We start from the raw sequence: 138,839 nt of genomic DNA on the forward strand, positions 1-138,839 counted from the left end.
GTTGCCTCCATCTAGGCAAAGAGAACTCTCCTTTCACCCCTTTAAGAAAAGAGCATTCCACAATGAATGGATTGAGGACGTGATGGACGAGATAGCGCACCACATTGAGACATTGCATTTACAGCTCAAAGGTAAGACCCAATAATACATGCTTTGATAAGGCTAAGGTAAGCTCTTGACTTGAATATATTTGGCACCACTGCTAGGGAGCAAAGCATGGAATTTTGTGTGACTTTTGCTAGTTGTCAACTTAATGACACTGAATGCAACTACACAACCACTAAAAGAGAGGGGTTAGCCATGGTATATGCCATGAAGAATTACATGCATTACTACCAAATTAGTTTTCTTTGTCGATCATCAAGCATTGGTGTATTTGGTGAATAACCCTTACATCATAGGGTGCATCGCCAGATAGTTGCTTATTCCTTTGGAGTTTGATTTTACCATTATTGTGCAAAAGGGGTCTGTGCATGTCCATGACGACTACCTCTCCAGAATTCTAAATGGAGAACCCCCTCTAGGAGTGAAAGATGATCTTTCCTGACGCTCCACTATTCCACATCGACCATGTAACAAAATGGAGTGAAGACATCACCCACTTCTTAGAACACCATATTGGGGAATATGGGAATTTCCCACAAGTTTGGGACACGTGGTCAAAGTTTGGATTAACCATAACTTGAACACCACTAATCCAAAATGAGCGCTTTATAGCTCTTTAGATTCCATTTTTCAAGCGCTTTCCAATGATAGGTCATATAATAGGGTTTTGAGAAACTTACAAACATGTTATCCATGTCCCCCTTTTTTAAGTATTCAAAAATGGGAATTGGGAAATTCCCAAATTCACTAATATGGTGTTTTAGCCAATGGATTTTCCATTGACCATCCCATTAAAAAGGATAGAGCCCACGGGCGCGTAGTTGAGTTGGTAAAAGAGTTGGGTTCCATTGCGAGGACCTAGGTTCGATGCCATCAAGCTGCGTGACAGGGGTGTGTGTTGTGAGCCGATGGATAATCCACCTTCCCACTAACACAAAAAGGATAGAGCCACATGCCTTATTAGGAAGGTTACCCCCTATAACTGATAGTGATGAGAATGCTTTACAAGGATGGCATCATGAGGATATGCATTCATAAAGATGACTTTTTTGTCGTTCTTGAGCAAGCCCATTCTGGCGTTTGTGGAGGACTCTTTGCTGGGGACATGACTAGCCGCAAAAGGTTCTCTAGGTTGGACTTGGTGGCCTACACTCTTTGGAGATGCAATTGAGTTTAAAACACTGTGATGAATGCTAAAGGTTTTCCATAGTCTATAATTTCAAAACAACCATTGAAAATATGGGATTAAAACTTTGTGGATCCCATTAGCCAAGCCACTAAGGGAACTTATGCATGTTTCATCATAGTCACCTAGATTATTTCACAAAATGGGTTGAGGCCAAAACTATGCAAAAAGCTAACATGAGAGCGTCCTCTATGAGAATGCGATTACCCATTTTAGTTACCCACCACTAGAAATAGTGAGCGATCATGGTACACATTTTATAAATGAAATGGTGGAGTTCGTGCTCAAAAAGTTTCTTGTGGTGCAAAGAAATTTGACACCTTACTACCCACAAACGAATGGCTAGGTTGAAAGCACAAACAAGACATTGTGCACTATTCTCACTAAGACGATGGAAGCATCGAGGAACGATTGGGAGCACAAGTTGCACCCTGCTCTATGGGCCTACCACATGGTATTCAAGGTGGTTGTCAACATCACATCTTTTCAACTTGCATTCGGGATTGATGCAGTCATGCCAATTAAACACTTGGTTCCAAACGACTTTGAATTATGGCTAGACATAACCTCAAGGAAAACCTTCTCATGGAGAGGTTAGTTTCCCTAGAGAAACTTAGTGTGAAAAGTGACTGCGATTCACTTTTACAAAATCCACTTGCAGAGAGGCTTCAAGCAAGAGTGAGTATTGCCAAAGAAGCTCTATTCATGCTTTTTCCACCTTCATAATGTTTCAATCTCATAACCATAGATGCAAATCTCTCACAAAACCTCGAAATAGTCAAGAGCATACCATAATAGAGAGTAGCAAGGATCAACAACAAGAGAAAAAACACCATATAAGTTCTCAATGTAAACTTAAGCATGTAAAATATTAGAAATTGGATTTAAAACAAAGTTACAAATGTCAGCCTATCACACACTTGAACCTTAGTCTTCACTACATCATATTTTTAACTGACAATAAAAAGGTATTAAGCCTAGGCACATCAATGGGCATGCCTCTTGGAAATTAGTGGGAGTGTTGGTAGCCTCGTGTGTTGCCCTGCGAGGGTAGTGTTACACTCCTTTGCAAATGGTTCCCTGAGGGTGGCACTATGCTCCTTTGTAAATGATTCTGTCCGAACTGCTTAGGCATCATGTTGGTGGTCTCGTGTGTTGCCCTAGGAGGGTAGTGTCAGTCTCCTTTTCAAATGGTTCCCTGAGGGAAGCGCTACAGAACACTCCTTAGTAAATGATTCTTCCTAGACTGCTTGGGCCTTTTTGGCTTTAGCTTGCTTGAGTGCATCTAGGAGTTGGTCTATTTAGGCTTTGTGTGCCTAGGGTTGCCACAATCTTAGTGGTCACATAAGAGGGCTTGGTATTGAAGGCAGAGGGCATCTATATCCTACTCGTGAGTGTGGGCTATATCCTCCTAGGTGGATTTGGCTGCCCATGAGCTCATTTTGAAGCTGATGAACTTCATGGTGGCTTTCTTGAGCTCAGCTTTAAGTTTGACATTCTTCTTATGGGCAGCTTGAAGCAGTTGGGAATGGCTTAGCTTCTTCCAACCTTCTTCTTGGTTGTATGCATCCTAGAGATTGAGCTCTTGTTATTGTTAGCAAGAGGATGTGGTGCTTGTTGTAAGTTTTGGTGACATGATCAATAAGCTCAACCCTGTCAGTATCAAAAGCATTGGGGGGTTGTAAAATCATGGGCCAGTTTTGGTAGAAAGAAATGGTCCATTAGAGACCAATCTATAGCATCCTTGAGGGTGTCATGGAGATGGGTATACGGGATGCTCCCAAGGGTAGAAGGTTGATCGCCAAAGTATATGTGGTGGAGGTTGGGATAAAGTTAGAGTTGGTTATCGATTTGGGGAGGCTAGTGTGGGAGCCATCTTGTGGGTCACTTGGTGACTCTCTTGATGGGAATCTTGGGCATCTTTAGCTTGGGCTCCACATGTCTCTCCCGGATGTGGGTCAAGGTTGTGAAGAAGTCATGACGCTCAAACATATCACTGGAACCAAGAGGAGATTCTCCTTGAGTGCACTGGTGGGGAATGTGGATGGTGGTGGAAGGAGGTTGAGGTTGAGTTAGGATGGAGCTCGGGCACTTGAAAGTTCCTCCATCATAGGCCTTGGGGAAGAAACAAATGGATTACGAGATGGCTCCCATTATTTTTTCTTTGGAAGAGGTTGTGCATTGGCAGTGTTGGTGGAACACGGTACCACAAGGCACGAATGGGCTAGGTGAAGGGCATAGTGGTGGGATGCTATTTGTTGATGGCATGACAAAGGATCTTTATGAGCATATATATGTAATTTACCTTTCTTGCTAGGTCCTTGCAAAATATTTGGAGCTCAGGAGGCTTCGGCCCAAATTTTTAGTTGTGGTTAGAAAAGAGCACCTAAGGTTAACAAACCACATACATGCATCAGAAAGGACTTCTTCATCATAATGGATGTGTGCATTGCCCATGAGTGAAGAGGGGCCATCTACAAACGAGCTAAGAACATGCATAAACCAAAGGACTATAAACATAATGAGCATTATCACATAAAATATCTTTGTCTTTCCTCAAGAATGTGTTGTCCGACTAAGTGGGAACTAATAATTCTTTCCAATCATTGTAATTACCATGTGATTTCACTTAATGAATGTGTTGTCCAACTTAGTGGGAACTAATAATTCTTTCCAATCATTGTAATTACCATGTGATTTCACTTAATGATGTCCTCAAGGGATGATTGGGCCAAGTAAAAGAGTCGGCATCCACCCAAAGTGTGTTTAGACTAGCCTAGATATAGTTAGGCAATAAATTGAGCACTTAATTAGTTATTAGGTATGGAAACCCAAGATTATAACTATCTTGCATATAAGTCAATTTCTCTAATGAGAAAGAGAGAATCTCTTGAGTGTTGAATGAGAGTTTTCTCTTGCTTTCTTGTGCCCAAGTTCTCTTGCCCTCTTGCCTCTTTGTGTGCAGTCTATTTCTTATGTGTGAGAGTGTGTGAGTGTGTGTGTGTGATCCACTTGCCTTCTTGTCCTTCTTTGGCTTTTATATGAGTGGACATGTGAGAGAGTGCTAGAGAAGATTGGTGTCTTGAGAGGATAGCATGGTATCTTCTATCTTGAGGCTCCCAAAGCTCTACATATGTGAGTGTGATCCACTTGCCTTCTTGCCCTTCTTTGTCTGTATATGAGTGAATGTGTGAGAGAGTGTGAGAGAGTGTGAGAGAGGATTGGTGTCTTGAGAAGCTAGCATTGTCTCTTCTCTTTTGAGGCTCCTAAAAGCTCTACAGGGTGCGTCTATGGAGTGAGCTAGCAAGCAGATTGGGTTATTGACAACTTACTAGTGCGTGAGCAAGCAAGAGTGAGCCAAAAGATGTATGTATATGTGCAAATGTAGTAATTAATCATAAAGGAATACTAAACTACCTATATTTACTAACATCAAATAACAAGTTGATCATGAATTAACAAGCAATTTACAAATAATATAACATAGAAAATATACTAGTGGTAATACTGAGGAAGAACAAGTAACATTATAGTGCTAGTTTTTAGGAGAATCTGAGACACATGGCATTTCATGATAAATTTGAAAAGTTAAAATTTCTACCACACATGGAGATGCCTATGCTGATATTTCTACCATCACAAAATAGTGCTATACTAGGTATTCCCGGTCTACCAAAAAGGAGTACAAAGGAACTCTGGCCTAGTGTGAAGTGGAATGGTAGCTCCTTATAGCTTTTGTGAGCATGTCCCTCAAAACATGTTGAGTTATTTTTGCTTGATGGATGTGCGTATTGTTTTTCACATCTTGCCCAAGCACCATTTAAAACACAAAATATATATGCTTGGAAGCAAGATAAGCCTTCTCGTTGTTTACCCTTTCTATAAATGCACCACATGAACATGAGGGTTGCTTATGTATTATCACGTCAAATAGTGGCATCCCCTACTCATAAGCATCCTTTGTTTTCACATCGAACATTTCTTTGAAACTAGTCTTGTATACGAATTCGCCAACAATCTCTGCTTTCATGTCTAATGCTTGTTGAATCTGTTCAAATGTAGCTTTAGATATACCTCTTCTATAGGGAAACTTATGGCCTCTTTCCCCCAAGAAGGTCACTATCACCATGTGAAGTTGTGGTTGGGAGATGCTAAAGTGAAATACCAATATCAAAACCTGCACGAATAAGCTTTTGTGCTTCCCCAATTTTCAAGGAGGCCCTTTGCAATGGGCCATACATCAGGAACACTAGCGGGTGGATGTAAAACTAGTGTTTGAAACTTATGGCCTCTTTCCCCCAAGAAGGTCACTATCACCATGTGAAGTTGTGGATGTTGGGAGATGCTAAAGTGAAATACCAATATCAAAACCTGCCACGAATAAGCTTTTGTGCTTCCCCAATTTTCAAGGAGGCCCTTTGCAATGGGCCATACATCAGGAACACTAGCGGGTGGATGTAAAACTAGTGTTTGAATCTTCCATGTATGTCTCACATCAGCATTACAGAAATAACACATCTTATCTTTTGTCCATTGTGACAACTAAAAGTCACTTGAAAAACAAGGAGTAACATCCCCACCTCGCAACACTGCACATCATATTTACAACCCTTTGCCCAATGATGGCACTTTACCCTGCTTGTGTTTGGAACTCTCCTAATAGTCCACTTTGTATCATGAATTTCCTTTTCCATTTCTACTAGTTGTTTGGCTATATCATGCTCCAAGTCTATCGTTGCATCCTTTGCCTTTACAGAGTCCACTTGGTCTACTGTCCATAGAGATAAATTTTGGTCTATGACCACAATTAGCAGCATTTTCCTCTACTCCTTAGTGTGAAGAGATTCATAAATAGAATTTTTAACACAAAGCTTGGGTAGATTAGTCACTTTACCCTTGTATTCACATTCTTCCACCAACTTTTTGAGGAGATCAGTATGGGGAAGAGTTCGAATTATTTGGAATGCTGACACTGGTTCTTGAAATATAGTCTCTGCTTCAATATCCAAGACAATGTTTTCATCGCATGATCCTTCTTATTTGACTTCCTCATTAATTACTATGTGAAATAATATCACTCTATCAAAATTTCTATGGCATAAAAAGTCAAAAGTTTCACTTTATTACAGAAAGAAAAGGGAGTACTACTCACATTGGAGAGTTTAAACCCCCACTTTGTTGTGTTACATTGGCATTGTAGTTTGAACTTGATGGAAACAATCGCCACAAAGCATTCATGGATTGCATCAAAAGAGGTGAGTATTATATTATAATTGTTTATGTTGATGGTCAAATCTTGTCTTTTACTTATTTATAATTGTGTTCTTGATGATGTAGAATACCAAAATGATTTGTCGATGCACTTCAGTGTTGTTTGTGATTTTTTTAATTCATTTGAGAACAGTGATGTTGGGGAACTCTTGTATTTTCTCACTTGATTGAACAAGTATGAAATTTCTCTCTTCAGTTGAGCTTATCTATTCTCTCATCTGATTGGCCAATGTGCATTTTGGGTTGTTTATTGAAATGTTGCCTTGTGTGGTAGGATCAATGAGTTTGGGTATGTTTCCAACACATTTGGAGATAAGCTTTTTCAGATTAGGAAACTTGGGGAATGAGACCTTACTACTCTTATTGTTGAATTTTATGAAGAAGATAGGAAATGAATTGAAGTAGAGTTGAGAAAGGTAGTTGATGCAAGAGGAAAAAAGGGCTGGTATCCAATTCAATACTCACACGACTTTTTTTCAAGGTAATTTCCTACTTGTAACTTGCATTTCTAAAAATCTCAGATTACACATATGTCTTTCATTTGTAAACTCAAAACATGAACTTACGTTAATTTTTCTTGTTTTATTATATTATATTTTCTATCAAAGGATGAAATGGAACAAAAAGTGGATGAAAAGACAAAGGGCATGGATGATGAGGCCAGACAAAAGGTCATAAAATATATGGAGGTGTTGTATAGAGAAAAATGTATAGAGGAAAAGCATGGAAGTATGCGAGGCTTGCAGATCCTCGCAATGGTGAGTGTTGCCGGCCTACTATCCTTTCTTTGCCTTGGCATGAGCCAAGCAAACACATTGCCACAAAGGAGAAATTGAACATGATTGTTGCTCCCTGCATTAAAGATGAAGAAAAATCCTTTCTTATGGTGGGGATACTTGAAAATTCCCAATCTCTTATACGCACCTTGGAGTACTTACCTAGTGATAAGAGAAATATATGAGATTGGTTACACATGTTTTGTTTATTGTCTTTAAATTTACAAATTGGGAGTATCTTTATCGTATGACATACGTAATGCAGATAGAGTGCGGCTTCCTAATGACAATGTGTACACAAAGTATGTCATGACAAATTGAAGAAAGTACTTTAAAAAGGCTTTCAAGACTCATCAAGGAAGCATTAGATTCAACAATGACATTGAGCATCAGCCCAGTCTTCTCGAGGCTACAAATTAATCATTAATGACACCTATTGTTTGAAATCGGCTTATGTAATAAGTAGGTGGCTTCTTAAGCTTGTGAGTGTGGGTTCACTTGAGAGCATACCCCCGCTCTAGCAACCATATGGGCTTGCAATGATACACCAACATATATGTATGAAGACTTGTAATTGTGAAGAGTAAGTGTGTATCCTTTGAGTTCCTGTAATACCATAGTCAACTGTAACTTTTTCTTATTCTTGTTACACCTATACACAAGCTTTTTGTAGTATTGAGAGATATCATTGTCCATGGTGGTTGGACATGGAAAAAAATATAGCATCAGATGAAGAGATGGATCTATATCAACAACATAAGTCTGTATTACTTCTATGAGCATAGCCTAAATTACAGATGAGATAATTGAGAATCGTTTGTTTTTCATGTGTTATAATATAATTACATAAGGTAGCATGTGTTTTGCATGTGTGTCATATGTTTAGAATAATCCCATTACATCCCATGCCTAGTCTAATGCATTGGCAACCACATTCCTCACGCCACGTGTGAACCTAGGAAGACAACTTGTAGAACAGGCCTTGCAGGCAAACAAGAGGCAAGTAACACAAGCATGGAGTATTAGCATTGGTGGAGAGGAAACTGAGAACGTTGGAGATCCACCAATAGACATTTTGGAATCAAAAGGTGAGTTGACTCTCCATACATATCACAATGAAGGTCCCTACTTGACCTATCCATGCTAGCATTTAAAACTCTTATAGGAATTATATTTGCCTTTAATGCAAGCATTGTAGATCTTGCTTTGGATGTTCAGAATTGGAAGCAACCCTCCCACCATCATGAGTGGAATTATGGAGGTGTTGGGTATAATTTGTACTAAAGGCAAGGTGAAAGGGAAGATGGTGGATCATTGTGTTGAGATAATATTTGGTGACTTCCCATTTGACATTGTTGTAGAGGGTTGTTCCATAAATAAGATTTCATCTTGGAATAGGGTTGATGATAATCTATATTCCTCGGCCTTTAAATTTACCGACTTTTGTCTCTCTGATGCTGGATTCTTTGCATGTATATACACAATGGAGGAGGCTACAAAGGTGGAGCATTGTGCCTAAATTCAAGGTTTTGTAGTGGTGCATCTCTAGGTTGTGAAGTGTACACCATCGATGGGAAGAAAAAAGGGACTAATGGAAAAAAAGGCAACCTTTCTCCGTAGAAGTCTACATAGAAGCTAATTTCATATAATGATTTATTTCATTATCTTAATAAATGTGTAACACAGGTGACATGCCTTATTTTATCTACATTTGTACGCTCTTCTTCACCAAAAAACGTATTCTCAATTCATAGTGTTCAAGTTAAAGACTTGAATCTTGGAGAGGAACTTGATGTGAAAGAAGCATGAACTCATTCATGATATGTATGTATTTAGTTTCAATTATCTTTGTTTCTATCAAGAATTTGTTTAATTTTGAATTCGTTTCAACATGTATGTACTTAGTTATATTTATCTTTATGTTTGTCATGTAGTTTGATTTTGAATGATAATTATCATTATCTTTATGTTTGTCATGTAGTTTGATTCTAAACGATAGTTTATTGAGAATCACCAGAATTCCTCTTGAAGTTTTGGTCAGAAGAAGGGCTCTTCTTGGAGAGGTGGTTGCCAAAGAGGCCAGAAGTTCTACAAGTATATCGTTTCATTGTTTAGCAAGCCTGGGGATACTGTTGTAGATTTGTCCTCTAGAACCGAGACACTTGGTATTGTAGCAGCATATATGAATTACAATGTGATATTGTTAGAGAAGGATGAACACATTTATGAGCGCCTACTAGAACCCTACTCTACTAAGGTCATAAGTATTTCCAAGCTTAAGTAAAGTTATTTCCACTAATGTGCATTGAAATATAATTTTCTATAATAACTAACATATATATTTATTTTACAGATTTAGAACAAAGCCAAACAACCTAGAATACCATTGATTCCTTCTTGTTTGGAACATCATTCCATGTTTTGATTCTTGTTTTTGTTTATTTAGATTCAGAAGCTCCTCTTACACTTAGAGCTTTGAACGTTATGGACATTATCTCAGTTTCACTATTGTAGACATTTGTTATGAGACATTATCTCAGTTTCACTATTGTAGACATTTGTTATGGACATTATCTCAGTTTCACTATTGTAGACATTTGTTATGAGATTAATCCAGGTTTCTTGCCTTTGTTTATCATGGCTAAGAAGCTCCTTTTACTATTACATCTTCAAACATTATGGACATTATTTCGGTTTTGCTATTATGGACATTTGCTATGATTTAAGTAGATTTACAATCTTAAACATTGCTTATTTGTGAAGCTATTGTCAATATTATTACATTTTATAACTTCATTTAATTTTATGTTATGCCATACATTTTTCACATTGATGAGAAAAAAGTGGTACATGGTTTGTGAAATAATTTGTTATTTCACTATTGACTTTGGAATGTTGCTTAAGGTTAATAGGATTTTAATCATTAGTTTTTTTAACCTTAAAGGGATAAGGGAAAGGGATTGAGAGAGATGGTGAATTTAAATTGAAAAAGAGAGAGGAAGTGAACCCTGATTTTTGGTTGAGAGAGTGTTTTCTAATTAAGATTGAGATAGAGAGTAACCTTTGCATGAAATTGAGAGTAATTTGTGATTGCTCCGATATCCACATCTCTAATGGCTTCACATGTCTGATCGCTCCACATCTCTGATCACTTCCTTATATCTAGTCTCTGATCGCTCCACATCTCTGATCACTTCCTTATATCTAGTCTCTGATCACTTCCTTATATCTAGTCTCTGATTGCTCCCGATCCACATCTCCAATTTCTCTCTCTGATTGCTTCAAATCTTCGATCGCTCCATCTTTGATCACTCCATCTCTGATCGCTCTAATTGCTCCGATCACTCCACATCTTTGATCGTTCCATGTAAGGTTGCTTCATATATTTGATCAATCCTATGTTATCAAGCATAATACATGACCCAAGCCAATAAGAAACATAATCTTACGACTTTTAAAGAAGGAGATTATGTATGTCTTAGGATTAAAAAAGAGATGAATGAATGCTACAAAGAAAAATCTAACAATTAAAACTGGCTTTGAAATTTTATGGACCATTTAAGATTCTCAATAAGATTAATGACACTCCTTTTTGTTTTTGTTTGGATATCCCATCACATTGATGTATTCATAGCTCCTTTAACATTAGTCTATTGTTGTGACCATTTCGAGGTACTCTTCCAGCACACCTAGTTTATGATGATGATCCTCCTTTACTAGAAGAAGACTTTGAGGTAGTAGGAGGAAAACTAAAGACTGAGCAATTGAAACCGAGCAAGAGATAAAACTGAGTGACTCCTCCTGTTGTTGAAAACGTAAATTTTGAACTCAGCAACTATTTCTCTACATGTATCTTTGATAACCCTATAAATACAAAATTGAATGTTAATATACTAATATTTTAATACTTTATAATTTATTTTTAAAAAATATATAATATTTTTATAATTGATTTTTTAACAAAAAACATGTGAGCCTGTGCAAGAAGGTAGCACTATTCAAGTTTTGAAATATACACACTTAATTTGCTTAAACATTTGTTATAATTGTTCAACTTAATTTTTAGTATTCCCTCTTTCAATGACAAACCACAACAACAACGTATACGCAGATGTGATCACTTCCAACAACAATAACATTGGTTCTTCTAGTAAGCCAAGCATTTCATACAAAAGTAGTTCCCCAAAATGAAGCATCTTGGTAGATATCAATAGTTGTCCAAAATGAAGCTACCACACATATCTTAATGGCAACAAAATTACGGGACCCAGCATGGAACTTGTAAATTTATCCCTAACCCACCATAGTATGCTCCCTCCTACCACACTCAAAGCTTGGAACAACTCCACCTTTGTCAGAGTTGCTCGTGTATAAACTCATATACCTTGTTACTCAAACCCAGGACCACAGTGAATATAAAGTAAATGTGTTTGCATGGCATATAGACTCCCTTTTTGGAATCTCTTTGACTGAAATCTAGACATGAGCATCAAGAGGGAGCTCGGAAATTGTAATTACACAGAGTATGTCAATCCCTTCTCTATTGTTCATGCAGTGTGCAAGTTAAAGACATGCACCTCATCCCTCAACCTCACCTTGCAATTCTTTAGATCTTTGAATCCTTTTATGAAAATCTTTGTTAAGTTTTGATCGCTATCTTACCAAATTTCCATCCCTTCTTGCAAGCCGTACATGACTGGGTGTTGTTGTGTTATAACTCTCTGGCTTGGTGGCTCTAATGAACCTACACTTGCATTACTAAAGACAAATCTGATAGCTAATAGGGCTGCGTGCTCTTCCTTTTCATAGAGGTCATTTTGCAATCTTCCATACCCTAAGTGCATTACTAGGAATACCAAGTATTGATCGATCAAAATTCTAAGTGTGTGAGACATTGTTATTATAGAACCAAACAAATTGTTCATGAATCCCATTTGGGTGCTACCTTCTACCTCTAAAGCATGGAGCCAGCACTCCTTTTATGGCACTTTTTCCAACTCCAAATCTCCACAACATGATCTTATTGATGATATGAAAACAAAGCATGTCACCACACTGTCTGGCCCCTATAACTCTCGTTGTCTAAAATAACACGTGGATTCATTGGACCTCTTTTTCATCTCACACTTCTCTCTTGAATTGATGGCCTATTCATTTTAGGTGATTATATACCTGCCTCTTCAATAACTGTATGTGTCAAGTCAACTAACTTCTTCTTCACGGTTGTGTAGTTGATTCTCGTGCAGGAATTCTCTCTCCAAGCTTGGGCCTATTCCAAGGTGTTTCCCTGTTTAGAAATGCATTGTAGTATGGGAACTTTGCAGGACTAGCATTGCCAGATCTTTGGTGCTAATGCTTCATACAATGAGATGTACTTTAAATGACCATGAGCTGCTCTCATGCTAGAGTGCTTGTTTTTAGAGAAAGATTCACCGAAGGGAACAAAACCTACATACTCTACTTATTCTTCCACTTTATGCAAAAAGCACTTTATGGTCCTCTTGAATCCCAAGATTTGTTGGAATTAGGGTTGCAGGAAAGCACACAAAGCTTGGAGAAGAAGAAGCAAGAATGCACACAACACACAGTGTATTAGATTGTGTTAATGTACAAAGATAAGTTAGCCCTAGAATGATGGGCGTATATACAAGCCGGGAAAAAAAACCTCCTAAGGAGGGAAAAAGTGCCCCGACAGTCCTAAGTGTGTTCACACACATCATTGCCTATATATATGGCAACAAATCCCCCCTGGGAGGAGTGATGGTGTGAATGAGAGCTAGCACTCATGTATAGGGAAGTGCCATGCCTGAAGTAGATCCGTCCACAAAGGGGAGCAAGCCCAAAGCTTTGCGGCGGAAAGATTCAAACTTCTCACGAGGAAGCGCCTTTGTGAAAAGATCGGCGAGGTTGTCCTGTGTTGGCACATATGCCAAGCTGATCTCTCCTGCTAAAAGTCTCTCCCTGACATAGTGATAATGCACCTTAATGTGCTTTGTGCGAGCATGAAAAACTGGGTTTCTTGCAACTGCCAATGTGCTCTGACTGTCAGTGTAGATAGAGGTGGCAGACTCATGTCCAACACCCAAGTCAGCCATAAGCTGTCTGAGCCACACACACTCAACCTGCCCTGTACTCAGCTTCACAACTAGAAGTGGTGGCCACAGTAGGTTGCTTCTTGCTCAACCAAGATATGCATGAGCTACCGAGCATGAAACAAAAACCACTTGTGGACACTCTTGTGTCATAGCAACTAGCCCAATCTGAGTCCGAAAAAGCATGTAAGTCTGGCGGCAACGATCCCCCCTTGGGATAAAACAACCCAAGATGTATGGTACCACTCAAGTAGCGAAAGATGCATTTAACTGCCTTCCAATGCTGAGACCCTCGGCTATGCATAAACCTGCTCACCTGTGAGACTGCAAACTGAATGTCCGACCTCGTAATGCATACATAAATGAGGCAACCAACAGCTGTCTGATAGAGTGTGACATCAAAGTGATCTCCAGCATCATGAAGACTCAACTTCAAACCTGTCTCCATTGGAGTAGCAATTGGCTTGCAGTCTTCAAGGCCAAATCTCTGCAACAATGTCTTAATATACTTTGTCTGATACAAAGCAATACCTCCATCACACTGCTTAAATTGTATCCCCAAATAATGATGCAAATGCCCCAAATCTGACATCTCAAAAGAGGCATTCAAATCAGCCTTAAAATTAGCAATATGACTCTCATTTGGTCCTGTGAGCAGCATGTCATCGACATAGAGAGCAATGATTAGATGTACATCATCCACACGTCTAGCATACAAAGTGCTTTCTGTTGGACTGTTCTGAAAACCATGTGCAGTCAAATATGCATGTATCTTTTCATACCAAGCTCGTGGAGCTTGCTTTAAACCATACAAAGCCTTTTTCAACCTGCACACTTTGTTTTCCTGCCCTCTTTGAACAAAACCACGAGGCTGCGATACATACACCTCCTCATGCAAATCTCCATTCAAGAACGCAATCTTTATGTCCAACTGATGTACATTCCAACCATTATGAGCTACCAATGCACAAATGCTACGAAGGGTAGTCATACGACAAGTGGGAGCAAAGGTCTCATCAAAATCAATGCCCTTTTCTTGAGCATAACCCTTTGCAACAAGTCTAGCCTTATAGCGATCAACACTGCCATCTGGCTTTTGTTTCAACTTAAAAACCCACTTACATCCAATGACCTTTTTACCAATAGGCAAATCACACAAAGACCATGTACCATTCTTCTTCATTATAGCATCATATTCACTTTGCATTGCAGCCAACCAATTTTTTGATTTTTGTGCCTCATCAAATGAAAGAGGTTCTTCCTCTTCACACATACTAGACACAGCCAAAGCATAACAATCTGATGCATAAGAGGCATGCTGAAAACCTGAACGATTATGACTAGAAATAGGTGCATCAATTTTACTATCACGCAAGGTTTGCACCAGCCATTTAGGCATACCTCTAGCCTGCTCATTTTCAGTCCTATCCTCATAAATTACATCCTGTAAATCTGCATTAGAAATAGGCTGATCTATGATGTCGTTTGAAATCTGCATAGGCTGAATATTTACCTCATTAGGACTTACATTTGAATTCCCACCTGTAAATAGAGGCAACAACATATCAAATACATCCCGTGAGCTCACACCTGTCTCTTTGGTACATGATAACAAAGGCTGCATAGCATCTTCCACAAAAACAACATCTCGACTAATCAAGATACGCTTTGACTGCGGATGATACAATCTGTAACCCTTGCTCTCAGCACTGTAACCAACAGAAATGCATTTGACAGTCTTATCATCCAATTTTCTACGTTGTTGCACAGGCACTAAAGCATAGGCCAAGCAACCAAAGACACACAAGTGACCAATAGAAGGCTTCGTGCCATGCCAAGCTTCATATGGAGTAATAGACTGCAAGGCCTTAGTGGGAAACCTGTTGAGTACATATGCAACACACATGACAGCCTCAAGCCAAAACGCATGTGGCAAAGCTTGGCTCTTGACCATACATCGTGCCATCTCCATAAGTGACCTGTTTTTCCTCTTAGCAACACCATTTTGCTGAGGGGTATATGGCACTGTACATTGGTGTTTTATCTCACGAGACTAGCCAGAAATGCATCAAACTCTTTAGACATGTACTCCCCCCCTTGATCAGAACGGAGGGTGCCCATAGTACAATTGGATACATTTTCAACCATAAGCAAAAATTGTTTGAAGCACAAAAATACTTCGGACTTTGCCTTCAGTGGATATACCCATGCATGCCTTGAGTAATCATCAATGAAAGTCACGAAGTACAAGTGTTTACCAAATGACGGAGTTTGCATAGGCCCACATACATCACTATGTACAAGTTGCAATTTGCGAGTGGCCCACACAAAACCATCCTTTGGAAACGCAGAACGCTGCATTTTGCCCAAAATATAGCCTTCACAAACATGTTTTAATGGTGCCTCAAGAGGGGGCAATGAAGCAACCATATCAAATTTCTGCAAACGTAGCAAACTAGCAAAGTTCAGATGACCAAAACGAGCATGCCATAGTTTTGCATCTGAAACTGTCTTTTTATCAGAAACTGCATTTGCTGAATCTTCCACACACTTGTCATAAGAATTAAGCCTATACAACCCACGAAACAAGGTGACAGATGCAATAATCGTATCGCCAGAAGTCAAATCATGAACAGTACATCTATCATCCACAAATTTGACTACAAGTCCAAGTCTAGCAAGCGCAAAGACAGACAATAGATTCTTCTTTATCCCTGGCACCACATACAAAGCATCTGAAAGTGTGAAAGCGCTGCCATTTGTAGCAGTAAGCATAATTTTACCAACGCCCTTCACTGGGTAAGAAGCATTATTGGCACATGTGACAGTATTCCCATTAGGGACAGCCTCAAGACAAGTGAACATATCACGATGCGAGGTAATGTGCTTTGTAGCACCACTGTCAAAATACCATACATCAGAGTCAACAGAAACTGCCAAACATGCATCATGTAGATGGGTCATACTGGCAATACACGCTAAACGCCCATTCTGTATCCTGCACAACATTTGCAGAATCTGCATTTGTAGAAGCATCCGCTATTGTGGGTGCATTTGACTCTTTCTTCTTTGCCTCTTTAGCCTTTAGCTTAGGGTAATTCTTAATGACATGATCAGTTGCCTTACAATAGTTGCACCTGATTTTTTTCTTGCCTTTATCAAGAGCCTTCTCAGACCTATTGTTGCTACCTGTGGAAGGAGAAGAAGTTGCAGACCTACTAATAGGAGAAGAAACAGTGGAAGGGGGTGCCTTACCACTTCTTCTCTGCTGGCAGCAAACAAATGCCTGATCAACTGCACGCTGCCTAGCCCTATTTCGCCTGGACTGTGCTTCTTGCAAGAGCTTGTTGACTAAAGTATCATACTTGACAACATCAGTAACAAGTCTCCACGTGGAAGCAAAAGTCTAATATGACTCAGGTAAAGCATCAAGAACAGTCTGCACAAGAGAATGATCAGGAATAATCTCACTTGTAGAAATCAACAGTTCCTTGAGATCTTTAATCTCAGTAAGAAAAACATTCATGTCATCATCTTCTTGCATAATCTTCGATTCTCTCTCTTTACGCAGGTAAGAGATTTTTGCCTCGTTACGACCTGCATACAAACCAACTAGAATATCCCAAGCCTGTTTTGCTATTTTAGCTGAATGAATATGTGGAGTGATGTTACATTTGATAGAAAGTGCAATCAAGGCATGAGCCTGCGCATCTTTACCATCCCAACGAGCTTGTTCAGCAGTGGGTAAAACAGCAGCAACAATAGAGCTGCTAGAACCTGTAACATCCTCAGCAGATCTTACATCCAGAACCTGGACGTACATCCATACCCTGCACAATGTTCCATACTTCTTTTGCAACCAAAACATGCTGCATCATGTATGCCCAAAGTGGGTAGTTACTGTCTCCATCCAATTTGTCATCAACATGCGGAATACATCATTGCTATTATCAGCCATGGCCACTGATTGAAACTGATGCAAAAGCTACCTGTAATGAAGCAAAGACTGAACAGAAAACAACTCGTGCTATGTAGCACGGTCCACAATAGAATATGTATGCTTGTTTTGCACAGAAAACTGCACTGTCGAAATTTTTGCACAAAATGATGAAAATACCTGTACAGAACTTGTAATGCAAAAATGGAGTCCGAAACGACCTCAGATGCAATTTTTGAAAGCGCTCATGAAAGCTCACCTCAATCGGAGAACGTGAGTCGGGGGGTGCTAGCAGCGTAGCCCTGGGAGCCGATGCCTGCTCTGATACCAATTGTTAGAATTAGGGTTGCAGGAAAGCACACAAAGCTTGGGGGGGAAGAAGAAGCAAGAATGCACACAACACATAGTGTATTAGATTGTGTCAATGTACAAAGATAAGTTAGCCCTAGAATGATGGGCGTATATACAAGCCGGGGAAAAAAACCTCCTAAGGAGGAAAAAAGTGCCCCGGTGGTCCTAAGTGTGTTCACACATATCACTGCCTATATATATGGCAACAAGATTGATGCATCTTTTTGTATGATCCACCATGTTCATTTCCTAATGAAAACCACATGATCCCTCTTTGTCAGTCATTTTTTTCCTAGGGTAACCATTACACACAGTTCTGAGTGAAAGACAGTTTTAGCACTGGCCTCTGAATTCTGGTATTGGATAAACGTGGGCTCCCATTGTTGACCAACCTTTGACATGATGCACATGATCAAAATGTATCCACCATTGATCTCCCATGCTTCCTTTTAGACGCATCCTATTAACTAGATCAAATCCAAAACTGGGTCCAATACAAGATGTCTTAAAATGTACATGATCAAAATGTATCCACCATTGATCTCCCATGCTTCCTTTAGACGCATCCTATTAACTAGATCAAATCCAAAACTGGGTCCAATACAAGACGTCTTAAAAACGTGGGGCTAGGTGGTGTCATCCCCCAATTTCCCAGGGAATAGTATGCTTTGTAAGAAAGGATACATCTTCTTTTTAACTCAAGAAATGATTCCAAACCTATGTCACCCCTCTGTATATCTCTTCTTGAAAATTGCATAGCCCTTTGAAGTCTTATTCTTTGAGCCAAAGGCATAATTGATTCAAGTACCTCTTGAAAAGGTGAGTTTTAATTCCTCCAATGTTTCATCATTATTTTGCCAGCAACATACCCATCACCAAGTCCTTTTTTGTAACATCAACCTCAATGTTTATTATAGTACCTCTTAAAGGTAAGTTTGAATTCCTCTAATGTTTCATTATTTTCTAGCAGCATCCCCATCACCAAGTCCTTTAACATCAACCTCTATGTTTTTTGTAGTAGCATATGGGTTTAGTTTAGCATGTGTTAACACCATATTATTTACTTTCTTCCCTCATGCCCTTGAAAGTCTTGTGTTGATGATAAGGTGGTCATGGAATCCCAAATGTATAGCACACCTTGTTGTGTGGAGTGTCTCATTAGGAATACAGTAATATATTAATGCAGGGCATGACATAACACACTAAGGCATTTCACCACAATGAAAACACACAAGAGAACTATTCTCATATGTAATTGGTCCTGGTGGGCACGTTCTTCTTAACTTTCCCTTTTAATGAGTTTCATTTACTATCCCTCTTAGTTCAAGGAAGGAACAATCAACATTGATACACCTCAGGTAACCACCACATCTACTCATTTTAACCACCCCATTGAATGCATCTATTGAACATGTGTATCCTATCCACACATCACCGCCGTTAGATTTTTGGTCCATTTCCAGCATGGGAGACCACTTTGGTTAGGGAGGTAGCTCAAAAATAATGCAATCATTGTAACTCATAGATAAGGAGAGCGAGAGAGAGAGAGAGACCCCACAACCCAATGTAACCTGCCCCAACAACAAAGTAAAACCACCTCTGAGCCACCGATGATGTAGGCCACGTGGTAGATGTATGTGTGAGCACTTTAGTCAAGGTCGCGGGCAACTATAGTAAGCCTTGGACACATAGAGAGAGAGAGTGTCAAGGACTATGAGTTTAGGGACTCGAGGCACTGGTCGGCAGGCCCATCAAGTAAGAGAGAAACTTGATATAGGGTCCAGGTGTGCTAAGATAACTTGAGGGGAGGTGTGCTAGACACTAGTCGCAAACTATCAAGTAAGGGGAGGCAAACTTGGTATAGGGTCTAGGTGTACTAGGAGTATTCACTTGAGGGGAGGTGTTGAAAATACAAAGAATAGGGTGTGTGCGGGAACAAGCCCTTGGTTAGAGGTTGTAAAAGAGAATGAGTAAATGTGAAAGAACCTGTGAAAAGGTGAGAAGAATCTACTAGGAGAGAATAAAGGGTAGCATGAGAAGATTTAGGAAGTGTGGAGATATTTTGGGAAAAGTGAAGAGGTGGAGAGAATCAGGGAAAAGAGGTGGAGTGAATCATGGAGAAATCAGTGGGATTAGATGCTTGATGTAAACTCTATAAATTGAGGCATTGCCCTAATGAGAATTTGCTGGTTTTTGAGTATCCATGCCTACATTAATCTATTTGTTAATTACCCACTAATTATATCTTAATTATTTGCTAATTACATTTTAATTATTTGCTAATCACTTTGTTAATTACCCACTAATTACATCTTAATTATTTGCTAATCACTTTGTTAATGATGTTGATTCTAGTGTTTGATCCGCCATAGCTCATCACAATTCCTCTAATTTCAACATATGTGATGTGATAAGATGTGAATGTGATGTGAGGAGATGTGAGTGGATGTGATGAGATGTGATGCGATGTAAATGGATGTGGATGTGAATGTGATGAGATGTGAATGAGATGTGATGATATGTGAATGGTGTGATGTGATGTAAATGGATGAGAATGTGATGTGAGGAGATGTGATGCGATGTAAATGGATGTGGATGTGAATGTGATGAGATGTGATGATATGTGAATGGTGTGATATGATGTAAATGGATGAGAATGAGATGTGAAGTGATAGATGTGCATGTGAATGAATGGATGGATGTGGATAGATGTGAACGTGAATGAATGGATGGATGTGGATAGATGTGCATGTGAATGAATGGATAGATGTGAATGAGAATGAATGGATGGATGTGGATGGATGTGAATGTGAATGAATGGATGGATGTGGATGAATGAGATGAGATGTGAATGTATGTGATGAAATATGGATAGATGTGGATGTGATGTAATGTGGATGGAATGAATGAGATGTGATGTGGATAGATGTGGACGTGATGTAATGTGGATGGAATGAATGTGACGTGATATGGATGGAATGAATGTGATGTGATAAGGATAGATGTGGATGGAATGTATGTGATGTGATGTGGATGCAATGAATGTGATGGATGTGAATGGGTATGATGAGATATGAATGAATGTGATGAGATGTGAGTGGATGTGATGAGATGTGAATGGGTGTGATGAGATATGAATGGATGTGATGAGATGTGAGTGGATGTAATGAGATGTGAATGGATGCAATGAGATGTGAATAGATGTGATGATATCTGAATGGATGTGATGTGATATGAATATGATATGATGAGATGTAAATGGATGTGAATATGATATGATGAGACGTGAATGGATGAGATATGATGTGAACGGATATGATGAGATGTGATATGAATCGGGATAGATGTGAATGGATGAGATGTGATGTGAATGGATGTGATGTGATGTGATGTGGATATGGGTAGATGTGAATGGATGAGATGTGATGAGGATAGATGTGGATAGATGTGGATAGATGAGGATAGATGAGGATAGATGTGATGAGATGTAATATGATGTGATTAGATGAGAATGGATGAAGACGATGGGAATACATATGACTAGATGTGGAATAAGCAACGTAAATTGATGTAGAAGAATGTGGAATAATGAGAAATGATGTGGAACAATGTGGAAAGATGAAAGTTCATTAAAAACTGTATTTATGAAACATGTTTTTAAATGATTGTTTTATGTTAAGAATGCTGGGGAAGCATTTTGACCATCTTGTGAATGAGGTCATGGAGACCTAAGTGATAAAGTTGGAACAGCTCACGGAGAGTCAATGGAGGATGTCTCGCGTAGCAAGGTCGGCCGAGGTCTTGACCAACCTCGGTTTGATTAAAATGGTGAGCTTCCAGTACGGTGGATGAGGGACCAAGGAAGCGGCCTATGAGTGAAGCGCTAGGTGACCTGTGCGACGAAGGAGCCTAGAGGGTGTTGACCATACGGTGCTTGGGCTCTGGGTCGCTGAAGATACCCACACGTGCATCGAGAAAGAAAATGGAACAAGGTGTTAGAGTTGTTTTCTGAACTCGGGCATGGATCTGGCTGATTGTCCTTGGTGCGGAGGATGAGTCCATGGCTCTTTTATATGGATCTGTTGGTTGATCTTGCTGATCTTCAATGGAGAGTCCATCTGGATTTTCTTATGTGATTATACTGCCAGGTACTATGAGCTAGGAACTATTGAAAAGGCCCCCGAGTGAACAGGTGGTGAGCGTTCTGGTTGCCAATGATGCCATAGGTACACCGATGTGAAGGAATGATTGGAAATTAGAATTCAATCTGGATATTTTGGAGGATTATGATCAGTGATACTATGGTTTCATTAAAAGATTGTTTTAAAGAGAGCTAAATCTGTGAAACAGGCAATTTCATATTGGGTGTGTAAGTAGTGCGACTATCTTGAAGTTTGCTTGAAGCGCCGGCTAGGGGACCTGGGAAATCTTTTCCCTAGTACCCAGGACAAAACATAACCAAATTTCTAAATGGATCCTATCACTACAGTGGTTGGGCGGTTGGCTAACCCATGGGATTGGATAGGGTTAGGCTGGATTGATGGATCCCTAAAATGAGACTCAATTCTGTTATGTTATGATAGATGAAGTAAATCCCGGATAGTCTTTGTTCTATGGAAAAGAATCAATGGCTGTGCCTCTTGATGAGGAAAAAAGCATTGGTCTCTATGATCCGAGTGCAAGTCTCTTCCTTGATCTGACCATGTGACTTACGGGTTCGGTCGGATCAGTTTGGTGGTTAGTTAAGGCTCTTGATAATGTTAGAATAAAAATATCCTGGAGAAACGCCTATGTCTGTTGGGGCGAGGGAAGTTTTTCCGGTTCGGTTTTGGAAGAACCGAGGGATTAGTCTCTTGTCCGGATATCCGTGGTGGGCGAGGCCCCGTGTGAGAGGTTCTGCCCTGCGCAAGAAGTGCTACTTCCGCTGCTAGCACCCCGAAATTCGTTGCGCGGAGAGGGCAGGGATCTTTGAAAAAATCTCATGCATACAAACTGCAAAATTAGTTTTATTTTTACATACGAGTCTATGAGGCTAATTAAACAGATTTCCAAGGCAAATCTCTTTCTAGATTTTGACTTAGCAATTGAAGAGACTCTGGTCAAACTAATTTAGGGTCTTTAATTAGGGATCTTACATAATCACGTAAAATCTAACTAATCAAGATAATGCAACCAATACTATCATTGTATATACAAGGTCATGCATATGTTCAAAGTACACTATAACCGCTCGAATTTGGAAAGGCATCCCAATCTAAACTCGTTTAGAATAATTATAATTAATGGAAAACACATGAATATAAATTCCATGAAGTACTCCCTAGCATAACATGCCCTAGGTGCAAGAAGCAACTATCCTCAATTTTATCACAAAAGAATGTGAAATGATCATGGGCGAGTGTTGGTGTAAGATGTAGTCAAGGATGGATAGCAGTAGGAGAGTCATTGATCCTCTTTCATGGGGTGGCCTTTATACTTCACCAAATATTTGTGATAAATATTACCTCTTCCTCTTATTGTCTGTTGCTCATGGATAGCAGTAGGAGAGTCATTGATCCTCTTTCATGGGGTGGCCTTTATACTTCACCAAATATTTGTGATAAATATTACCTCTTCCTCTTATTGTCTGTTGCTCATGGAGGCATTCGATAAACTGAGTGACCCCAAAAACCAAGCAAAAACCATTGGAATTTCACTTCATAAAGCTAGCAAGACTATGTTTAGTGTTATAAATATTGAGATTATTTATCCATTTCATTTTCCTTAGTATTATCTTATTAGAATTAGCCTACTCAAGGATTAATAGAATTACTTAATATCGCATATATTATGACATATTGAAACCTTATTGCCATGTCTTAAACCCATTTTAGGGTTGACAAGGTTTTACACACCCAATTATATGCTAAAGCATGAGTAATCTACATCAAATGTTAAGGATGGACACACCAAACTCATGTACAAACAAGCCATGGATCAATAGTGTCCAAATCTCAAACTTGGACGGGTGCTCAAGGACCGATGGTGTTTGACCATGCTAACCCATTCCTAGGGTTAACAAGAACTACTACCCTTATCTTATATCAAGGAGTCAAGATGGATACACCAAAAGGTCATACATTCAAGATATGAAGCAATGGTGTCCAAATCTACAACTAATGGTCCTATGGAATACTTATGGCAATTTCCGCTTTAAGAGTGTGTGGTAGTAAGTTATGATGAAGTCCCAAGTGATATACTTCATGGAAATATTATGAGAGTGGTCATTGTAATAGAATTAGGTCTCTTATGAGCCTCAAGTGCCCGGCCGACCACAGTTTAAGTGAGTGTGAACACCTATGGCCATGTATATAAGTGAATATATCTCATAATACAAAGGAATCTCCCATTGTGCAATAGATTCTTGCTCTTACTAATCCTCTTTCTAATGTATCTCTCTAATGCATGCTAGTGAGTGTGTGTGAGTGAAGTGAGGTGAGAGGAGGGACAAGTACAGGAAGTAGTGCAACGCAGCAGTGTGACAACACTCGCAGACGTGGTGGAATCTCTTCTCAAGGAGTTGTAGAACTTGGAGACCTCAAGGATTACGAGCTCGGCCATTGGAAAGATCCTCACAACAGTTGCAATTCACCAGGTAATATCTTGTTGGTGATGTGTTTCAAGGGGGGTTTGGGTGAGCCATAACATTTTTGGCGCCGTTGTGTGTCAGGGAATCATCCCTTGGATTTTTCCATCATTTTTCTCTAAATCTATGCATTACCCATTGCCCATTGTCTTGATTAGTGGTTTTTCATGAAAAAGAGGTGGTTTTGATGGAGATTTGTGTGTGTGATTTGGTGTAGAATAGCTCTCTTTTTTGTTTTTTTACAAAGAATGACTTTTTGCTTAATTTTTAACTTAAATAATTTTTTGTTGTTGTTGTTAATTTAGTTTTTAATATTCTTAGGGCTTGCACATAGAGTGTATTAGGCTTTGTTTTCTTCCATTGGATTAAAAAATGCAATAGAATGCAAATTTTAGAGGTTTTTAGCTTTCTTTAGAGTTAAAAATAGAGCTAAAATCATTAATTTTTGTTTGATTTGTATGTTTTTTGTTTGATTTGTATGCATTAGAGTTTTGGCAAGCATTAGGAGTAGCTTAATCATTGAAAACATTTCTAAAAAACTCTTGAAATGGACCAATCTTCCTTAATTGATTGATTTTTATCATTAAGGGGGGTGACAATTTAAGAGAGAAAGAGATTAGAAAATGTATTTTTTGGGATCAAAATTGATCATGTAAGAGGTCGAAATTAGTGTTTTTAGTGTTTTGAGAGCATCTAGATGCATCAAAACACCTAATTATATCAATTTCTTCATCGATTGGAGGAATTTCCCTCTCTTTTACTTAATTTTGTATAAAGAGAAGAGACCAAAATTAAAAGTTTAATTAATCTCTAATTATAGATTAATTTACACATTAGTTGATGCACATAGGTTGGCAATTTCATGCTCTATCCAATGATGTGCTCAATGGTGTGAATTAATTAGAGCTCTTGATTAGTCTAAAGGAAGAAAGATTAGTGGAAGGATTAATCTTTGATTAATTCTTAAGCACCTTTTTTCATAACTCAATAAGGTTAATGAGCATTGAATGAAAAGATGAAAATGAGTTATCAAATTGTCCATTTTGGGGGTCGTTTATGAAGGGATAAGGGGGTGTCATAAAAGTGGTCTTTTTTGATTCCCACTTGCCTTTTTGGGAAACTTCCCATATCTCCCTAATTTAAAATAACTAAACACCCCTTGGAAGTGTTTTAAGAGTATAAAAGGAACTTAAGGACAACCTAAAAGTGCTTTAGGAACATCAAAAGCTATACATAAAATACTTTTAGAAGAATTCAAAGTGTTGTAAACTAAGTCAGGTACCACATGGAAGTGTTTTAGGTGTGCTAAGAGCACTTGTAAACTCCTATACACGGATTGAAGGTGCTTTGTAAATAGCTTAAGAAATATCAAAAAATTTAACACCGCCTAGAAGTGTTTTAGGAGTATAAAAGGAACTTAAGGACAACCTGAAAGTGCTTTAGGAGTTTCAAAAGCACTTTAATACCACTAGGAATTGAGGTTAGAACTAGGGTTGCAATTTATATATTTACTATAGGATGCATAAGATTACAAGGTTACAGGCTGTGAGAGAGAGAGAGAGAGAGAGAGAGAGAGAGAGAGAGAGAGTGATGAATCTTTTAAGGTCAGAGACAAAGGCATTGGAAAAACATATGAGTATGCTTAGGCTTAAGATTACAAGGTTACATGGGCATGTGTGTGTGTGTGTGTGTGTGTGAGAGAGAGAGAGAGAGAGAGAGAGAGAGAAAGATGAATCTTGTAACGTCATCGACAAAGACATTGGACTAAGTATGATCTACACTATGGCAATAATGTACAAGAAATGGATTTGAACTTGGGGGGATCACTCACTTAAGAGGGAAATGTGTAGATCGCTCTCTCTCCGTCTCTTTCTCTCTCCACCCTTGACAAAAATTTGTCTTGCAAAAATATTAAAGTTTGTAAAATGTTTGAGGTTATACTATCTATGTTCATAAAAAGTTTATCAACCTCCCAAATTTTGAAGTTAAAAAAGTTGCACATTACTTTTGAGGCCAAATGCTTTTGTCACATAAATGACTAAACGTGAATCTCTCTAAAGAACCCATTTGATCAGCCTTTGAAGATCCATGGACCTTGCCCATGTTTAGTATCACTTTTCTAACTTTGGAATTGCTTAAAAATAAGCAAAATAAAAGTTTTATTGAGCAAGTGCACCATATTACTTCTTGAAAAAGTTAATTATGAGTGTGTTTAACACAAGAACAAAGTTCTCTTTAAACAAGATAAAGGGTGTCAATATGCTTGCCAAGATGGTTACCAAAAAAAAGGCACCGTTAATGTTTTTTATTATACATAACTGAAATAAAAATAAACCAATCCCATCTCACACACACACACACACACACACACAGAGAGAGAGAGAGAGAGAGAGAACTGCATTAACGTCTTCAAAAGACTCCAAGGATCTATGAAAGCAAAACATCTCCACGAGAACCCTGAGTCATATTGTGTGTGTGTGAGAGAGTCATATTGTGTGTGCGTGTGTGTGTGTGTGTGTGTGTGTGTGTGAGAGAGAGAGAGAGAGACCCTTCACCTCAATAAGGGATGATTCCAAACGCGTTGAGAGATCATGTTCTAAAAAATGCATCCACCTTGCACACCTTGTCACTGCCACTAAGACATGGAATTCCTTCTGGCAATAATCATTACCATCATTGTGATACAAATGTTCATATAGCTTATACAAGCATGTATCACCGACATGCCGGATCTTGTTGTCAGACATGGCATGGCTAGGATCATGTAAATGCCAAATGAACTTGTCACACATCACACAAGCACCACAATGGCTGACAATCTTGTTTGTATTTAACTGTTCTTCCTTTTCTACATAGGATATGCACACATACAAAAAGTGGCTATTGCTATTAGCACGTGCTTTCATAATTGTCTAACCTGTTGCACAAAATACAGCATGAAGGTGTAGCCTAGTCAGTTTCTGCTTTGAAGTATCTCCTATGCTAGAGGTGCTGGGTTCAAATCGGGCTGGCTACAGTCGAATGTCCAGTATACTTGTCATGGTCTGCTACCCAATTCAAATGGTGGCAAGCAGGCCTGATATTGAGGGCTGCACTGGGCTTCAAAGCCCATTTTAGCCTTCAAGATAAACCCACATGGAACACTAAAGAAAAGGAGCTTGCTTCAAAAGCCCATTTTAGCCTTCAAAATAAACCTGCATGGAACACTAAAGAAAAGAGAACTCAGAAGAAGAGGGCATGTTTCAATCATAAGTTTTGAAGTCGTCTTTAAACTTTTCAGCCGCCGCTCTCTCTTCATCTTTGCTGAGTTTGCATACTCTCCAGTCACTTCGCTCTGGCATTCCCAGAAGCTTTGTGCAAACCTGCATACCACTTTTGAGTACATCTGAAAGCATACTTTGCAAAATCATAAGATTGAAGCAAATATAGAAAACAGAAATCAAAATGTTGGGACCTTTTTTCAGATTGGTATTTATAGCTTCTGACATGAACAGGATGTTTGTTTTTTCCTATTTTTTCCTTGGGTAGATCCTTCTGTAGTAGCAACTTGAGTGCCCACCTGACGAAAGGCGGCTTAATCTCCCACCCAAAAGCCCGTGGCCCCGATGCCGCCAGGGAGCCTGCGGGGATTCGAACTCGGGACCTCCCCCGTCCGGTAACAAACCCACACCACTAAGTCTACACACCCATTGGCCAGGATGTCTGTTTACATAGCAGCTTGAGGATATACGCCTAAGGTAACCTAACCGAAACCAATCTGCCACATCGAGTCTGTTGCATACATGTAAGTTAAGAAATGTTTGTCCACAATACGTATAGCTACTCAAAGCACAGTAGTCAAGTTTGTTCAATCCTGGACATGTTTTATGCTGCCTCAGTACTACTTGGGCAAACACAACCAGCATAGCACCTCTACTTTCATGGACTTGGCTTTTAACACATGCCCTTCAAGTGATTTGTCACCTCTTCGCGTCTTTCAAAAATGCATGAATATATACTGCAGCATATGGCAATGCCCCCACTTTGCCATATGGAGTATGAATACAGATGCCTGTAAGGGGCATCCTTGCAACCACACACACATGTGAACTTAATCACTTTTTGAGCTTGAACCTGACATATGCAACATCTTTGAGCACCATGATAATCCTGAGATGGAAGTAGTGTGGTCACTACCCATCCTACCTTGTGAGATCAATAGGCCCCCTCTCTAGAATCTAATATGTTCATCTCATGTCTCTATTTTTTACTCATTGAAGGATCTGTCTCTCTTAAGAAAATGAGAGTGGACATGGCAGCAGGGCTGAGAGATGTCACTGCTAGGCTTTAGATAAAGGTCAGCTCATAGAGCTTAGTTTTACTGACTCAACATCGTAGTGCAGTGTAGAGAGTCACCTAGCTTACCTGTGGGCCAATTTGCTCGCATTAATCTTTTTTAACAACATTTAGAGACCCATAGGGCTAAGAAAACTTCACTGTTGAGAAATCAATGAATTAAAACAGTCCTTGACATTAAAAATTGTTTAATAGCCTTGGAAATCTGTATATGTGCCAAGCCTTGCAAATGTTAGCTGCTTTCCTTTCTGTATTCAGAAAATTCACATAGACCCAGCCTAGTTGGTTATTTTTCAAAGCATTACACAGACATACCTCACGCCCAAACTGCATAGGTATGCTCTCCCCCAACTCGAGAACATGTGCTAGCACTGTGCCTTCAGGAAGCTCCACAAAGAAATAGTTTCTCCCACCTTGTAGATGATTTTGCAGAGCTTCCTGTGTACCTCGATTGTCCTCTTTTGTCCAAAAGACAATTTAAAAAGTCAAGAGACATAGCCCATGACATATAACAAAGCATACATAAACCTGCCTTGAAACATCAATCACCTGCAATGACACAGTCCACTCACCAGGTCGAATAACATGGAAGGTAAAGCCCAGTTCTTTGGCTGCAGACACAAAGCCACTCCTCAATTGAGACGCCTTGGCCAAAGGAATCGGGATGATCTGTTCCGTAAATCAAAAAATAAAGTACAAGTATTAAATTCTTCATTGCATTCTCAGATTGTAATCAATTATGCTTTGTCACCACCTGCTCCAGGAAAAAAAACAGAACAAAACAAAAACCCAAACCATCAATCTACAATGCCTAGCTCCATATAGTCTAGCAAAAATAGGCATTTGGATTGCGAACATGCTTTAACGACAGTACCTGTAAATGAGCATGAGTTCCTGCCTTCAATTGAAGGTATCGCTCGAAAACCACCATTGTTTTCCCCTGGCTTTTGTACAATCTCCGTAAGGCTCCTTTATATCTATGTAGCTCAGCTACAGCATGTTCAGGTAAGGAGATTGTGGAAGGGAAATGCTCAATAGGAAGTATTAGCACATGGCCATCAACAAGACCACCTTTTGCCATGGCACAATAGCAATGATCACCAATACTGATCACTAAATGTGTGTCAACATTCGGGCTTGCTAAACAGAACCAACAAGGTGCTGAAGACTGAATTCTCGAGTCATTAACACTGTGAGCAAACCTGTGATTGAAAACAATTGCCAATTATCACTTCCAAATGTCTCACACAAAGTTGCAACAATGGAGGAAAAAAAAACCTCTGTTGTTTTTGTTTTTCGAGCCGGGTCAGAAACGAGCAAGCTCGTTCTGAGAAAAAAAATCCTCTATGTATGCTCTCCTTGTCTTTATCTCAAAAAAGGGGTAATATTATTGTAGTGAAGTTTCAAGTTGTGAAAAACACATGCAACAGTTTGAAAAATTACCTGCACTTGTCACCATGGTCACATTTACCCCTTCTCTGAAAATCAAAACAAACACCTCCACCTGCATCGGTGCTTGCTTTGTCTTCATCTAAACTATGACGAAATTTGCATTCAGATCCCTTTTCACACTTCCCTTTTGTAACAAAATCAAAACAGGCCCCCTTGGATAATAATGTGTTATTACTCGTGTCATGCTTAAAGTTGCAGGCATCACCCCGAGAACAGGAACCCTTGAACATGAACTCATAGCAGACCTTCTCAGTGCCTCCATCACCTGTCTTTTGCCTCTTATTGTGTGGTGCAGCGAATCTCCAATACTGACCTTCCGAATCATGTGCAGGGGCTGACGGCTTCCGGGTTGTATGAACCTTACTAATGTCTTTGCCTTTAGAAGCTGTATAAGGAGATCGGGTAGTGTTGGTTGGTCGATGACCAAGTTCTCCAGAATTCATAGATGATGCAGGAGTAAGAGAGAGAGCATGCAGAAATTTCTGGAAGTGGCCATAACAAGAAAAAAAAATTTGGATCCTTTTCTTGAAGTTGAAATGAAGTTTGTTTTAAAGTGTTCACAATGCCATAAGAAACCCTTTGAACTCACTGAAACTTATGCTTAGTTTTGAAACAGGCACGAGTTTAGACCTGCTTCTTCTCATTTCCAACAGCTGCAAGTCCCACAAACCGAGTAACATGTGAGGAGCCTTCATTCAGGTATGGATCACGGGTGTAGAAGGACCCCTCAGAACCAGCAACGTGGTACCTGTTGTATGCATAATACGCCTCTCAAATTTACTTGCCATCCATTTTACAAATCAAAATGCATGGTTCGGTGAAGAAGAAAACAAAAGCAAACACCCCAAAAGGAAACACATACAATTGTGGTACTGACAAATTTTGTAAATGCACCATCACACTTCCACAAAAACTTGGAAGCCAACATTTAGCCGAGTTCAATCAAGATCTACAAAAGGACCCATAAAGAACACTCATATGGGATCCCTGAAGGGATGTTCTATCTAATAAACTACAAATTCTCTCTCTCACATATAAGGGCTGAACTAATGCCTACGGAGATGCCTGTGTTGGGGCCGCCTGTGTGTGGGCGATTGAAAATAATAATTTGTAAGATGGGAGATCTATGTTTGTGCATGTACGAGTGGGAGATATATGTTTGTGCATGTACGAGAGTTCTTCATTGTGACTGAATCATGTATGATAGTGTGTCATGTGAACACCTGAATTGATTTCTATGCATGAACCTTGGGTGGATTTTATTTTATTTTTTCCAAGAAAAGATCCTTCAATTAGTTAAGAAAAATGCAGCTGAATCGGCTAAGTTCATGACCCAATCTCAATCATGGGAGACAAGAAAAACAACAGGGACAGAGAGGGGCTCTTCCTTGCTGGCTGGCCGCTCACGGAGGAAGGCCATCTCATACAATAAGCGGACAGAAGGAACAGCCAAACAGGTGGCCTGTAGTGCCAAGTAACCTCATTGTCTCTGACCCTGAGGGAAGAACCACTGCTCCAAATCTGCAGAACAGCCTCACGGCACTTCTACATACACACAGAGCCGTCTCGAAGCTTCTCCCATGGCCATGGAGGGTGTGTATGATGTCCGTCCATATGCTCAATGATGGACTCAGCAGGTGGCATGGTAGTGCCCTCTAAGGCCTCACTGCAACAAGCACACCAAATGTGCCATGCTGCAATACTGTTGATGATCTGCCACCTCTGACAAAGAACAAGAGGCCTCAGCTGAGAGTTTACCTCACACAATGGTGGCACCAAACCTCTCCACTATCTCCTCCCGGCGATTGGGAGTGCTGTCACGAGGTAGCACTGGAGGAACCCTGTTGAGATATCGAGCTCCACTAGAGCTACGGCCGACATTGATGACCCGCCTGGGTGATAGCTTCTGCACTTATGCCAATAGCATGGTTGGTGAGATTATGGTTGATATGCCACTTTGGAGTACTAGAGTTATGGCATAGTTATAGCGCCAGCTCATATAGTCGAGTTCACACTATGGACCAACCATTGCATGTTATCATGGGAGAGTACTTTCCCTTTGTGTCACGTGCACACCCATCAGGTATACAAGTGGCATGGCATCATCAAGCATTAAATAGGACATCTAAGTATTATTTAGGCATATATCAACATAAGCATGTATATGGGGGTGTTTCAGCACCAACATCAGCACCTTAATCTTCATGAGCATGTAAGGCATTTAGTTGCATCAGGTCGGGGCTGTTAGCACCAGCCGACAGCACATTATGGGCAGCCGACAGCAGTTAGGTATTTATGGCAAGTCGTGAGCATCTGGGGGGCTGGCCGACTGCAGCACACTGGCCGACCAGCAGCCAGGTTCACATATATATAGAAGCGCATCCATTCAGTCCATCAGATCTCAGATCAGCAACGCATTGATCATCCTCACCTCAGCGTTTCCTTCTTAGGCAACAAGGAGAGCATCAGTTCGTCATCTGTTCATTAGTTCAGCATCAGTACATCAGCGTTTCAGCATACAGATAGCATCGCATCAGTTCCAAGCATTCCCTTCAGCGTTTCCTTCCCAGGAGACAAGGGAAAGTCAGTGGGACAGCAGTTCATCCAGCATATAGTCTTCAAATCAGCATATTCAGCACCATAGGCAGCATATTCAGCATATAAGTCATCATTCCTACCTCCTACATAGAGGGAAGCCGGCATCGAAGGGTGGACCTCAGCATTGGAGCAAGGAACAGTCCTCATCTTCAGCATTCAGCCCATCCATCTCATCCCGAGAAGGATCTTCATCTAGGACAGCATCATAGATCTATTTAGATCTCATTGTAAACCCATTCATTTAATATAGTTGCATTGCATTGCATTGACACTATTTGTCTATCTCTTAAGCATCATTAAGTGAAGTTTAGTTAGCCTAAGGTTGTGTTTACGACGGTCAATCTCCCCACATGTCACACTTTGTGTATGTACTCTTATCTTTTAGATATATGGTTGTAGAGAAGAGAAAAAGATAGAAGAAAATTCAGCCATCCATCTCTCTCTTGTGTCTTGGACTCTCTTGTGTGTGTGTGTATTTGCTTGCAAGGAACTCGAGCTCTCCCTCTCCCCCGCAATCTCTTTATGGTATCAGAGCTCCGGTTCATGTGAGAGCTAAGGAGGCAAGCAAGAGGCAAGAACAAGCAAGCAAGAAAGCCGTACACGGATAAGAGCATCATCATCTCTTCCCCTTCTTGTTTAGGTATAACACTCCTCGGTAGCTCCAAGAGCTACACATCTTCTATTGAGGAGCTCTCTTTGCAGGCTTGGAGGTGCCTGTGTGGTACGTAGTAATTTGTATTGAAGTTTTGCAGCCGGATTAGCGTTTCGGGCTCCGCTAAGTCACTGCAAGGTGTTTTCAACAGTTTCGGGAAGTTCTACTAGAGAACTACCTCTAGTCGAAATCTGGTTATTGCAATGCAACATTGCATTTTGGGAGTGCAGACAAAGTTTGTGACATGTAAAGGTCTTCGACCGTAGTAATCACAACCTTAGTCTAACTAAACTGCACTTAATGATGTTTAAGAGATAGACAAATATGTGTCAATGCAATGCAGCTATATTAGATGATGAATGCGGTTACAATGAGATCTGAATAGATCTATGATGCTGAATATGCTGCCTATATGCTGAATATTCTGATATGCTGAATGAACTGCTGTCCCACTGTCTTTCCCTTGTCTCCTGGGAAGGAAACGCTGAAGGGATGGCTTCGGGACTGAAGCAATGCTGATGGGATGCTGAAACGCAGATGTACTCCTATTACCTGGGAAGGAAACGCCGAGGAGAATAGATGCGTTTGCTGAAGATGATGTACTGAATGCTGATGATGATGGATGCGCTGCTGTTCTCAGCCCTTCTGGAGTAGAAACGCTGAGGGACACTGGGCTGAATGCTGAAAATGGACTTGAAGTGCTGAATGGAGAGGCGCCTATATATATATGTAGGAATGCTGCTGGTCGGCCAGCATAACTGCTGTCGGCCAGATGCAATGTCCATGACTGCTGGTCGGCTGCCCCATAAATGAGCCTAAAAATTGCATAAATATACCATGTGATGCAGATGAGGTGTACACTGTTGTTGCAGGTGCCATTCCAGCCCCATACAAGGATGTACAAGCTGAATTAAATGCTTTTAATGCCTGTAAAATGCCTGATAACTCAGGATGATGTTTATGATGCTAAAATGATGCCATGTCACTGTACACCTGAATGGTGTGCATGTGACATTCCCCGTTGCTAAACTGTTGCTGGGTGGTATACCTGGCAACCTTCGACTCCTCTGTGATCCTTCTCCTCCGAACCACTGCCCCCTTCTGTCTTCTGCTGTGCCGGGACTGAGGTCGTCTGCAGGAGTGAAATCCTTTGAGCCGAGACTCTATGTACTGCGGGAACTGAACGCAAATGGTGCTAAAACTGCTTGGAAATACCTGAGTCACCCCAGACCTGCCTGTGGAAACCTTTCACCTACCATCTCCGTCGTTCCTGAAGCTCTGAACCTCCTAAGGCGATGTTGGAGCAAACTTCCGTCTTCTGTGGAAGAGAAACCCCCTGCTGCTGCCAGTTGAAGCCCAAAACTTATGTCCTCCTTTGATGATGGATGTCATTCTTCCCCAGAGAGTTCATGGGTAAACATGTATGCCTTGCAGATGCAAGATGGACTGCTAAGATGACTGCTAAGATGTCTGCTATGCAAGCCATGTGCAACCCTATATGCTGTGCAAGAATGCAGATGGATGGGTTACTGATGCATACCTAAGGGAAAATCCGTAAGGGTGGCCTGCAAGATTTTGAGAACTGGGTTTAACTGTGCGGAAGCGATTAACATGATGTCTGACTGAATGACTGATGAACTGAACATGATCTAAGGCTGGTTACCCTGTAACGCTCTGATACCAATGTTACATGTAAAGGTCTTCGACCGTAGTAATCACAACCTTAGTCTAACTAAACTGCACTTAATGATGTTTAAGAGATAGACAAATATGTGTCAATGCAATGCAGCTATATTAGATGATGAATGCGGTTACAATGAGATCTGAATAGATCTATGATGCTGAATATGCTGCCTATATGCTGAATATTCTGATATGCTGAATGAACTGCTGTCCCACTGTCTTTCCCTTGTCTCCTGGGAAGGAAACGCTGAAGGGATGGCTTCGGGACTGAAGCAATGCTGATGGGATGCTGAAACGCAGATGTTCTCCTATTACCTGGGAAGGAAACGCTGAGGAGAATAGATGCGTTTGCTGAAGATGATGTACTGAATGCTGATGATGATGGATGCGCTGCTGTTCTCAGCCCTTCTGGAGTAGAAACGCTGAGGGACACTGGGCTGAATGCTGAAAATGGACTTGAAGTGCTGAATGGAGAGGCGCCTGTATATATATGTAGGAATGCTGTTGGTCGGCCAGCATAACTGCTGTCGGCCAGATGCAATGTCCACGACTGCTGGTCGGCTGCCCCATAAATGAGCCTAAAAATTGCATAAATATACCATGTGATGCAGATGAGGTGTACACTGTTGCAGGTGCCATTCCAGCCCCATACAAGGATGTACAAGCTGAATTAAATGCTTTTAATGCCTGTAAAATGCCTGATAACTCCTGATGATGTTTATGATGCTAAAATGATGCCATGTCATTGTACACCTGAATGGTGTGCACGTGACAAAGTTTGCACATGTATTGTTGATATTAGGTGTATGTACATGTACCCTGATCAGATCTGGTGACATACAGGTTGTGCTGAAGTACCGTTGCAACAGTCACAGAAGATATTGTTGTGTTATAGGTTACATACAGATTTTGTCTGTTTGCAGGTTTCTGATTGTTGCAAGCAAAGATGTCTGACGGACTCAATCACATTGTCTGGACAAGAATAACTTCCATGCCTGGAAGTTTAGAATGACCAATTTCCTAATGGGTAAAAAGATTTTGGGACTATGTCGAAGGAGACAACGAGGAGCCTCCGGAGTTGTCCGAAGAGTGCCACTCCAGTGGATATAAAGGCATTCAAGGACTGGAATCAGGGTGCAAGAAAAGTCATATATTGGCTTTCGATCAGTGTCATAGACACAATGATAGGACACATACAGGATGCCAACACTCCAACAGGTGCAGATGCTCCAAACCAATACAAAGGCAAAGAAACTGTAGCTAAAACAAGAGTTGCATACTCTGAAAAAGAAAAGCATGTCTATCAATGAGTATGCTTTAAAGATCAAGAGCATTGTACCAATGAGGTGATAGCTCAAGTGGTGAAGGTGTTTGTCTAGAACCAAGAGATCGTGGGTTCAAAACCCCTCTTGGTGCTTCCTCGGCAGCATCGCCTATGGGCGGATAATTAAGCGCCTACGGACGATTGAAAAATTAGTTACTCCGGAAGGATCTTGGGCCTAAGGCCAGTCAGGAAAGATCAAGAGCATTGTTGAATCCCTTAGGTCTATCAATATATCGGTGGAAGATGATGATTTGGTGAGTGTCTATTTGAATGGGCTTCGCAAAGAGTACAAGCCATTTAAGACTTCCATTGTAGTTAGAGAGAATATTCCCAACTTTCGGGACTTGATGTCTATCCTGATTATAGAAGAAAAGTCTCTAGGTGAGGACTCTTTTTCACAAAGCAAGAACACATAAGAACAGGCCTTCTATTCTAATTCATGTAGAGACAAAGGCAGAGAAATGCATCTTTATTAGTTATGCTATGCAGAAAGATTATAGATGTTATAACCCTACCACTCGTGAGATGCGAGTAAGCAGAGATGTTGTCTTTGATGAGATGAGTAGCTGGTATGCACCAATGGTGAAGGTAACAGAAGATGCAGATGTAAGAAGTGTTGATGTTGCACCACATGTAGAGCAGCAGTCACAAGTGCTTAGTGGACCTAGAGAGTCCTCTAGCAGTGGATCCAATGTTAGTCCATGGTCAGGCAGGTTGAGGATAAATATAGATACGCATGTATCACGAAAAGGGAAGGAAAAGGTAGATCGATTTTTTGTGCCTGATCTGTCAACAGGTCACTCATATGTGGATGGTGACTCTACTAGAATATATATCATCTCCAGAGGATCTACATGTGTCTTTTCATCCTTGTACTGGTCATTTTTATGAGGCCTTGCATTGGCATATTTAGCAGATATTATTTAGGATTTTTCTGTCATTTTTTATGCTTTTTATAGCATTTTTATGCTACATGACAGCTGTCGGCCTCTTACAACTGGCCGACCAGCTCATAGAAGGGATATATAAGAGTGCGCACCCTTTTAGGCATTGTGCATCTCAGTGTATTTAGGGAATGCCTATTTATTGGGTATTTGTCTATTTTTCTCCTATTTAGTAGGTCATAGGGCAGTCAACCAACTCCCTTACATCACTATAAAAGGGGCCCTCCCATATTCACTTGTTATCCATCTAACCTATTGATAGGCACATGTTCTACACCATTTGCTGGCTGATATTGCCATTGTAAAAGCCTCTTGCTACATAACATGATGTTCATTGTCTGATGTCTCTCTCTCCTTTGCTCTCCCTCTCTCCTATGTTTTGCTTCCGCATTGTGCAACTTTATCATGGTATCGGTCGCTTCGGTGCTAGCATCCACATCTCGTTCCCTCGTCTGCAAGATTGGTTGGAAGAGGAGGCCTATGTTTTCTTGCATCTACAGCAACAGGAGGCTGCGTTTTTGCTTCTTCATGCATTTCTTAATCTACTGGTGGCTGCCTTTTACTGCTGTGTTTCCATCCAAGTGGCTGCGTTTTCAGATCTGTGGCTGCGTTTTTCCCTGGGTGCTGCGTTTTCAGCATTGCAGCTGTGTTTTGGTGGGTGGCAGCGTTTTTCTCTCCTTTTGCTATCTTCTTCATCAACGTTTTCAGTTGGTGGTGGTGTGTGGGCTGCGTTTTCAGTCCTAGTCAGCAGTTGGTGGTCTTCTTCGGGTGTGGAGCACCCACGACTAGTGACATCTTCAGCCTGCCTCTTCTTCGATGGATCTACCTACTTTGTGGATGCTTTCCGGCAAGATTTGTGGGTTTGTTTGCTGCAGTCCAGTCCCACTCTACCTCAGTTCTCAGAGGGGGCTAATCAGTCCTTTCATTATGTGGCATTGGAGTTTGTTGGAGAAGTGTGTTGAAGATTGGTTGTGGAGTGTTCACATCATTAGTGGCACAAAGGCTTGCTTGCAGAGGTGTGCTATTGTCGTGAATATGGGTTCCCTCTCATATATCCTTGAGCATGTAAGGTTCCCTCCTAGTGGACAGGATCAGGCACTTGCTGCAGTGCAACAAACAGGACGGTGTCAATGCTACTCTTCTAGAAAGTAGGTTCATTTGCCCAAGGATTGCAAGGCCAAAGGTACAGCCCATGCTAGGACCAAGTTTTCAAAGACGGGCAATGATCATATACAGGATGATGACTGATACTTCTAGTGTCCCCAAGGCTACAAAAGCTAGGGAGGACCTGGATGGTCTGCTTCTATAGTTATACAGATAGTTCTCCCTCATGTGCTTCCAGCCAGAGGAGGCTTGTGGGCGGGAGAGGAGGCTGTTAGTAGCTCCATTTATGGTGCATGGCATCCGTGAGTCGGAGTTCCAAGCATTAAAAATATTTGGCGAGACAAGTTCATTTTGGAGCTATGGACTGGATGTGTTCCATGTCTATTGCTTGGTGTAGGAGAGATTATGGACTGGTTGAGTTTCAAGTTCATTGTTCGAGGTTTCTTTTTTGGGACGTGATGTGTTCACAGTCCATTGTTGGGGATTATGGACGCGGTGTGTCCAACTGCTCATCATTTTATTCTTGGAGTTCACAGCACACTTATGTGGGAATTCGGAACCAAGCAAAGTTCCTTGCTATTCGTGGTGGCGTTTTGTTTCAAGGAAACAGGTTGGCGGGTGCTCTTTCCGAGGTGTATCTGGTACTGCGCAATACTGGAGTGTCCATGGTTGCATCTTCATTAGCTTATCTTCTTCAGACTCTTACACACTATGAGCTGCAGAGGGAGTGTTAGAAATTGTGCATCTCAATGTATTTGGGAAATGCCTATTTATTGGGTATTTATCCATTTTTCTCCTATTTAGTAAGTCGTGGTGCACTCGGCCAGTTCCTAGGGATAGTCGGCCAACTCCCTTGCACCACTATAAAAGGGGCCCTCCCATATTCACTTGTTATCCATCTAACCTATTGACGGGCACATATTCTACACCATTTGTTGGCTAATATTGCCATTGTGAAAGCCTCTTGCTACATAACATGATGTTCATTGTCTGATGTCTCTCTCTCTCTCCTATGTTTTGCTTCCGTATTGTGCAACTTTCTAACATGCAGCGGTATTATGCGTAATGAAGGATCCTGTCACACAAGTCTCACACCACCTTCTTTATCCTGAGTTTCACGAGTCTTTAGCAATCCACTTTTAGCACTTCAAACTTTAAGAGATGAGAGAGAGAGATAGATCTATACACCTTATTGGGTCCCAAATTACCCACTGAAGGGCCCCCTCCTATTGCTAGGAGTATTTGCTTTATTACCTTTGAATAGAATGAATGAGGATTGACTTTGGACTGTAGATAAGCCAAACGTAAGACCTTTGAGAGACCAAGAATCGGGCTGAACTGTACACGGCTGTAGAAGCACCAATGATGACCGATCCAAGCCTATGCACTCTTCCAATGGAATGTAGGAAGGCTGCAAATCTGAGGCTGAGAAAAGGGGCTGATTGGGACTGTTCTAGGCTGTGAATATATGCGGAAAATGAATGAATGAATGCATTTTACCTTCACCGGTAGGGCTGTAGCAAAACGTTGATGTAAGTGAATGCGGAAATCTGTATGTATGCTGAAAACGCAAGGTACTAATGTGCTTCTACTGGCTGAATGCTGCGGATGCTGCGTTTTGTTGATGTAGGGCTGAATGCTTCATGTGTAGATGCTCCTTGTGCTGAAGGGAAATGCTTGACTCCAATGATTATGATATGAATGAATGAATGCAAGGTGGAGCTATTTATATGTCTCTCATAAGCTGGTCGACTGGCTGAAAGCATCATGTCTTGCATAAAATGGATAATGTTGCTAATAATATGGTAAAAATGCCAATTAAATGCTATAAAATATGGGGAAAATAGTGGATGATATTCTGAGTCTTCTACAATGATCTAGATGGTCTATATGCATATGGGATGAATGATATGCAAAATGCAAATATGTTCTTATGCAAACCCTAAGGCTTTTGTAACTTCTAAATGCATGAATGATTCTCTCCAAGTGGGTTAAGGGACTGGACTAACTGACTGACTGACTCTCAAAGGCTAAGGAATGACCTACGTAGCTCGTGCTTGGCATATCCTGGACTGAGGATTACAATGGGGTCACGGCATACGACAAATATCAAATCCTAAAGGGTTCTACTGTTGTACAGTGTTGCACTGATGATGAGCCATCTTGCCACCATGCACTACAGCGCAGAGTGCATGTGACAAACTTTATCATTGGTTGAGGTGGTAATTCACGTAGCTACTCTCGGGTTGTCGCATGACTAGTTGTGGTGGATTATCCCATATTCAAGGGCATGGGAAGTCGAAGAGCCATATATAGGGTGTGGTGGCACCTTGTCATAGATATCTCCTCTAGCCAGGTTTTTGGGGGGAGCAACGGTTGGGAGATGGGAGCCCAGCCACCAACGTTGCTCAGTGCCCTAGGGTGGCGTGCGTGCTGCTGCATGACTTTGACATGGTATCAGAGCTCGACATGTGTGGTCCTCGGCGGTCCTAACCTTCGTTGATCAAGGTGCTCGAATTGAAGGAGGATGGTTGAGGTGGCAATTCACGTAGCTACTCTTGGGTTGTCGCATGACTAGTTGTGGTGGATTATCCCGTATGCAAGAGCATGGGAAGTCAAAGAGCCATACATAGGGTGTGGTGGCACCTTGTCATAGATATCTCCTCCGGCCAGGTTTTTGGGGGGAGCAACGGTTGGGAGATGGGAGCCCAGCCACCGATGTTGCTCTATGCCCTAGGGTGGTGTGTGTGCTGTTGCTGCGTGACTTTGACACACCCTTCCCCTCATATTCTATCTCATTCTTGCATATCTGCTGGGGGTCATCGGCTGTTGCAACAGTCTCTTATGCTTGTAAGCACCTACGGGCTTCCCTCATGCTCATTTTCAGCAATAATCAACTGTTCTCAGCCTTCTACAGTTTGTGCTTTGGGCCTACAACCTGTGTTTGCTCTTTCTTCCATGGTATCAGAGCCAAACGCTAATCTACAGTCAAGAAACTACTGCGTTTTTCTGATTGGAGCAGAGGCTTCATCAATTTGCTGCGTTTTCTACATCTGTATTGTTGGACTGCTGCGTTTTTGTTGTTGGTGGCTGAAGCTCTCTTCTAGGTGTTGACGACAAGTTCCTGAGAGATTTGCTTTGCTTTCTCTATTTCTCTTTTCCCACCCTCTCTCCCTTTCTTCTTTCTCTCCTCTTGTTGTGCATAGCTTGAGAGGAGGCTATTTGCTGTTTTTTTTACAGCCCTCTTCCTTCAGAGAAGATTTCTTGTCAGAGGACATGGCTTCAGGAGATTTCTCTACTGTTGCTCCTTCTCCACTTGATACTCTAGCACCATCACAACCTAGATCCCTTGCTCCCACTCCACAAGTGGTTCCTCTACCTAATCTTTCTTCTCTGAGTTTCTCTCATCCACGTCTTGCTCCCACCCCTACCCATATACCATCCTACAATCCTCCCCAAGTAAGTGACTCCATGAAGCTTACAGCAACCAACTATCATACATGGTCTTTCTACACTCAGTTATTGTTGGAAGGACCTGGTGTGTGGATGGCAGGCAAAGGCGGAAAAGGGAACTCCAACAACAAAAACAAAGGCAAAGGCAAGGGTAAACATGATTCAAAGGAGTCCAACAACAAAAGCAATGAATGTGATTACTGTGGCATGACAAGTCATACTGAGGCTAGCTGCTTTGCTCGTTGTGATGACTCTCGAGCAGCCAAAGCCAAGTATAAAGCCTAGGATGCTTCTAAAGCATCTGACAAGCACAACACCAAAGATAAGGGCAAGGACAGTTTTAGAGGAGGGATCTACCAAAGTTGCATACATGGCAGTCACAAATTCATCCACTTCTTCACATGATTCACTCCTCGTGATCTCAGAGATGACTTCTCTAGAAGAGGTCAGTGACACACCTGAAGCGTTGGAATGGGTTGGTGATAGTGGTGCTTTTGCCCACATGACCAATCAAGCCCATATCTTGGAGGACTACCAGACCCTCTCTTTTTTAGTTCGTATCGGCAACAACTCCTCGCTTCCTGTCACCGGTGTTGGTAATGTTTCTTTGGGTTCCTCTGCCACCTTACATGATGTTTTACATGTACCACGGATTTCCAAAAATCTGTTTTCAGTGTACAAAGCTTCTCAGAAGGGACTTGGTGTGTACTTTGATGAGGAGGTCATTGAAGTGATCGGCAGGAAGACTCTCAGTTGTTGGAGTCTCTACAAGATCACCAACTTTTCTTCCCAGATCCCTCACACTGAGTCACAGCTTTGGTTTCTGAGGCACATACTTCTCTGTGGCATTCTCGCTTCGGTCATGTACCCATTGCTGCCTTACAAAAGTTCCATTCTCAACAGGTTGTCAGCGGACTACCTCCGCTCAGGTCTCTTTCACACATCTACTCATAAGGCATGATGGGCAAGCATCATCGAGCTGCATTTCCAGAGGAGGCCACTCATCAAGCAACCCAAAGACTGGAGCTTATACATGCAGATCTTGTTGAACCTATGGAGGTTGAGTCCCTTGGAGGGGCTCTATATTTTCTTATTCTTGTGGATGATTTCACTCGCAAAGTCTCAGTATGTTTTCTGGCTCGCAATTACCAGTTTCAAGACTTGGATCGCGCTGGTGGAAAATCAGTTTGGGGGTACAATTTCTTTCCTCCGGACTGATAATGGTGGTGAGTTTGTACCGTTTGATGACTTCCTTGTGTCGAAGGGCATTCACCGACAAACCACAGTTCCTTACACTCCTCAACAGAATGGAGTTGTGGAACGGAAACTGGACCATAAAAGAGATGGCTCGTTCTTTGTTGCATCATGCAAGTCTTCCTCCTGCTTTCTGGGGTGAAGCTGTGGCTACCCCAATTTATCTCATTAACCACTCTCTCACAAAAGTAGTTGAGGGGATGACTCCAGAGGAGGCTTTTACAGGACATAGTTCTTCTGTTTCTCATCTGTGTGTTTTCAGTTGTGTTGCTTATGTGCATCAGAAGAGGACCACACTCGCACCAAAGTCAAAGAGGATGATCTTTATAGGGTACAATTTGAGATCCAAACGGTGCCGCTTCTGGGATCCGGAGGTTTGATCATTTCCCGTGATGCTCGGTTTGATGAGAGCTTATTTGGCATGGACTCCTCTCCACCTGATGCATCTTCCGACTTTCTGGATGATCCATTCCCAGCCGATGTTAGTGATCTTATACCTCTTCCACGTCCAGCTCTTCCTCCTCCTCTTGTTGCAACTCCGGTGACCATTGCTACTTTACAGCCACCAGCTATTGAGAGGAATCACACTTGGTCTTTGGTGCCACGGCCTTTACATCGTCGTGTGATTGGTGTGAAATGGATTTTCAAAGTCAAGTTACATGCAGATGGTACTTTGGATAAGTACAAAGCATGCCTTGTTACTCGAGGATATGCTCAAAAGGCAGGTGAAGACTTTGATGAGACATTTGCTCCTAAAGCCACGTATACCACCATCTGGATTGTTTTGGCTCTAGCTGCACACTTCAGATGGCCCGTGTTCAAGATGGAGGACGTTTATGTTGAGCAGCCTCCTGATTTTGTGATTCACAAACAGGACACCCATGTGTATCTTCTGAAGAAGGCTCTTTATGGTCTCAAACAGGCACCCCGTGCCTGGTATCAGAAGATAGATGCCTTCTTGTTATCTCTTGGCTTTGAGAAAGCATACGCAGATAGCAATCTCTATGTGCTTCTTTCTAATGGGGATATTTGTGTCATTGTTTTGTATGTTGATGACCTCATCCTTTCTGGCTCAGATACTGAGTTGGTCACATAGGTTCAGTCCAAGATTTCAGCAACATTTGAGATGACTGATCTTGGCCTTCTTCATTATTTTCTTTGGCTGGAGGTTTGGCACAAAGCTAATTGTATCTTCATTTCTCAACAAAAGTATGTGAAGAAGCTGTACACCTCTCTCTTGTCCCATGGATCCCAATGCCAAGTTAAGGAGGATGATACACCCTTGGTGGATTCCATAGCATACCGGCAGATTGTTGGTTCATTGCTTTACCTAGACAACACCTGTCCAGATATATCCTACGCTATGAGTGTTCTTAGCTAGTTCTCATCAGCTGCTCGAAGGTCTCATTGACAAGAAGCCTTGAGAGTTCTTCACTATCTTCGACGTACTTTAGATTATGGCATCACCTATTCCAGTGGTGCTGATTTGGTTGGTTTCATAGATTCTGATTGGGCAGGCTGCATTGATACTCGGAGGTCTACATCTGGATATTGCTTCATGCTTGGTATTGGATTGGTTTCTTGGAAGTCTCAAAAGCAGAGGATTGTTTCTGCTTCTTCCACTAAGGCTAAGTACAAATCCTACCTTCTCTCCTCCATTGAGGCGCTCTGGATTCATCAGATTCTGGAGCATTTGTGCTTTTCGACACTTCCCCGGTTACCATCTTCTTGGATTCTCAGAGTGTTATTGCTCTAGCTCAGAATCCTGTGATACGGGGACGATCCAAGCATATTGAGGTGCATTATCATTTTGTACGCAACTCATAGGAGGGATATATAAGGGTGCACACCCTTCCCCTCGTATTCTATCTCATTCTTGCATATCTGCTGGAGATCATTGACTGTTGCAACAGTCTCTTATACTTGTAAGCACCTACAAGCTTCCCTCGTGCTCATTTTCAGCAATGATCAACTCTTCTCGGCCTTCCACAGTTTGAGCTTTGAGCCTACAACCTGTGTTTGCTCTTTCTTTCAGACTCTAGCGGCTCTAAGCAGAGCCTTGATGAGGAGCTTGGCATTCCGTCTGTGAGGTGTAAGGAGAACCAAGGCTGTTTTGAAGACACCTAGCAGTGATCCAGGTATATGCAAGTCTACGAGGATTAAGTACCCTATTGACAGGTTGAGATATGATGGATATATAGCCCATCATTATGCTTACATGGTTAAAGCAATACAAGAGTTGGAGCCCACTTGTTTTGAGTTGGCACTTGGAAATAAGAAATGGAAAGATGCCATGAATGAGGAGATGGCAGCACTGCATGCAAATGCAACATGGGAGTTAGTGCCTTTGCCCAAGGAAAAGAAATCAATTGAATGTAAGTGGGTGTATAAGATCAAGCATAATGCTGATGGTTCAATGCGCAGGTATAAGGCAAGATTGGTTGCCAAGGACTATGCATAGACTTATGGCATGGACTACGAAGAGATATTCAGCCTGGTTGCAAGAATGGCAACCGTGAGAGCCGTTATTGTTATGGCTGCAGCAAAGGGTTGGTCTTTACATCAAATGGATGTAAAGAATGCCTTCTTGCATGGTGATTTGCAAGAAGAAGTATATATGATGCAACCACTAGGTTATGACAGTAATGCACACCCAAATTTTGTATACAGGTTACGCAAAGCCTTGTAGGGCTTGAAGCAGGCACGCAGAGCATGGTCAAACAAGATCAGAAAGTATCTTGTTACCATTGGATTTTAGATATCCAATGCAGATTTTTCACAAAGACAGACAGAGAGATCATGCTATTAGTCATCTATGTGGATGACTTGATTATCACTGGTGATAGTGATGTTGACATACATGATATCAGGAGGCTTTTGAAGCAGAAGTTTGAGATAAAGGATTTGGGTGAGCTGCGGTATTTCTTGGGCATAGAGGTGGTGAGATCACCTCATGGCATTTCGTTATTGCAGAGACAATATGGCTTGGACATGTTGTCCAAGTATAGTATGACAAGCTGCAAGCCTATTTCACTACCATTGGTGCAGAACACAGCTTTCCATAGATGCAGGTGAGCTTTTGGAGGACCCCACTACGTACAGGCGCATAGTGGGTAGCTTGATCTACATGACCATTACTAGGCCAGACTTGAGCTATGTTGTTAGACTTGTGAGTCAGTTTATGCAGGCCCCTCGGAAGCCACACTTGGATGCGGCTAGACGGATTCTCAGGTACATAAAGTCCACAGTTGATTATGGACTTTTCAATGAGGCTGGTACATAGATACAGCTACATGGGTACACAGATGTTGATTGGGCTGGTAGTGTTACAGACAGGAGATCTACCAGTGGTTTTATGTTCTCATTTGGGAGTGCTGTTGTGAGTTGGAGCAATAAGAAGCAGTCAACAATTGCCTTGTCAAGTACACAGGCAGAGTACAGGAATGCTGCTATGGCAGCTTGTGAGGTAGCTTGGTACATAGATACAGCTACATGGGTACACAGATGTTGATTGGGCTGGTAGTGTTACAGACAGGAGATCTACCAGTGGTTTTATGTTCTCATTTGGGAGTGCTGTTGTGAGTTGGAGCAATAAGAAGCAGTCAACAATTGCCTTGTCAAGTACACAGGCAGAGTACAGGAATGCTGCTATGGCAGCTTGTGAGGTAGCTTGGTTTCAAAAGTTACTTGATGATATGGGTGAGCCCGTGGATAGGACAATTGTCATTTATTGTGACAGCATGAGTAGCCTACACTTGGCCAGAGTATACCATGTTAGAACGAAGCACATTGAGATGCATTATCACTTTGTGAGAGAAGATTCTAGCAGGTGAAGTAGATCTGGTATATGTCAGCGCTAAGGATCAAATGGCTGACATCTTCAGAAAGGCATTGGGCACAAAGAAGCTCCATAGGTTTAGGAGCTTACTTGGAGTGCAGTGTGTGGAGTTGAGCTCAAGGGGGAGTGTTGAGATATCGAGCTCCACTAGTGCTACAGCGGACATTAATGACCCAGTTGGGTGATAGCTTCCACACTTATGCCACTGGCATGGTTGGTGAGATTATGATTGATATGCCGCTAGTGGATGACGGGCTGTGTGACAGCCACTTTAGAGTACTAGAACTATGGCATACTTATAGCACCAGCTCATATAGTTGGGGTTCACACTATCGACCGACCATTGTATGTTATTGTAGGAGAGTACTTTCTATTGGCTAGTGCCTAGAGTGCACCCACACAATAGTGGGGAGAAGAGGGAGAGATGATAATCAACAAGAGAATCAGCACAAGATTAAAGAAATTGTGAGAGTACAAGATATAGTGGAAAGCATAAATTCATTATAAAAGTAGGTCCTTTTTATAGGAGAGACCTTATTACATATTCTAAGCATATGCTAGATGTGATGTCACCACATATGCTAAATATGATTCCACCACATATGCTTAGTATGATACCACCATGTATGCCAAATATAATGCCACCACATATTCCTTTTAAGAGGTTGTTACTACATAAGAGACTTATACATACTAGCGGTTGTTTACACACATTCGAACAACTTTATTTAAGGCTTACATTTAGTGCTAGTTTACTCAACCACCTAGCACTTGTTTATTCCCACATTAATCACTATTAATATTTACCATTCCCTCCCATAGTGATAATGTGGCTAGAAAGCCTAGTCATCTTGGACTAGGTTTACTTTATCTTATGACTACTGCTATTTTTTTTTGCCCACGAACCCTTTTCACGATCATGAAAGTGTAGGGACCTTTCACGCCGTGAAATAGATATCACGGACTTAATTAAATTTCATTTAATATTTATTTTTCTTTGGCCCACGGATCCTTTTCACGATAATGAAAGTGCAAGGACCTTTCCCGCGCCGTGAAATGGATCTCACGGACTTAATTTAATTTAATTTAATTTACTTTTTTTAAAAACCCACGGTCCCTTTTTTTATTTTTTGGCCCACGGACCCTTTTCACAATCGTGAAAGTGCAAGGACCTTTCACGCCGTGAAATGGATCTCATGGACTTAATTAAATTAAATTTAATTTTTTTTGCCCACGGATCCTTTTCACGATCATGAAAGTACAGGGATCTTTTACACTGTGAAATGGATCTCACGGACTTAATTAAATTTAATTTATTTTTATTTTTTTGGCCCTTGGACCCTTTTCATGATCGTGAAAGTGCAGGAACCTTTCACGCCGTGAAATGGATCTCACGGACTTAATTAAATTTTTTATTTTTATTTTTATTTTTTTAACCCACGGAAATTGTGGAACTTCTTGAGCCTCCACCAGCTCGTTCTCTCTCTCCCATAGCCTCATCCTTGACCACCATTCCCCAAGATCCCCCCCACGTCCAGCTCCTGCCTCTTCGCCCTCCCATAGCACCAGATCCACCTAAAACCCGTTTCAGGTCCTGGCAAGAGTTTTCAGATCTTGTGGAAACAACCATTTGTTCCTCACCGGTCTCCACCCTCTCCCCCACCCCCCCCACCCCCCATCTCCCTCAAAAAAAAATAAAAAAATCCATGGGACACCTCGTGGGCTATTCTGTCTTCAGATCTGTAACAATGGAGACTAGCTCTCTGGAGGAGGCGGTGGCCGAGTGTGTGGTTCTTCATTATTTATGTCCATCTCACTCCAACGTTAGTGCAGCCGTCTTCTCCTTCCCCCTGACCATGGTCCCCGAGCAGGGTTGGGACAGCGATTTAGTGAAGGGCATTACTCGGGGCCAGGTCATGGGCCCCGAGCAGGGTTGGGACAGCAATTTAGTGAAGGGCATTAATCGGGGCCAGGTCATCGCTCTCTCACTCCTTGGGAGATCTCAGGTCCCGGAGGCCATTGAGACACTTTGGTTGACACGCCACATGGAGATAAGCCCTATACGGCTGAGGCTAGAGAGGTCCACTTCTTCATCTTTTTCCACATCAGCTTTGCTGCTGAGAGGGAAGTTTTCAGGTACATACACAACAATAGGATTCACCCTATAGCAGCTCGAGTTAAGACGTACGCACAGTGGAATTCCTGTTCGCCCACATCCAGGCATACTTGGAGCGATTGCCCCCAGGACAAATTGCGACTACTCTCCGTCCAAACCAGCCATGAAATCATCGCAAGCTGATGAGAGACCCTCGAACACCTGCAACCTCTTCCCCTAGCCATGCAGATCGTCTCTAGGAACATCCGCGGCCTCGAGGGCGCCCATTGCATGCAGCACAAAAGGAACTTCAACGAGCCCTGTTTGGGGGGGAGTGAGGGGGAGTTGGATGTCCTAATGATTCAGGAACATCACTTGACCGCAGGCACATCTACTCGTTGCCAAACGATGCTTCTGGTTGGGCGCCAGTCACCTCCTAACCCCAGCTTTTGGTCCTCAGGGGAACCAGGGAAGGGTGTGCATTTCTGTTAGCAGTCGGCTCCTTTCATAGGTGGTTTCTTCCGGCACCATCGTCCTAGGCCATGCACAGTGGATTTTTCTTTCCCTTGGGAAGGACCGTGTGGGCCTTCTCAACGTTTACACCCCCAATGGGCCACGTGACAAAGCTGATATATGGATCTTAGCTGGGATCAAGAGCTCTGCCTGGGAGGAGCTTTTTTTTGCACTGAGAGGATAGGATGCACGGCACCTTCCAAGATAGTCTTCTCTTTTCCAGGTCGGATCGCCACGCCAGCACTCTGAACTTGGCCTAGCTAGACAGGTTTTATGTTGATGAGTGGGCATGCAATAGGGGTGGCACACTGGGCATTCTTGCCGGCACCCCTCTCTTGGATCATGTGCCGGTTGTGCTTCGTGTCCATGACCCATGGCAGCAGGATCTCTATGTGCGCCCGTTTCCACGCCATCGTCATTTTCTCTTAAGGCAGCACACTTGCGGGCTACTACCAGCCGGCCAGTAGTGCCACACGCCTCCTCTTTGCTGCAAGCAGGCCGACCTCTGCTGACCTTGACTTCAACCAACGGTCACCCCTCTACTTGTGCCACTTGTCCTCCACGTCAACACCTACAACTCGCCACCATACAACATACAATTTGGGGATTTCTCAAATACATGGTAAAATCATCTAATTGAAGGTGTCTGCATCACAAAAAAATTAGGGCTTTTTTTACTTAGCATGAATTGAAGCCTCTCCAACACTCATAATTTGGGAGTTTTCAAAATCACGGCAAAAATTACCTATTTAACCACTCCAGCACTAATAAAATTTGGGACATTTCAAAAATTGGGCAAAAATAGTTTAATTGAAGTTCCTGTAATCCATAATATTTGGGGCTTTTTGTAAAATTAAACTATTAGCTTCAAATTGAATCATCTGTAACCTACAAATTGGGGTTTCTTTCCCAATTTGACTTTCTTTAGTCAAAATTGAGGGCTCTAGCCTTGCCGTTTTGAGAGTCATGGGCTAAACACCCTAAGCGGCTGTTCCCATGGGCTACATTGACATTATTTTCTGGCGCATACTTACCAAAGGCTTCACCGACAACATCGACAGAAGAGAAGGAGTGTACACACGTGCAACAACTGTGCGGGGAGCATCTCCCAACTAGGGAGATTTACATTTTTTCCCTAAATATTTATGTTTTTATGTGTGTTCAGTCATGGATCCTTTGCCCGAGATGTGCCCTAAAAAAAGATATGTAATAAATGTTCGTTCTATGTGCCTTGTTTTATAAAAGGCTTCACGTTTCCTTTATCCAAGTTAGAAGCCAGGGGAGTGACTAAAGCGTTGGCCTTGCTACCTCGGTTGCATTATGTGATTGAAGGAATATCATGACACGGGAGGTGTGTATGATAAAATACACCTTGTTGTAACTAAGCAATAACTAGGTTAAAATTGTGGCCTACAAAAGAGCAGGAGGTAGTAAAAAGTGTTTTGCGTTAACAATAAGAATAAAGAGGAATTTAGTCAATCTAGCTCACAAAAAATATAGTACTTGCATGCACATGCAAAAGAGGAAGAGATGGTAAAAAGGTGTTTTGCTTTAACAACAAGAATAAAAAGGAATTTTGCCAATCTAGCTCACAAAATATATAGTACATGCATGTGCACACACAAAAAGCATGCACTTCACTCATAGAGGCAAATGTGTACTGCAAGTACCTTGTCCATTTTGCAGCACATTAACAAACTTACCGAGGTTTAAGCTCTGCAACTAGTTCCGCCACAATTTCAGTACCCACAGTTGAAGAATCTAAATCTGGAGGTCCAGAAACCCCGTTAAGAACCCCAAGCGGCCATTCATTTGTAACAAAAGTCAAGGATCTCAGAACCAGAATGGTTGTTTTTGGCATGGTCCCAATCAACAAGTTAGCTAATACAGAATGGTTGTTTTTGGCATGGTCCCAATCAACAAGTTAGCTAATACAGCACAAAGAACTGTTCAAAAAAGATTGTTTTATGGATTCGTGATGTCATGACACTCAATATAACCAATTGGACCAAAAACATTTCTCCATAGAGCCTGAAGAAAAGGATATGAAAGAAATAAATCAACTATTTCGGGTTCGTCTGCAAAAGCTCGGAGTGCATCCACGTCATCCTCATGGTAGGTTCCATTAGATTGAGCCCCTGCAGCATCTTGATAAGTTGAAGCCACATATTTTCCAGCAAGGTATGCCACACGAAGACCTACAAAAACCCACGTCTTTAGGACAGCTGACGTGTGGACGTCCCATAGCCAGCCCAGCTTTTAGTGCTTGCAGTGTTTTTTATAAGACCATTTAACTCTCTCTCTCTCTCTCTCTCTCTCTCTCTCTCTCTCTCTCTCTCTCTCATATCCATGACTTGGTATATCCATGGTACCATTGTGTCGCTTTTGATCTCATAGACCCTCAGGGTCTTTCGTAGACGTTAATATTACTTTCTTTCTTTCTTTTCTCTCATAGAACCTTGGGTTCAAGCATGCTTCAAAAGGAAATTTGTACGAATACCTCAGAGTTACTTGTATGGATCCGCGCTTTTGCATGACCATGGCCGCCACTGATCGACTAGCAAGAGGTCATGCCTCCCTAGTGTATCTAGAGAGACAATGTTTCCAAGCCCACTTCCAGGAGCCTCGTACAAAATGTCGGCTTTTTGACACTTTGGTACGCCCAGCAGATATGTATGGTGCAGTTTTTGGGGACGAAGGCTAGGTAAAGCTACTTGAAAGAGCATAGAGATGCTACAAGTGATGATGTTATCACGCATGAGCCATCAGTGACATAAGGTTGTCCTAGCAAAGTTTGGGGTAGCCACCACTGGTCATAGACGCCCTCTTTTGGACCATCACCTATATCCAGTATGTATATACAGCTGATAGGAATCGCCTCCCGAGGCTAGCACTAGAGTCTTCTATGCAGTTACAAAGGGAGAGGGAGCGGGTTAGGCTGGCTGGACTAGCCTCCTTCTCAACAGCACCATCATTATCATTGTCCTCGACAGCATGGTACTCCGAGGTAGATGAGTGGTTTGATGCACATGGCCTCCAAATGGATCGTCTCCCCCAGATCCTCTTGGATTTACTAGGGCTTCACATCATCGAACAAGGGTGTCTCCTTCCCCGAAGCTTGGCATGAAATCCCAGTTTTACAGAGACCATTTCTTGGGAGTTTCAGGGGATGGTCCCAAATGATACCTCACAAGAGGATCAGATATGCAGAGTATGCACCACATGACAGAGATGAGGCACATTGCATGCTTAGCTGCCCAGCCTATTATGAGATACAGGGGAGATTCCATTGCCTCTTCCGAGGGGTTTGGTCCACATATGGTGCTCAGAGATGCCTCAGCATGTACTTGCTTGGGCTCAGATGTCATAGAGATATAGTACTGAGACAGCATAATGAGAGGCAGACCTGACATGATACTTCTCAGAGGGAACTTACAGATTTCTTTAGTCTACATGCATCCACATCAGAGCCCACCACCCACACTCGCGGTTCGACCCTGCGTCCAAGAGAGGTCATATGCTGATATCACATGTATATACACTCGTGTAGTTATTTTTCATGTTCTTTCAGTTACTTTTCCTGGTCAGTATACACATGGTATCACTGTATCACTAACAGTCTCATCGACACTTAAGGTCTTTTGTAGTTATTTTTCATGTTCTTTCAGTTACTTTTCCTGGTCAGTATACACATGGTATCACTGTATCACTAACAGTCTCATCGACACTTGGGGTCTTTTGTAGTTATTTTTTATTTTCTTTCGGTTACTTTTCCTTGTCAGTATACACACTGTATCACTAACGGTCTCACTGACACTTAATATATCTTTCTTTCTTTCTCTCTCATACACACACACATTGCAAGTCGTGACGTTTTCACGGATGATTCAAAAGTAAGCCTCCAGTGTCCCCTCCATTATTCTTGCAGAGTTTGGAGTACCCCCCTTGGTAGTTGATGCCCTCTTCCAGAGACAGTGACCTTTATATATTACATCTATACCTTGGATAGAGACAGGCTCACTCGGCTGGCACTAGAGTCGTCTAGGCGACTAGCCAAGACAGGACAAGTTAGGGTTTGGTTACACATTGGTTCCTCACACATGGGCTTCATACGGATCATATGCCCCCATTACACTACAGTTTGGATGCACCACTATGACCTCTCATGCACCAGGACATTAACGGACTTATCCAAGCCGACCTTTTCAGACTGAAGACCCATGTCACATGGCTGGATCCACTCCAGCTTCCTACAAAGATGCAGTTTTACCAGGATCACGTTATGAAGCTTACAGAGGATGGCTTCATTCAGAAGCGTGGCTATCTTTATACACAGATGCCACATGCAATGAGGATTGTGATCAGCCAGATCAGAGTCTAATCACATCGCCTGAGGGTGGAGACTGGACAAGCACAAGGCATTAACAGAGAGAACAGGATCTGCGGATTCTGCTCGCTAGAGGTCGAGACAGAGAAGCACTATCTTTTCAGATGCGCACCATACTATTGAGTTACGAGGGAGGCTTCAATGCCTCTTCAGGGAGGGATTCGGGTCACTGTCTCAAGTCATTGATTTCCCAAACCAGCGACGCCTAGGACTCTACCTGATTGAGTTGTGCCACCACACAAATCCACCATGCAAAGAGGCACAGTGGCAGACCCTTAGATAGTGCATGTGCCACAGGTGCCATCCCACCTCTTGGGCATCTCCAAAAACAGTGATCCAAAGCGACCTAGATGCCCTAGACCCACTGGTACAAGGAGATGCTCTCCCTAACAGCTTCAGATCTGACAGATCCTCCACAGATACAGGTGTGCCCCTGCACAGGCAGTGGATGTGGAGAGTCTCTATACAGTCGTAGATGTCAAGGACATAGTACCCGGAAACGACCATTTCGTAGCCAAAAATTGTGGAAACTCTGTTTCTATTCCCCTGTTTTCTCTATTAGCTTATGATCTATCGCAATGTCTCTCCTCATTTCTCTGGACTTTTTTCATCATTTCTATTCACATCTTTCATATAATGTTCAAAGACATGCCATTTCCAATTCCTAGTTTCAAGCTGTTTCCACTGCCAATACATCATCTGTCTCCATTGCATGCAACTATGGTTAAGGACCCACTTTGATCCTCACATTGAAACATTGCAGAATTGTAGGAGTGGCACGTACAGGGTTCTTGTTTCTTCTCTCAGCTGTCGTCGTGTTTTTTTTAATCATGTTTTTCCATGATTCTGTCACTTCATCGACACATTGTAACACTTTTGGTCTCATAGACCCTTTGGTCTTTTGTAGACGTGAATAGAACTCTCTCTCTCTCTCTCTCTCTCTCTCTCTCTCTCTCTCTCTCTCCATTAAAATTGCATCTTTAGAATGTCATTGACATCACTTCCTTTCAGTTCCCTACCATATATAATCATTCAGACTAATGCATGGCCAAAACGTGGAAACTTTGAAATATCTCACCTTTAAGATAAAAAATGTTACTGCCCTCGAGCCAATAAAGATTTTTGCAGATAGAAACCCCCTCCATTGTGAGTCCAGCATTTGCCACCTTTGATTTTGCAGATGATAACACCATCCTAGCAGCCTCCCCATAGTCACCTATAAAGTAAGTGGGCAAAGGAATTTCCTGCTTACCCTCGACAAACTCCATGACTTCAGCAATGTCCTTTGCATCATCTGGGAAAAATTGTCCCACGCATAGTAAAGCATCAAATGGGCCATTTGCCTTGCTGACCTGATGCAACACAATGAATACAAATTACCATTATTCAATATAAGGACTAAAAGCCACACTAAACAAATCGAGTCTTCAAAACAGAATGAAGATAATGGTGGATTCACATTAACATGCTTGCCATAAGAGGGTGAACATATGATTTCAATTTCTTTACCCTTGCCCAATATATCTAATTTATCCTTGCTTACATACATCCTTTCCATGAAAAGAACACAAACAGAATTTGGCATAGAAAAAGAGTTTTTGAAAGACAAATTTGTTGCTTCATTAATGGAAGTGTTTGGCTCTTCTTGTTCAATGGCAACAAATCCCTGAGTTTTGAAACCACGGGTATCTTGTCTTTGACCGGTGGGACATGGTATTATCCATGTCAGGTGCTTTGTATCTGACAATTTTGTAATGAAGTAACCATTTTGCTACAGCCATGAAACATGTGATGCTTGGGACTTTTTTTGAGCACCGTTTTAGGCATTCTGCAAATGCTTTATGGTCAAAGGCATGCTATACTTAAGGCAGACAAGGCTGTAAAAACAGTATGGATAGCATGTATGTTTGCAGGAATGTCCACTATGTGTAAGCAGGTATCTTGCAAGGATAAGCAAACAGTTGTCAGCCTTCTATCATCAAACTAAACTTCAGCCTAGTATGCCAGCTGTGGAAACTCTCCCCATTGAATTTTTCAATGAACATGAAGCCATTATATGCTACGAAATTGAGAAGGTCTTAATAGAGGAATGTATCGGAAGCGGCCATCTCTGATATACACACAACCTTCGAGCAGCACACCCTTGCTGATGTTGCTGTAAGCAATGAGCTGGTGGAGTCGATGTCCAGATGAACAGCTGATGACGTGGCCTTTAGTAACATTATTGAAACCTTTGATAATGATACACTGCTAATGAAGTTGCCGTTTGTTGAAGTTGCCGAACTGAAGATGGGTGAAAGCGTCAAACTGAAGATGGGTGAAGGCGGGCAGCGTTGGCTGGGCAGCTCATGGCAGCACTTACTGGGCGCGTGCCCCGGGGTGGCGGCTACAAGCGGCTAGTACTGGCCGGGCAGTGGCTGCAACAGGAAGAACCTCACTCTGATATCAAATGATGAAATAAGCTAGGGTTAGTGTGTTGGAGGAGAATGACTCAAGCACAAGAGCTTGCAGCCAAGGAAGTGCAGAGGAGATAGATAAGAGTGAGAGAGAGAGAGAACTCACACAATGCTCAAGAATATCTTGATGTCTTATTGAGGCTCAAGGGAGACCTCGTATTTATAGAGATACAAGGGTAAAGTTAGGGTTAGGTCTAATATGGGCGGGCGCCCAACTTATGGGGCGCCCGGCGGACCAAATACAAAGAATGCCGTTACAAAGCCCAAATGGGGGCCAAATGTACAAGTAAATATATGGCCGCGAAGCTCTCGAAAAGAGCTACGCGATGATCAAGGTCCGGAGGCGAAACTGGGACTTTATACCCAACAACCTCCCACTTAAAGGGCCAGTGAAGCTCCTCTAAGTGAAGCTATGTAACTCCCACCCGCTGTAGACACATATCAAGCTGTGCTTTTGGCAAACTTTTGGTGAGAGCATCTGCAGGGTTCTCATGAGTGCCAATCTTGACCAAACTGACCAAACCATCATCTAGCACCTGTCTGATGAAGTGGTACCGTACATCAATGTGTTTGGTACGAGCATGAAACATGGCATTCTTAGCCAAGTATATGGCACTCTGGCTATCACAACCAAGGACCGGAGCCCTCTCTGGCAATCCAAACTTTGTGACAAGGCGTGCTAACCAAATGGCCTCCTTAGAAGCCTCTGTGAGTGACGGAGATGTACTCGGCCTCAGTAGTAGAAAGTGCTACTATTCTCTGGAGTCTAGAGCACCAAGAAACAGCACCACCTGCAAGAGTATAGATGTACCCACTAGTAGACTTGCGGGTATCAGAATCACCTGCCATGTCTGAATCACAATAACCCTGCACCTCAAGTGGACCTTTACCATACATAAGGCATTTCTTCTGTGTCCCCTTCAAGTACCTCAAAATAGACTTTATAGCATCCCAATGTGCTTTGCCCGGGTTGGACATAAAACGACTGACTACTCCCACTGAATGAGCAATGTCTGGCCGTGTAGCAACCATAGCATACATAAGAGATCCACAAGCAGAAGCATAAGGGATCCCACGCATAGTACTGGCTGCATCATCATCTTTTGGGCAATCATCCTTGGATAGTTTAACATAGGGCTGCAATGGAGCACCCAAAGGCTTAGAATCAGCCATGTTAAATCTATCAAGGACTTTCTGGATATACTTCTCCTGCGAGAGGAAAAGCAACTTCTGTGCTCTGTCCCGTCTAATCCGAAGACCCAAAATATGTTCAGCTGAACCCAAGTCCTTCATAGCAAAGGCTGACTTCAGCTGGTCCTTAAGAGCTTCCAAAACGCTCTTATTCTTCCCGGCAAGGAGCATGTCATCAACATACAGCACAAGTATCACTGGGCTGCCATCTGCATCAGTTTTAGTATACAAGCAATGATCTGCATGGCTACGATTAAACTTCTGGTTAAGCATGAAAGCATCAAACTTTTTGTACCACTGCCTCGGGGCTTGTTTCAGCCCATAGAGACTACGCTTCAGCTTACAAACCAGATGTTCTTTGCCAGGAATGACAAAGCCTTCAGGCTGCTTCATATACAGCTCTTCATCTAAATCACCATGTAAGAAAGCTGTCTTTACATCCATCTGATACAGTTCTAAATCCAAAACAGCAGTGAGAGCAAACAAAACACGAAGGGTGGTCATTTTGACCACAGGAGAGAAGACCTCCTGAAAATCAATCCCTTCCTTCTGAGCATAGCCCTTAGCAACAAGGCGGGCTTTATACTTAGGCTGGCCGTCAACTGTCTTGACTTTGTACACCCACTTGTTAGGAATAGCCTTCCTTCCTTTGGGCAACTCAACCAAGTCCCAAGTGTCATTTGCATGTAGAGACTTAATCTCCTCCTGCATAGCATGCTCCCACTTGTTTCGGAGTTCACAAGACTTAGCCTCTTTGAAAGTAAGAGGCTCACCCTCATCTGTAAGCAAAACATGTTGCAAAGAGGGATCAAAACGCTGAGGTTCCCTCCGAAAACGAGTAGACCTCCGTACTCATTGGCTGGTTGGGGGTCAATATCGGGAGGAATCATAATTTCAGCATCAAAAGGCTGCGGGTTTTCACGAACAGCCTGATTTTCAGCATATAGGGGTTGCTGCCCTACACCTCCAGGCATAGTTGTTTCTCGTACGCGTACGAACCTATTCGTACGTACGAGTCGTACGGTACGATACCGTACGAATTCGTACGATATCGTACGGTACGAGTTAGGTTTTTTTTTTTTTTTTTTTCCCCCCAAGAAATTTTTTTTTCCTTGAAAAAAAAAATTCCAAATGCTTAAAAAAAATAGAAACCCTGCTTTACGAAGATCCCAAATGCTCGCAATACTTCGCAACTTTCGTGTCCACTCAGTATTCCATATGGGGTTGTGGAGAGACCTAAAAAATCTGGCGAGGTAGACTGGTAGTGTACACTGGATTGGTAGGATGAGAGAATCTTGCTACATCACTTGGGGATCCCTGGTATAGGTAGGCTAGACAATTAGATTCTCAAGTTATGCACAAGGGAGAACATTTGGACATGGCCATTTTGATCTAGAGAGGAGTCCCTAAACTTATCACCCTAGATGCACTCCTCGTATTTGTGCAAGGACGGTCCCTTAGTCATAAACGCTACACTGGGAGACCTTTGGTATTGCATTACCCATCCAGGTTCTTTTTTGGAGACAATCGGGAGATCCAACCGGGAGAGACACATATCCATGTACTGGTTTCTCAAGCACTGTAGACTCCTCCCCTCCCAACCTTCCCTCACATTCAAGCTTGAAGCTCCATAGCTTGTAAGTGTAAAAAATAAAAACCGTATTTTATCGTACCGTATCCCAAAATTTCATATCGTACCGAATATTCCCGTACGGTATCGTACCGTACGGTATCGTATTTTCGTATCGTGACAACTATGCCTCCAGGAGCATGAAGCGGCTGTCCAACCTCTTCTGGCTCAAATATCACGGACTGATTATGTTCAGCCCTTTGTGAAGCATCCTGGGGCTCATTTTCAGCATCAATGGGTGGCTGCCCTTGCTGAAATTTGACCTTTTTCTGATCACCATGAGAGGCACAAACATTACGGAGCAGCTTTGCCTCATAAAATACAACATCCCGGCTGTGAACCACTTTGTTGGTTGATGGCAACCACACACGGTAGCCCATCTCACCTTCATCACCGTAGCCAACGAAGGTGCCCTTCTCGGACTTAGCATCAAGCTTGTTCCGGTCTTCTTTGCGGATATGCACATATGCATCACAACCAAAGATGCGTAAGTGGTCATATGAGGACGGTTTGCCAGACCAAACCTCCTCAGGGATTCCACCTTTCAAAGCTGTGTGTGGAGATCGATTGCAAACATGAACTGCAGTTTTCAAGGCTTCTCCCCAAAAATCCTGAGAGAGATTAGCTGTGGACAGCATGCATCGAACTCTTTCACACAGTGTACGATTATACCTTTCAGCCACACCATTTGAAGAGGGGCTATAGGGGGGTGTAAGTTCCCTCTTAATGACATTATCATCACAAAATTTCTGAAATTTAGTACTAACAAACTCACCCCCATTGTCAGTGCGTAAGCATTTAATCTTCACTCCAGTTTGAGTATGAACAAATGCATAAAACTTTTGAAATGCAATTTACAAAGTGATCCATACTTTTCGTGAGTGATCATCCACAAAAGACACAAAGTACTTTGAACCACCTTTAGATTTAATGGGCATGCTGCACACATCAGAGTGGACCAAGTCCAACTTTTCAGCCTTGCGAGAGGCACGAGAGGAGTAAGAACTCCTATTCTGTTTCCCATACAAGCAATCATTACAAAAATCAAGCTTGCTTCCTTTTGCATCAAACTTGTTCAAGGAGGACAAAATGGAGAGACCCTTTTGGCTCATGTGGCCAAGTCTCTTATGCCAAAGCTCCATGTGGGAGCGTACCTCTGCAAAAGCAATAAACTTACCAGACAAAGCCTGACCATGAAGGCTATATAATGTTCCTTTCTTGCATCCTTTTGTAATCAGCCTTGTGCAATTGGTCAATTTCCATGTGCCATTTCCAAATATGGCCGTGTATCCCAAGGCATCAAGCTGGCCCACAGACAGGAGACTGGTTTTCAAACCAGGCACATACCTCACATTTGGCAGCACAAACTCACTACCATCCTGCAAAGTCAAATTCACGGTGCCCATGCCTTCAATATTGCAAGCATGATCATTCCCCAAGAACACCTTTCCTCGGGAGCCTGCAGTGAAAGTTGCAAAACACTCCTTGATAGGAGTTACATGAAAAGAGGCACCCGTGTCAATAATCCAAGTCTGTGAAAGCACATCAGATTCATACATCAAGGCATCAATAACATCTGGTTCTGTGACATGCAAGTTATGAATATCAAGAGCATTAGCAGAAAAAACACATAGCACATCATCTGAGACAGACAGTTCCTCTATGACAACACCAGAGGCCACATTGGCCTTGCTCTTGTCCTTTTCGAACTCTTCTGCTTTGCTGGAATTACTCCCTTTTTCCTTCTTTTTGTCATTTGAATGACTGGTTTTCTTCTTCCGGTCTTGCTCCATCTTGTAAAACTTGCAATCTGGCTTCTTGTGGCCTTTACGACCACACTGATAGCATGTAACATCAGACTGCTGGCCCTTGCTCTTGCTTCTACCCTTTGAATTGGTAGTAGTATTTCCCCGCTTGGTCGTCCTCCCTCGTGAGACATTTGCAGAACCGCTAGTCTCTGAGGTCTTCTTCCGGATATCTTCATTGAGAATAGCACCCCTGACTCCATCAAAAGTTAGGTTGGGATTTGTCCCAAGTGACACCACAAGTGTCTCCCAAGAGTCAGGCAAAGTAGTGAGCAAAAAGATAGCTTTCAACTTATCATCAAAAGCAGGCAATCCAGAATCCTGCATCTGATTAAGCACCCCTGTGAAAGCAGTAATATGCTCTACTGCATTCTTAGAATCATCAAGTTGCATATTCATGAGTTTCCTGATGAGATGTACCTGGTTCACTGGCGTGGTGATCTCATAGGTGCTTCTCAGCTTCTCCCAGACGGCATAGGCTGTTGTCAGCCCTTTGAGGTCAACAAGAACCTCATCAGCAACAGCCATATGGAGATAGGCAACGGTCTTTCTGTTCACGACTCCCCATTCATCATCTGTCATAGCAGCGGGTTTGAACTGCTCAAGTGCAATATCACATTCCCGCAGATAGAGGATATTCTGAATCCTCACCTTCCAAAGATCAAACCCAGTGCCTGCAAACTTCTTAATCTCTAGTAGACCCTTAAGATCACTTGTAGACGCCATGACTTATCAAACTGACACTTCAGAAGTAAGCAATAGCAAGATGTTATGTACCAGATACGGGTTGACAGTAGGATGCTCGTAGATTGATGAAACAACTTCAAGTGAAGAAGACGGCGGAAGAGAATCACCGGATGTCGATGTAAACTCGAGGGGCAGCCGGAGATACTGCAAAAGAGGACCGGGGCAGCTCTATATTGATGCTGAAGTGAATCCGGGGCAGTATGTTGCTGTCTTTGGGGCTGCTGGCAGCAGCGTTGGCTGCTGCTGATGGCAGCCGTACAGGAGGCAGCCGTACAGAAGGGAGAGGAAAAACAGCAAACGCTGCTGATTGCAGCAGCACAGCAGCAGAAACGCAGCAAAGGGGGCAGCAGGGGAGAGGAAAACGCAGCAGAAGGGCAGCGTAGAGTGGAGCAGAAAACGTAGGAGAGGGGAAGAGCAAGAAAAACGCAAAACAGGCTCCTGCGTTTTAAAAAAAAAACAGAGCAGCACTCTGAAAGAAAAAAAACGCACCAAATTGATGATAGAAGGGAGGTGTTTGACGCGAAAAACGCAGACAATCCCGTAGTCAAGTGGTGGAAGACACCTCTAACTCCATAGCTTCTGCATACAGCTTCCCTCCATAGCTCTGATACCAGTTGTTGGAGGAGAATGACTCAAACACAAGAGCTTGCAGCCAAGGAAGTGCAGAGGAGATAGAGAAGAGTGAGAGAGAGAGAGAAATCACACAATGCTCAAGAATATCTTGATGTCTTATTGAGGCTCAAGGGAGACCTCGTATTTATAGAGATACAAGGGTAAAGTTAGGGTCTAATATGGGCGGGCGCCCAACTTATGGGGCGCCCGGCGGACCAAATACAAAGAAAGCCGTTACAAGGCCCAAATGGGGGCCAAATGTACAAGTAAATATATGGCCGCGAAGCTCTCGAAAAGAGCTACGCGATGATCAAGGTCCGGAGGCGAAACTGGGACTTTATACCCAACATAGTGTTGGTAGGTACAGTGCTCAGCTGTGGTGGCTGAAAGATCTTCATGTCATATGTGTGTGCGCAAAAGGATAGAGAAAGAAAGAAAGAAAGAAAGTTGTATTAACGTCTACAAAAGGCGAAAATGACCTATGAGACCAAAAGGTTACATCATGTCCATGAAGATAGAGAGAGAGATAGAGAGAGAACAATGCTCTTAAAGAGAGTATTTGCACGACTAAATGATGTGATAGTTGCTTCATTGGTTCAATGAAGTACAAGTACCTTTATAGGTTACAAAGGTTCACCTCCTGACATCATTGCTTGTGTCATAGCACAGACAAATATCCAGATATTATTCTTACCCCCCTAGGAGGTGGTTCACACACTACCACACTCATAAGAGTGGGTTCACACACAGGTAACACCTTGATTCCCAACAGTGTGGTCTTCCACCACACCTGGGGCAATGGAGCAGTGGCCCTCTCTTTCCCTCTCAATGTCGCTCCACACAGCAAATGGGACTACGAGTCCGCCTCCGCCACAATCCACTCTCATGCAGTCTCCCTTGCTCGGCACCCGGGAGATAGCCGTCTTGTCGACATCGTTGTGAGAATCTGTGAATATGAAGTGGAAGCAAATAGAGATCACACAAGAGAGAGTAGACAGCCAAGAGAGATCCAACACTCGAGCCAAGAACTGAAAAGTATTGAGTGATTTATGAATGAACAATGTCCATGCTCATATACATATTTGTAGAGCTTGTCAGCCTGTAGGACTGGAGGACAAATGTCCAAAACTGATAAAAATGCCCAAAATAGCCTTAAAAATATGGGAAAAATCCCTGATGGCATCAGATAAGTATCTGAATAAAAAGGGGCATAAAATGGAGTAAAAGAGAGCTGGAGATGACATGTCCAACACCTCCTCTCAGCTCCAGCACGGGGGTCCGACTCCCATATGGGTAAGGACCTGATCAATAGTATCTCGAAGAAGAGGTTTGGTGAAGAGATCAGCAAAGTAGTCCTAAGAAGAACAATACTCTAGTGTAATGATGCCATCAGCGACCAACTCACGAACGAAGTGAAAGTGGACCTCAATATGTTTAGTCCTGCCATGGAAGGATGAAGTTAGAGCCAATGCCAAGGCGCTCTGGCTATCCGTAAGAATACGGATCAGAGAATCCAAGAGTACATCAAGATTTCTCAACATCTGGGAACAACCATAACAGCTCACAACAAGTATCCAAATAAGCAAGTAGAAGATAATGAAACTGTATTCTGCTTCTTGGATCTCCAGGAAATAAGACCGAAACCAAGAGTGAAGAATTAACCAGAAAAGGATCGTCGAGTATCCTGATCACCCTACCCAATCAGCATTAGAGTATCCAATACGCTCAGTGCCTCCTCTGAAAGAGAGACCATAGTCCAAGGTACCGGATAAGTATCGGAGAACCCTCAAAGTGGCCTACCAATGAGAATGTTGAAGAGCGGAAGAAAACTGATTGAGAACACTGACATTGTAAGAAATGTCGGGCCTGGTGTAAGTCAAATAAATAAGAGAACCAACAAGCCTTCGGTACCCTGTACTATCCTCAAAGAGGGGAGAGGGATCATTACGGGAGAGCTTGGAGTTAGGATCCATTGGACAAGAAATTGGATGGCACTCAGTCATCCCAAATGTCTCCAGGAGCTACTGCAAATTTCTGTACTGGCTAAGAAACACTCTGTCACATGCACTCTGCACTATAGTGCATGGTGACAAAATGGCTCATCATCATTAGTGTAACATTGTACAGTATTAGAACCCTTTAGGATTGATATTTGTCGTACGTCGTGACCCCATTGTAATCCTCAGTCCATGATATGTCAGGCACGAGCTACGTAGGTCATTCCTCAGCCATAGTAAGTAAGTCAGTTAAAGTCCCTAAACCCACTTGGAGAGAATCATTCGTGCATATAGATGTCATAGAAGTAGAGTTTGCATTAGAACATGTGTGCATTTCTACATAGCATTCATCCCATATGCATGTAGGCCATCTAGACCATTGCAGAAGTATCAGATCTTTATCTGGTAATTTTTCCATATTTCATAGTATTTTTTTTTTATCATTTTTCAGCATTTAAATACCATCATTAACAATTTATCTCATCATATCCAGTCGTGTAGCTTTAGGGATCCAATTGGCCAGCCCTTCCTTTTTTTTTCCCGGGAAAAAGATCCTTCAATTAGTTAAAGAAAAACAGCCGCAAAAGGCTAAGTACAACCACGACAGGCTAAATACAGCCTCACCTCATATTAGGGTGGGAGACAAATGATCAAAGGGAAAGAGATGCTTCTCCTCCGGTTGGCCGCTCTATGAGGAGAAGGCTATCTCATAGAGGGGGAAGGGGGGGAAAACAACCATTCAGGTAGTTTGTAATGCCAAATGGGGTCACCGCCTCTATCCGTGAGGAAAGGGCCAAGCCTCCAAAGTCTCAAGAAGGCTTCCCGCCACTTCCGCATGTGGTCAAAACCTCCCTGCGGCTTCTCCCACTGACCGCAAAGGGTGTGAATGATGTCGAGCCATATGCTCCTAATGGTCTCAGCCGGCGGAGTGTGGGTGTCCTCAATGGCCTCGCCACATCTAGCACGTCACATGTGCCTAGGCGGCTATGCTACTACGAGTCTCCCATCGCTGGCATGAGCCTGGTCGCCAGACACCTGCCGGTGGGGCTGTGACTAGTGCTACAGCAATACGATGGTGGGAGACCTGAAGGGCAAGTCCTCCCTCGTCCTCCTCGTACGTCCTGACCACTCTAGCCTCGGTGGCCCAAGCAACAGTACCCCAAGTGATGATCCGGGTCGATGCCCTATCCATAGCGAACTTGCACAGAATCCGCTGCCAAATCTGCTGAGCCTTCAAGCAATCCCAAAGGCAATGTCGCTAAGACTCCTGGGGGTGGCCGCACCTCGAGCAAGCTGCTAACCGACCTCCGACTACCAACCAAGTACCAACTGCCAGACTCGTGTGCTGTCAGCCAAAGGAAGAGAGTGATCTCCTCGGCCGAAAGCTGTCCCAAAGCCTCTTCCAGAAATCTGAAAGGAAGCGCTGTGATAGGCCCTAAGACTGCCAGTGTGCTGCTGCTGTTGCTGGTGTGCCATCTATCTCGGGCATCTGGATCTGTGGCCGAGCCACGCTGTATATGCAAAGAAAGGGGCATCCAAAGTCTCCACCCGATATGTGGGATCATGCCAAGTCCACTCTCCAGCATCCCACTGCAACCACGTGAGAGGTCGGCACTCCCAAACCCTCACCCTCTGCAAGGTGCAACCTCTGAAATCCTCCAAGGGGTGCTCTGATCTCTCTAATTTGCCATGTAATCAAACAGAAAAAGTGAGTAGACCATTGTCCTCATCTGCTCCATGGACCGCCACAAGGATATCGTGTCTAGTGAACATGCCTAGCTACATTGGGGGGGTCAGCTCTGGAATAGGAGTCAACCACTCCTGAGGAATAGCTGAGTCAATGTCGATGCTAAGCCTGTCTCTACCCCGGATCCCTGTCATGCCTCTCTCCTGCTCCTCCTGAGGTAATTGCCTGTGTGCAATCCAATCTCCAAGAGACCTAGCTGGTCTCATGCTCAAGGCGCCCCAGGAGATGTGCAGTCGGTCCCCCAGCATGTGGCCACTGGGTAAACGGATTAAGGGGTTCCAGATCAAAGGCTGCTGAAGTTGCTCCTCTAAGGCCACTAAAACAATCTGTCTGAGGGCTGGCCTAAGATGAGCCCAAGCACAAAGTAGACTGGCTGCGAATTTGTCCTCAAAGGCTGGACTGAAACCACGAGCTCGCATCTTTGTGAAGATCCATCTAGTACTCTGTGGCCACGGGCCAAAAGGCTCGGAGTGCGGGCTGAAATCCGGGCCAAGACAAAATCCTTCCAAGGCTCACCACCGGGTAGGAGTCCTCTGACAATCAACTTGCTTAGCAGGGCACGGCTCTGTATAGCTGGATCAATGAGGCCAAGCCCCCCCCTGCTACCTGGCTGAATGATCACTCTTCATGCCACCTTGGCCCTGGATGGCCTCCCATCACTTCCAGCCCACAAGAAGTTCCCGAGAAAAGGCCCAACACGAGGTGATGTACCACATGGTGGCAAGCAGTACCTAGTTCGCCACCACCACTCTGCCACCTAGGGATAGCCTCGCCAAGCTCCAGTATAAAAGCTTCTTTCGTCTACTCAAAAGAAGCGGAGCGAGCTGCTACTCGGGAGAGATATCAATGCCAACTTGGCAACCGAGGTATCGGACTGGAGTGCCCCTCGGGATCCACTGGATAGCCTCAACTGGTCGCTAAGTCAGGGTGGGTGTTGAGCCTACCCAAAAACCACACGACTTGTACCAATTGATCTATGTTCCTAAAGCACTGCAAAAAATCTCTATCGCCTCCGCGAATCTCTGGGGATTCCCAAATCTCCAGCAAGGTGGGTTGCTGTGTCATCTGCAAACTCTGAGTCCAGTAGCTCCTCCTACGTGCGGAGGGGAAGGCGCAATCCCTGAAGTCCAGTCTCCTAGGCCAAAGGACAGCCCTGTCGAACCAAGCGGGAAAGGGGGAATCTGTCGCTTCAAGCTCCCTAAATGAGAACCTGGCTATGGGATGCTGAATAAAGTCTTGAGACTCCACGAATCCACTCCATGGGGAATCCCATCCGGCTCATAGTGCCCTCCAAAAAGCTCCAATCCACCCTGTCATAAGCTTTCTCAAAGTCTAGGAGTAGCACAATGAGGTCCTGTTGTCGCATCCTAGCCGAAGCTGTCGCCTCCCAGAAGGTAAAGATGTTGATCCTGAACAAAACCAACCTGAGTGTCGTGGATCAAATCTGGGAGAGAAGGGTGAAGTCACCTGCTGATGGTCTTTGGCCAAAATCTTATAGGCCATCCCTAGAAGGGTGATGGGTCTCCACTGTCGGATCTCCAATCTATCACCACCCTCCTTGGGAATCAAATGTATCAAGCCCTCTGTGAGCCTCTCTGGCATGGCCCCTATGAGCATAATCTCATTGAAGGCAGCACGAAGGCCACCTTCCATGAGGTCCCAATGTCGAAGAAAGAAAGAAACAAGAAGCCCATCCGCCCCCGGGCATTTGCCCCTGGGTAATGCCTTCACCGCCTCTGCTAGCTCCTCTGAAGTGAAAGGGGTCAATAAGAAAGACCAAAGGGAGGGGGGAACCACCTCCCTCGTGTGCCTCCAACCTCTCTCGCGCACATCCATTACCTGGGGGGATAATGGGGCACCAATGAGAAGAGATCGGAAGAAAACCGTGCAATGGCCCTCACATGCGGGGGATCAGAAACAATAGCTCCATCCTGGCCACGTAGCCTACGAATACCGTCTCTCCTGTGTGGGCCGGCTTTCTCAAAGAAGTCTCCAGTAACTCTGTCACCGGCCTGAGTCCAGAATGAAGCCCTGCCATGGTATCTATACTCCACCCTCCTCTCCTCAATGGACCGAATCTCCATGCAGGCGGTAGCGATTTGACTCTCAATCCACGGGCTGTCTAGAGAACTCTCCTGAAGACGCTGTAAAGAGGCTAGGCCCCTCCTCAGACTCCTCTCCTGCTCCCGAAATCCCTCCAATCTACTCTAGGCTGCCTCCTGTAAGAAAATACTAATCTCCCCAAGGCCATCATCCAAAGTGCACGCTGGAGAGCTTGAGGAAAAATCCAGTCCCGCCCATATCTGCTCAATCTGGCTACAAGTCTCGGGGTCCTGAATAAGGCTGTCTGGAAACCTGGAGCTCGCATGTCTGTCGTGCCTCCATGGGTTCTCTAGGGACAGAATAACTGGGGTATGATCTGAAAATGTAGTGCCTGCCAGAATACCAACCATGCCTCCACGGTTGCAAGCCCACTCGTCAACATAAAACCAGTCCAGTCGAGAGAGGTTGGGGTCAGTGCTCCGCCTATCCGATCGAGAGAAGCCAAGACTCCCAGGGCTACGCCCAAACTCTGGGAGATGCCAAGGGTCATGTCCCCTAAGAATCAGTATCATCTCCTCCCATACAGAGTACTCCGCGCCTGAGACTGTGGCCATTCCGCCTCCAAGTCTATCCGCTATTGCCTCTATCATGTTTAAGTCACCGCCCATGCACCAAAAATCAGCCTGGGGCAGGGCCTATCGGACAGTGCTCCAAAAGATAGCTCTACCTGCACCCGCATTTGGGGCATAAATGTTGAGGAAGCCAACGCTATCCTCTCCAATCAAAATGGCAACCCACTGAGCACATCCTCAAACCATGACTCTTGATCCTGTCACAGACGGCAAAAGCTGCTCACTAACAGATAGAGACACTCCTCCATGCGTCCCTGAAGGGCCGAAGCATGGAGACCAAAAGGTATGACTCCTACCTGGTAGAATCTTCCCGCAGCGCCGGGTACACCCCTCAGTAAGATGGTGCTCCTGGAGGAAGAGAATGTCGATAGGTCCCCCCACCATAGCTCGCTGCAGCTCTCCTCTAAGGATGCCTCGTCCCTAAAAGCACTGAGGCCCCCCTAAGCCCTGAATGTTCCATGAGACAATCCTCATATCAATCTCTGTGTGAGGCGGAACTGCCCTCCACTTGAAGAGTCTTGGACACGGGAACAGTCACAATCTGTCCTGGTGCGAAGTCGCGCCAAGTGGGCGTGGATCTTGCCCTCCATGTACTACCACTCAGCCTGAGCGCGAGAGTATGCATACTCCGTGCTCCATCGATCACAATGGAGATAACTGTAAGAAGAGGGGAGAGGTACTTCGAGAGAGGTATGCATGAACACAAAAAGTAGCACCTCTAGGCTAGAGGTCACCATCTCCCCTCCCTGGTCTCTATGGGCTGATCCACCAAGCTCCATCCTGGCCAGAGGCCATAAATGAGTAAGAACGTTGGTGATGCGAAGATCCTGCAGATGATGTGATAGCTCAACTGCCTAATCCTGAATGGTAGCGGTCACCGACTCTGGATCCCACTCTATCTCGGGGGCTCCGCTCAAGGAGAAAGAGAAGATCATCACACCATTCTCTGGCGTAGAGGGTCTAGAGTGGTGGAAGACCACACATACCCGAATAGGGGCTACGGTCTTCTCGAACCTGTTTGTCCCTTCCGTCGGAAGACACCGGAAGAAACTATAATCCACAGGCTGCCCCAAGATCCTGGGGGGCCCGCCTAGAGACTCAGGTGGGAGAGCCCTCACTGATGAGGCCGCAATGGTCATCTCCACCGGGTCTGAGAAACAATGAATCAGGCGACGAACGGAACTCGCCGGTTGTCTCCTCTATGGATCAGGGGCTGCAAGGGGCCGACGGGAATGCTATGGAGAGCCGCGGGGGGGGAGGGGGGGGGGATGATGGTAGGCACGGAGTAAGAGGAAGGGGAAAATGGAGCGACTGCGGGTATAATCGGCAGCGAGGGTGGGGGACAGGGAGGAGGAGGCGGAGGGGGAACGGAAAGGCGGAGAGGCTGGAGAGCGATGCTGCTGAGAGGTATCCATTGGAGAGGAAGGCTGCTGGGGAAGGCTCGACGAAGAGAGGGTGGGGTCAACCTGCCCCAAGGCACTGAGGTCCAGAGGAGAAGTCGCAACAAGGAATCAGCCGCCACATCGTGGGGGGGAACCCTCTCCGTGACTGGAGGGGCCCGCTTTCTATGGGCGGGTGCTGTGATGATAAGTGCTCAAAACAGTTCTCTAACAGAACCGAATCCTCCTTCATGCTGCTAGCCTCGCGCGCACGGCGTCGACGCTCAGCTCTGGTGCTCAGCCACGGCGATTGAGGCGGGGGCCAACCGTCCGCCACTCTCCGACTGATGGGTCATCCGGTCGGAACCTGGTGCTCTGCGGCCAGGGAACTTGCTCCTCCCTCGGCCCCTTGGTGAGGATCTGAGTGGGAAGTAGGAGGGGGAACCACCGAGGGCGCTCTCCTAGTTTGACGCCGAGGGCAAGCTCTGGCCAGATGGCCCATCTGTCTGCAAATGAAGCATTGGCCGGGGAGGCCAGAATACTCTACGTGCTACTCTATGGGATCTGGAGGCGGGGTTCTCGGCCATGGGTATGCAAGCTTTGCCCGTACCGGCGAACGGGTGGCACCGACAAAGTGCGAGCCCACCTCTTGCATGAGAGTGGGCATGAGGTGAGGTTTTGCACGAATGTCACGCCCGAGAAGAGACGGGAACTTCTTGACAAGCTTAGCGTCTACGAGGCGGTCGAAGCGACAAGAAGGACACCACGAGTGGCCGTGGATCCCGCGACGATGGGTAGAGGAACTCAAGCCTCTACAATGGAGTCATGTGGTGGATCGGGATCATGCACACCATCAAGTTCACCATCAAGTCGGAATGTTACTCCATCCACGACGCCGGCACCCTCCATCTCCACGGCCTCTCAACCATTACGTGGCCCACGACGACAATCTACACTTGGGGAGAATTGGAACCCCAAGTTGAAGGAGGAGGTGGATATGGCGGTGGCCCGCTTCTTCTTCCACGACCACATTGCCTTTCAAACGGCTAGGTAAGTGCAATCAATCATTGCCAATTCATCATTCATGTTTTCTTCATCCTAGTCCCCTTCTCATTAGTAAATTACTTTCTTGAATAGGTCGGAATACTTCAAGGTCATGGTTAAGAAGATTGGGGAGTATGGCTCAACCTATACGCCCCCCTCATCCGAGAGCTTGCGCACTACGGAGAAGCGCATTGTAGAGCAAGCGGCCGACAACACAAAGCGGCAATGGGAGAGGAACGGAGTCTCCCTCATTGTGGATGGATGGAGTGACACCCGCAAGAGGAGTATTCACGGCGTGGTTGCATATTCCCGTGGAGAGATGTACTTCATCTCATCTCATGATGCATCCGGCACTGGGAAGAGCGCAGATGTGCTTGCGGCGGAGTGGGCTACCACCATGGAGATCGTTGGCCCCGAGCATGTAGTGGGCTTTGTTGCGGATGGGGAGCCTTCCAATAGGGCAGCGGGAGCTATTCTCCAAGGTATGTATGGACATGTCACGGTGTCCTTTTGTATGGCTCATTGCCTAAACAACTTCCTCAAGGACATCGGGGCATTACCATGGATCAGCTTGCTCATTGAGGAGGCCAACACCATGGTCTCCTTTGTCCTCAACCACCAAAGACTTCGGTATGAGTTCAACAAGAGGTCCTGTCTCTCTCTCCTCAAATATTCCGACACCCGGTTTGCCTACAACTTTCTCATGTTGGACCGGTTGAAGGATTGTAGCGGTGCTTTGAGGGGGCTTTTCCTTAGCGATGAGTTTGTCGCCATGCAAGAGTCCCATACAAACACTGGCCAAGAGTATAGGCTACGGGCGGATGACGCCTCTTGGTGGGAGCGTGTGAAGACCACAGATGCTATGGTGAGGCCCATAGTCCACCTATTGAGGATTGTAGACGCTATGCAACCATGCATAGGCAAGGTCTACGAGCCTCGAGGCCATGGATCGCATGATAGAGAAGTTGAAAGACTTCGTGCCTGACGAAGACAGATACGAGGAGATCCATGCCTTGTGTCTAGGAAGGTGGAATTCCTACTACTCTCCATTGCATGCAACAGCTTATGTGGTGGACCCAAAATTCCAAGGCAACAAGCAGGAGAGCGACCGGGAGGCTCCTATGGCTGTCATGATGCACAGGTTGACCGCTCAAAAGTTGGTGCTGCTCTATGGTGGGAGGACTTTGGTTCGGATGGACCGGAGCTGCAACAGCTTGCCATCCGCATACTTAGCCAGGCCGTCAGCTCCTCTTGCTTGGAGCAACTTTGGAGTACCTACAGCCACATTGCCTCTAGGAAGAGGAACCGACTCGGGGTAGAGCGTGCCAATGACCTTGTCTTCGTCAGCGCGAACTTGCGAATGCTTTGCACGAGCGTGACCAAGAAGGCAGATTCCTTCACCGAGTGGGAGATGAGTCAACAAGAAGAGAAACAAGAGGATGAGGTGCAGGAGCAGCATGCCAGTGAGGATGAGACTGAGGATGAGCTTGATGCTTCTTTGGCACAAGCAACCCATGACCATGAGGCGAGCACTTCACGTGGATGATCATTCATGGATCATGATTCAAATTTCATGGGCCTTACTACTTAGCTCTAGCCTCTAGAGTCTAGCCTCTAGTCTTCAGCACTTTTTTGTCATTGACTCATTTGAGTCCGTCCATGTATTCTGCCTCCTTAAGGCTTAGTCCCGAGTCCGTCCATGTATTCTGCGTCCTTAAGGCTTAGTCCTAACTCTTGAGTCATGACTCATTTTGTATCTACTTAATTAATAATATGACTCAAAAGCTTACCATTTTAGTGTAGATTTGTGCTCATTTTGATGTACTTCCAAAGAAAAATAAGTGTAGAGTAGAAAATTTTTTGTATCTACTTAATTAATAATATGACTCAAAAGCTTACCATTTTAGTGTAAATTTGTGCTCATTTTGATGTACTTCCAAAGTAGAATAAGTGTAGAGTAGAAATTTTTTTATAAAAAAAAGTATTTTTTGAGTGCCGTTCCCGCCCCCGTCCTTGTTCCCTACTTATGGCCGTCCCCCGTCCCGTCCCTGTCCCCGTCCCCCGTCCCTTGTGACTATGAATGCAGTACTGACTTCGGTGAGGCCCCACAGATACGGATGGATGGGATCCCAGGTGCCCTTGCTAGAGCCGGGGCAACGGGGGAGGGGGGGGGGGGTGGGGGGGGGGGGGGGGGACTCCATCACTCTCCCGATGGCACCACCAATCACCGGGAGAAAAGGAAGGTACTCCTTCCTAAGGCCTAGGAAGCAAACTATCACTGGGAAGCCCAAAAAGCCAGCCAATGGGTCAGACGCAAGATCGAACTGTGCTGCCACCAAGCAAAGAGGGCATGCGCCATTCACAGTGCAAGGGGGCTCAACTGCATGACTCGGTCTGACGTCGATGGCGAGTCAAACTCCACCTAGTAGTGTCCGCGTCCCAAAGGGTGGATATCGGTAATCTTTGCAGGTTCGCCAATGGGGCTGGCCTGAAAAAGAAACCTAAGCTGTCCGCACGGGGCTACCAACAATTTTGCAAACGAGGGTGGAGGCCTCAAGTGAGGCAACAATCGTCGCAAGAACCTGAAGATCAATTCATTCGTGGATTAGATCCTAACATCCGGTTCACAGTTCGCAACTTTGAACCCAGCACATATGACCGAGCTTTGACTCTCGCTCAAAATGAAGAAATGAGAATGAATGGAGGCAAGCCTAAACAACCGCAGTCTAGTACCAAATCCCAACCGGGGAAAGGTACTCCGTCTTCTAAAGACGCTAAGACAGACAACAGTCCTAGCTCTAGTTCAGAGGGTAAGGAACCCAAGCCTAAGAAAACCCCCGAGGGAAAGACTAAAGCAGGCATCACTGGAGGATATCTTCCTCCCAAGGAGTAAAGGAAGTACCAGTCAGACAACATATGTTTTTTGTCATACCATTGGGCATAGTAAGAAGGATTGTCAAAAATGGCAAGCGGAGCAAGCCTCCAAACAGCCTTCTACCACAGTTGCCGCAATATTCCCCGCTCCTCCAAACCCGCCTGCTACCACCAATGCGATTCAGATCTTACCTTCTATGCATCCCATGCCATCCGTGGTGCTTGATGCTAAGCAGGAGGGTGAGGCTACAACCACACAGAAAAGCCTGATCTGAGCTTATGGCTCTACCAAGGGCCGCCAGTTCATAATCCTTTTGACATGGGCAGTTCTGAGGACGCCATCTCTCCCCAGTTGGCTACCAGCATGAGCTGTACCTTAGTGCCCTATCATTTGGAGGCGGACGGGTTTACACCTGGTCTCCACACCCATATATCTCAACAGACAACAGTTTTCTTTTCAAGTTCAAAAGGCCTCATTCCAACGAGATTTCATTCTCTTCTCTTTTGGGGTGTGACATGATCTTAGAAATCCAATGGTTTCGTCAGTATAAACCTATTCCCAATTGGGAGCAAGACACCTTTATTATCTCTAAAGGTTTTCCCGAGCCTGTCATGATTTGGGGAGATAGGAGCATTCTTGAAATTCCTATGATTTCTCATCCCCAGGCCCGACAAGCTATCCTCAAGGGAGCAGAAGGAGCATTGATTTATGCTCAGACAGCTTCTATCTCATCGATAACCCCTGTCTCGTCTTCTTCTTCAGTCCCTCAAGTCGTAGATCTCCGTTCTCATTCAGACATTTTTAAGGATAATCTCCCACCCAGTATCCCACCCTCTCGTCCTGAGGATCATCATATTGATTTGGTCCCTAGGGTAGAACCTCCTAGCAAGTTTCCCTATCGTCTTTCCAAGACTTTCAAGGGCAAGCTAGAATAGCAGTCAGAACTCAAACATTTGAAACCTGTTCCTTATGGCCGCTTTTTCGCAGTCAACACAGACCACCAAGCACTTAAGTGGCTCCAGACGATGCCAAGTGCCCAGTGGAGTGATCGGCACACTAGATGGAGTCATCTCTTCCACCAGTTTGGAGGACTGAAAAAGTACATCCCTGATAAGCATTACCAAATGGCCAATGCTCTTAGTAGAAAGACCCGCATCCAGACCATTCAAGAGTCTACCATTCTCAACATCTCTGGAAAAGACTTGGATAGCATAGAAGATCAGTATGTCGATTCCGCAGAGTTTGGTACTCAACCCAGTTTGGCCTTCAATTTTGAGCCTAGCCATTATTCAGTTCACAGACATGCAAATAAATCTAGACGAGATATCCACTTCAAGGAAGGGGATCGGATCTATTTGCACATCATGAAACAGAGATTAAAACAAGTGGGCAAACGCTATCCCAAGCTTTCTTTTCGTAGTTTTGGACCTTTTCCTATAGTTAAAAAGATAACTGATGTAAGAAAGGCAGACTTGACATCCATTTGCTAAACCAGCCAGTGCTCATGAGCAGAAAGAGCAAGAACTGTCCGGATGGTGGTGTATCTCACTATAGGAGCAAAAGTTTCCTAATAATCCACACCCTCAATCTGAGAGTACCCCTTCGCAACCAATCTGGCTTTGTGTTTGTCCAAAGATCCATCAGCATGAAACTTGGTCTTAAAGACCCACTTGATCCCAGTGACATGTCAATGCAGAGGCCGGTCTACAAGCTCCCATGTACAATTCCTCTCAATGGAATCAATCTCGCACTCCGAAAGAGCAAGAGCCTCTTTAGCTGTAGTAGGCTCATATGACTGTATCATTGTACTCATCAGAGCGAGGTTACAAGAATGACGAAGCTGTCGTAATCTCCGTGCCCGCGTCAAAGATTGTGCTAAAGAATCAGCCAGCTGATGAAGTTCCATATCGGAGAGATGAGAATCACGAACAGTGGTTTCCAACCATTGTGGAATCTTGGAGGCAATCCTCCATTGTTACCCAGGAGCAGGAGGAGGAGAAGCCGTGGAAGAAGGAAGTGGGGGTGGAGAGGCAAGGGGTAAAGAAGATGATGGTGGAGAAGCTGGTGGTGTAATTGGGGTGGTCGAGGAAGGAGGAGAGACCTCGATGGTAAGCTCAGGATGAGAGCGAGAATCATCTGATGAGGGTTCAACAAAGTGAACATTGCAAGAAATCACAAAGGATCGTGACTCCGGATCCCATAATCTATAAGCTTTGGAATGAGAGCTATATCCAAGGAATTTGCACTTCCTGGACTTGGATCAAATTTGGATATGTAAGAAACAAGGATATCAACATAAGCATCACAACCAAAAACCCTGAAATGAGAGACAGAAGGTTTTTGTCCAATAAAAGCCTCCTCTGGAGAAACCGCCTTTGTAGGAGAATAGTTGATGATGTAAACAACAGTGCTCACAACTTCTCCCTAGAAAGAGAGAGGACGATCAGAAGAAGAAAGCATGGTAAAGCCCATCTCCTGAACAGTTTTGATCTTGCGTTCAACCACACCATTCTGCTGAGGAGTGTGAGGTGTGGAAAATTGACGGCTTATACCTTTCTGTGGGCAAAAATTATGGAAGGCTTTGGAGATGAATTCTCCTCCATTGTCAGAGCGGACTTGTTGAATCTTCTGTGTGGTCACAGTCTTGACCAAAGTCACCCACTCTTGGAAGCGGGAAAAAGCTTGAGATTTTTTTGCCAATAGATAAACCCAAACGTTGCGTGAGTAATCATCAATAATAAGCATAAAGTACCTGGCTCCTCCTTGGGTAGTAGTCCGCATGGGGCCGCCCAGGTCCATATGAATGAGCTCCAGAAAATATGAGAAGCCCGATGAGTAGCCTCGTGAGGAAAGGCATCTCGGTGTTGCTTGCCATAAAGACAAGCCACACAAGTGAAGTGGGAGGGTTTCAGTGGTGGAAGACCCTCGACCATATGCGGAGAAGACAGTAGTTGCAGAGAAGTATAATTCAGATGCCCGTAGCGAGCATGCCACAAATCTATATCCATATGAGCTACAAAGGCATGATAGCTATGAAGAAGTTGCAGTAAATGAGATTGGGACTCAATCAAAGAGCCACCAAAGTCCTTCAATCGATAAAGACCACCTTCCTGGATACTTGTGGTAACAATCTACAAGGTGTCTGTCACCAATTGGCCGACCATTTGGTCCATTCCTAGTTTTTGCGTCTCGTTCACTTGAGGCCAGGCCGGTGTCTCGTGTGAAGAGGCCAGTATTTTGCTGACATGGACGGGAGCCAGACTGGTGCCACCCGTGTGTTAGCAGGATGGTGTCGTATGGACGGGAGCCAGACCAGTGCCACCCGTGTATGACCTGGACTGTGTTCGATCCATGGGACTGTCACACCATGGAAGAGCCAATATTCGTGCCGTGTTTTACCTATGGGACTGTCACACCATAGGGAAACTCGTGCCTGGAACTGTGTCTTACCTATGGGACTGTCACTCCATAGGAAGACCAGGTTTTTATGTTTTTATGTCGTGCCAGTTTTGTGCCGACAGATATTTTTGTACTTGTTCCATGAACGGGAGATATGTCCATGTTACTATTTGCACATGCACACATATTTTGCATGTTTGAAACTGTTTTCGCATGACATGTATTTGTGTGTTTGCCTGCTTGACGTGTTACTTACTGAGCGGGGACGCCTGCCAGTGAGTCGTGAAGTCTGCTCTGTATTCTGACGAGTTTTAGTGCATGTGAACAGGTGGTAAGTATGTTACACATGTTGTTTTAATATTTTATTCTAACCCCTTTGTTTTATAAGGTTAGGTGTTCACATTTATTTAAAAGTGGGCACCCCCTTTGGGCACCCACTTTGGGGCCAAGGTGGGGAGCCCCACTTTTAAGTAAGTGTGGGGGTGGGCATGGTCACCTACCCCCACTAATCCCCCCACATGCATGCGTGGGTATCACTAAGGTTAACTACACCTTAATTTTTATAACAAGGGCCTCTCTCAAACCATCGCATCTATCTGGCGGGGATCCATCAACCGGCGGCCATCTCTTCCATCGTGGCTGGTGGCTGTACACGCCTCAAGTGACTGCACGTATTCTCCAGCCGGCTGCTCCTCCAATAGGCGGCTGTTTTCCCTGCACAGCGACTGCAGCATCCTCTGCTCTGCTGGCTGCGCCTACTACCCTACCAGGCGGCTGATGTATTGTTGCTCCTTCAGGCGGCTGCTACTGCTCTCAGACGTGGGCCATCTTCACAAGGCACTGCTGCGCATGTGCTACTACAGGCGACTGAATTTTGCTGCTGGCGCTGCCATCTCCCCCTGTACTGTGGCGCATACTCTCATCCAGGCGGCTGCATCAACAGGCTGCGCTTGTTCACTCCCAGGCGGCTGAAGTTTGCTGCACTTGTTACCTCTCCCACAAGCGCATGTTTTTATCTTTACCATAAGCTACTGCTTTTGAGGCTGCTGGCTGCCCTATCCTCTGCACTACAGGCTGCAGCCAAAGCACCTCCCCATGCTTATTTACAGGCGACAGTTTAACCTCTGGCTGCACATGAATTTCCGCAAGTGACTGTGCACTCCATCTCCAATCAAGCAAGAGGTTGTGCACTCCATCTCTAATCAGCAGCCAGGTCTCTCTCCTCACTTGCAAGTGGATGTTTCTCTCTCACAGCAGGCGGCTGTGTCCTTTGTGGTGGTACATCCTCTCCACTGGTGTTCTACAAGGAGACTTCGCATCACCTGGGTGACTTCATCATACCACAAGTATTGGTTTTCTATCAACCATCTACAAGTAAGTGATTTTCAGATTTGAGTAAAGTATTATATGTTTAAATCTGATAAAGGATTCATCCCGCTCGGCCAACACCCGTTCAGTGCCGGGTTGTCCAAGCTGTATTGGCGAACCTCGGTCCAAAGGTGCTGAGATCGGGAGAGCCAGGCGTTAGTACGAGAGCACCTGTTTGTGCGTGGTCTCGGAACACCAGTGAGGCGCTCTCCGCGGAGTCCAGTGAAAGCACAGGACCGTAGAGATTGGACCACACTAGTGGTCATTCTGCTTCGAGTTTTCTTCATCGAAATCCGAGCCTATTTGTTTGGTACTGTTTTCATATGTGCGTGGACATTATCTGGTTCTCAGAACCCATGGAGCATTGTATTCATTAAATACTCCCAATAAATATATCATATATTGAGGGGGGGGTCGGCCCGTTCCGGCCCCAGTGCTGGTGTCCATCTTTCCATTTCTGTTCATTTATTTTTCAAGTTGTTTTAAGTTGTCCATTTCAAATTTGTGGTTTTAAAGTTGTGCTATTAAGCGTGTGGGTGTCCAACGGAGTCTTTCCCACTTGACGGGATCGGTTTCATTGGTATCAGAGCACGGTTGTTTCCCTCTTCCTAGTGGGGAAACGAACCTGTGTACTGGACATCCCGCTTTTAGCAAACTTAAAACACAATGGACAGCCAAGGCAACCCTTTGGAAGTGCCTAATTCGAGGGGTCCCTCTAGTGCTTCTCGTGGGTCTGATGCCTTGCGTGGTAGACACAAGCCCCTTGAAAGGGTTATGGATAGTGAATCCAAGGGTCAACTGTCTCCAGGGAAGACAGTTATGCTTGAACAAGAGCCTGATGCTATGAGGGCTGAAATGGAACATATGAGAAAACTTTTGCAGGCTCAAGAGCAAGAGTTAAAGTTCTTGCATGAAGATCCACATCTGCAAAGTGCTATTGAAGCCAGGAAGGCTGATGCTATGGTTGATGTAACTTTTGAATCAATGGCTCGTGAAGTGGGCAAGAAACCAAGGGAGTTGGCACTTGCCTATCTCCTTCGCAAAGGTGATATCAAAGAGGGGGATGACGGAGAGCTGAAATTCAGAAATCTACCTCATTTGAAGCATGGAGATCCCGCATCCCAGAGGCTGAAATCTTTTATGCAAAAGGAAGAGGTGACTGTCACCTCTCGACATGCATCTTCTCCCCAAGGCACTAAGCTTGATAGATATATGTATGCCAGTGCTCATGGAGAGCATGAAAGTCACATGCATGCAAGATATGTATCTCATGGTGACAGGTCTACTTCCAGAAAAATTTTGCCTTCTGAGTTGTCTCATGGAGAGACAATGCCATATGCAGGTAAGTCACATGCATCTGAGTTTCGAGTTCGTGGAGCACATGCCACCGTGCCCCATGAAGCTTCTATGACGGCCCATGGAGCCCATGCAGACAAGGCTACCCCGTTGGATAAGGGGAAAAGAAAAAGAGAGGACCATGAGCCTCATGCCAGGAAGCTCAAGGAGTTCAAAGCAGGTGATAAATCTGTCAAATTTGATGTCTTTCATGGTGAACATGATGCTTCTAAGGTGTTAGCATTTGTGGCACAGTTCGACATTGCTTTTAGCGATGAGGATTTCACAGAAAAATCAAAGGTGCGCCATGCTAGCATGTTTTTGAAAGGGACTGCTGCCCATTGGTGGATCACTGAAAAGATCACCAAGGATCCCATCTCTACTTGGCAGGAATTCAAAGATAGATTTTATGCTCAGTTCTTGCCACCCAATGCGGAGCAAACTCTCACTCAAAAGTGGGACAGGCTGGAACAAAAAGATAATGAGAGTGTGCAACAGTATGTTAACAAATTTTGGAAAGTGTTGCTGGAAGTGACTCCCTTCATGCTAATCACAGAGGATGAAAGAAAGAGGAAGTTTCGTTCTGGATTGCAACCAGCATATAGATCGGGTATTGAATTGCACCCGAAACATACGTTGCAACAACTCACAGCTTCTGCTCTTGCTACGGAGCAATTGGTGCTCAAGATTAAGCAAGATCAAGGAGGTTCCAAGGGGAAGGACAAGGCTGTCCCAAATCAGCAAAAGGGTGGACAGCCACCTAAAAAGAACTTCCGGGAGCCCTACAAGGGTGGTAAAGCTGAAAATAACACATCAAAAGAACAGGGTCCAAGGAAGAACAAATTTGGATTAACCCCGGAGCAAAGAGAGCAATATGCTAAGGATGGAAAATGCTTTTCTTGTGGTAGCAAAGACCACATGTTTCGGCAATCGCAAACCAAAGCACGAGGACAAGCACACCAAAGCAAATGTTCATGCAGTTCCTGATGTGCAAGGTAATACAGGTCATGATGCAAAGGAGCGAATGGTTTGCAAGGCTTGGGGGCAAATCAAGGATCAGCCCGCACTTTTCATGTTTGATGACTGTGCAACTGACAATTTCATCTCTATGCAAATGGCAGCTGCATTGGGTATTGAGGTCGAGCACATGGGACCTCAGATTGAAGCCGAAGCTGCATTTATTGGTAAAGAGGTGCAGGTTACCCCTTTGATTGGGAAGTTGCGCATCCATATTCAGGGCTACCTTGATAATGAGCATTTCCTAGTTGCTCCTCTGAATGGATGTGATGTATTGTTGGGCAAGCCGTGGCATCATAGGCTTGAGCCCCGCAAAGACTACAAGTCCAATATGATTTCTTTTATGCATAAAGGCCGCATGCACTTTATTGATGCTGGCAAAGAAGGGGATTCCATCCCAGTTGTATCACACATCCAAATTAATAAAGCAATGAAAAAGAGTCTTTCAGCTTACTTGGTTTTTGTGCGTGATAGTCTTGTGCCAAATCATCAAACTGTGGATGCTATGTCTAATGATAGGCTGAATTTTCTTAATGCATTCAACGACTGTTTTGTTGACTCGTTGCCAGGTGAATTACCTCCCCAAAGGCCCGAAGATCACCGCATAGATCTTGTGCCAGGTAGTTCTCCACCTAACAAACCCGCATACCGAGTGAGTGCTGCACAACAAGAAGAAATTATGAAGCAGGTAAACGAGCTTTTAGAGAAAGGTTTGGTTCAGCCCAGTTCCTCACCTTACTGCTCTCCTGTGCTTCTTGTTCAAAAAGAAGGACGGATCATTCCGTATGTGTGTAGACTATAGAGCTTTGAACAAGCTTACCATCAAGAACAGATTTCCTATTCCACGTATTGATGATATCTTGGATAAGCTTGATGGCTCAGCTTGCTTTAGCAGACTTGATTTGAAGAGTGGTTATCACCAGATACGCGTGGTGCCACAAGATGTCCATAAGACTGCATTCAGGACAGCCTTCGGATTATATGAATTCTTGGTAATGCCTTTTGGTCTCACCAATGCTCCTGCTACTTTTAATCGTATGATGGATAGGATATTCCGACCTCATCGCAAGTTTACAGGAGTCTTCTTTGATGATATCTTGGTTTTCTCCAAGAATGAGCAGGAATACAGAACTCATTTGGTCACAGTGTTCGAAGAGTTGCGGAAGCATAAACTTTTCGTCAATGCCAAGAAAAGTGAGTTTTTCCTTTCAGAGATTCATTATCTGGGACATATTGTATCCAAAGATGGAGTTACAATGGATCCTGCAAAGATAGACACTATTCGGAATTGGCCCGAATTGCAAAACGTACATCAAGTACGTAGTTTTCTGGGATTATGTTCGTATTACAGGCGTTTCATAAGGCATTTTGCTATGATTGCCACTCCTCTACATGATCTCACAAAGAAGAAAACTGCTTTCAAATGGACTTCAAAGGAACAGGATGCTTTCTTGCAGCTCAAGCATGCGATCATATGTGGTCCAGTATTGATTGTTCCTGACTTGCACAAGTCATTCGTGGTTGAATGTGATGCTTGTGGTGATTGCATAGGAGCTGTCCTAAATCAAGAAGGGCATGCAGTTGCATACGAGAGCCGTCGTTTGCATGATGCTGAGCTTCATATGGATATCTATGAGAAAGAGCTCTTGGCTGTACTTCACGCCTTAAAGATTTGGAAACACTACCTTCTTGGGGCTGAATTTGTAGTCAAGACAGATCATCAAAGCATGCGTAAAGACATTGAGGCTTATGTGCGTGCATGTATCACTTGCCAAAAGGTGAAATTTGACAGGCAAAAGCCTCCAGGTTTGCTTCAGCCATTGCCTATTCCCTCGCAACCTTGGGAAAGTATCACGATGGATTTTATTATGGATTTGCCTAGATCCCAGCATGGGAATGATGCTATTTGGACTATTGTGGACAGGTTTAGCAAGCAAGCTCACTTCTTGCCCGTCAAGAAAACCATTAAAGCTGATCATATGGTAAAGCTTTTTCTTGCTAATATTTTCAAGCATCATGGTATGCCTAAATCCATTGTTGGGGATAGAGATCCCAGGACTACAAGCCTATTTTGGAGGGCTTTGTTTGATAATATGGGTACTAAGCTTGAGTTTTCATCAGCTTATCATCCCCAAACGGATGGCCAAAGTGAAGCTGCAAATTCAGCCGTGTTGGATTTATTGAAATGTTATGTGGCAGATCAAAAGAGTGCATGGGAGAAGTATCTTCCACTTGTTGAGTTTGCCTACAACAATACAATCCATGCTTCCACAGGAAAGGCTCCGTTTGAGATTATTTATGGCAGAGTGGTCTTCCCACCCATCCTTCGTACAAAGGATGAGATTTTTGCAGCTGATGAATATGTTCGTGACTTGGATGTTGCCTTTGGTCAGGTGCGGACAGCCATTGCAAGATCTCAGGATAAGCATAAAATGGCTGCTGACAAGCATAGAAGGGACATGGAAGTCAAAGAAGGTGATTGGGTATTGCTGAAATTTGAGAAGGCTAGGCTTCGGAAAAGGCCAGGACGAGAAGGATCATATCCTAAGCTTTCTCCTCGCTATTATGGACCCTTCAAGGTGATTCACAAGATCAATGAAGTGTCCTACAGACTTGCTTTACCTAGTCATTGGAAGATTCACAATGCTTTTCATGTGAGTCTATTTCGGAAGTATGTGGGGCCAGATCCTGATGAGCCTGTCACAGAAGATCCGCCAGAGATTGAAGAGCTTGAGGAGATCCTCCAGCCAGAACAGATTGTTTTTCACAAGGAGAGAAAGCTACCTGCAGGAAAGCTTTCCAGGAGATACCTTGTGAAATTTAAGAATTATTTGCCTATTGATGCCAAGTGGGTAAATGAGGATTATTTTGCAGATTATCCGCAATTGTTGCAGGCATATCTTGAGGCTTTTAAGTTGAGGTCAACTCTTTAGAAGCCCGGGGGGATGTCACCAATTGGCCGACCATTTGGTCCATTCCTAGTTTTTGCGTCTCGTTCACTTGAGGCCAGGCCGGTGTCTCGTGTGAAGAGGCCAGTATTTTGCTGACATGGACGGGAGCCAGACTGGTGCCACCCGTGTGTTAGCAGGATGGTGTCGTATGGACGGGAGCCAGACCAGTGCCACCCGTGTATGACCTGGATTGTGTTCGATCCATGGGACTGTCACACCATGGAAGAGCCAGTATTCGTGCCGTGTTTTACCTATGGGACTGTCACACCATAGGGAAACTCGTGCCTGGAACTGTGTCTTACCTATGGGACTGTCACTCCATAGGAAGACCAGGTTTTTATGTTTTTATGTCGTGCCAGTTTTGTGCCGACAGATATTTTTGTACTTGTTCCATGAACGGGAGATATGTCCATGTTACTATTTGCACATGCACACATATTTTGCATGTTTGAAACTGTTTTCGCATGACATGTATTTGTGTGTTTGCCTGCTTGACGTGTTACTTACTGAGCGGGGACGCCTGCCAGTGAGTCGTGAAGTTTGCTCTGTATTCTGACGAGTTTTAGTGCATGTGAACAGGTGGTAAGTATGTTACACATGTTGTTTTAATATTTTATTCTAACCCCTTTGTTTTATAAGGTTAGGTGTTCACATTTATTTAAAAGTGGGCACCCCCTTTGGGCACCCACTTTGGGGCCAAGGTGGGGAGCCCCACTTTTAAGTCAAACCATCGCATCTATCTGGCGGGGATCCATCAACCGGCGGCCATCTCTTCCATCGTGGCTGGTGGCTGTACACGCCTCAAGTGACTGCACGTATTCTCCAGCCGGCTGCTCCTCCAATAGGCGGCTGTTTTCCCTGCACAGCGACTGCAGCATCCTCTGCTCTGCTGGCTGCGCCTACTACCCTACCAGGCGGCTGATGTATTGTTGCTCCTTCAGGCGGCTGCTACTGCTCTCAGACGTGGGCCATCTTCACAAGGCACTGCTGCGCATGTGCTACTACAGGCGACTGAATTTTGCTGCTGGCGCTGCCATCTCCCCCTGTACTGTGGCGCATACTCTCATCCAGGCGGCTGCATCAACAGGCTGCGCTTGTTCACTCCCAGGCGGCTGAAGTTTGCTGCGCTTGTTACCTCTCCCACAGGCGCATGTTTTTATCTTTACCATAAGCTACTGCTTTTGAGGCTGCTGGCTGCCCTATCCTCTGCACTACAGGCTGCAGCCAAAGCACCTCCCCATGCTTCTTTACAGGCGACAGTTTAACCTCTGGCTGCACATGAATTTCCGCAAGTGACTGTGCACTCCATCTCCAATCAAGCAAGAGGTTGTGCACTCCATCTCTAATCAGCAGCCAGGTCTCTCTCCTCACTTGCAAGTGGATGTTTCTCTCTCACAGCAGGCGGCTGTGTCCTTTGTGGTGGTACATCCTCTCCACTGGTGTTCTACAAGGAGACTTCGCATCACCTGGGTGACTTCATCATACCACAAGTATTGGTTTTCTATCAACCATCTACAAGTAAGTGATTTTCAGATTTGAGTAAAGTATTATATGTTTAAATCTGATAAAGGATTCATCCCGCTCGGCCAACACCCGTTCGGTGCCGGGTTGTCCAAGCTGTATTGGCGAACCTCGGTCCAAAGGTGCTGAGATCGGGAGAGCCAGGTGTTAGTACGAGAGCGCCTGTTTGTGCGTGGTCTCGGAACACCAGTGAGGCGCTCTCCGCGGAGTCCAGTGAAAGCACAGGACCGTAGAGATTGGACCACACTAGTGGTCATTCTGCTTCGAGTTTTCTTCATCGAAATCCGAGCCTATTTGTTTGGTACTGTTTTCATATGTGCGTGGACATTATCTGGTTCTCAGAACCCATGGAGCATTGTATTCATTAAATACTCCCAATAAATATATCATATATTGAGGGGGGGGTCGGCCCGTTCCGGCCCCAGTGCTAGTGTCCATCTTTCCATTTCTGTTCATTTATTTTTCAAGTTGTTTTAAGTTGTCCATTTCAAATTTGTGGTTTTAAAGTTGTGCTATTAAGCGTGTGGGTGTCCAACGGAGTCTTTCCCACTTGACAGGATCGGTTTCAGTGTCAGTGTCAATGATCTCAAGGACGGAACTGTCAAAGTAGACACCATATCCTTTCTCCGCAATCCAAAAAACTGAGAGGAGATTGTTGGAGAGCTTGGGAACATGAGGCACATCCCAAGTGGTAGAAGGTTGGCCCGGGAAAGAGTTAAGTTGCACATTACCAACCGAAGGGGCCTCCAAGTTGGAAGCATCACCAATGGACACCGTCGAAGAGCTGGGACGAATGTCATGAAAAATGGTCCTGTCAGGAGCCATGTGAGTAGTACACCCACTATCAACCACCCAATCCGTAAGACATGAGGCGGAGGGAACACAAGAGTTTGAGGGAAGCTCCTCAATACCAATGAAGACAGTCTCCTTGGTGGAAGAGGATTTTTGAGTTTGGTTGGTGGAAGTTGAGACCACAATAATGACAAGTAAGCTCCTTGTGAGAGGGATTGTTGGCAGATTTGTGGTCACCTTTGTTGCTCGTGGAGACCTTGGACTACAATTTGCTTTTTCCCTTAGCCTGAAGAAGGGTCTCGAAAGTACCCTAGCTAGTCTTCTTTCTCATGGCCCTATCCTAAAGCATGCCGACAATGGTATGTAGATCAGGAGTAGAAGGAAGAAGTGATATAGTATCACAAAAAGCAGAGAAAGTCTCAAGAAATTTGGCGAGGAGCCGATTGACAAAGTCCTCGCCCTTAGCTTTGCTCCCCAAAGAGACCAACTGCTTCTGAATGGTTATGAACTCTGTAACACGGCAGTATCAGCGATCTCGTCACGCGCATCCCGCACTTGGATGCCACGTGGACATATCTGTACAGAAGGTGCAAGACCTGGGATGGTAAACTCGTCCCATGTGAGCCCAGTCCGGGACGAGTCAGCTAGGGTTCCATCGCAATCCTCCAAGGTCAGGTGTGCATTGTCCTGCACATGAGTCCAAGGTCAGGTGTGCATCGTCCTGCACATGAAACAGTGCCAGTCCGCGCTGTGAGTCTCCCTCTGGAATGATGTCAGTGATTCTGTGTATCTGGTATGGTACTGGATGCTAGATCATTGTGTAGATAGTTAGGGTTTGCATATAGGAAAGGGGCCAGCCCATAGAGCTACCCCAAGTACTTGTGTGGGCATGGGGACAGTGTAAAACCACCCCCATGAGGGCCAGGAAGGTCCTGGCTGTACCCACCAGCCATGGGTAGGCCATGGAGGGCTGTAGGACAGCCCTAGGGGCATGCCAGGGGCAGCCGACAGGTCATCCAGCCTTGTGATGGCTGTAGGGCAAGTATGGGGCAGCCCATACAGGCTGCCCAGTCTCCAAACAGCAAGTATGCAGTGCCCAGGCCTCTAGAAGACCATGCGCCTAGTGCCCAGCCAACAAGGGAAATATGCGCAGATTTTCTTAAGCATTTAATGCTGTTTTTCCAGTCGTGGGCTGATTTATGACAACCGACTGGATTATAACTGGCCGACTGCCTTTTCTGAGGGGTGTAAATACCAAGGCCCCAAGTCGTTTGTGTTATCTCATAATTCACCAAGAGCCTAAGCTGATCAAAGGGCCAAGACAGCCAAGGATAAGCTAACGCAGAAGAGGTGAAGGTCTGCAGGTCAAGGGCAGAGTTATCTCAGCCAAGAAAGGTCAAGTTTTCTATATTTTCTTTTCAGATTTGCATCATTCTAATAAAGCAAATACACCATTCGTGGTGGGGGCCCTACAGAGGGTATTCGGGACCCAATACTGTGTCCGCTTCTCCCTCTCTTTCTCTCTTTTTTTCTGCACATCTACATTCAGTTTTGTGCGTTAATTCCGTCGCGACGAGTGTGCTGATATCTGAGCATTGAAGTTACCGATCTCCCCCGAAGCCTCCGCATGTTACAGTGGTATCAGAGACTACTTCAAGTGCAAAGATACAGCAAAAAAACCAGAATTTTTTCTCGCTCGTGTGGTTGGTTTTCAGACGCCGGTGGACTACCCCTTTCAGAGTGTCTCCTGTCCCTCAAAGGACGGTTGGTTTTCAGCCTCCGAAAGTCTCCCACACACATAGTGGATGGTCAGATTTCGCTCCGGAAAGGAAGTGCGTTTTCCTGCTATGGCGAGCTTCGACGACGAGAGAGACCAAGAACCTTGGGACCAGAGTGCACCGGCCAGCCCAGCTAGGGCATCAGGCTTGAGTGTTACAGAGATGTTCCAACAGATGATGCGAGCAATCATTGACCAGACGACCAAGTTGGAAGAGCAGAAGGCGCAGATCCAGGCTCTGGAAGAGCATACCCGTTCTCCAGCGTCGTGTTTTCCATCTCCTCCTCCCTCTCCTTCCGTATCCTAGAATCCAGATCCTCGACACAGGGACCCTCTCGCGGGGTCACGACCGCAGCCGAGCTCTTTGCTTGAGTTGCAGATGCGTGCATTGGAGATCCGACAACCTGAAGACGAAGCCATGCGACGTATGGAACATGAGCGTTACCTCAAAGCTTTGGACACCAGATTGACACCAGCGGCGCCCTCGAATCATTTTCCCGAGAAAATGAACTTCAGTAAGTATAATGGTAAACTTGACCCCACAACTCTTTATTCATGGTTGCATCAGTTTAAAGCTTACTTTGCCGCAGTTGGAAAGACAGATACTGACAGAGTGATCTTAGCCAGTTGGTAATTGGAAGGTGAGGCCATTCCTTGGTGGACTCAGTGGGCTCATGCCCACACCAGATTAGGTATGGCAGCTTATGTGGGACGAGTTTGTCCGTGACCTTTAAGCAGCGGTTTCTACCGCCCCACTACCTTGAGCGACTCGAAGACGAGTTCAAGGGAGCGCGTCAAAACGCGCAACCAGTCCTTCAGTTTGCCAATAGAATTTCGACTTTATGTTTGCAATTAGGCTTATCTGATTCGGACAAGAAAGGGCAGTTTTTGTATGGCCTTGACACGCAAATCCAATGGGGGGTGCATATGTTTACGCCAGCCACCTTCGAAGACGCACTCTCGCTTGCGCATAGTGCAAAAATGAAGCATAATGGTGGCAAGCCCAAGACTTCCCAGCCGGCTACTCCCAAGGCTACCGCTCTGGGGCAATAGGCCAAAACCAGACGAGGTCTTCCCCAGGACAGAGCACGGGAGCCTCTGGCTCCAAGAACTCGAACAATGCGTCTAAGCTTACTCCAGACCAGAAAGCGGAGGCAGGCAAGACAGGTGACAAGTTGAGTGCTGAGGAGATTTCTCAGTACAAGAAGGGGGGTAGATGTTTCTTTTGCCATACAAAAGGACATACTTCTCGGGAGTGTCCTAAGAATACTCCAAAGACCGCCACCGTAGCCTCCACATCTTCCGTGGTGAGCCGAGCTCCCACACAGACCCCAGTGGCTCCCCCTGGTTCTTCAAATCCCAATGCTTCAGTTGGAGCAATTATTAGCCGGGAGCGAAGATAAGCAGAAGGGCGCCCATGACTAGGAGTATGAGCGCAACGAATTGCTCAAGTCCTTTGGCTACATAGGTGACCAGAGAGTCGTTGTCTTGTTTGACAACGGCAACACGGAGGATGTGGTCACGGAACAGGCCGCTCGACATGCTCGTTTCGTCCTGACTTTGGTGGACAAACAGGTTGAGGGTTTTAGCACAGGCATGACTACGAGCATCAAGTATGAAGCTCTTGGTGCTAAATTAGTTATTCAAGGCATAGAATTTGTGCGTGATTTTATGGTTGCCCCTCTTGTAGGAGCAGACATAAGTTTTTGCATTCAATGGTTTCACAAGTTTCTTCCTGATGTCAAGTACCGCTTCATGGGTTCCTCGGTCCTGAAACTTCGTGAGGAACTGTCGTAGTCTTCGGCCTGAGCCATGCTTGAAACGGTGCTTGACAAGCACGAGCCCACCGGAACCGCCTCCTGCAGCAACGCAACAGCAAAAAGACAAGCAAAACAATATATGGGTTTTTTTCCCCCTTTATCCTTTAATAAGTATGCCTCCATATCAACTATTGATAAGCAAGATGTACGCCAACTAGCCATGACTAGAGGCTAGCCAGATAGGCAAAGCACCCCTAGATAGTAAGACAAAAAACAAAAGCATAATTCAACAACATTATGCCAATGAAAGCAAGTCGCTTTCCTCAAAGGGCAGGCCCTTGAACTCGTGGGCCACCTTACAACCCTAGAAAACAAACCGAGTCCGGTCCTCCCAAACCAAACAAAGATCATCACTAAGGTGAAAGAAGAGATGAAGGAACACCTACACAACATCAAGGCAGTGGTTCAAGGCGATTTGCAAAGGCAAGTCACTATCGAAGTTGAGGAAAAGGAACTAACGCAATCGGAGAACCTCCAAGTCCATCTGGACGGTTTACTTGAAAAAATGGTATATAGATGGAGACGAGGAGGGATACTTAGGAGACCAATTAGCTGAAGCCATACCAATGATAAAGTGGGATGCTTTGGGTCCAGTTTCATGACAAGGCAATTATGCAATAATTTCTCACCGAAGCAAACCTGAGAAGATTGAGCTTCTCAAACTGTCAAAGATACTCAAGTCTCAAAGGTACCAAGATGTGGATTGCTGAAGCAATGTGCAACTAGCCACGACTAGAGGCTGAGCTGGATAGGCTAAGCACCACTAGGTAGCAAGACAAAAACACAAAAGCATAATTCAAGTACATTATGCCGAAGAAAGCAAATCACTTTCCTCAAAGGGCAGGCAGGCCCTTGAACTCATGGGCCACCTTACAACCCTAGAAAACAAACCGAGTCCGATCCTCCCAAACCAAACAAAGATCATCACTAAGGTGAAAGAAGAGATGACCGAACACCTGCACAACATCAAGGCAGTGGTTCAAGACGATTTGCGAAAGCAAGTCACTATCGAAGTTGAGGAAAGGAACTGACGCAATCAAAGACCCTCCAAGTCCATCTGGGCGGTTTACCTGAAAAATGGTATATAGATGGAGACAAGGAGGGATACTTAGGAGACCAATTAGCCGAAGCCATACCAATGATAAAGTGGGATGCTCTAGGGTTTCATGACAAGGCAATTATGCAATAATTTCTCACCGAACCAAACTTGAGAAGATTGAGCTTCTTAAAAAGTCAAAGACACTCAAGTCTCAAAGGTATCAAGATGTGGATTGTTGAAGAACTGTGCAAGTCAAGCAGAATTAGCCAAAGTTTGAGCAGCCCACAAAGAAGGAAAGTGGGTGGTCTACTACAAGGGGGAAGCTCTCATTGAAGACTTTTGGCCAAAATCCCAAACCCAAACCAAGATCAAAACCTAGTTATTCTAGAGATAGGGAGTTTTGAGATGATTGTCTCTGTTTGATGCTTGGCATTGTAGATCTACAAGATCATTAGATCAAAGAGGGCTTTTCGTTAGTGATAAGTTTTTCTTTTGTTGGATTGGATAGTTGGCTTCAGACCTTTATGGTCTTTCTATTGCGTCTTTGGTCTCATATGTCATTTTGGCCTTCCGTAGACGTTAATATAATTTGGTCTCATATGTCATTTACATCTACAATTTGGTCTCATATGTCATTTTGGCCTTCAGTAGAAGTTAATATAATTTTCTTTCTTAAGTTAATATAATTTTCTTTCTTTCTTTTTCTCATCATTGAGAGGTCAATGATAATTAGTATTACTTCTTTGGTTATGACCTTGCCAGCTCAATGATGATTATAGCCAACAGGCAGTAACCCAGCAAATCGGTGAACCGCTTCAAGCATGAAAAAGTGACGCAACCTCGGCTTTGACTAAACACGGTTGAGACTTGGGGAGGGGGGGGTCCCGAGTTCTTCCCATTGGAAGGCTAGTGGGTAAAGCATAGTGATAGTTTTTCAACAAACCAACCAGGCCTGCGTGTGGAACTTGCACATGAGTTAACTAACACAGAAATCCACGAGACGGCTTACCGATGAGACGCGTTTACAAAGCTGCCCGAATTTGCCCCGAACGTCTCCGCACAAAAGGACCCTGGGCGGCGCCATTGCTGCGGGAAATAGGTGTCACGATTCTGCTTCAAGACCGTAAAGGCGTTAAGTAGTTTAGCAAAATTTAACATATTTATTTACACACAGCAAATGAGGTGATAGGTCAAGTGGTAAAGATATTTACTTTGTAGAGGATATGAGGGATCCTCAAGGGAGTATGTTGGTCAAAAAAAAAATTTGTAAAAATATAAAAGTGCCTACAGGCAACACCCATTAGCATTCAAAAATGGTAATTACTAGAGCATCTTGGCTCAGTTCCAGTCGAGAAAAAAAAACATATTTACACGTACCCGCCGTGAGTGAGCCTCCACCCCCTTGTGATGTAGTAAATTGTTGTAAATGGAACCCCATGGCCTCCACACTCTATCCACTGCTCTACATAGCATTTCTTGTTTTTTCCATGAGTAGATCCTTTTGTAGTCGCAACAAAAACGGCTTGGTCTTGTCGCCCAAAGGCATTATAACTTGTGGTCTCGCAAAGCATCCACAATACTAACGAAGACATGAGCGGATTTGAACTACGGGCATCCCCTCTCCAAGTAACAACCCTCACCTCTAGGCTACACATCAATACGTAGCTATGAGAAAATGTGAAGAAAATGAGAAATCCACATGTGTTAACTAGCATGAACAATATCATTAAGCCACTACACTGAGTGGGTTTTCCCACTAGTGTCTATAAAGCACACTAGTAGATGGATAATATCAATGAGGAAGCCATTGAACGTAGATTGGAATAATCTTAAGCTACATAGTGATTGTGATGTTAACAAAGGCATTAAATAATAAGTTCACTTATAAGTATAAATTTTATAAACAAAGTATCATGAAAATTTCATACCATCATGAAGAATCTTAAAGTATATAAAAGAAGAAAAAGACATAAAACTAGTGAGCCAAAACTAGTGAGAAAGACTAAGGGTTTTTAATTGTACTAAGAGTCATATAATGTACACGTGTTAATGAATTTATTGTTATATACCTTTCAAAATGTTTATGAAGATCATAAGAGAATCAACAAAAGAGTAATTATATGACAGAGTTTATGCACATAATTGTTAAAAACCTCATTCGAATGTAGTAAATCCTTGTGTAACTCTTGTTTTTATTCTTGTAACTAGATTCTTTATGCCATAAAATTATGCACACCACATGAAAAAGTCAAAGTTAGTGGGATCAAAATCCAAACTCATGTAATGGGATTATGGGCCGATATAGAGAACATTGGCATGGCCTATGCACTAAGATCACACTTTCCGGTTCTTCTCTATCCATACATGACAATATGTAGTGATGAAGTGGGCATGCTTCCTCAAAACTGTAAAATTCATGAATGTGCCCCTTTTTTAAAAGGATTTAAGCAACACTATTTTAAGCAATGATTTTTTAAAGTAATGGTTTTCTAAGGTTTTACTAGCACAATGATTTTTTAAAGTAATGGTTTTACTAAGGTTTTACTAGCACAATTTTTTGAGTAGTGGCTAACATATAAAAATATTTAAACACAACAAAAAAAATATAGCACATGTTCACATACAATGATTGTTAGAATCTAGCAATGTATCCTACCTTCTTGCCTTCAATGTGAGCAATGGGTGTGATTGGTTGTTGACCCGCACAACTTTGATTTTTATTGAGATGAGACTTAATAGATGAAGACATTAAGTTCAGAGATTGTTGCATAAGCTTTAGATATTGTTGAAGCATCATTAAATGTGTAAGCTTATTTACTTCCATTCCTAGGTTATCCCACAATTAGTAAAGCTTAATGGTGCTCCCTGGTAACAATGCCATAAATGTTTATCCTTGTTCGATCAAGGGTCATTATCATGGAGTTAAACCTACCATTCAACCCTTATATTTGCAAGATCTCACTCCTCAAGTGATCTTCCCACACTTGTTGTCACACAGAGGTGGTTCCTCATGTTGTAGTGATTGGTGAAGGGAGAGAATAGAAGAGAGAGGATGCATGATTTAATGGATGGCACTGCCTTCCAAACCCTAAGCATGAATATATCCATAATTGCTAGCATAGAGTTGCAAGGGAGAGAGAGTAGAGAGAAAACACTCAATCTATGGCATAAATGAGAAGCTCTTGAAATTGACTTGTATACATTATAAGCCATCTCTCACTAGGCCACACACGGGAGTAAGTGATCCAAGGGTGTCCATTTTATACTTCTAGCTAATTCACATATATATGGTCTTAATTACCAATTTTCTATTTCCAACTCAATTACTTATTGTGAATTTCCTCATGGTACAAGCATGACGCCCAAAATATGTAGGTATCTTGTAGAAAGCTATAACATTGCAAAATGCACATTTTACAATGTAGTCGTTATTATGATGTGATGAAGACACATTTTTACAATGTAGTGGTGGCATAAAGAAGACTTTTATAATGTAGTGATGACATGATGAAGACATCAGCATGGCTCCAAAAATGATCCTAGGAATGAAAAGAGAGGTGGTTGAGGAATCAAACTCTTTAAGAGTTTCTAGTAGTCTAGAAAGGACAACCTTTGACCAATGCAACTTGGAAATAAAATCTATAGTTTAGGCAACATTACATGAGTTTGTCATCTCGCGAGGACATTGAATGCTAAAAAGGAGGGGAGAATGTCATAAGCCAAGTAAGAAAATTGCTTGAGGATAAAAGCTATCTAAAGGAGAGGCAAACAATAAATGTGGCATCTAGTGTGAGGCAAGCTACCAAAATAAGACTAGAACCTTATGTTGAGATATCGAGCTCGTCTAGTGAGGCGGTGACCACTGATGACCCGCCTGGGGGATAGGCCCCACACTTACACCACTGGCATGGTTGGTGAGATCATGGGTGATATGCGGCCAGTGGGATGACAGGCTGTGTGACAGCCACTCTAGAGACTGGCATAGTTATAGCGCCAGCTCATTTAGTTGGGTTCACATTATAGAGAACCCGTGTATGTATTTGGTTGAGTACCTTTCATATTGTGTGTACTCTTATTCTTGTATATGGTGTGTTGAGTGTTGAGTAGAGAAGAAGAAGATTTTCAGCCTCTCACCTTGTGTGTTCTCTATTAGGGTTTTGTGAGTGTGTGTGTGTGTGCTTGCAAGAGCTCAAGCTCTCCTCCCCCCTGCATCTTTTCATGGTATCAGAGCCTGGTTCATGCTAAGGGCTGAGCTGCAAGCAAGAGAACCACAGGAAGCGGTACGAGGGTAAGAGCTTCAACTACTCTTCCCTATTGTGTTGGTGACTACACCCTTGTCGGGAGCTCTACGGGAGGCACCGGCAAACGATCTCCGATGATTGAGGAGCTTTCTTCGCGGGAGTGAAGCTATAGGGCAACTATACAGTCCTATAGTCCTACGGATTGAATTTTCGGGCCGAAAACGCGTTTCGGGCGCGTTTGGACCTCCGTTTTTCAGAAAGCAGGCGATTTCGAGCATTGCGGGTAAGTCATCGATTCTCTGCAGAACTCTGTTTTAAGAACTGCAGGAAGACAGATTGACTGTGCAGACACTGTGGGTGCTGCAAAGAGGTCTACAGTTGCCATTGGGTGTATGTATGCACATTGAAGTCACTGGTTGTGACATTTGAGAGTACTACAGTACCGCTGTGCAGAAAATACAGCATTTGTGCAAGAAAAACCAGAGTGCAGGTTCTGGTAAAATTGTGTGTTTGGCAAGATGTCTAATGATGGCATAACACAGATTGTGGCTGAGAAGCTTGACAAGAATAACTTCCATGCTTGGAGGTTCAGGTTGACGAATTTCCTGATGGGAAAAGGCTATTGGGACTACATAGAAGGTGAGCATGAAGAGGCACCGGAGATACCGGATATAAATCCGACTGCTGCTGGCAGATGTGAAAGAGTTTAAAGACTGGAACCAAGGAGCCAGGAAGGTTATGTATTGGCTTTCCATTAGTATACAGGACACCATGATTAGGCACATTCAGGATGCCAAGTCCCCCAAGGAGGCGTGGGACACCTTGGTAAAGCTTTATGAAACAAATACCAAGGCACGCAAGATACAGTTGAAGAATGAACTTCATACTGTGGAGAAAAAGAGCATGTCTGTGAATGACTATGCGCTGAAGATAAAGGGTATTGTGGAATCCCTTGCATCTATTGGTGTGTCAGTAGATGATGATGACAAGGTGGAAGTCTGTCTACGTGGTCTCGGGCCACAATACAAGGCGTTTAAGACGTCTATTCAGACTCGGGAAAACATTCCCAACTTTACAGATTTGGTGTCTATGCTGATTATCGAAGAGAAGAACTTGGGTGAAGACCAACAGTCTTCACAAAGCAAAAACAATTCAGAGCAACAGGCCTTCTACATGAGTTCAGGAAGAGGACGAGGTAGAGGAGGGCACCAAAGATGATATGGTCACAAGAGTATGATTTAAACAACAAGAGGATTCAAATTAGGCACCCATGATTCATTGGCATATAAGGAGGAGAGGATCGTTACCATTATGGCATGCTAAATTATTATACACTTGCTTATTAAGCCAATATATCTCATAAGTGTTTAGATTTATAATTACTACATGAATTTTTTTGTTTTCTTTTATGCTGGGGTCAACTTGGCACATACGTGTCCCATTATAATTACTACATTAATCTAGGATAAGTGAGCTTTCTTTCTATGCATGGTCACAATTTAAACAACAAGAGGGTTTAAATTGGGCATCCATGTATTATGACTTGCTAGATTATCATACACTTGCTTATTGAGCTAGTATATCTCACAAGTGTTTAGGTTTATAATTACTACGTTAATTTAGGACCAATGAGCTCTCTCTATGCATGATGCAAGCCTCTAGAAAATAGAAGCTTAATAAATGCTAGGGCTTTCATGAGTGGTATAAAAGGAGGAGAGAATCATTACCATTATAACATGCTAGATTATCATACACTTGCTTATTGAGCTAATATATCTCACAGGTATTTAGCTTTACAATTTACTACATTAATCTAGGATAGTGAGTTCTCTCTGTGCATGATGTTGGATGAGATTTAAGCTTTCATACTATTTGTCTACTCTCTAACTAGTTCCATTGGGATGCACTGCACATTAAGCCCATTAAGTTAAAGCATAAATTATGCATATCTATCATCATGCTAGGCAGAAAACTCACAAACGGTATAGCCCATGCTCAACCTAACCTTGTTGCTTAGTTTCGAGTTATAGTTTCATAAAGCTTTGATCCTACCTTCAATCATGCATGATTTAAGCTACCCCACCAATAGCTCCAATTAAAAAATTGACACTAACTTCCACCTCCTATGGCCTTCTCCTTGGAAAATATAGGTGGTATTCTCTATGAGACATTCCTTTATGAAACAATGGGCCCCACTACCACCACCCCAAGAATTAGGCTTGTGAGGAAAACTATGTAACTATAAGGCTAATACAACCTTGAGCAAATAATATAACATTTTTTCTTGCTTCCTTGCTCCACTTTTCCATTCATTTTCGTATGCTTTGATTTGTCCTTACTTCTCTACATATAAAGCACTAAGCCATGGCACCCACGTTCAATATTTGTGTATTTCTTCAACTTGTAAAACTAATCAAACAAATAGGCTGCTTGGCTCAATAATGGTAACTCAATAATGGCACACACAAACATGGCACCCATGTTTAATATTTGTGTTGATTTCTTCAACTTGTAAAACTACTCAAACAAATAGGTTGCTTGGCTCAATAATGGTAGCTTGATAATAGCTTATGCTTGGATAGAAATCTCACATAATCACCTACAAATATTTTTCCTTACATCCTAGCTCACACTAAGCTTCTTCCAACATGTTTGTTATAATTGTAGCTCACACTAAGCTTCTGCATTCTCAACACAAGAGAGGCAACAAGACTAATATAGTATGGGGGTTGGACTATATAAACAATGCCACTCGTTATGTCATTTAGCAGTTTAACATGTTGCATATGGCTTCATATCTTTGCTATTTTGCTCAACAAAGATGGATTACATAGATAATTGTTTCTCATATCCTAGTTAAATTGCTAAGAGCTTTTTGATGATTTATAATCATTTAATCGTGACCTTCTTAGGTAGGCTTGTTGTAAGAGTTTGACCTTCTTAGCTAGGCTTGTTGTAAGAGTTTGATGTTATATACTACCTACTTTAGATTTCTCTATAGTATGGGAAAGGCACTTTACCATAATGACTTTTATGATGTGGTGAAAATGTAAGATTTTAACATTGGTTTTGACAATTAGTCTAAGCTAAGGAACTTGTGTTCCATATGACCCTATCTTGCATAATGTTAGTTACTCACTCAACCATGCTTATTTAGTTGTATCGATGTATCGTATAGATGCATCACTATCATAAATTATTGAGGGCCCATTACTAGCATGATGTTTGTAAACATGCAAGTCCATTAAGTAGGGTGGGTCGTTTCTTACTATAGGATGTCGAATAACCCAAGAACATTCTACAACCCAAGAACAGTCTACAACCCAACCTATTTTAGCATATCACTATAGGATGTCAAATAACCCAACCTATTTTAGCATATCACTATAGGATGTCAAATAACTCAAGAATAGTCTACAACCCTAAAGACCTTTTTTAGCATATCACTATAGGATGTCAAATAACCCAAGAATAGTCTACGACCCTAATGACCTATTTTAGGATATCCATATGGGATGTCAAATAAACCAAGAATGTTCTATGACCCTAATGACCTATTTAAACATATCAATATGCGTTAAGCAGAGCAGGTCGTTTCTCATTATAGGATGTCAAATAACCCAAGAATGGTCTCTATGACCTTAATGACTTATTTTAGCATATCAATATACATTATTCAACCTTATTATTTGTTAAAATTAGTTATGATATATGATATCTACTACATTTAGGGATGGTTGGACAATATACTGAGTTTTAATGGTATAGGCTAATAGCCTTATCATTTTATAGAAGTAAGCTCTCAACTCTTGGTTGACTCTAACATGGATATTTCCATGACCCTATAGTTAAAATAATGTTTCATAGATGTTCATATTGATATCTTAATGTTAGATACACTTATCAACTTTCATTCTATCTTAATGTTTTAGATCCTATCAGTAGTAAATGCTAGCATAACCTAGAAAGGCTTTCTTTTGATTGCTTACACAAGTATGCACATAACTAAAAGCTTTTTGCTACATTTTGGAAGGGTAGGTGGTATCATTGTCATCACGGAAGTACTTAGGTTTTGATGCCTAAATAAAATTTTATCATCAACTACTTTTTTAGAAGGGTAGATTACCTTAATGAACAACTATCATCATGGTCGTACTTAGGTTTTGATGCCTATGATATTTTTGGTATATAAATACTTGCGTTAGGATATATAAGAAGCTTATGATTAAAGCTCTTAACTATTCTAATTTCTATATTAAACTCCACGAATACTGGCAAAGACATAGACTACGAATGAGGGGCCATTGGATGGTGTAATCTTGTAGCATAACCATGGATGTGATCTTGTTATATAACTGAACATGTCATCTCCTAATAATGAAACATATATGTAAGACATGTAGATACTTATTAGCATGGTACTGTTATGATGTGATCTTGTTATATAACTAAACATGTCATCTCCTAATAATGAAACATATATGTAAGACATGTAGATGCTTATTAGCATGGACCTTTTATGATACGGGTTTACTAAGATTTTTGGGACTTCTATGACCTTATTTTGACATAGGCATGCTACTTTAGTGATTACCTAATGTGATTGTAGCTTGTGATATGGATGATTTTTATAGCATATTTTCAAATTGCCAATAATATTTTGATTTTGTTTTTTAAAGAAAACAAAAGTTATATCATATGGTGAGACACAAAAGACACTATTGTAAACCCTATGAAATAGCATTCTAATTATCTCCAACTTCATCAACCACCCATGAATCTAAATAAATTTATTGGCTTCCCTTAATGCTCAATCAAAAACAAATTTTTATTCTCCCAGAATAAGATTTGTGCCTCTTCATCTTCTTCCTTAACCTCACATGTGGCTATTTTTAACAACTCTTGGATGTTGAAAAAATAAATAAATTGATAAGTGAAACTATTGTGCAAGTAAACTATTCCTTTGTGAAGATTTCCAATAGGAGGAAACTACTCACTAGGGGTCATACACATGTTTGCCATCCCTCAATTCTATGAAAGACCTCTACTTGGAGAGATGGCTGCCCAGAGAGTCTCAAAGTTATGCAAGTATATTGTTTCATTGTTTAGTAAGCCTGGAAATACTGTTGTAGATTTGTTCATTGGGACTCGAACACTTGGTCTTACAGTAGTGTATATGGATCGTAATGTGATATTGTTAGAGAAGGATGAGTGCATTTATGTGCATCTAAAGATATTTTTCTCTTTAATATATATATTTTTGTTTATATGTTACTTTAACAGATTTAGAACAAAGTCAACAACCTCGGATGCCAATGATGCCTTCTTGTTTGGAACATCGTTACATGCTTTAGTTCTTGTATTTGCTTATATTTAGAAGTTACTCTTACATTAAGAGCTTTGAACATTATGGACATTACTCGAACATTATCTGTGTTTGGTTATTGTAGACACTTGTTATGCTTACTCTTGGTGATAGAATTTTGCTAATGTAGAGAATCAAAAGGGTGTTTCCTATGCGCATGCTACTTTGCATGCTAGTGTTATTATTGAAATGACTTTAAATGAATCAATACTATTGTAGATTTACAATCTTAAACTTGTTTTGTTTTTTGTGAAGATATTGTTAATATTATTATTTTTATAACTTTATTTAATCATATGCTATTCCACACACTCCATACATGGTTTGTGGGAATCAATTTAACAAATTCACAATTAATTTAGTTTTTGACGAGCATTGGCACACAATGTGCCTCATCTGCTGATCCTTGGGACGAGTGTTGGTACACAGTGTGCCTCATCTGTTGATCCCTGAATTAGCCAAACATCGTACGACTTGTGTCTACCATGCACCTCTGCACGCACTGATCCTCATCAGGTTAAGGTAGAAAATAACAGAGATGGCTAAAGCATTGTCATTAATGTATTTCCTGTACCAATTTTTTATCTCTAACCCTGTTATGCCTAATGCTGACCACGATACGTGCAACCCTAACATAGAATTAATGAAAATACAAGAGAACCGAGAGATTTCCATGAAAATCTCTTTCATCTAATTGATGTGTCAATAACATGAAGATGGTGGTTACATGTATGTATAACTGTTATTTTGTGGTGGGTTTATATGGAACATTATAAGACTACATGCACATGGCTAACAATGAGGTTCTTATGGTGGGTTCATATGGAACATTATAAGACTACATGCACATGGCTCATAGTGAGGTTCTTATAGTGTTGAACTCAATCCGTATATATAATTATAATTTCATCTATGTATAAATAATTTGACATTGTATTTTATTGTTTTCCTGATGCCTTTTGTGCTTTTGTTCCTATTGCATCAATGTGTCACCTTCTACACCTCTTTCTAGGCACTTTGTGAAAGAATGTAATCATAAAACTCAAATTTGCGTGCTCAATTATGCTCATAGACCAAGACCAAAATTTAAAAATAGAAATATGCTCACTCACTCATGCTTGCTTTATAGCCATCTCCGTGTGGGTCGGGTGATTTTGGGCTGCTTAGGAGTAGCATTGCGGTGTGGTTGGCTTCTAGGGAAGTGCCTTGTTTAGCTTAGCGGCGGCGGGCAACCTTGTTGTTGTGGGGAACACTGAAAATTAAGCCTTTTTGAGCTAAATTACATGAGTTGTTTATGCATGTTCCTCGATTTCAAATGGTAAGTCCAAATTACATAGGAATTTGTTAGGGTGAGGTTCATAATTAGTGCTCTCCTAGAATCAGATTGAGCTGCATGCTAGCTATTTTTAAAAGCTCTACATACCAAGATAGTGAGTAAGCTATTCATCCATGTGCCTTAACAAGTGGCTTAGCTGCCCACATAAGGCAATGATGCATCCACATATATCTCTCATAGGCCTTATTGAGAACTAACCAGGTCGAGATCTTTTAAGGTCTTATACTCATTGAGATAGCCTCAAACAGTGAGGTAAACTTTGGGACAAAAGAGCTTAAAGAGTAAGGACAAGTCCATGAACCTAATAGCAAGCAGAGTTGTGAGCAAAGTTATGAAGTGTTTCACTCACTAAGGGAACCCCCAAAAAGCCTTTTTTAATGCATGTTTGTGCTCCACAAAGTCATATCTAAGCATTCAAACACACAAAGAATCGCTAAGAGCCGAGAGACGGAAAGGAGTACAAAGTTGCGCGATTTGAAAACCTCACAAACGTTACAGTACCCTAAACTGCAATAAGTTTTTCTTGTAATCTAGAATTGCACAAAACTTACATAGGAAAAAAGCTTGCTTTTTTTGTAGATAACAATTGATTGTTTAATTGCCCCAATTTGACTTATGGATCTTAAGATATGAGCCTCACAAGTTGACCCATCTTGGAAGAGTTATCTCAATGCTTGGCCAAAAGTTGTCAACACTTGGAAATATTTCTCACATCAAATACTAGATTTTAGATCTCATTTTTACATGATGATACTGGAGACTAGTTCTACCCCCATGCTATGTATCACTTCCATTAGCTAAATATAAAAATTGAAGAAATTTGGGGGCTCAACCTTAATTCTTGTTCATGCCTGGCTAAGCTAAAGCCATTATATGTAGCCATTGCTTTCTTTGCTTTTCTTGATATTCAATTGATGATTCCTACAAACAGAATGTGAACATTATCATTTTGTAGGGAATCCTCACCCCCTCAACTGGTTTTTTCCTCACTCCAATGATGTGTGTGAGCCTTGATTTTGGAAGTTTGAGGGTAAAGAAGATTTTTAAGGGGGTAAGTTAATTTTTCATATCCTTTTTCACTTCCTTATCCACATCAGGGTCTTGAGGTTTATCTTGAAAATATCTTTGAATTGACTCCTCCAGTTTGATCTCCTCATATGTCTCTAGGATTGGGTAATTAAGATAAATATGATTGAACTCCCTTGCACCCTGTATCTCTAAACCATCTAGGTTCATGGTTGATAAGAGGTATTTTGTTTGGCTTCAGGCCTCTCTACTCGTTATTGTGGATGTGATTAGTGATAATCTTTCTTGCTTAGTGTTAATTATTCTTAATCACAATTTTGCATAGATAGCATATTAAATTGGTATTAAAGCATCTAGGTTAATCCTAAGAAGAGTTTTTGGATGAATAATAAAGGGATAAGCTCTTCATCTTCATGGAATTCTTTTGAATGCAAGAGGATTCTGACGCACACTCTGAAGTTAAGGACTATGGGATGAATTGGGTCTAGAAAAATGTCTGTAAGATGCACTAGTTTTGTGTCATTATAGAAAATGGCCATCAATAGTGTAGATGTGTTATGCCTAGATATTTTCTAAATCACCCACTTTATGTGTTTATGCTCCACATGTGCCTCAAAATATATATCTCTTTCATCCATAGAGAGGATCAAAGTGAAAGTAAAAAATGATTGAGTTGAGGGGGTCTAGGGGCTATATCTAATGTGACTAACTGATTAGCATGGTTAGAAATTATTTCTAATAGATACCTATGATTAGCATCCCTACAGGATATTCCCCTTTAAGTACTAATTTATTGATTCTATTTATGTTCTCCTCTCGTCATCTTCATCCTTGAACTTTTGACTTTACTTCTTTGTTTTCTCCAATTGGCAAAGTCATCTCGTTCAAATTTTCTTGACTCCATCCTTGAACCTCTCCTCTTCTTGTTGCTTTTAGAGCTATATTATGAAGTTTTCCTTAACCTATGCATTCGTTAAGAAACTTAACCGTACTCTAGGCAACATCTTTGATAGTTACTTTTGTCTCTACCCATTTAGATCTTGCTTTAGGGCTAATTGGACCAACAAAGTCTAAATCCCATTTGTGAAAGACTTGTAAAGACACTATTTTGGTTAGGGGCATGCAACTTTTGTTATGAGTGACATTGAATCATTGGCATTCAAAACATATTTTAATAAATTCAATAGCATCTCCAATTAGAGTAGGCCACCATAACCTTGATTAGAGAACCTTCTTATGGCTGTGGTTTCTTCTTGAAAATGTTCACCCATTATGCCATTATGTGCTTTTTCAAGCACTTCCATATATTCAGACTCAAGGACACATCTATTGAAGGAGTCCATCCTTTACTTGTCCATGAAGTTATCCCAAAGATGAGTTAAAAGGGGTAACTAGATTAATAAGCTTTTGAACTTTGTCCTTAGGCAATTAAGATCAATGGGTAGACCATTGTAAAAAAGTGTACAATATCCAAGCTCCATTCAGGAATTAAGTCAACTTGAAAAAAAGAGGAGCATCAGGAAGTTGGAAATAGGGTTGCAGGAATGTCCGCTTGCGCGCACACACACACACACACACACACACACACAGAGTGGAGAAGCTCAAGAGAGAACACAATGAGATGATAGATAGATGATGAATATGTGTTGTACAAAGAAGATAAGTATACCCTAAGATGGGTGCATACTAGCATGGGGTAAAAAACCTCTTAAAGAGCGAAAAAGTGCCCCGGATGGTCCTAGTGTGTTCACACACATTGTGTTCACACACATCACTACCAAATATGGCTACAAATCCCCCCTAGGAGTGATGATGTGAATAAGGGGTGAGCTGGCATTGGAAGTACAAAGATGTGCCAGGCTTTTTGGACCATGATAGGGAGCCCAGACTAGTCCCCAAAGGGAAGTAAGTTTAAAGCTTTTACAAAAAGCTTCAAATTTCTCTCATGGGAGAGCCTTTGTGAATAAATCTACCAAGTTGTCATGTGTTGGCAGATGAGCTAGGCTGATTTCCTCTGTATAGCATCTCTCCATGACATAATGATAGTGCACCTCAATGTGCTTTGTACGAGCATGAAAAATTGGATTCCTCAAACTGCCATAGCGCTCTGACTTTGTCAATGAAGATGGTAGTGGATAAGGACTCGCCAATACCCAAATTAGCACAATAAAGCACTTGAGCCAAACACACTCAACTGTAGCTATAAATGCTGCCCTGTACTCAGCTTCATAGCTTGAGAAGTGGCCATAGTGGGGTTGCTTCTTGCCGAGCCATGATATACATGAATCACTAAGGCGAAAGCAAAACCCACTCACGGACACTCGTGTCATAACATCTAGCTCAATCTGAGTCTGTAAATGCATGTAGCTATGATTTACCCCGCTTGGGATAAAATAACCCAAAGTGCTTAGTGCCCTTTAGGTAACAGAACACCCGTTTGACAGATTGTCAATGCGTTGTGCCTGGGCTATGCATAAATTTGCTTAATATTGAGACCGCATACTGAATGTCAAGCCTAGTGTTACACAAAAAAATAAGGCATCCAATAGCTTCTTGATACAAGATAGCATCAAAATAAGGCATCCAACAGCTTCTTGATACAAGATAGCATCAAAACAATCACTTGCATCTTCAAGACTTAGTTGTAAACCTAGCTCCATTAGTGTAGCCACATGTTTATAGTCTTCAAGATTTAACCCCTTCAACAATGCATCTATGTATTTCATGTGCAACATAACAATGCCATCATTGTGCTGCCAAAACTCAATGCCCAAATAATAATGCAACAGTCCAAGATTTGACATCTCAAAATACTTCTCTACATCAGCCTATAAAAGCTAAAATATGATTATCATTAGGGCCTGTGAGCAGCATGTCATCAGTGTATAACACGATAACCAATAAAACATCCTTAGTCCCCTTAATATAAAGAGTATTGTCAGTTGGGTTGTTGCAAAAACCCTATGCAACCAAGTATGCATGTATCTTTTCATACCATGCTCTGGGAGCATGCTTAAGACCATTTTAAGCTTTCTTCAATTTGCATATTTTTTATTCTTGATTTTTCTAAACAAAACCATGAGGTTGAGATACATAGACCTCCTCGTGCAAATCTCCATTCAAGAAAGCAGTTTTGAAATTCAACTGACGTACATTCCAACCTTTATGTGCTATAAATGTAATGATAGTCTAGTCATACAACATTTGGGTGCAAAGGTTTCACTATAGTCAATGCCTTTCTCTTGTGCATAACCCTTTGAAACAACCCTTTCACTATAGTCAATGCCTTTCTCTTGTGCATAACCCTTTGAAACAAGCCTAGCTTTGTATCATTCAACACTTCCATCTACTTTATGTTTGAGCTTGTAAACCCATTTCGTACTAATGGCCTGGCTTTGTATCACTCAACATTTCCATTTGCTTTACGTTTGAGCTTGTAAACCCATTTTGTGCCAGTGGCCTTCTTGCTAAGAGGCAAGTCTACCAAATCCCATGTATCATTTTTGAGTATTGAATCATACTAAGATTGCATAGGATATATTTCAGCAACACTAGCCAACTGCTCCTTAAAATCCTTGATTTTCGTAAGAAAAATGTCCATGGAGTCTCCCTCATCTAGATGCTTTGACGCTAATTGCTTGTATACATAGGCAACACGTGTTTCATTACGTACCTGGTACAATGACGTAAGTGCATCCCAAGCATGTTTAGCAATCCTACATGACAACGCTCTTACTTATCATCCTCTATGCATTCTAGGTAGTTTAACCCTTTTGCATGCAGAGGCTGGTTGGCCAAATTTATTTTATCCTTGGCTGCTACCATTGACACCTTGACTTTATTTTTGCCTTTTCTAATAGATATAAGATTACTGGCTATTTTTTGTAATTCTTGCTAAAATTATCAAAATTCTCGACAAATATTACTTGTCAAGTCTGGTACTGTTTGGCTAAGTTTCAAACTTTTTAAAATCATGTTTTGGCATAGCCATAACCAAGAATCCTATTGAGACATGGTTTGACATGGTGGACTTTAATCATGTTAACTCACTTTGATAAGTCTATGCTCTATAAGCTTGTGACAACCTAACAAAGTAGCCGACGAGTGGGGTGAATTTATTTAAATTGTCTTTTGGGCACTTCTCAAGAATCCTTAAAGACTAAACTTAGTCCATTATAGTCCACCCACCAAGTTTTAGCTCATTCTAAAAACTTTGGTATACTGACTATTTTCAGTTAATTTTTCCTTGACTTAGCTTAAATTAGTCTATCTCGGTAACTAGATTACTCTGGGTGAGAGCCTATAAGCTAATCTCATTGAGAAGAACAAGAGTCCCATAGCTTCAGACTATTGGACTTAGTCATGAATTGCATGATTTCTCTCATATGGCTTTAACTTTTAAGACTCATAAGTGAACGTCCTTGAATAAGAATTCCCCCAATTGTAAATCCACTTACATCCCAGTGATGATAACCTCGAAGTGTTTATCAAACTCTGGCAATTCCAACATGGGGTAGGTTACCAATGCAACTTTGAGCTTGTCAAAGGCACTTTGACACATTGGAGTCCATTTAAAAGGCGTATCCTTCTTGAGAAGTGGTGTTAGGGGGGAGGCAATCTTGGCTTATCTTTGAATAAATATGTGGTACCATCTTGTCAAACCAAAAAATCCTCAAACTTCTTTCACCAACTTAGGCTCTAGCCAATCAATTTGAAAACTTTTACTTTGGCTAGATCAGCTAAGATTCCATCCTTTGAAATAATGAATCCCAGATATTCAATGCAATTAGTAAAAGAAGGTGCATTTACTCTTTTTAGCAAAATAGTATATCCTTTCTCAAAATCTCCAAAACTTTATGAACATGTTTCTCATGCTTGATAGTGTTCTTTGAATAAACGAGAATGCCATCAAACAACACAAAGAAAAAAGTCATCTAAATACTCCGTGAAGATCTCTTGCATTAGTCTATTAAAAATATAGGATCATTTGTAAGACCAAAGGGCATTACTATGAATTTGTAATGTCTATACCTTGTATTGAAGGTGGTCTTTAGAATATCTTGCTCCTCAATTCTGATATGATAGTACCTAGATTTCAAATCAATCTTTGTGAATATCTAAGCACCATAGAGACGATCCAAAAGCCCATCTATCCTTTTTTTTCCGAGAAAAGATCCTTTCATTAGTTATATAAAAACGCCCGTAGGGCTACAAAAGATCTCTCGTGCTCATAAGAGAAACAGAGCAATGAATACAGCAAGGCAGCCCGGGAGACTCTCCCTAGGTGTTGCAAAATACAAGCATCAGTACAAAGGACTGAGGGGCTAAATCATACAATAGGGGGGGGAAAAGCCAAACAGGTGGCCTGTAATGCCAACGGCGGGGGGATCTTGTGTGTAAGGTATAGAAGGGGCCGCTGCGCTAGGTGGTGTGAAAGGCCTAGCGTCGCAAGATCGCCTCATCGGATGCGGTCATACTGTCCTCACAGGGTGTGGATCAACTCCTGCCAAATCCCTCGTACAGTCTCTGCTGGTGGCTTCAGTCTCCCCTCAAAGGCCGTGAAACACTGGGCCCTCCAACAAGTGAACCAGATGGTGAGGCTGCTGAGGAGCTCCCATCGTAAATCCCTCTCCTGTGTCCAGCTGTCTGGCGGACGAGAAATCCGGTGATGGAATGAGACGAGGCTGGCCCCTAATGAATCTGATGGCCTGACTGTCCTGCTCCATCTCATAGCCCATAGCAGGCCCTGACGAAGTCGACCAAGCAGCGGCACCCCACGTAAACATACCCTCTGGAGAGAGGGGGACCAGAATACGCAGCATCCGCAACCAAATCTGCTGCGCCTGAGGGCAATCCCAAAGGCAATGTCTCTGTTTCTCCGTCAGAAGACCGTTGTAAACAAGCCAGGTGCCAACTGCTGAGCCCCTGTGGGCGACCAGCCATTGGAAAGTCGAGATCCTGCGGGCTTGTCGACTAGCCCAGAGCCGAGCCCAAAAATCCTCCAGGAACTCCTGTGAGAGTCCCTGTAGCCGCCAATGCCCCGCTGCAGCTGGAGAGACCATCCTCCTCGTCGTTAAAATATGCCGCCCCAGCCAAACAGTATACTGGAAAAAGGTGATCTCTGTGGCCTCAAGGGATGCATAAGGATCATGCCACTCGTACTTCCCAGGGTCCCACTATAGCCGGGCCAACAAGGGGCGCGCTGCATATGCCCATATGCACCAATCCGGGAGCACATCTGCAGGGTCGAGGTCAATATGCCACTTTCGAGAAGCGGCGGCCACTACCCGTATCCTCTGAAAGGTGCACTCTGCAACCAAAGGTGACTCCACCTCCACTCTCTGAAGTCTGCCCTCATCCTGAATCTCATAGTAGAGGCATCTGCCATCCTCAGTGCAAGCTCTGACAGCAATCAGGATCTCGAACTGTGTAAAGGCTCCCATCCACTGTGGGGCCACTAGCTCGAAAGGCGTGAACCACTCCTCTGTGATGAGAGGGCCTCCTGAATATCATCCCTCATAATCAACCCCCCTCTGAAGTGACTCAGCCTCTCCACCTGGATCTCCTCTGGGAGACTGCAGAAGGCCTGCCAGTCTCCAAAACTACGTGCTGAGCCTGCCGCTAAAGGTCCCCAGGCTAGACGAGGCCGAGAACCCAGCATATGACCCTGCTCTGTGCGAACCGCTGGGCTCCAGATGAGCGGCTGTCTGGCCCGCTCCTCAACACAAGAAGGAGGTCGCTGAGAGAGCCCCGGTCTCAGCAGCTCCCAAGCTCTCAGGATGCTTAAAGCAAATCTGTCCTCCCATCCTCTACTGAGGCCTATCCTCCTCATCTCTATGAAGATCTAGCGAATCTCTGGTGCCCAAGCTCCCCCTGTTGGGGGAGCCCGAACCTGCAGCCGCTGCAAGAGAAGCTCTTTCCAAGGCTCAGCGCCTAGAAGCAGCCCCCGAACAATAAGCTTCCCCAATAAGGCTCTACTCTAATCGACTGGATCTATAATGCCCAAGCCTCTCTGAGCCAGCGGAAGTGTAATAACTGCCCATGCAACCTTTGCCCGGGCTGGCTGACCGTCCCCCCAGACCAAAGAAAGTTCCTGATCAGCCTCTGTACCTGGCTGATGCAAGAGCTCGAGAAGATCCAGCAAGACGTAATGTACCACATGGTTGCTAGCAGCACCTGATTTGCCACCACCACCCTGCCAAGGATAGTCGAGCTGTACTCCAATACAAAAGCTTCTTCCGAATGCTCAGAAGAAGCGGGGCAATCTGCTGCTCAGGCGACAAATCTAGTCCAATCTGGCATCCCAAATACCGCACTGCTGTGCCAGGAGGAATCCATCTAAAACCGGGGTCCGGGCTCCATGCCGGAGTGGGAGCACTACTGATCCAAAAGGCCACTGTCTTGCGCCAATTGATCAATGCTCCCGAAGCTGCACTAAAAACCTGGAGCGACTGCTCTGCCCGAAGAAGATTGGCCTCTTGGCCATGCAAAAATAAGCCCATGTCATCTGCACACTCAGCATCGAGCAGGTCCTCCCCCCGGACTGGGAGCTGGAGTCCTCTCAAACCAACCTCCTCTGCCGTCAAATACATGCTCATAGCCTCTGCAAAGAAGAGAAAAAGAAAAGGGGCGAGGGGATAACCCTGAACGGACTGATCTGGTCAGCTCAAAACTCGGCCCCCGTCCTCCTACAATCAACACTTGGCTACGAGCTGTGGAATACAGAGCCGCCACCCCTCTGATCCATCCTGGCTCAAAGCCCAGGCGAAGCATAGTGCCCTCTAAGAAACCCCAATCAACTCTATCGCATGCCTTCTCAAAATCGAGAAGCATCACGACCAAGTCCTCGCCAAGAAATCTAGCTCGGGCCGTCGCCTCCCAGAAAGTAAAGATGTTGTCAAGGATACTACACTCCTTGACGAATCCTATCTGGGTAGCATGAATCAACTCCCCCAGGAAGGGCAGGATCCTCAAACTCAAGGCCTTTGCTAAGACCTTGTAGACAGTATTGAGGATCGTAATAGGCCTCCAATGCCGAATATCATCTGATACTCCCTCCCCCTTGGGGATAAGAAAGGTCAAGCCCTCTGAAAAGCTCTGTGGCATCACCCCAGTGTCCAAAATATACTGAAAGCCCCTACGAAGGCTTGGCCCCAAAAGGTCCCAATAGCGCATAAAAAAGGCCGCTGTCCTCCCCTAGGCAACTATGTCGCGGCAGGACCCTCAAGGCCTCAACAAGCTCAATCTCTGAAAGAGGCGCACCAAGAACTGTACGCATACAATTTGTGACCCTCCTCTGCACATGGGCCCACACAGTCTGTCTGCAAGCATCTCGATCCTCAGTGGCTAGCTCCGCTGAAAGCAGGTCTCTATAGAATGCAGTGGCAATGGCTCTGATCTCCCCGAGCTCAGTAGCTACCGATCCATCCGGTCTACCAAGCTGACGGACTCCTGCTCGAGCATGGCGGGGTCCAGTGATCTCAAAAAACTCCCCAGTCACTCTATCACCAAGCTGCGTCCACTAAGAGGCCTTACGACGATAGTAAAACTCATGTCTCTGCTCCTCTACCTCTCTAACCTCCTGGCGTGCCTGGCTCAACTGTGACGCCACCCACTCACATGCAGGCTTCTGCTCCTGAAGGTGCTATAGCGAAGCAACGCTGCATCTCAGCCGATGCTCCCGCTCGTGAATCTCTCCCAGTCGTGTCAAAGCTACAGCGTGCAAAAAAGAGATAAGCTCGATGAGTCCCTGGGCACACTAGCCTGCTGCATCCTGGTCAGAGCACTGACTATCATGCTAGATCCTCTCAATGTCCTCAGCGAGACTGGGATCTGTAAGTACCCTCTCTGGGATCCTCAACTGCAAGCTGGGCTCCCGTGTCCTCTCCTCCAATGTCAAGATAACTAGCGCATGATCTGAAAATGAGGTGCCAGCGAGAATGCCGACGGAGCCCCCTCGCTCCCCTAACCAGTCGCCCACATAAAAGCGATCAATCCATGATAGATTAGTCCCTCCCTGCCGGCGATCCGACCGAGAGAAACTAAGACTGTCCTGAGAGCGGGTGAAGGCCCCATGCTGCCATGCATCAGTGATCCTCAGTGACATGCAAAACCGGTCCCAAGCTGCAAGCTTTGTGCCGTGCCCTGTAACATGACTGCCTCCCACCCTATTGGCCGGGTCCTCAAGCATCTTGAAGTCTCCCCCGACACACCAATGTGCGGCCTCTGGCAATGCATCCGTAACCTGGGTCCAAAACTCTGCTCTGGCACTAGCATGATTGGGCGCATAGATGTTGAGCACGCCCAATAGCTCATCATGCATCCTCAGAATGACATACTGTGCTCTACTAGGCACAATGATCCCTCGATCCACAATGGCCTGCCACCATACATCTGCAATGACCATGCATACTCCTCCCTGTCCACCCAAAGGACCAAACCCTGCAGACCAAAAGGTGTCCCATCTACCAGGCATCACCGAACCATATCTTCGGATCCTGCTCTCACCCAAGTGGTGCTCCTGCATCATCAAAATATCAATGCTGCCACCAACCAGGCATCTCTGAAGGTCCTGTCTCAAGCAACCATGATAGCGTATAAAATGTGCTCCGCCAAGGCCCTGTACATTCCATGAGATGATCCTCATGGATGACCTGCTGAGGTGGATGCTGTCTCAGCCGTACGACGGGCCTTCGCAAGCGGCTTGGATGGAGAGTATTCCCCATCCGAGCGGCTGTGAATCTGCCCACCCGGTGTACTGCAAGAATCACGGATCAGGCGCGCCAGTGTGGCTATGGCCCATGGCGACTACCTCCCGCTCTGACAGAGCAACCTCGTGTATACATACATATCCAGGGTCGCGTGCTAAGTCTGCCACTATATGCGAACGACCAAATGACGAATCCCTGAGACATCCACACTCCCGAGATCCACAAGAAAAAATGAGCCAACTCCCATAGTCCGCCTATCACATCTGTCACCTCCAGATCACTCACATGATGAGAAAACTCAACTGCCTGAGTCTTCAAAGTGCTAAGAGCGAGCTCTAGAGTCCACTCCCAGTCGCAAGGGCCACATAGAGGGAACGAGAAGGCCACCGCTGAATCAAGTGCCTCCTCCCCACCCACGGGCCGGAGGTATCACTACATGAACTTGGATGGGTGCTGGCTCATGGGGGCCCTTTGCTCCAAAAAGCTCAGGGGTGGGCAAAGGGGGCTGCGGGGGAGTCCCTCTGAGGCGGGGTGGGAGGAGCCTCCATCAGAGTCTGAAGCTATGGCGAAGGCGAGGCGAAAGCGGAGATCCTGCAAGAACCGAGCTGCACACAGAGAGGCGGAAGACGAAGGCCGGAGAAAAAGGAAAAACCCCCTTGTGCGCTTTTGCCGCACAGGTCGTAGCTGGGGACTTGCCGGACACCGTATGCGAGCCACGAATGGCTGCAAGCATAAAACCAGGAAGGCAAGCTCAAAACAGAATGCAGAAGGTGTGTCACTCACCGCTTAACTGCCGCCTTGAAGGATTCCCGCGTCGCAGCCGTGAAGGAGGAGCCGCCGTCGCCGCTCTACCGCCTCGCCGCCGCCGCCGTGCCGCTACACAGTGCGCTCGATCGCTCTCTCACTCTCTCTCTCTCTCTCTCTCTCTCTCACACACGCAGGAGAAGGAAACCAAGGAGATAAGGCAAGAGCACTCTTGTATTCACAACACATGAGAATGAGGATTTTAGGGTTACATTTGACTCATATAGGTGACTTAGCCGTTCACACTTGGGCGCCCATACATGGCCGGCCGACCCTAACCCTTATCCTACTGATATCCAAGGTGCGCCTCTCATCGGCGATCACCCAATCCCTTCATCCTTAACATATGGTGCCGACAAGCCCGGCCCATGACTCAGAATATTTAAATTAATGACGTAAAATATAGTATGTCGCAATGTCCGCCATGGGTTAACATGCCCCCCTTCCTGATGTAGATTCCGTCCTCGGAAGCTATGGTATGGTAAGCTCGAGAGGGTTGTTGTGGTAGACCGTCTGCAAAACAGGGAAGTAGAGTGAAGGTATGCTGGAATTCAAAAGATATAAAGTGTATAAATTCAAGCGTGTGAGACCACAATGGATTAGCTATTAGAACTTAGTTTAAGGGTACATGAGTGAGCTAGTGTAGCAAATTAATAGGAGTTTAAAATTATTGAAAGGAATTCAAGAGTTAGCAAGGTGTCAAAGGTTAATCAAGGTTTATAACTGGCCTAAGTCAAGGAAAATAACCAAGCTTAATAAATAAACAGATGACCATACTATGTCTACTCTAAGAACAAGTAGTTACCACGAGCCTAGGGACACAAGAAACATCAGAGTTACAGGAGCCTTTTGCCTTTTTTTTGTTTTTTTGCACATGACAATTTTTATACACAATGGCGACCTTCCTAAGGCAAAACTAACATCGATCCTGGTACCATGTTTAACACAAGGCATTATCCAGGAATCTATTAGCTCACTTTAGGCAAGGCTACCCCCTACCAACCAAGGCATCGGTCTGGAGTAGAATACTCCTTGCCTACCAAGTATCAATAAGGCGATAGGCCAACATTAAAGCACATCATAGACTTGTATTGCCATTTATTGTAGGCTTTTTTTTTTTTAAAAGTTTGTTTTGATCTTCGCTCCTGAACTAAAATGTGTTCTTACATCTTTTCGACAAGGGGTAAAATCTATGTCCTAGAGGTCAACACACACACAGCCAGGTGTTCAAACATTAAGATGGTTTGACCCTAGACCTAAGACAATCGTATTCCAAGGTTAACTAAAGACGTCATGCTGCCTAGGAATATTTCCAATAAAGTTAAGCTCATTAATGATTTACACTAGCATGCAAGCAACTTCAAAAACTAAGTAGTACATTGATAATTTCCATGTGGTCATGCATTATAGTTTATGCAATTGATTGAACAGTAAAAACGAAAGAGAGTGGGTATGGAAGAATTACACCTGTAATTGGAGATCTCCTTGATTTGACGAGACAGCTTGCAATTTGATGTAGATATATTTTGATGAACGTTGCGGCAGTCTCTGGACTTGGAAGCGAACCCACCTCAAACTTTTTAACCTGTACAATCAACTAACAAGCACTATACCTCGAGAGGCACATGAGTGTGAAAATTTCAAGACTCGTTTAAAGAATCTAAACTAGAAAAAACTTGAAAACACTAACCTACCTACCAGTCACCACACTACTACTGAGGATACGGTAAGAGGATGTTGTAGAGTCCTTGCTCTAGCCCTAAGGCTAAGCCTCTATCCGCATCATCCAAATAAATAAAATCAACCTCAGTAGTGCCATGAGTTTCATCCGTCCATTCATCATTGTCAGATATTCCCTTTTCATTTTCCCATCCACATAGACTCATCAAGAATGTAACCATGCGAGGATAGTCATCTTGTGGAAAAGGAAAGCATTGGGCTATCGGGGATATGTCCTCTACGGAGTAGGGGTCAGTCATGGTTAATAGGCGAATTAGCCATTCTAATTCCTCAACATTTTCCTCTCTGGCTAATACATCTATATGATCCCATTCAGTTTCAATTACAGGATAGCACATGTGAAATATCTGAGAAAGGTACAGATGATACCTCTCATCAAAGGCGGGAGTGGATGAAGTGTATGATGATCGTGCATCTGCCATATCTGCAAACACAGATATAGCATCAGTAGGTTTGTGAGACAGGTCAATCTAGTTCTTGATTGTATACGGATATTTATCCTCTTTTTGTGCTCTTGCTCTTTTTACTATTTTTTGTTTTTCTTTTCTTTGTTTTGTTTTTTTTATTTTTTATAATGTATGAAGCTATATATATACATCCCCTTGAATTTGGCAATTACATGGTCAGGGGAGAAGGTTAAGGAGGAAGCATTAGAATGTCGACGTGAGTACATGCTCCCCCTTTCCTTGGGTAGATCATATTATTTGCAATGATGTTGCAGCCTCTTGGAACTGAAAAGATGCAGGGAGGAAGAGAGCTTGAGCTCTTGCAAGCACACACACACACTCACAAAACCCTAATAGAGAACACACAAGGTGAGAGGCTGAAAATCTTCTTCTTCTCTACTCAACACTCAACACACCATATACGAGAATAAGAGTACACACAATATGAAAGGTACTCAACCAAATACATACACAGGTTCTCTATAGTGTGAACCTGACTAAATGAGCTGGCGCTATAACTATGCCAGTCTCTAGAGTGGCTGTCACACAGCCTGTCATCCCACTGGCCGCATATCACCCAAGATCTCACCAACCATGCCAGTGGTGTAAGTGCGGGGCCTATCCCCCAGGCGGGTCATCAGTGTCCACCGCCTCACTAGAGCTCGATATCTCAACACTCCCCCTCGAGCTCAACTCCATCTCATGTACACCAAGCGAAGCCCTGAATCTGCGGAGCTTCTCTGTACCCAATGCTTTGGTGAAGATATCAGCTACCTGATCCTCTGTGCTGACATAAACAAGGTCAAGGTCTCCTGCCAAGACCTTCTCTCTGACAAAGTGGTAGTGGACCTCTATGTGCTTCGTACGAGCATGAAAGACTGGGTTCCTGGCCAACTGTATACTACTAATGTTGTCACAGAAAATGACAACTTGTCTATCCACTGATAGACCCAAATCTGCAAGTAGCTTTCTCAACCAAGCTACCTCACATGCTGCCATAGCAGCTCCTCTGTACTCGGCCTCCGTACTCGATAGAGCAACCGTAGGCTGCTTCTTGCTGCTCCAAGTCACAGCAGCACTCCCCAAAGAAAACATGAATCCACTGGTAGATCTTCTGTCTGAGATACTACCAGCCCAATCAGCATCTGTGTACCCATGTACACATATCTCTGTCCCAGTCTCATAGAATAGTCCACAATGCAAAGTAGACCTCACATACCTCAGTATGCGTCTCACTGCATCCAAATGCGGTTTCCGTGGAACCTGCATAAACTGACTCACCAACCCAACAGCATAGCTCAAATCTGGTCTGGTGATCGTCATGTAGATCAAACTTCCTACTATGCTCCTGTACATAGTAGGATCCTCCAAGATCTCTCCTGAATCTGCACTCAACTTGCCATTCTGATCCAATGGCACAGAAATAGGCTTACAGCCTGTCATACCATACTTGGACAACATGTCCAAGCCATACTGTCTCTGCAGTAATCCAATACCATGTGGTGACTTAATCACCTCAATGCCCAAGAAATATCTGAGCTCCCCCAGATCCTTCATCTCAAACTTCTGTCTTAGCAGAATCTTTACATCAAAGATCTCTGCATCATGGTCCCCCGTAATGATCAAGTCATCTACATAGATGACAACAAGCACAACTCCTCTATCACCATGTCTCACATACAATGAGAAATCTGCATTGGCTACATGAAAGCCAATAGTGACAAGATATTCAGAAATCTTGTTAGACCATGCTCTTGGTGCTTGCTTTAAGCCATACAAGGCTTTCTTCAACCTGCAAACATGCTCGGGGTGACCCACATCCTCATAACCAGGTGGCTGCAACATATACACCTCTTCTTGCAAATCCCCATGCAAGAATGCATTCTTTACATCCATCTGATGTAAAGACCATTTCTTTGACGCAGCAACTGCTATCACAACTCTCACCGTTGCCATCTTGGCAACTGGGCTGAAAGTTTCCTCATAATCAATCCCATATGTCTGCGCATATCCTTTGGCTACCAATCTAGCCTTGTACCTGTTTATGCTTCCATCACTGTTATGTTTAACTTTGTACACCCACTTGCATCCAATGGCTTTCTTGCCTTCAGGCAATTGCACTAAATCCCAAGTTTCATTTCCATATAGTGCATCTATCTCCTCATCCATAGCTTTCTCCCAACACACATTTCCAACAGCCTCATCAATGCATGTGGGCTCAACAACCTGCACAACCTTTGCCATATATGCATAGTGATGTGCCACATAACCATCATATGTAAATCTCTGCACAGGGTTCTTCACTCTCCCTGATCTTCGCAGCTTTTCATTCATGGCTTCCATAGCCTTCTTTACACCAGGTGTTCTCATAGCTGGGATCCCAAGCTCCTCATCAAGGCTCATATCTGAGCCACTAGACTCTCCATCAACATGAGAATGCCCTGCAGAAATGTCAGGCATACCAAGGGGCTCAACCACTTTCTCTTTTCCTTTACGTGATGTACTAATCACATTTGCAGGGCTGGTATTATGACGCAGCCTGCCACTCCATGGTCTATCAACAGACCCACTAGATGAGGACTCTCCTGGTCCACTCAAAGACTGTGATTGCTGACCTGCATTCTGTGCAACCACACTTCCACTCAAATCAGCCCTAACAGCTTCTTTTTCAGCAGCATACCAGCTGCTCATCTCATCAAAGACGACATCCCTGCTTACCCTCAACTCACGTGTAGTAGGGTTATAACACCTGTATCCCTTTTGCTCAAGGGAATATCCAATGAACACACATTTTTCAGCTTTCGGATCCAGCTTAGTTCTCAGCTCATCTGGCACATGCACATATGCAATGCATCCAAAGACTTTCAGATGAGACAAATCTGGTTTTCTACCAGTAAACCTCTCCTCTGGAGTTACATCATGTATGGCTGCAGTTGGAGTCCTGTTCATGATGTATACTGCTGTAGAAACAGCCTCAGCCCAATAGCAATGCGGCATATTCTTCTCTTCCATCAATGCTCGCGCAATCTCAGCAATGTGCCTGTTTTTTCGCTCAGCAACTCCATTTTGCTGCGGAGTGTATCTGCATGTGAACTGTCTCCGAATACCATTCTTCTTCAAGAATTCAGAGAACTCATTGGAGAAGTACTCTCCCCCTCCATCTGACCTTAGGCACTTTACATATTTTCCTGTTTGCTTTTCAACCAAAACTCTGAAATTCTGAAAGTGAGTGAACACCTCACTCTTCTCCTTCATGAAATATACCCACACTTTTCTTGTGTGGTCATCAATGAAAGTGACATAGTACCTGCAGCCTCCCATAGACACGGTCTTCGTAGGACCCCATACATCTGAATGCACAACATCTAGTGCATTTCTGCTCACATATCTGTTACGTGGAAACACATGCTTTGTTTGCTTCCCAAATTGGCATGCTTCACAGATTTTATGCATACCTTCCACTTTAAATTTTGGCAGCCCTGTCACAATTCCTTTTGTCTGCATAGACTTCAATCTCTGCACATTCACATGACCAATCCTTTTATGCCATATGTCTGTGTCTGCAACAACTCCTGAACCATTTGCAAACATCGCAGCACTCATCTCAGGCATGTCTACATCCAACGTAAACATTCTGCCCACTCTGTTGCCTTTTGCAACCAACCTGCACTTGTCTTTGAAATCTTCAACATAACACCCATCAGGGTTAAACCGAACCTGCAAACCCTGCTCAATCATCTGGCCAACTGAAACCAGATTCTTTGTTATGTTCGGTACATGAAGTACATCTGCAAGGTACTTCACTTTGCCATCCTGCATAGACAATGGCACATCTCCAATGTGGGCAATTGGATGAGCAGTGTCATCCCCTGTTTCCACAAACCCTGGTCTTTCTGGGTTTTTCATCTCCTTGAACCACTCTCCATGACTCGTCATGTGGTTCGAAGCGCCTGAATCTACATACCATACATTATCTTTCTGTGCTGCATCAACATTTTCAGACATGGCATTCACGACATGCTGCATGACAAACAACCTTTCATTATCCTCATTATTTCTGCTTGAGGATGCATAGTTGTTTTGCTGCACTTTCCCATTTTGCATGTCAGCCTGCTTCTTATAACATTCTGACTGCACATGTCCAGTCTTACCACAATAATAGCATTCACGTGCATCATTATATTGCCTTTGCCAATTTCCACGGCCTCTTTGACTCCCCCTGCCTCTGAATCTGCCTCTTCCACCTGCGTGTTGTTGTTGTTGTTGATTCTGGGACTGTTGTTGTTGTTGCTGCTGCTGCTGGCCATAATTCTGATTACCTGTTCGGCCACCTCCTTGACCGCGTCCACGGCCTCCTCTACCTCGTCCTCTTCCTGAACTCGTGTAGAAGGCCTGTTGCTCTGAACTGTTTTTGCTTTGTGAAGTCTGTTGGTCTTCACCCAAGCTCTTCTCTTCGATAATCAGCATAGACACCAAATCTGTAAAGTTGGGAATGTTTTCCCGAGTCTGAATAGACGTCTTGAACGCCTTGTATTGTGGCCCGAGACCACGTAGACAGACTTCCACCTTGTCATCATCATCTACTGACACACCAATAGATGCAAGGGATTCCACAATACCCTTTATCTTCAATGCATAGTCATTCACAGACATGCTCTTTTTCTCCACAGTATGAAGCTCATTCTTCAACTGTATCTTACGTGCCTTGGTATTTGTTTCATAAAGCTTTACCAAGGTGTCCCATGCCTCCTTGGGGGACTTGGCATCCTGAATGTGCCCAATCATGGTGTCCTGTATACTAATGGAAAGCCAATACATAACCTTCCTGGCTCCTTGGTTCCAGTCTTTAAACTCTTTCACATCTGCAGCAGTCGGATTTATATCCGGTATCTCCGGTGCCTCTTCATGCTCACCTTCTATGTAGTCCCAATAACCTTTTCCCATCAGGAAATTCGTCAACCTGAACCTCCAAGCATGGAAGTTATTCTTATCCAGCTTCTCAGCCACAATCTGAGTTATCCCATCATTTGACATCTTGCCAAACACACAACTTTACCAGAAACTGCACTCTGGTTTTTCTGCACAAATGCTGTATTTTCTGCACAGCGGTACTGCAGTACTCTCAAATGTCACAACCAGTGACTTCAATGCACATACATACACCCAATGGCAACTGTAGACCTCTTTGCAGCACCCAGAGTGTCTGCACAGTCAATCTGTCTTCCTGCAGTTCTTAAAACAGAGTTCTGCAGAGAATCGATGACTTACCCGCAGTGCTCGAAATCGCCTGCTTTCTGAAAAACAGAGGTCCAGACGCGCCCGAAACGTGTTTTCGGCCCGGAAATTTTAGTCCATAGGACTGTATAGTTGCCCTATAGCTTCACTCCCGCGAAGAAAGCTCCTCAATCGGAGATCGTTTGCCGGTGCCTCCCGTAGAGCTCCCGACAAGGGTGTAGTCACCAACACAAATAGGGAAGAGTAGTTGCAGCTCTTACCCTCGTACCGCTTCCTGTGGTTCTCTTGCTTGCAGCTCAGCCCTTAGCACGAACCAGGCTCTGATACCATGAAAAGATGCAGGGAGGAAGAGAGCTTGAGCTCTTGCAAGCACACACACACACTCACAAAACCCTAATAGAGAACACACAAGGTGAGAGGCTGAAAATCTTCTTCTTCTCTACTCAACACTCAACACACCATATACGAGAATAAGAGTACACACAATATGAAAGGTACTCAACCAAATACATACACAGGTTCTCTATAGTGTGAACCTGACTAAATGAGCTGGCGCTATAACTATGCCAGTCTCTAGAGTGGCTGTCACACAGCCTGTCATCCCACTGGCCGCATATCACCCAAGATCTCACCAACCATGCCAGTGGTGTAAGTGCGGGGCCTATCCCCCAGGCGGGTCATCAGTGTCCACCGCCTCACTAGAGCTCGATATCTCAACAGGAACCAATTTGTCCAGCGGGTCATAGGTTGTGATGTGGGCAGATAGCTTTTTATGACCCTTGTGGCCACATCCAATTGCAGAGATGGTAGTGTACGCTCCCATTGACGAATGGAGGAAATGGTTTCCATCGATACTATTACAAGGGGAGATGTAGGCTCATCGGTTTTTTGTTGGGTGTTGACAAGAGTAGGTGTAGAGCATGTAGAAACTTCTATATGAGTGTGTGCCTGGCATGAGGAGCTAGAAGCTTCATGTGGCTCCCCCCTTCCTGAGCTAGGTGGTAATGATCGATATCATTTGGGAATCCAAACTAACTCTGGAAGTGGTGCGGAGCACTCTGTTACCTTTCCCTTACCACGGTCTTGAATTGTCATTGGGGTGGCAACAATTGATTTGCAAGGTTTAACAGGTGATGTAGAGGGATTCACCTTATGTTTAGGGACCCAAATCTGGTCATTCCCCTCGTAGTACCCTTGGGCTACTAATAATTTTTTAGGGATCCATCGCGATGTTACATTGCCCTTTCTCGGGTGGGTAGCTGCTTTCCTTTTACGAGGCTTCTTGGTGGCTGAACGAGATTGAGCAGGAGAAGTAGCTGTTAACGAAGCTTTGGGGACCCATTTGTATGTACTCTTTGGCATAGTAAGTAAAGCTTTAGGGACCACCTTGCCTGTTTCCACTCTTGGCATTGAAGCGTTAGAGGGGTGGCCAACAATCGAAGATGGTTTTGCCACTGGACTTTGTGATTTTTCGTTATCTAATATTTGAGTGGATGACTTAGGTGCGGGATTTTGAGCGGTCAGACCTAGTGTTGGTTCTTGCGTTGTGACTTGTCTGGTTGCCCAATCGATATTGCACTTGGTGGCCATCATCCATTTGCGCCCTAAGATTACAGTCCCTCCCATGGTACCAGTAGGCATAACCAAAAAGCTTTGAATTATGGTTCCCTTGTCATAGGCAACCGGAGTGTGCAGAATTCCTGATACAGGGGTTTTCTTCTTGTTGATTCCATGAACTTGGATAGAACTCTTGGTTAAAGGTGGTTTTCCCAGTTGACACCACACGCCATATGATAGCAAATTATGTTGAGCTCCTGTATCCAATAATGCATTATACAGCACCTCCCCGTAAGGACTCTGTAACTCAATTGGGTATCTTAGAGGTGGGTCAGATTCCAGTGCATCCTCCTCTGCTTCCTCGAAAAATACTTTCGTAATTCCCAAGTTGGCTTCTCGTTGTCGCCTAGCACGCTGTTGACGTTCTTTGGCTTCGACTCTCGCTTGTATCTTTTTAAGCTCAGCTTGTTCTTTAGCTGCCTTCTTTTGATGGATTGCATGTAACTCCTCCTGGCTTAGGGGGTCATAGTATCTTTTGAATTTACTCCCATTAAGGAATCCAATGGTTTCAACTCCGTCGAGAGTCTCCACTCTGATGGTACCTTGCGGGGTAATTTCACATACTCTATATGGTCCCTTACCAGCATATTTGAGCTTCTTCTTTTCGTTTCGCACTCCATACATCAGGACTTTATCCCCAACCTTGATGTCCTTGTCCTTTAGGTGGCGATCAAACCATTTTTTCCTTCTATCCTTCTCCACAAGGGCATTGTACACAGCCAATTGTCTTTCTTCATTTAGCCGCTCAAGGATATATAGACGCTCTACTAAGGGATTACCATCCCAACCCTCTTGAGTAGCAAGACGAAGACTAGGAATGACAAATTCCCATGGCATGACTGCTTCTTGGCCATATACCATTTTGAATGGTGTGCAATTAATAGCCACTTTGTACGCAGTACGATAGGCCCATAAAGCTGTCGTAAGCTTTAGATCCCAATCCGTGCGATGAGCTTCAACTGTCTTTGTCAAAATAGAGATTAAAGTCTTGTTGGTACTCTCGGCTTGGCCATTCGCTTGCGGATAGTAAGGAGTAGATTTATGATGCGATATCATGAAATTTGTTGTGAGCTCCTTAATCACTTCATTTATAAAATGCGTACCATTGTCGCTCACAAGTTCAAAAGGACAACCGAATCGTGTGATTATATTTTCAAAGAGGAACTTGGCTGTTGTCCTCGCATCTGCCTTACGTGTCGCTTTCGCTTCAGCCCATTTGGTCATATAGTCAGTGGCCACAATAATATAGCGAGATTGTGTGTTTCGGGCCGCTGGACTAATTGGACCTACAAAGTCTAAACCCCACTTTTCAAATGGTTGGTTTACTTTGATCGGATGTAGGGGCATCTGATCTTTCCTCTGCGGTTTCTTGTATCGTTGGCATTCATCGCAACCCTTCACAAAGAGTGATGCATCTTGGAACATAGTGGGCCACCAATACCCTGATTGTAAGATCTTTCGCGCAGTTAAGTCTCCTGAGAAGTGACCACCGGCTACGCCCATATGTGCCTCTTGTAAAATGTATAGATACTCATCCTCTCGGGCACAACGCCTAAGAACGTCATCCTTTCCTCTTTTATAAAGAGTCCCGGCTATCAGGCAATAGGGTTCGCATTCTTTGATCAGCTTTCGAGCTAGATCTTTACGAAGCTCCTTGGGTGGAAAGCCATTAACCAAAAAGTTAACAATCTTCTCACTCCATTCAGGCATTGTCTCCACCATGAACAGGGAAGTGTCAGGTAAGTCATCATCAACCCCTGTAGGAGCCTCACCATTGGGTATGCGAGACAAATGATCAGCCATAACATGTTTCTTGCCAGGTCTCACAACAACCGTGAAATCAAACTCAAGAAGAATCAATAGCCATCGTGTGATTCTTCCTGTGGAGCATGGTTTGTTTACCAGATACAACAATGCTTGATGATCCACATAGAAAACAAACTTGGTGGCAAGGAGGTAATAACGAAATTTCCTTACTGCATATATCATTGCCAACCCTTCTCGCTCCGTAGTGGTGTAGTTCATCTCAGCATCGTTCAACTGGCGACTGGCAAAGCTAATGGGGTAGTCTAGCTTGTGTTCTCCAGGTTGAGTTAACACACACCCAATAGCAAAGTTTGATGCATCAATATGCACATGGAAGAGTAAATCCCAGTTAGGCATTCTCAAGATTGGAGCACTCGCCAAGGCCTTCTTTAATAGCTCATAGGCACGGTCACATTCTTCGGTCCAAATAAACTCGATGAGAAGCTTATACAATGGTCGAGCTATCTCGGCGAAGAAGAGAATAAACCTTCGATAATAACCAACGTGGCCCATAAAGCGTTGGACTCCCTTGTAGTTGGTGGGTGGGGGTAATTCCAGAATGACCTTGATTTTACTCTCGTCAGTGGAAATCCCATTTTTGGACACTATATGCCCTAAGATAACTCCGTGTTTAACCCAGAATTGGCATTTGAAAGGATTCAAGGAGATGCGATATAATCTACATCTTTCAAATATTTTTCGTAAACACATCAAGTGCTCGTCCCAAGAGGAATGAACACAAAGATCATCTAAGAAAGCTTCACAGAAGTCCCTTAGATATTCCTTAAAGGCCGTGTTTATCAATCGTTGGAATGTTGCAGGTGCATTGGTCAAGCCAAAAGCCATGACGCGAAAGGCAAACACTCCAAACTCCGTGATAAATGCTGTTTTAGCTTGGTCCTCGACTGCAATTGTGATCTGATTGTAACCCGAGTACCCATCTAAAAAGCTATATGCCTCCTTGCCTGCCACTCTTTCAAGCACATGTTCAGAATACGGCAAGGGGTAATGATCCCTTCTGGTGGCTGCATTAACCTTTTTGAGATCAACGCACACTCTGAGTTTCCCATTCTTCTTTGGTACGATGACTATCGGAGAAACCCATTCTGAGTGCTCAATAGGGTATATGAATCCACATTTTACAAGCTTTTCAATTTCCTCTTGTATAATCTTTGCGTACTTAGGATTCATTGGGTAGGGACGTTGCTGGACTGGTTTAGCAGTGCTAATCATTGGAATCGTGTGTTGCACCACCGAGGGTGGAACACCCTTCATATCATGATATGTCCAAGCAAATATGTCCTTGAATTCTTTAAGAAGCTTCGTAAGTGCAGCTTCTTCCGCCTTGGTGAGGTCTTGAGCAATATAAACTGGTTTAGACTCCTCACCCGGATCTGCTAAGTCTATCTCCTTAACTACCGCAGGGCCATCGTAGACACCGCTACTCCCATTGGTAGGCGTTCGTTGGGCTTTTGTGTAGACTACTTTACGTTCCCCTGTGGTGAAGGATTTGAAATGCTCGGGTGCGGGGTGTAAGTCTACTGGTTCTTGTTGTGCCAGACTTTTTTCTTTCAATTCCGCTTCCTTTTGTTGTTGAGCCAACTCTTGGTTTTGCCGCCTTCTTGCAGTACGACTTAGTTTCGGCTTCTCTTCGATTTCTAATTGGGCGACGTCATGAGGTTGCGGAATACACCACATGACACTTTGGAGGTATTGTCCCCAATTATCCGCTATCTTCCGATGAGCATCAATGGCTCCTACATAACTAAGCCATTCTGCAGTGGATCTTTCCTTGTTTATTGCAGTTCGTACATTAGCTCGATAGCGTTGGCGCTTATGTCTCGTTTTCTTCTTACCAAGTTTTTGATTTTTGTTTCTATCCGATTCGGACTCACTTGGTCGATCTTCACTTTCGGATGAACTGCAGGAGGCCACTGTCCTAGGCCTTGAGCACCTTGCTTCCACATTTGGGTGAATATTTGATTCATTTTCCCCATCAGGCTCAGGGTCAGTTTCTTCTTGAGATTCATACTCAGAGTTGCATTGGTCAGAGTCTTCGCTACTTTTAGTGTCGGTGGAGTTTGCCACGTTCTCGCCATCAGGAGTCAAGTGCATAACACCTATCATGTTTATTGGCACTAACGGTGGCATATCTTGCCCCTCAGGTGTTACCCAACTTGTGCCTCTATTTCCCCATGTGTCTATGGTTGCCGCTAGGTGTACCCAATCCACGTTATCCGACTCAGTCATACCCGGTAGGACATCCATGTAAGGAGAATCTTTCCCATCATCAGTCTCTTTTTTGCATGTATAGCAGTACCTTAATGGGGCGGAATGAACAGTGGTATCCGATCGATTATCGATGATAACCTTGCTTCCTAAAGGATGTGCACGACCATTCTCAAGATCAACTCGAATGACAGAGTCCTGGAATTGTAGGTAGACATGGTTTTTCGACCAGTCATGTACCATTTGTGCTTCCCTCATGAAAGGACGTCCTAAGATCATTTGATATGACATAGGATGCTTGGAGAAATCCATTACAATGAAGGTATGTTTTACCTTGTATCCCAGGACCTTGATCTTGAGGTCCCTTAACATTCCAATAGGTTTAGCTATGGTTCCGTTTGCCATCTTAACCACTATGTTTGTGACTTCGAGGTGAGGCCTTCCCATAGATTCCCAACAGTTTTTAGTCACAATGCTCACTCCAGCACCACCATCAAGGATTCCCTTTAGAGTTAATCCCTTGGTAGTAATGGGGAGGATGGCATTAGATTCGTCACCTTCAAAGTACTGTCCCAACTTGTTCACAGGTATTTCCACGACCGAATCTTCATCAAAGTTGGGTTGTAGATCCCAATGCTCCCCTTCATCTTGAAGCGTGTCAGGTCTATCCATATTTGCAAATTGTGGTAGCCCCGCCTTTAGTTCTCCATTGAGAAATGCCCGAAGAGCTAAGAATAGCTCAGGATCTCCGTATAATTTGGATATGATCGTGGTTCTGATCTCGGAGGACATGAAATCCATTAGCTTGGACACATTCAGCGGTACTTTTCGAGACATCGCCCCTTGACTAGGGACTGGTGAAGATGGAATCACTTCCTCCTCGATGGGGTCAGGCATTCCCTCACTAAACATTCGTTCAAGCAAAAAGGGTGTTTGCCCACTTCCTGATGTCCTATCCTCACTTTCTTCCCGAATGATACTAGGTATCGCTAACGGTTTATGGTTCCTGTGAGGTTGAACTTGCGTAGGAAACACTGTGTCTGAAATTTTGATTTTTCTCGGGTTTGGCTCCAGTTCTCTTTGTGTTTCTTCCACCAAACCCCTTAAGTGTTGCACTTGTTCAATCTCCTCAACTGGATTTGGGTAAGTACCAATCTTTTTCTTGAGGGTTTTTGGCCCACGTGGCTTGTCTTGGGAAGTCTCAGTCAGTTTAGGTGGACGAGAGGGCATTAACTGACTTGGTTGTGGGGCCGAGGAAGTTTCCTTCTGTTTCCCTTTATTTATGTACTCGCTTGATTCTCTGTCATTGAGCTCCCGAGTGGGTTCCTCCCTTAAGGTAGTGGCTTTGGTCCCCATGGTTTCTATTGAATCGGAATCATCTTCAGGATCATTCATATACACGGGGTCGTCTCCCGTCCCTATGTTAGTCTTTGAACTGGGCTTGGAGCTCGTGGCATTAAGCGATCTCTTTCGTCGTGTTTTCTTTTTCTTTGCCTGAGCGATTGATGCAGTATCCCTCTCTTCAAGAATGTAGTTTTGATTTTGAAGCATTGACCGTGTAACTACATTCGCGGGTACAATGGGTGTGGTTGCTCGTGCTTGGTTGGTGACCTCAACCAAATTCAATGGCGTAATCTTGGGTGCATTAGGATTATGTGGACATTGAGTGATCAAATGATCTATGCCACAACGATTACATGTAAGTACCGGCATTCCCGATGTGCTCCCTTGATTTGGTTGCATTTGAGTAGCGATCTTCTGTAGCCTATTAGGGCACTCCGCTACACGATGCGGTCCACCACACTCATAGCATTGAAGAGGTGGTCTCCTCGCCAAGGTATTAAGGTTTTGCCCTCTTGTGGCGAGAGCAGCCGCTTGATATACAGGCTTAACTTGCCCAAAATGATCCTCCATGTAGTACTGGGGAATCATTTCCAACGTATCAATCCCGTATGGAGCAGTAGGGTCTATCTCCTCTTCATAATCCCCACATGCACTATGTGACTCACAACCCATCTGGTTTATTGGGGTAATCCTTGGATGTGGAGGTTGTGGTCCTAGCACTGGCGGTGGTAACGGCACAGACTGGACTACATTCGGATTCCTTGGAACTATGTGCTGTGACGGTTGCTCGATAGGTTGTGCAGGCATTAGCGCGGGTACTTGAGGTGTGTTTGACCAAGCTAGTGGTGCCTGGTTTGCCAACATTCGCTTAAGTGTTAGGCAATCTTTAGATTGATGGCCATACTTACCACATGCATTGCAATTCCCATTGAATTTGACTCTAAATGTGGGACATTCACTCGTGCTATGTGGTCCTAAGCACACCGAACACCATTGTTGCTCTCTTCTTGGGTACATATGGCTATTCTGAGGAGCTCGATTACCCCTAAAGTATTCTTGGAGAGCCTTAGTAAGGTCGGTCACAGACATTTCAGATATCTTGGGCTCCTTGGCAATTGGTTTTACCGTCATTGGCTCGTGCCCAGATACTTGCGAACTAACGGATTTTGTTTCTGAAGACACCTTTTTACCTGCAATCATCAAGTTGTCTTCTAACTGGATTGCATTGGCAGTGACTGCTTCCCACGTTGTAAGACCTCTAAGACTAGGCCATTGTAAATGTCCTCGTGGCGCAATCCTCGGATGAATCTATCGAGGAGTTGGTTGTTATTGAAGCGTTCATCGGGAGTGCAGCGAGAATTTAGATGTTTCAATCGACTTATAAAGTCTCTCACTGACTCCCCTTCCTCGCGTTCAGCTTTTTGGAGTTGAGATGCTACCCCCCAAAGCACACCCTCGCGTATGTATTCTTTCAAGAACAATCTCTTGAGAGTGGGGTAGTGAGTGCGCTCTTCAACCCTTAAGGTTCGATACCAATCTCCGGCCTTCCCACTCAAGGTTAAGCCTAAGGCTTTACACTTGTGCAGCTCATTGTGCTCTTCCAAGGAATCACACACGTGTTCAAAGACTTCAATGTGCTTCCTAACATCCTCGTTACCACTGAAGTTTTGAGTGAGCTTAGCCACTTGTACTGCCTTGCTTCTAGGTTCTCTCTCAGGCATACCCCGCATGTTTTCTGCAATGGATCGTCCGATCGTCTGAGCAAATGCTACGAGATCACCTAAGTGAGCAGGCATAGTTGGTGGAGGCACTTCTGGGATAGCCTGGCTGATAGGAGTTGGCGTTGGTTTGAGTAAGTTGGCAAATGACGTAGGATATGATATGTGGCTAGGCCTAGCTCCCCTTGGATAATGGTTATGATAAGGCAGTCTTGGAGCATACGCCATTGGCATACTAGGAGGCGTAGGAGCTACATGAGCATGAGTAGCAATAGGTACATAAGGCCGATAGGCACTGCCACGCACTGTTGTAGGTACTGTTCCACTAGGTAGTGGTGTCGTACTAACTACAGTGGTAACAGGTGCGCTTTCTATCATGCTCATCATTGGGGTAGGCATTGCGGATTCCTTAATGGAAAGTTGAGCCAAGGTTGGAAAACTAAAGTTACTACTCGTGGGCTCAACCTGCATTGAGACTCCAGGCGAAACAACATATGAAGGGTCTATGGGACTCACCGAGGGAGTCTCCAATTGTGATAGGGTTGGTTGTTTGGCCTTGCCCGTATCCAAAAACCTCATAGGGCCAGTGGAAACTAGGTCCACTCCCCTATTTTGCCTCTCAATTTGGATAATTCTATGAATCACCTCACATATCATGTGTTGTTGCTCCTCTAGATTAGTGGCGCTAGATGTAGATCGTAGGACTTCTAACCAGCCTACATGGTATGTGTAACCCGTGTATAGGTCCGTTAGAGTCTCTGTGTGTAGATCATATTCCCAATTTTCATTGAGAAATATCCCATCTAGACTTGGTGTGCCAAACGGTTCTCTTGAAGTGCCTTTATTAAAGGTCCGATCTCCCTCTTTCACCATCTACAACATATCAAAAAGACATACTAGCTCCTCTGAACACTCTTGGTTCTGAATTGCATGGCCTATCTTCAAAGGATCCCCAACAAATGCTCGAGAAATGCCCTCATTTTTGTAGAATCTTTGCTACACCATGTTGAGAAGAGTTGCACATTAATTGATATAAAAGACACACCTTCAAAATCCTTACACATGTGTTCACAATTGAGTATTACACATGTTCTGTAACAATAGAGAAACTAGTACTTTGATGTTCACTCAGACCTATGAGGACTACAATCAAGGCCATCCGATGAGACACTTCTATAAAGCGTACATTTTGTAAGTGCATGCACCACACATATACATTACAAGAGGAACCACGCTATATCTTTGATAAAGATATAAAAATAGAATACCTGGTTGTTCCAATAATAGGAGAGTAAAGTAACATTACAGTAGTAAGCACACCAAAGCAAGTCATTATTGATCTTACAATTGAAGATTCTCCCACAGGTACACCACTTCAAAAGAGTGTGGTCAAATACTTATTGTTTGAGGAATCTCATGTAGGTGTTCTTCGTAGAATGTTATTAGTAAGCACACATATTAATGAGAAGGTAGAAGAGATTCCTCAAATCTATAATAACAATGTGGCTTTTGAGTTACCAAATGTACATGATCCTTCAGCCTCTCCAATGCAAGGAATGGAGCAAGCACATGATGGCCTTGTTGGGTGAAACCTACGAGAGTCGTGTGAAGTTTCCCAAAGTAGTACGAAAGAGTTTCTTTGGAGGCTTATTTGAATGCACTTATGCCTTGTGTGGAAGAAGAACTATGAGCGGCATGTTGCCATATATATAGGCAGTGATGTGTGTGAACACACTTAGGACCGCCGGGGTACTTTTTCCCTCTTTAGGAGGTTTTTTTCCCCCGGCTTTCCTGCAACCCTAATTCCAACACGGCACACCGAATACAACATCATGGATTGGTAAGCTTATTACCTTGGCTTAATTTCAGTAAATTGTGATAAGAGAATTTATTGGGACTTTGTAATTTTTCAAATAATAGGGAATCTCACATAGAATCTTCCCTCGTTGGACTTAACAATAGATGGATATGTCTCTCTAGCTTGGTTCTACTGTAAGAATAAACCTATATGTAGAAGAATGTGTGGTGCTACGGTGTACTATTGTATGCCTACTAACCCACATATGACCAGATTGATGATACATCAAGGGAAACATTTGCATGTGGTGCAAAGGGACACATCAAGGCAGGCAGCATTGCAAAAGATAAGAGAATTTGTGCAAGAGGAAGTTTCAAAGGTGGCTACAAGTGGTCCAAGGAAGTTACAAATGGATATCACCAAACAACTTGTATTGGATGCAGTTGTCATCAAGAGGCTTACGAAGGGTGGATCAAATATTAGCAACATGGAGTTGTCGCTATATTATTAGAACACATGCATCCTTTCAAAGGTAATGCATATTCCATATTGATTTTAAATTTTTTTTTTAATTCTTGTTAACTTAAGTTTACATAGTTTGTTAAGTTGTCCAATTCTCTTGTAGATTTAGGAGGATGGTACGTGCTTCTAGGATTAATGGTTTTGTGCAAGGAGCACAGTCCAGTATCCTAGAATTGAAGAGACAATGTGTTTTTGAGTTCTTCCATGGTAGTTGTTTCCTGGGCAAGCGAGTTAGAGTGGTGTTACGTGTTTAAAATGTCAACCACAAGGCCCACATCTGGGTTCGGATCTGGTGAACTGTATGCGCCAAATAGGAGATGGTGATTTGAGGAGGGCTTGGGTTTGTTTTGATCACGTCAGGTGTGTGCAGGGATGGATAATAATGGTTGCACATGTATATGATCCAAAGTACTGTTTGGTCTTGTTGTCAAATTCTTTAAAATTTTGAACTTGTTGTCAGTTAGTTTCCAATTGTTATATGATGGCATGCAGCCTGCAAGAGCTCTTGAACAATTATGACTTGCAAAATGAAAGAGGAGAATACAATGGCACAAGTTCTTTTTTGAAAAATGATTAATAATGTTGTGATGCAAAAAGGCTTTTCTAAACCACATTTTTTTGGCTTCATGGCTGATGAGGCTGGAGCCAACTGGAGGGCAGTTAGGACAGTCTATAATGATGGACTAGAGAATATATTTGGAAGGTCATGAGCATTCATGTCTTTTTCATTTGGGAACAAAGCTTGAACATCCATACAATACAATATGTAGTCAAGAATTTTCAAGAAGAGCACATGCGACTATGTCGTCATAGTGGCATTGTGTATTGAGTGAAGAAGAGGCACTCTTGAAATACAGCCACATTAGATCGTGGTGGTGGATGAACGGTAAAGTTGCTAATGCGAACTTACCACATGGATTGTTGGCTTAGTTGGTGGCATACTAGATATCCCCATTGGAGGAAGCACCTTGTAGGGGTAAGTATTACTTTCTTGGATTTGAAAACAAATAGCTTGCATTTGGAATCGGAATGTGATTGGAGCTTACAACTTCCATTCTTATCAATCAATCTTTTGTTATAAGAGGTGGTGGATGATGCCACTTTGTTGCACATGCTGACCACCAATCTAGCAAAAATGAAACATGCAAGTTGGTTAGTAGGAGAGGGTTTCAAGGGAACCATCTCTTTATATGATGCTACTATTTCAGATCTCACTAATGCCCTCTTGCAATCCACAAAGAAGCATGCATTCATGCAAGGTAAATATCACACGGAGCAGGCCCTATAATAACAAATTGATGGAGAAGGCCAGAACATCAAAAGCTCCAAGTTCGTCAATCACCAATAGATTGGTGGGGAAGTAGTGAGTTGCACTCCAATTCATGTACAACTAAACTATATTGTTGATAACATTACAATTAGCCAGCGTTGAAAATCCATAGTTATAAATCTTGAGGAAGATAACTCATCACATTGTTGATAACATTACAATTAGCCAGCATTGAAAATCCACAGTTATAAATCTTGAGGAAGATAACTCATCACATTGTCCAAAATATGTCAGAGAATCTAACCACGCAAGAAACAAGGTAGGAGATTAAAATTTCCACCCACTATTTCTTTAGTTGCTCTACAGAAGGTGGTCACAATGCAGAGGGATTAGAAATTGAATTAGAGGTGCATAAAATTTTGGAGAATGACATACACAACTTAATGTGGGCTATATGTCAAACACCTCTACACATCAAGGTTACTTGCCAAGGATGGTTAGGTGGCCAAGATGGCAAGTGTAAGAAGAGCATCAAGAATTGTGGGCAAGGTGTTTCAGCTCCATCTTTCTATGGTATGAGAGAGTGGTCAGGAGGGCAGAGGTGTTAGCTCATGTAGTTTTGCAACAAGTGTGGATCATACTCGGAGAGTATGTAATATCATCTGTCAAATCACCTGCTAGACTCCCAGTTGTATGGCCAGTTGGATGAGGTACAAACCTTATTGTGGATGAGGTTTGAGCATTGGACGACGTTGGTGGATTTGTGTTGCAAAAGGGACTATGCCAAGAAGAAAATGATGTAGCCTATAGGTCAACAAAGTATAGAAGTGGCATATTGAATATGGTAGAGCCAAGAGAATAGATTCGACAATTTCAAACACAGCTACGGTCTTTGAGAATTTGGTCATTAAGGCTGGATAGATGGAAGTGTTTGTAATTGAGATCGAGGAATCCCTACTAATAAGTAATGAAAAATACTGGGTGACTATGGGAAAGAATCCATCATGCACATGTCCTGATTTTCAAATTAGGGTAGGGGATGGTAGATCATATTGTGCATGCAATTTTTGTTTAAGAGATGGATAGTGAGAGGGTTTTTGATTGCGTGCTCATTTGGCCGCTTACAACATATTTGAGAATTTTTGATGATGATATGTCGATGTGATGAATTATACCTTGCTTGATGATTTTAAGTTAAAAAAAAAGACAATATGCCCATGTGAACAACCTCTTACAAAGGGTAAGGTTTATTAAACCTTAGAATTTTTTATTTTTATTTTTTTAAATCACTCAACCTTATCTTATCTAGAAGCGATGGCCGTGGCATTCTGTGTTCTTCTCTTTTTGTTCACAGCTTCTTTTACCACTCTCTTTGTGTTATAAAGTTACTCTGCCTGCGCAGATGTGCTATGTGTTTCTCAGAGCAAGCATGCATTCATGAACATTCACTCTCTTCCTTTGTGATGGCTATTGCTGATTGTAGAGGTTTATCGTCTTCCATTGCTGGCCGCCTTTCTCTGCTAACTGCTTTCTATGCTTTGCTTAGCTATGCCTTCTTCTACTTTCCTCCCCAAGTAAGACCTCCAATGTTTGTTGTGTCTACTTACACTACTAGTTTTGGCTGTAGTAGGCGTTGAAACTTTACTTGCTACTCTTGCCCACCTTGTTACTAGTGATAGCTCCACGACCTTGTCTTTGTGCTTTATGCCTTTTCTTGACTGGTAGATTGAGCCTTTGCTGGCCGACTAGGGTTCTTAGCCCTTTGAAGTTGTGTGCTTGTCTTTGTGGCTACTTCAAGACTCTAGTAGGTGTGCCGTGGGCATTGTTGGGATTCTCTTGCTTCAGCAGTATAACTTTCAGATGCTTGTGCTCTCACAGGAAAGAGACTTAAATGGAAGAATTGATGAGGATAAGTGATTTGGAATGCAAGAATGTGGAGAAGTTTGAGAGCCTAAGTTAATTACTCACTAATCAATCCCTAATGATAATGAACAAAGGACTTTTAATGTTCAAGTACTAAACACCTATTAATCACTTGCTAATACTAAAGAACTAAGCTAGGAGAGCTAGACCTAAGCTCTAATACCATGTTAAAACTATGGATCAAGCTCTCCTAATAACTCAAGACATTGACCTAATTATTAACTAATCCTACTCTACTGACAACACTAATCTAAGATGGATAGAAATAAAGAAAACTTATAATGAGTGTGTGCTAATTAAGATGCACTCAAGTACAATTAGACAACAAGATGAATTAGCTTGGATACATAAAGAGAGTTGAGATATGTGCAAGTGATATGATTCATTGCTTGAAATGGTCCCCTTTTATATGAGGACGTACACTCTTAGCCTTGTACATCAATGTGGGATAAATCCCTTTGCTCATGTGGCTTCATGCTAGGCTTTGCACTTTCTTGGATTACTCAACTCACTCCCTACCTCTTCCTTGTGCTCTTTGGCACCACATTTCTCAACACAAATCTCCCTCCACCAAGTTCCCTCAAAAAACACACTCTCTTAGAAGTTATTGTAGTGACCCATCTTCTACATTACTCGGGACTCATCAATTGTAATGCAAAGCTAATTAAAGCCTTTGTAGAGCCCCTTCTAGCCTTTTCATCGCTCGTGGTAGCCCCTCCCTAAGTGAGCAGGTCGTCTCAAGCCTAGAATTTATGTCGTGTGCTCCTTGAAGCTAGTACTCTCCCGAATCCACACAAAATGAGCACCAACATGATCGACAACCATGTTGGAACTAAAGAGGAGATACATAGAGAAAGAGAGAGAGAAAAGGAGAGTCCAAACTATAGTGAAGGGGTGGGAGCTCCTTTACTATAGTGAATGAACACCCACATGATCGACAACCATGTTTGGAACTAACGAGGAGATACATATAGAGAGGGAAAAGGGGAGCCCAAACTATAATGAAGGGGTGGGAGACCCATCCGCATTACTCGAGAGACTTATCAATAGTGAAGGGGTGGGAGACCCATCCGCATTACTCAAGACTTATCAATAGTGAAGGGGTGGCATCTGCATAGAGTAGTAAGGGATTGATATGCTTGCCAATGTGGAAATAGCCCCATCTAATCTACTGTCAACAATGAAGCTCAAGATCTCATCAATGTAGAGACCAAAAAGAGTGGGTGATAGAGGGCAGCCATGTTTCACCCCAATAGTGCTAGAAATCTCACGACATACCTCCTAGGGCTCTCACTCGTCACATCACAAGTCACTCATTTGATGACAGACTCATAAAGGGCGATGATGCTCTAAACCATGCCAGATGATGCTCCAAACCATGTTAGATGGGACTCCTATCTTTTGTAGACAGTGTAGGAGGCAAGCTTGGGGTATAGTATCAAAAGATTTATAAAAACCCACAGAGCTTGTGATGTTGTGCTCTACCCTCCTTGATGATGGTACGGAGGGTGAAGCTATGGTCAAGGGTAGAGTAGCTCCTCTGAGAAAGGTTGTTTGTCCTAAGGCTTTGCATCCTCATCTCTTTGCCAATGAATTAAGCTCTTCTTCTAGCGTCGATCCATAGAGTTTGGCCAAGGTGTGGCTTTGCATCCTTGTCTCTCTGCAAACTGAATTGAGCTCTACCTCTAGCGCCGATCCATAGAGTTTGCTAATTCATGAGCATCTTGTAATTATTAGAATTAAGTGGATTTTTGGCTCTGAGGATGGGGTCATGGTAATTAGTGGACCAAGAGGGTGAAAATCCTTCACAAAGGGCTCTATTGAGCATGTAGGATAGTAGGGGTGCTAGAGTATCATCGGCATGTGTGAGATGTACTTGTATGTAGTGAGTCCCTCATGATTCTAGGCCCACCCATTAGTCCATGAATGCCCTTGAGGAACATACCATTTATTAAGAATGTGGGGGTGGTTGGGTAGGGATCTGGAGGTGGTGGAAGAGGTGGCTGATGGGGTATATCTTAGAGGGAGAGTGCATGCAGGTGTGGTAGGCTTGGGGGGCGGTTGATGTTCTTGGAGTTTCCTCCAAGCATCACAGTTCAGCCCTAAGAATAATCGGTATAATTCATCCTATTTCCAAGCATAGAACTCATGTTTCTTATACTAGGTGAGGTGTTAAGAAATCTATTGTACTTGGTGCTTCATGATTTTCCCAATGTGTACTTGATGATTAAGATAGGAGCATATTGCATGTCATCATTTATCATCATACTAACAATTTTGGGGCATAGAACCACAAGGTGGCTTGGCGGTAGACCACTGCATGCAAGTCTGGAGAATGCTTTTGAGTTGTGATGTGAGGGCGAGTAGGGGGACACAAGGATCCTAGAGGTGGCAATAGATGTGATCGGAGTAAATAGGGTCAAGATCGTGATCAAAATGGACCTAGGTGTAATATGAGATGAGGGGTAATGGTAGGGAGGCGGGTGGTGTGCATGAGAGAGAGAGAGAGAGAGAGAGAGAGAGAGAGAGAGAGAGAGAGAGAGAGAGAGAGATTGAGAGAGAGAGGGATGGCATAGAACAAAAGAGAGCAATAGAGTGGCCACAGAGAGAGATGGAATGGAGAGATAGAGTGAGAGAGAGGGATGACATAGAAGAAGAAGAAGAAGAGAGCAAGAGAGTGGCCGTAGAGAGAGATGGCTTGGAGAGATAGAGTGAGAGAGAGAGGGATGACATAGAAGAAGAATAAGAAGAGAGCGACAGAGTGGCCGCAGAGAGAGATGGCATGGAGAGATATAGTGAGAGAGAGAGCGATGACATAGAAGAAGAAGAGAGAGAGAGAGAGAGAGAGAGAGAGAGAGAGAGAGGGGGCTGGTGTTGGGTTGGGATGAGGTGAAGGAATATATGGTGTAGGGGAAGAGAGAGATTGTTAAATTTCTAGAGAGAGTGGTTGGGAGAAAAATCTCCCTCAAAGATCCCTCAAGGAAGCATGCTCCGTGATTGTTCCCCTTTTATTTTTGGAGTGAGGACAATATTTCTATGAAGAAGCTTTTAATCTTGGACATGCTTTGATGAGATGATTCAGTGAGATGATGTGGGTGATGTAGGAGCATATGTGTAGATGGATCCTCTTCATTTGTGAAGAAGCTTTCGATCTTTGGACATGCTTTCGTGAGATAGTGGGTGATGTTGGAGCATGTGTGTAAATAATGAATCCTCTTCATCTATGAAGAAGTTTTTGGTCATGGACATGCTTTTGGTGAGATGAAGTGGGTGTGATGTTGGAGCATGTGTGTAGATGTATCCTCTTCCTATATGTACACAACAACACTTAGGCTACTCTGATTCAAAGTTAGGGATACATTGACTTGAGCTTGCATTATCTTAACTATAAATGGTTTTGTAAAACACTAGAGTGGTATACTCCAGTAAGCTCCCACTAAAGGTGGTGAAATTTTTCTTGAGGGTCCTTGAACGCATGTCGATATAGATGCACTCTTGTAAAAAAGGAGGAATCACCAGCCTTCGTCTGAGCACTTGCATAAAGAATCTGTTGGCTA

At 43.5% G+C, this 138,839-nt stretch overlaps 1 protein-coding gene across 1 annotated transcript; it reads right to left on the reverse strand.

Moving 5' to 3' along the window:
- Nucleotides 1-26,983: 26,983 nt before the first annotated feature.
- On the reverse strand, nt 26,984-92,334 carry LOC147615804 (CwfJ-like family protein / zinc finger (CCCH-type) family protein). Its single transcript, XM_086778412.1, has 10 exons — nt 92,162-92,334; nt 55,054-55,327; nt 51,635-51,786; nt 51,292-51,401; nt 30,761-30,878; nt 30,122-30,612; nt 29,553-29,880; nt 29,251-29,347; nt 28,994-29,136; nt 26,984-27,705 (listed from the first exon to the last, which is right to left on the reverse strand). The coding sequence occupies exons 1-10, from the start codon at nt 92,234-92,236 to the stop codon at nt 27,586-27,588; spliced, it is 1,908 nt and encodes a 635-aa protein (XP_086634538.1). The 5' UTR covers nt 92,237-92,334; the 3' UTR covers nt 26,984-27,585.
- Between the last annotated feature and the right edge of the window lie 46,505 nt (nt 92,335-138,839).

Source organism: Cibotium barometz, chromosome 39 (assembly GCF_041138505.1).
Source record: "Cibotium barometz isolate CiBa-2024 chromosome 39, ASM4113850v1, whole genome shotgun sequence".
Lineage (NCBI taxonomy): Eukaryota > Viridiplantae > Streptophyta > Polypodiopsida > Cyatheales > Cibotiaceae > Cibotium > Cibotium barometz.

Bases quoted from the DNA above. Each gene is read 5' to 3' on its own strand.
- LOC147615804 (XM_086778412.1), bottom strand. From the start codon at position 92,236: ATGGCGCCGCCCAGGGTCCTTTTGTGCGGAGACGTTCGGGGCAAATTC. The intron at 30,613-30,760 runs GTCTAAACTCGT...GGCCACTTCCAG, and splicing joins TTGGAAATGAGAAGAAGCAG to AAATTTCTGCATGCTCTCTC. The intron at 29,137-29,250 runs GTGAGTGGACTG...TTTGGACAAAAG, and splicing joins CTTCCATGTTATTCGACCTG to AGGACAATCGAGGTACACAG.